The sequence below is a fragment of the Anolis carolinensis genome, chromosome 3 (genome assembly GCF_035594765.1).
Source record: "Anolis carolinensis isolate JA03-04 chromosome 3, rAnoCar3.1.pri, whole genome shotgun sequence".
NCBI lineage: Eukaryota > Metazoa > Chordata > Lepidosauria > Squamata > Dactyloidae > Anolis > Anolis carolinensis.
The window spans coordinates 112,644,081-112,765,976 of NC_085843.1; the positions used below are offsets into that span (position 1 = coordinate 112,644,081).

The window sequence follows — 121,896 nt, forward strand, 5'->3', positions numbered from 1 at the left end:
TTGGGTCAAAAGATCCAGGCCAAGGTGCAAAGCAATATCAAGTTATCAGGGAGGGATAATTATACAGCAGGTGTAATACTTAAAGTGCTGAATGAATCCTAAAAACAATCCAGAGGGTCTACTGCTTAATAGTTAAATAACATGATCCCACAAGGATCAGTCAATGAAGGCCTTCGGGAATAGCCAAGTTTTCAGGCTCTTCCTGAAGGAAAGTAGGGTAGGGGCCTGCCTAATCTCCCTGGGGAGCGAGTTCCACAGCCGGGGGGCCACGGCGGAGAAGGCCCTCTCCCTCGTCCCCACCAACCGCAACTGCGAAGTTGGTGGAAGCGAGAGGAGGGCTTCCCCCGACGAGCGAAGAGGTCGTGCGGGTTCATAGGGGGAAATGCGGTCTCGAAGGTAGGTGGGTCCCAAACCGTTAAGGGCTTTGTAGGTGATAACCTGCACCTTGAATTGGGCTCGGAAAATAAATGGCAGCCAGTGGAGCTCTTTAAACAGCGGCGTTGAGCGCGCCCTGTAATCTGCCCCAGTTAGAAACCTGGCTGCCGATCGCTGTACTAGTTGTAGTTTCCGAGCCGTCTTCAAAGGCAGCCCCACGTAGAGCGCATTGCAGTAATAGAATAATAGATTAATTCATAGAATAAAACTCTACTATAATACATTGAGCTAATTAAAAAGTTAATTTTAAAATAAGAAAATTAATCTGAGACTTACGTTGATGAATGTTCCATATCAGAAAGTATGCACTTCAAATCTGAAATGGTCTTTTCCTTGAACACAAATAAATTAAAAACAATCAATCAAACAAACATGCATCTCTTTCTGTGTTAGTAAAAAGAAATTAATAATTCTGAAAAATATAATTTTGTTCTTTTTATAAAATTTGTAAGATTAAACTAGCAATCCTATTAAACATTCTGAGTAAACATACAAAGTATTGTACTGTATAGTTTTTACCACTACCTCGATAGTACATTTCTATACAAATTTATATCAGGTAAATAAAGCAAGGTAAATAAAGATCAGTTCTTTTGTTTGGATTAGAACTGTGGTTACTCTAAAATGTGTGCATGTACAAGGGAAATATCATATTTTATTTTGGCTTTCAAACCTAGCAGAACACTTGGTCCTCCTACGTGGTCCCTGACAGGGACCAGAAACTCTGCTTGTGTGGGCGGGGACCTGGTGCAGAATTAAGGGAAAAAATTCCTGAGAAGTTATGATGATGATGATGATGATTATTATTATTATTATTATTAATCCGCAGGGAACCAAAGCGTCTCAACATAAAACATCAGCATACAATTTAAAATGTACAAATATACAAATATTAAAACTGCATTAAACATTAGTGTTAAAAACCATTCAGATTAAATCCATAAAAGCATATAAAGCCCCTGACATGATCTTAAAAATCTTCTTATTTAAAAGCCTGCCTGAATAAAAAGGTTTTAGCCTGCTGCTGGAAGGTCAACAGGGAGGGGGCTATTCTGGCTTTCCTGGGAAGAAGGGAGTTCCAGAGTTGAGGGGCAGCCACTGAGAAGGAAGGCCCTCTCTCTCATTCCCACCAACTAAGCTTGCTATGGAGGCGGGACCGAGATAAGGGCTCTCCTGAAGATCTCAGGCCCAGGCAGGTTCGTACAAGGGGATGCAGTCAGCCAAACAATCTGGACCTGAATCAACTAGCACCTTAAAGTTCATAGCCAGCACTTTGAATTGGGCCTGGTAACAGACCGGTAACCAGTGGAACTAATGCAACCGGGGGGGGGGGGGGGGGGGGAGGTTGTCCGCTCCCTGCAGCCAGCCCAAGTTAGCAACCTGGCTGCACCTCTTTGGACCTGCTGAAGTTTCCAAGCACTCTTCAGAGGCAGTCCCATGTAAAGTGCGTAACAGTAATCCACGATGCTTCCACATCCTGTTCTAAAATTACTGAGTTTAACTGACTGGTCCCGTGGAACAGTCTGGATCATGCTGTAGCAGAGAGCACACTAGTTTAGTAAACTACTATCCTCTTGTATGAATAAGCCTTTGGCTCCCTCCTTAACTTTCCACACCCTTCATGCAAAGAAAAGTCTTTATTTTGACTCAATAGGACACACTTTCTTATATCCTTTAATAGGGATGTAAAAATACTTGACAAAAGAGTAGTATGAACAAGTCAAGACGCCTAGCTGGAGTGCACAAGAACTTGATAAGTGAAGAGTTGTACCCTAAACCTGAGCATACCTTCAAATAATTAAAACACACATCCAAACATATACATTTCAAAGTAGGTTGTAAAGGTAACCAAAATTTTCCTTGCTTCCGAGCCAACATGCTAAGATTTATATTTTTATCCATATGTTGAGTATTTCAAAAACTAGATTGGTAAATTTCCCTTGAGATGGGGCTGTGTTTGTCTCAATCGACTTCACTGTAATCAGTTTCATCAATGAACCATCATAACCATTTTTGCTGCTGTCACAAATTCATCACATTTGTGATGGGAAACATGATGCTGGGAAATTTCTTGTTTCTTAGTGGAACAGCAACCCCCATGCTTATATTACCTAGTGAAAACACAGGGTTGCTTTCTGGTTTTGGCATGGCAGCATTCCAGTGAGGGTATGTACAAAAAGACTGTGAGTGCAGGTTGCCTACTGTGGTGTAGGTTGCCCAAATGCTATTGACATCAAATCCCAACACCCCTAGCCAGTGTGGTCAATCGTGAAGGATGCTGCGAGTTACCTTCCAACCAAAACTGTAGGTCTGCTTGTTTCCCACCCCTGTTGTAAAGCATAATCATATCTGATTGTGACGCATGAAAGGATATGAATCAATAACTTTAGAACTGTACTTTTCAGATAACATTTTGAAGTCTAAAATATCATCTAGACAAGCATTTCATTGGATCCCTAATTTTAGGGATGTCACTGATTTGCTTGTTTTCTTAAAAGATACAATGAAGTATATCTGTAAATCAAACAGAACTTGCACAGTAAGTCTGTAAAGACTTGGGAGACCAGAGTTTGAATAGCCATAGAAATGGAGTGATATTGGGCAATTCACACTTTCTAAGCCTCAGAGGGAGCCAAAAGGAAACCCATTCTGAACAAATCTTGCCAAAAAAAGCATGATCGCGTTGCTTAGGGTAGCCAATAAACAACCTGAAGGCACATAGCAACAACTTATTCAGCACAAGCAGCCTACTAAATGCATGGCATTTAAGCTAGTTAAAATAGTAGTTTTTATTTGAATGGATATATTGTTTCAGAAGCTAATATACTAAGGATTAAACTTACTTTTTGAGAAATTCACATAACAGCTCCTAAAATCTATTAATCTTAACTACATAAGTGTTTAGATCTAAAAACCTACTTTAACAGTCAAGCTTTCTTCAAGGGTGGCAATTTTCTCTGATTTTTCTTCCAGAAGGTCTTGTAAAGATTCTTTTTCTGATTCCAGTTCAGTTATTGTTTCATTGAGTGTACACATATCTTCATGTTGAGCAAGGTTTTCTTTCGAAAGTTTTTCTGGAAACAGCATTATAGTCTCATTTATTATTAATCCATTGCAAATTTTCTATTGTCATATATGTTGTCATCAAGTAAATCTGATATGTTATGCATATGCAACCAAGATTTCAATCTACTTTCTGATTTGGAATATAATCTTTGGTAAAGCTGCAGACTTCTGTTCAAAATTGTTGTAATGTGCACTGCATTCTACATTAAGCTGTATTTGAAAGATATTCTGAAACCACTACTGTGATCCAGTAAAGCTATTGATGACTCCATTGTTACTTAATTTTAACATGCAGAAGATTCCTTCTAGACATAGAAGGTAAATAATTATTCAATAATTATATATTGAATATTTGTTTTAGCCAATATTTGTTTTAGCGATTCCTGTACCCATGAGGGAGCAACAAGAGAGACAAATGGTTCAGGTTGTCATTTTAGCTTCTCTGTGAAATGTGCCCCAGCTTTCAAGGTGAATTATCTCAATAATAATAATGATAATAATGATAATAATAATGATGTTATTTCTTACCCGCCTCTCCTTGTGGCTCGAGGCGGGTTTCAGAATACAGTAGAGTCTCGCTTATCCAACATAAATGGGCTGGCAGAACATTGGAAAAGTGAAAATGTTGGATAATAAGGAGGGATTAAGGAAAAGCTTATTAAGCATCACATTACATTATGATTTTACAAATGAAGCACCAAAACATCATGTTTTACAACAGACTGACAAAAAAGCAGCTCAACACAAGGTAACATTATGCAATAATTACTGTATTTACGAATTTAGCACCAAAACATCACAATGTATTAAAAACATTGACTACAAAAACAGTGACTACTAAAAGGAAGACTGTGTTGGATAATCCAAAATGTTGGATAAGTGAAGGTTGGATAAGCGAGACTCTACTGTAATTAAAACACAAACATTGTTAAAATACCACTAATATACTTATTAAAATGTATTTCTATAAAAGATACATATTAAAATGTATTTATATAAAATATGTATTAAAATACACAAAATGAAGATTAAACAAAGGACACATGTTTAAAATTCATGTTTAAAACGATCTAGGTAGGCCTGTCAGAACAAATATGTCTTTAGATGTTTTTAAATTATCCTTTTATTGGCAAAATAAATCAATGAAAAGAAAAGTGAATATTGTGAATATCCTCAATTTAAAGCTAGGTTTTTTACTTTGCAAAATAAATCTGTCTAAATTGAACTAGAAGATTTATGAATAAGCTTTTTAGTTAAGTGATAAATTCTTCCGTTTTATTGGAAATCAGACTAGCCTTTATTCCTTGTACTAATTGGAGAAGATAGAACCACAAGCTTAAGAACTTTTGTTCATTATTGTACAACATTTTGTAAAACAATGCCAAAGCTAAGATAAATATGAAATTCTCAAGACTATAAAGACTATAATCACAACAAAATGAAGAAGTGGGAGAAACCAGTCCACATTCCAGTGCAAAAATAAGAACTAAGCCAATTTTGACAAGCAATTAATTTATGCTCTCTGTTAGTGGATAGCAAGATTGTGCATAACCCTTTATAATACTATCGTTTTTGAAAATATTATTGAAATTTAAGAAAGAACTTCTTCAAACTGAAATCAGAATTAAACAGGACCTTAAATATGTAGTTACAGAATCCTGACAAATCTTAAATATTGCTCCAAAAAAGGAATTTATACAAGTAGGACAATAGTTTGATCAAGAATTATAAATAAAGTGTATTATCATCATCATCATCATCATCATCAGCTCCAAACGAAGAAATGATAGTGAAGTGTGTTTTTTAGTGTTTGTATGTATTTATATATATTAAAGGGAGAGAATACAAAGATAGGTGATAGCTATGGGGAGGGAGAAGTAGTGAATTATTTTACTACTCTCTTGTTTGCTTTAATCTAGTGCCTGTGTTTTTGTTTGTTATTTTTAATCAGGAGGATTTAGGTTGCATTTACTGAAAATTTAATAAAACATTTTAAAAATTTAAAAGAGAAGATCCTCCTTGCAGAACAGATAAAACAGGGAAAGGTTTATAACTGCAAAATGCATATTTACTTTTTTATTAATTGACATTATCAATTTTGCAAAACAGTCAGGTTCTTTAAATCCCCACCCTAAGCAAGGTTTGGCAACCAAAATGACACACCCATTGCAGAATACATAAAACAGGGCAAGACATGTAATTGAAAATGCATCTTTATTTTTTTATTAATACGTTTAGTTGTTTAAAAGCTTGTCAATTTGGCAAAGTAATTAATTGTGAAGCCCTAGTCTCACAGATTTTGAACTCATAGACTGTAAAAATAAAAAGAGGAGGCATGGACAAAGAGAGGCAATGCATAGATTGGAAGAAGTTACAGCCTAGCAGCTATAACTTAAAAGTACTTGCAGGTTTCATCAAGCTCTTGAATAATGGATTAGTGTGATATTCTGTGGGCTGGCAACTTTACAAATTTAAGATCAGTTAAATACAGCTGCAGTTTCACTTACTTTTCTAGATGAAAGTGCCAATATTAAATTGCACACTGACTGCTAAGAACTTGAAGATACTACTCTGTTTCCCCTAAAATAAGACATCCCCAGAAAATAAGACCTAGTAGAAGTTTTGCTGAATTGCTAAATATAAGGCCTCTCCTGAAAGTAAGACCTAGCAAAGTTTTTGTTTGGAAGCATGCCCGCTGAACAGAACACCACAGCATGCAGGATCGGTAAAGATACATACCATAGAGTGTTGTACATGGAAATAATGGCAGTAACAAGAAATTATTGATAGGATTCAGTTTGTCTGGTTATGCTGGTTTGTGATGACAACTACTGAACAGTATATAATAAATGTTTATTTTTTTGTTCAACAATAAATGTGAATTCTTCTTCATGGAAAAATAAGCCATTCCCTGAAAATAAGACCTAGCGCATCTTTGGGAGCAAAAATTAATATAAGACACTGTCTTATTTTCAGGGAAACACGGTACCATAAACACTTCACATACTGCTCATATAATAAGTCTTTTGTAGACTTTAATTTTAGATTATTCGTGGTATGTGTGTGTTATTGGCTAAAATGAGGAAGAAATAAATTATGCATCTCATACTACTATCACATTTAGTATACAAGAAGTTCTAGCTCAATCATATCACGATTAGAAACCCAATAGTTTACTGTTTCTTGTATTTTTGATTAAGGAAATGAAGAACAAATGGGGAACTGTTATAAAAGGTTTATCAAAGTTTAAACAAAAACATGTTTTACTAAAATACCATATTAACTCACCAATTTTTTCATCTAGACACATAATTTTCTCTTGAATTAGTTGCAGTTCGTACTTTTTCTTCGAAAGGTGGCATTGAGCCTCTGAAAGGCTATGCTCTGTTTTTTCATTCAATTTGCTAAAATTAGCAAACAATAAAGGCAATTTAAATGCACACAAACTTTATAACAGTGCTAAAAAGGCCGTGGTGATGGATGCAAACCAGCTTATAATTGGTAATTCTATTCTTCTGAGCACATGATTTAACAGTTCAGGAAAAAATAAAGTACAAATTGCTTAAGAAGAGACATTAAAGTATAATTATTAAAGTACAACCAATACTTCTAATCTTACAGCTTGTTTGAGAAATGAGAACTCACAGTCAACTTGACTAAAGAGAACTAGTCAACAAAACATTAAACAAAATATAATTCACCACACTAGATAATCTTATTTTCTTGTCAATAAATACAATTGCATAGTGCAGTTGCCGATGTTCCGGGCATTTAAAATAGCAATCAAAAAGGATGATTATGAAGTTTGTATCTTGCTCTCACAACAGCTTTAGTCAATTGACACATTAATGCAAATGTTTGATTCAGCATATATTTTATTTACCTCAAGGAAACATTTGCTGCTTTTTGTCTGTTTAGCTCACTTTCAAAATCCATTGCTCTTCTTGCCAATATTTTCATCTCCATTTCCACAGACTCGATAGTCTCCTTCATCAAAGACATCTTTGATATCTGTTCTAATCGTTCTTGATCAAGCTGAGGTATTAAAGTGACAATAATTAAGAACTGTGGAAAGGCAATGTTATGTACTATCTACCTATTTCAGGGGCCACGGTGGCGCAGTGGGCTAAACTGCTAAGCTGCAGAACTTGCTGACTGGAAGGTCAGCAGTTCAAATCTGCAGGACGGGGTGGGCCTCCCATCTTCTGCCAACCTAGCAGTTTGAAAACTTGCAAATGTGAATAGATCAATAGGTACAGCTTTGGCGGGAAGGTAACGGTGTTCCATGCAATCATGCCAGCCACATGACCTAGGAGGCATCTACGGACAATACCAGTGCTTCAGCTTAGAAATGGAGAAGAGCACCAACCCCCAGAGTCAGACTTGACTAGACTTAATATCAAGGAGAAATCTTTACCTTTTACTACCCATTTCAAAATATTAATATTGCCTTTCAGTTTTGCTAAATGAATGTGCTATAAAACCTATTCAACTATCTTCACTTTCTTATGCCATTTGTACTCTAGACCTCATCTAGTTTCCTTGTCCACAATTTCCTGGTATACCAAACCACATGTGGAAATAGTCTGACCCCTGGGACTACATTATATGGTCAGTGGAGACTGCAATGAACTGCATTATATGGGTGTACACTTATCATATAATATAGATTTTGATTTAATCATGTAGCACTGTATATCCAGCCCATGACAGGTTGTTGCCTCTCTTCTCACTGCTCAGAGCACAGACCAAATTAAGGGGGGATGTCCAGTTTCAAATGTAGTCCCAATGACAAATTGAGATAATTCTATGTTTGATACCAAGGTTATGAGCTGGAATTCCAAAAGCAGTGGCAGCACAACTATTGAATTAACCCATCTATTGTCATGGACTCCTCCAGGATACAAAATGGATGGTATACCAGCACCAATCCCAGTCTATCTCAGTGGCCTAATGACAGGTATATACCCTCTAGGCTTGTCTCAAGGTGCATGAGACAAGCCTAGAGGGTAAAAAGATGGAAGACTACAATATATTTCTCATTCTCTCATGCAGATATTTTAACATAAACCAGCACTGTGTCATGTTGCCAGATAAAAATCTAGGAAAGGTCAAACTCAGTCAGAAAACACACTAAGATTTTGGTGGCATATGATGGCTTGGACTCTTTTAAATTGTGAATGACAGTGGTTAACTTAGGGTTTAATAAAAGAACAGAAGGCTCAGTGAATGAGCTAGCAGATTCCTGATTGCTAGAAACATCCGCAACCTTCTCTTCTCTGGTGAACTAACTCGCTTCTCTTGCTTTCTCTCTGTGGATGGAACAGCTATAAGTAAGGCATGACCGCTAAGGATCCCCAAATCAAAACCACCCAAGTACATTCTTACCACATTAGATTTTCAGGCATATTCAGATCACTAATACAAAACACCTGCCTAATCACAGATCACAAACATATACTGTTCTAAACTGTTTTGGTTTACAGTGTGAGGGTTTTACCCATGTGTAATGTGAATTTATTTATTTATTTATTTATTTACAGTATTTATATTCCGCCCTTCAAGCAATATATTTCAAGAGATAGTTTTCCTTACACTCTGCACATTTAACTGCAACTCCTCAATTCTCTGTTCTAGGTGAGCCTTCTCATTAAATGCTGTGTCCTGGGCAATCTATATTAAATAAAATAAAATGTTTTTTAAAAAAATATACTTTTCAGTAGTAATGATACTGAACAGATAAGATGCATTGTCTTCTGTTCCAGAATATCTTATACAAATGAGTTTGTATTAAAAAGTCAAACCTTTAACCTCTCTCTTAAGCTATCACGTTCTGTGGCCATCCTTCGGAAATCAGAAATAGCTGTATCCCTTTCTGTTTCCACTCGTCTTAAAATAGCCTGGGTAGTCATTGCAGTTTTAGAAGCTTTCGGGATTCTGATTGCTTCTCTTCGCAGTTGACTTATTTCTTCCTGTGCCTATTATTTAAAATGAATATTTGGAACATATATTTCTCTATTGTGAAACAAATAATTGTTGACTCTTGGTACTTGTTAACTATAAACCTTGAAGTCAGATCTTAAAATGCAATCTAAAAAAAGAAAAGTTCTTCTCGTATATTACACATAACTTTAAGAAAGTTTCATTACTGGTGTTATTTGTTGCAAACTATTAGAAAAATGACTTCTTTCTTTAATTGTTACCAACAAGTAGTTCCTGTCATTTCAATTTTTTTTAAAAAGCAGCTTAAATTACAAAAATAGCCTCCAATTCTCCCAAATTATGCACTCAAAATCATAATTTCAGAAATGATGAATGAACATTACTTCCTATGTCGAATAAATTACCAACGTAAACATTACAGTGGTTAAAAATTAAGAGTATTTTGACAATGTCATTATAAAAAAAACCAAAAACAAGTTGTGGACAAAACAACCATCTATCAAGATTATCAAACAGCTTCAAAGCAATAAAAGATATTTTATCAGATATCGTTTTTATAAAAATATTCCACACAAATAGAAATATTACCTCGCCATAAAGGTAGAGCACTTTGTCTCTTTCTGCTGTGAGAACCTTGATGTTACCCTGAATTTCTGCAACGTGGCGTTCATATTTTTCTAGCATAGCCTTATATTCTTCACAGTCTTTCAAGATGTGCTGAAATTCTGGATCAGAACGATTTCTCTAAATGTTTGATGAAGAGAAACTGACCTCATTTTCCAGTGTTTTAGATTAACAAAATATTTTATCACAATTCAGAACTGTAACAGTCTGATTTGATTTCAAATTCTCCATGAAGACCATATATTCCATTCATAGTACTCAAACATCAATCCATAGTGAAGTGTATTGTTAGATTATTTTATCACATGTTTTATTATATCAAAACAAGTCTAAACAATTGTTTAAATACAGTATCTTGAGGTAACAACTTGGGTATGTACAATCTTAGATTTGGAAGAAACCCCAAGGGCCATCCAGTCCAATTAGAGTGTCAATTCTCTTCTGCTATGCAGGAAGACACAATCAAAGCACTCCTGACAGATGACCATCCAGCCTCTACTTAAAAACCTCCAAGGAAGGAGACACCAGCACACTTGAAAGCAGCATATTCCACTGCCAAACTGCTCTAACCACCAGGTGTCCTAAAGATGTAAAAGACAAACTATCTTCTAGTTCAGATACTTTCAATTAACAGAACTATCTAACCATTAATTCAAAACCAAGTTTGCTAGTCAGAATGCTACAAGCAGATATCAGTTAATGGAAAAAGCTAACTGCATATTGGATGTACTAGGCCACAATTCTTTCCTCACACACTACATTATGTTACGTTATTTAAATTTATCTGGAGAATTTATTTCACAATTGCACTATATATAGATATATATTTTATTCTTGTCTTTTCTGTGTATATGTATATATACATAGATTTTAGATTGTGTGCCTTTATCAGAATTCATTGTTTTGCTTGTTTTACTTTTAGAGTGTCATTTACACTGATAGCATTATATAAATAAATGACAATGATATATGCATACATGATTACACATTAAGACTGCTTAAATCGTCTCTACTTCAGTTTAGCAATCTGCAGACATGATTTGATGGTTATATAATTAAAGTTGATAATGAGCTTCCATTTTCCCCTTTTTTGAAAAACTTATTATAGTTAGTATTCTCTCGTGCAGCAGTTCTGTCTTTTGATCCTGCCACTTTCTGAAACCTGCGTTTTTTACCCTAGTGACCACTATGAGGTGAGGTGAAAAACTATTGTTTTTCCAACTCCGACATCATCCTTCCTACAAAAATGAATCAAATCTGCTGTTTGTAAACAATGACACTGTCAAAAGACTGATTTCATTTCAGTTCTTCCACACACCTAATGGAGCCCCTGGTGGCGTAGTGGGTTAAAGCCTTGTGACTTGAAGGTTGGGTTGCTGACCTGAAGGCTGCCAGGTTCGAATCCTACGCGGGAGAGCGCGAATGAGCTCCCTCTATCAACTCCAGATCCATGTGGGGACATGAGAGAAGCCTCCCACAAGGATTGTAAAAACATCAAACACATCCGGGCGTCCCCTGGGCAACGTCCTTGCAGACGGCCAATTCTCTCACACCAGAAGCGACTCAGGTTGTTCCTGACACAGAAAAAAAAACACACCTAATGATGCGTTGCGCAGGGAGTAAAGTGGCTCGTGGGATTCTGCTGCAGTATAGGGTATGCTTGGGTAGAAGCAAAGGTATAGGAAGGTTCTATTAATGTGGTCAGGTTTTGAATTAACATGTGTATGGGGGGGGATATCTATGGTCTGAATTTTCTTGCTTTGGCTAGTACATCTTCAACTATAAGTTTTTGCTATAAACCTGTGATTCTCACCCTGAGGTCTTCTGGATGTTTTGGACTTCAACTTCCAGATGTTCCAGCCAGCATGCAAGTGGGGAAGTACACTGGGACCTGACATCCAAAACTTCTGGCAGGCCAAGAGTGATAAACACTGCTTGAAACTAAAGGTCCTTCCCCTCACTCTCCTCTTTTTTGGAGGCATACATATTTTGTGGGCACATCTACACTGACCCTTTATACTGTGGGGGAGGAATCAGCTCTGTGGCAGCTACATAGCACAGACAGATATTGTCCAAGATATCAGCTCAATCTATCTCCTCTAGTCTTATATAATATATATATATATATATATATATATATATATATATATATATATGAAACAAAAACAATAAGCAAACTAACTCCATATTTTATTCTTAATGTTTTTAATCAGAAAATTCATTTTTTTTGCATTAATAGCAACCTATACTGAAGCTTCCCTGGTTGGACATGATTTAGAATAAAGGCAGAAATGATATTTAGGAAAAGCATAAGGGATTTTAATAATATAAAAGGGGGCGGAGTCCATAAAAACTGATATTATCTGTTTGCTTCCAGGGAGATTTCTTTTTCATCAGCTCCACGTTTATTTCATGTTTAGTATCTGCTTGAAAGAGAAAGATCACCTTTTTTGCAAACCCCAAGGATCCTATGCTCTCCCTAATGCAGCCTTAAACCATGTTTTAAAAAGACACAGGTTGCTGACCACTGAACAAGCTGGCTAGGACTTCTGGAAGCTGGAGTCCCAAACAGCTGTAGGGATGCAGTTTGAGGATGCCCAGTGTAGAACCACCGGCTGAAGCAGTAAGTGATCAAAGAAACAGCTTTATGTAAGTGCATAAACAATATCTTTCAAGAATTTGGGGGAAAAAATACCTGAACGGGGGAGGAAATATTTGAAGCAGAACAAAAGGACTTGCGTTTAGGACTTAAAGATGTGCTCCGGAGCATTTTCTTCAAATGTTCAGCTTCAGTTTTATAATGATCTTGTTCTTCTTCTACTGTCTTAATACAATTTGTATGCTTTGAGGGAGAACTCTCTTGTGATTTTCCAGTGTTCAAGATAACCTTTCAAGAACCAACATGAAGAAGCACTATTACAACTTCTGAACAGATAAACATTTTCTTCAAAATAAAACACTCTATTTTAGATAACCTAAAACCAGAGTTTGGACTCTGCAAAAGTTGGATAGCATAGGAAAGGATTAACACCCCTGTGGTGTTTGTTTTGCTGTCTCTGTCCCTGTTTAGAAGATTTCCCCTCGGTTTCTGTCCCTGTGATAATTGGATTTTGAAAAAAATGGCTTGTTGTGGAAACAAGGATTGGTTAGAAAGCTCCAGTGGAGACACTTTCCCCCCATGATAACTCTTTCAGGAGTACATGTTTCTTCTGAGGGGTAGATTTCCTCTCACGTGCTGTTGTCTCACCCCGTTCTTAACTATGAGCCATTTGTAAGTCTAATGTTTGTAACTCGGGGACTGCCTGTATGCTATTCCCCCTACTCCCTCTCCTCATATGTTCCACTTAATGTGAGCCTTCTTGGTTTCTTAAAGCAGTGTTTCTTGTAATGTCTGATCTAGGAAATAATGGCACTCCACACAGACTTCAGTATTTCAAACAGTTATATTATTCTGGTTGGAAATTCTAGTTCACACTTTGCTTTCAATAAGGACATTAAACGTTAATTACACAAATCAAAATACCTTGTGTAAAGCTAGGAATACAAGACAGGAGGAATGTGTGGAGAGGAAGAGAAAGCAAGCAGACAAACATGACTTGTTGGACCAAGAATACTGTTATAGGCAATTGTATATAACTCTGGCCAGGATCTCAGATCTTCCCCTCTGCCTAATATCCACTGAAGGAAATTTGCCTCAAAGCAGCAAAGATTTCAAAACAAAATACTTCACATTTTATCAGGACAAATTATGTGAAGTTTTGACTTCCAAACAACTTTATAAGATACTCAAAGAAATTTGCATGCAGTGGCTTGACAGAACACATATAGGAACACTTCACAAAGCCTTTGAAAAAGAAGTTTTTTTATATACCCATCATCCCCACTTTATCTAGTCAGAGGGTTTTTAGCATCATCAGCATTAGAAGGAAGCAAAGGAGGACTGGAGGACTACAGCCTTTTGGTGTTTGCAGTATGTTTACAGTAAATAATACATAAGCTGGGAAAGAATGGGATAGCAGTCTAGCCAATCCTTCTGTAACTATGTGTGTCAGCTTAAAACAGCCAAGGTAAACAACAGCAGCTTCCAGAATCCCTTAGTGTACATTCATGAAAATGGAGAAATGAACAAAGAAGGTTATCCTATTTCATCACCTACTCCCAACATGTTTTAGAAAACATCTATAAGAAACATACATGAAAGAAAAATGAACATCAAATGAGTAAGGTCTCAATCACAAGTCCAAAAGACCACACAAAAACATAACATAAACAAAATAAATATGCAACAAATATCAACAATATGGTATTCATGGTCAATGTCAATACAGAGAAATGAAAATATATTTATATAAAATATGAATAGAAACTTGTAAATGTATAAAGAGTTAATTACAATATCATACTAAACATATAATATCAAAAATAACATACAACATAACAGGAAGTCACATATATGACAAGAGAATCCATAAAATATTTATGCAATGTTAACAAAATCCACTTTTCTGAACAATAGGAAATGAAATAAGATCCTCTTCCATTGTTATAGGCATTATACAGGAGGAAATCACATTAAAAACTCCGGAAATACTCATCAAAATATGTTCTGAACCCCACAACTTTGTTATTTAATCCCACAGGTAAAAGCATCAGTACTAATTTAAAAATTTATTTTGCAATTACAAATGACCTGTGTTTTTATCAGTGAAAAAAATGCAAATAACTTACAGTTCTAAGGAGGCTGATTGTATGTTCCAACTTCCGTATAGTATTTTGTTGACATTTAATCTGAGACTAAAATTAAAACAGAAATAAATATTTGCATGTAATAAAAAAAATTTGCAAACATTTTACATAGGATTTGTGTGTATCAATCAATATTAGCATGTCTTGTTATCACAAGCTTTGCCTTCAATTACAGCTTATTCAGCCACAAAACAAATTGGGGGGAAGGCGGAAGAGTATATGCAAAAAAACCGAAACAAAACATTTTGTCCACCGATTTACAAACCTTAGCTTCTGAAACTTCCTGGTCAGCACTTTCCAATGCAAATTCTTTCTCTTTTTCCAGCCGTTCTGCTACTTTGTCCACATGAGCAAGTTCTTTGTGCAGATATTCATTCTTAGAAGCCAAATCATCCACCTGAGTCGTTGCTTCCACGCTACTATCAAGCAGTTGCTTAACATGCTTTTCCAAGTCAAGATTTTTTGTTTTCAGATATTCAATCTGGAGGGTTCAAAAAGAAGAAAGTTATTTCACTTCTCCTACCTCTTGAAAGTCTACACAGAACAACAATAAAGATTCCGTAAAACATGGCTAGGGTCAAGTCTATTGCAAGAGAAATCAAACATGAGTAAATTAAGTGGATTAATCAGTGTTGAAAATATAAGTAACCCCTTGCAAGAACTGGGGGTTGATAAGAGCCATATACTATACACATCCTAATAGTATGCCAGTTTTTGTTCTTTAGATCACATTCGTCAAGGTGGTCCCTTGCAAATTCTGTAGTCTCCATGTGGCCAAAAATACCTCCCATTATTATGGGAGCCAAAAATCCATGTGGCCAAAAATCATGGGTTGTGACAACTAGGCTAATGAAAGTTATGGTCCAACGATTCTCCAGTCCAGCCCCAGTCAGAACACTCTGTGGGGATACTTGTGTAAATCAAGTTTAAATTGAGGTTTTATGAAAAAGAAGCCATACTGTATGTCAAGAGTATCACACTATGTTTATTATATAGTAAGGCCAAGATAACCAAAACAGCAAAAACATGACAGAACCTCTGATTGCAGTTTTTGGATGAGTTTGTCTTTCCTGATCGAGCTGTCTTCTGATTTTAAAGATCTCTCACTTTCAGAAAATGGCTCTCTTAACACAAGCTCTTCTCTTGTTGTCACTCTCTGGGGAAGCAAGCAAAAATTTCAGTCCTGTTTTATATTTATTCTTACATTTAAAGGAAAGATGCATCTTAACCGATTGCTTAATTGTGCCAGAACAGATTATCCTGAAAATAATAATAATAAACTTTATTTCTATACCGCCCTATCTCTACGAGGGGACTCAAGGCGGTTTACAATAGAAAATTGGCAAACATTCAATGTCAGCATAATAAAAAAGATCAAACATTTATCTGAAAATGTGTTTCAGATAAAAGTTTAGGCAAGTTTACTTAAATGCTAAATCCAACTCACAGAACAAAGATTAAATCAGGGTAAGGAATACTTAGCCCACTCTACCCCCTTTTTTGCAACTCTTGATGCCTCCCAAGGTTTGAAAAAAAAAGAATATTTTGGACCGATGAAAAACAGTCAAACTCACCACAAAAACAGTTTGAAAGTGAAATGTTAGTTCCAGTTTTAACCAAATAAAATTGTGTAGCCCACTGGGGATGCAAATTAGCCCCAACCCTATAATAGGTGCCCACCCCTGATTTAAATGAGCATTACAATTACATATATTCATAGCTGGTTAGAAGACAGACTCAAAGAGTGGCCATCAGTTGATCCTCATCAAAATGGGGAAAAGTTTAGAGCTATGTGCCACTGGGTTCTGTCAATATTTTTATAAATGTTGGGGGAAAGTGTGGAGAAAGCTACACATGTCTTTGAAAGAAATGTTTTTAGACACCCCTCTGCCTATTTTTAATTCTTGAAATTTGTTTCAGTGTCAACAGCTAAAAATGAAAGATCGTTTTCAACTCTGAAATGTTTGAAAACATACATAAGAAGCACAATGGGGCAAGCAAGACTAAGTGGACTTGCACTGTTGAGGGTCCTCTGAAGTTTATCAACGGAGCCCGATTTCTGTTGAAGTGTACCAACAGTTTTCAAGTGTTTCCAACAGACATTGTAATATTCTTTTGTAACTATAAATTACCAATTAAGTCATTTTCAGTTATTTTAAAACTTGAAACTTTGTACCTAAAATAGAATTTTGATTTAATTAAGTATATAAAAATATAGAATGAACCAACTAATTTAAATTATTTTGTGCTATGGAATTACTCTTCGTGATTCACTTAAAAGGTTTTAACCCCCACCCCCTGAATATATATTGTTTTGGCTACAGCCCTATTTCCCCCAGTACAGTAGAGCTACATGATAGAAGGGGCATTCTGAGTGAGGTGGATTGCTACTTCTGTACCATTTTCAAAATACAGGAAGTGAGTGCCACTTCAACTGTCATTAGTTAATCTGGAGGACTGTGTCCAGTTTTGTTCATTAGATTTTAAAATAGAATTTCAGTAGAGGAGATAACAAGTTTTACAAGGAAAGGTTGAATGAACTGTTTGTGTTTGGCTTGGGGGGGAGGTGAGATCAAAGAAGGAAATTATAACACCTTCAAATAATTGAAGAGATATCATACCAAAAAAGACAAAAATTTGCTTGTTCCTCCACAAGACAGAACTGGATCCAGTGGCCTTAAATTATAGACTATATGATTGTAGCTGAATATTAGGAAGAATATCTATATCAGTGGTTCTCAACCTGTGGGTCCCCAGATGTTTTGGCTTTCAACTCTCAGAAATCCTAAGAGTTGAAACTGGCTGGGATTTCTAAAAGTTGTAGACCAAAACACCTGGAGACCCACAAGTTGAGAACCACTTATCTATATGGTAAGAGCAGTTTGATAATCAGTCAAATACCTATGGGATAGAGGAGTCTCCCTCAATTGACATTTTCAAGCAGTGGATGGACATCGACGTATTAGGGATGTTTTAACTCTGAATTTCTGGGCATTTAAAATCAATATTCATGACTATGGTGAAAATGACTGCATGTTCTACAGTATTGTTATTTCCTCTCCCCCTCCTCTCCAAGTAAAAACATTATTTATAATAGGAAAACAATTCAATACATCAAAGCATTTAAATAATTATGGAAAAATAAACTGTATCAATCTGAAAAATTAGCTTTCCAAGTAAATGAATCTGGAAACTAACAGCAACCCAGTGCTTCCTCTTGTGTGTGTATGTGCATGTGAATAGACATAGATGCAGAAATAGCTACAGGTATAAAAATATTGCAATTGTGTACTTTCCAGCATCTTTTTGGTGGTACCTCCAATGGCTGTCCTTTAATTGGGATTCTAGCGTCAGTATGCCTACTTTGCTTCTATAACTCAAAGTAAGTTTCATTGTGTGCATTAAGGCCTTTTCTTTATACAGTAGAGTCTCACTTATCCAACATAAACGGGCTGGCAGAATGTTGGATAAGTGAATATGTTGGATAATGAGGGATTAAGGAAAAGCCTATTAAACATCAAATTAGGTTATGATTTTACAAATTAAGCACCAAAACATCATGTTATACAACAAATTTGACAGAAAAAGTAGTTCAATATGCAGTAATGCTATGTAGTAATTACTGTGTTTATGAATTTAACACCAAAATATCACAATGTATTGGAAACATTGACTACAAAAATGTGTTGGATAATCCAGAACGTTGGATAAGCGAGTGTTGGATAAGTGAGACTCTACTGTATATGTTTGGGATTACTCTGAACAGGATAAATAATATACAAATCTTACTGGAAAAAGTTACCAGGCACTAGCTTATCATTAATCTATGGTTTTTTAAAAGACAAAATAGAGGTGTGTTAAGATAGAACCTATACAGGCAGCCAAATCGTATGCAGGCTTATATGGAAGTAACTCAACCCTGAGATGGATCAACATAAACCCATGCTGGGTATTGGTTGAGTGAATATTGGGTTTTGGATGCAGCTGACATGTCAATGCAGCAGGGAAATACCCCCATTTCTGAGGCCCCCTCCCTGGTATGCTTACAGAAAGCTCCATGCATGGAAAATATTAATGTTTGCTGCCCTATCAACAGCAACAACCAAAAGATAGAGATGTGAGAGACAGCTTTGGATCTGCCAGGATCAAAACTACACTAATTCCTCTGACATGTCCACGGTTTGCACCTCTGAAGTTGGCATAGGGTGCATAGACATTCTAGAATGAATGCAGTTTGACCCCCTTTAATTGGGAGTTTTAGTTTAGTGAGACACTTGGGAAGAGAATGCTAAGGACACTGTTGTAAAACTACAACTCTCAGGATTCCATAGCATTCAATCATGGCAATTAAAGAGGAGTCAAACTACATTAATTCTACAGCGCATATGCACCTGTAGTTATTTTCCTCCTATTGATGGAAAATGCAACCACTGTTTGGGGCAAAAAGGAACCAAATCAGCACTTGACATCAATAGAAAGACTGGGTACCATGTTTCCCCGAAAATAAGACAGTGTCTTATATTAATTTTTGCTCCCAAAGATGCGCTAGGTCTTATTTTCAGGGGATGTCTTAGTTTTCCATGAAGAAGAATTCACATTTATTATTGAACAAAAAAAATGAACATTTATTATGTACCGTACAGTAGTTGTCATCACAAACCAGCATAACCAGACAAACTGTGAATCCTATTCAGAATTTCTTGTTACTACCAATATTTCCATGTACAACACTCTATGGTACGTACATTAATCGATCCTGCATGTTCTGGTGTTTTGTTTGGCGGGCATGCTTCCAAACAAAAACTTTGCTAGGTCTTACTTTCGGGGGAGGCCTTATATTTAGCAATTCAGCAAAACCTCTACTAGGTCTTATTTTCCGGGGGTTTTATTTTAGGGGAAACAGGGTAGGAATAGTTCTTCTGATGTGGATTTAAGCAGACATTGTTCTGCTACACATTTGAAGCAGTGGATAATAGTCCACAAAAGCTTAATTGGACATAGATGTAGTATCTTAATGGCACAACGAGGCATTTTCCCTCTTTTTATACTTAAACAGACTAACACAACTACCTCTTTGAAAACTCTGCTGTGGAAATTCATGATACTCCATCTCCAATTTAGAATTGCTCTGTAAGGGTATGTAAAGAATAAAATAGGGGACTATTTTTCACATTCACATTTAAAATAAAACAAGGAAATGGCATACTTTTCCATTAATGCATTTATACCTGGTTCTATTACAGATAACAAACTTTTTCTGTTTATCTATCTGCTCACCAAGAACTTCAAACATCAACCTTGTAAATAACTGGAAATATCTATATGAACATATAAATATCAATATGTAGAAATACAAGTACTCAGGATACAATGAAATCTTAAGCATTAAATTGCTCCCATCCTTTTCCATGGAAGAGTGTACAAATGGCTTTGATAAACCAAAGCTTTATCCTCTTAAGGGGATATTTAAGTACATAATGGAGTTGTTTTGTTTACATAGGCCCCTTACACCCTTATTTACTGGGTTCGTTTGATGACATTAGTTTAATAAATTAACTGTGCAAGTCTATTACTATCTCTTCAGAACTGATGTAGAAGGAGATTCAAAGGGAATTATTTCTAGGTAAAGATATTAGTTTTTAAAGGCATCTACTCATTTTATTGAATAAAACTGACTTTTTGGATCAAATTGTCTGCAAACATGAAAAGTATTTGTCAAGAGTGCTACGTGATCCATGTATAGTTTACTTTTTGTTGGGCAGAATATATGGTTGTCAATCACCATGGCAGTAGCGTTTGTTTTGACCGAGAATTCAACGGCTAAGCAATCACAGAATAATGTTATCAACCCAGTAAAATATTTACTCTTCTGTGTCAACAGATTCAGTATCCACGGATTCAACCATCCACAACTTTAAAATATCTCCCTTCCCTACCCACCCCTGCAACCTCAAATCCCAAAATTAAACTTTGATTTTGCCATTTTATATAAGCGATACTGTTCTACTACATCACTGTGTACAATGGGGCTTGAGTATCTATGGATACAGGCATCATGGAACAAAACCCCAACAGATACCAATGACTCACTATCTTCTCAAGAATATAGATCTTGAAAAAGAATCTGAAAGGAAAGGGAAGAAACATTTGCTAAGTTTCCTACACTATTATCCTTATTATCTTCTTCCCTCATCTCCGTTCACAGAAGGGGGGATTGCTGTTACTACTCACAATGTGATTTTAGGGATTGCAAATACATATCTCTTCAAATCAATTAAACAAGAATGACTGAGAGTTGCCAAAGACTTTCATGGCTGAAATCGCTGGATTGCTGTGAGTTTTCTGCTGTATGGCCATGTTTCAGAAGCATTATTTCCTGACGTTTCGCCTGCATCTACGGCAGGCATCCTCAGAGGTTGTGAGGCATGTTGAAAACTAGGCAAGTGTGAAATGTTCAGGGTGGGAAAAAGAATTCTTGTCAGTTTGAGGCAGGTGTGAATGTTGTAATTGGGCACGTTGATTAGCACTGAATAACCTTTCAGCTTCAAAGTCTGGCTGCTTACTTCTCTACAGGCCAATGGATACGCTACCACAAACATCAAAAGAGCTGCAAAACCAAGAACAAGCAACAGGAATAAAGATAAAGCTCCACCCAGAGGAAAAGTGTTCTTGCCATACATCAAGGGAATTACTGACTGCATAGGGAAGCTGATGATGAAACACAACCTACAAACTATCTACAGACCCACTAAGAAAATCCAACGAATGCTTCGTTCAGCAAAGGACAAGAAGGATCCTCTCACCTCTGCACGAGTCTACCCTGTACCATGGAGCTGTAGACAAGTCTACATAGGGACCAGCACTGCCCAAACACGAATCAAGGAACATGAAAGGCACTGCAGACTGATTTAACCAGATAAGTCAGCCATAGCAGAGCACTTGATGGACCAACCTGGACACCACTTAGTATTTGAGAACACAGAAACACTGGATCACTGTAACAACCACCATGTCAGGCTACACAGACAAGCCACTGAAATCAACAAGCATGTGGACAATTTCAACAGAAAGGAGGAAAACATGGAAATGAACAATCTGGCTAACAATATTAAAAAACTCTAAAATCATGACAGTAAATAAAGAACACAAATTCCAGACATAAACAATCAGGACCAGCTAACACCTCCCAACAAAGGATTCCCCCAGCAGGAAGCAGCCAAGCTTTGAAGCTGAAAGGCCAATCGATACTAATCAAGGTGGCCAATTGCAACATTCACACTTGCCTCAAGAAGACAAGAGTTCTTTCTCCCACCTTGGACATTCCACAGATATATAAACCTCACTGGCCTAGTTTCCAACAGACCTCACAACCTCTGAGGATGCCTGCCATTGATGTGGGAGAAACGTCAGGAGGGAATGCTTCTGGAAAACCCACAGCGACCCAACTCCGAGGTTCTTAATGTTCTTGGCCATATGGAGGTACCTTGGGCTGAAATTCTGTTTTTTTCCTCCTGCGCCCAGGGCATCTTCTGGAGGTCATGGCGGCTCCAGAAACACTGTCCTGCCAGCCTTCTTTCCTTTCTGCCACTCACTCTACCCTTCCTCCTCAGCCTGACCCGCTCCTTCTCTTTTCCCTCCCCCTTCCCTCCAAGCCAGATGGAAACTGTTTAAAGACGATAATCCTTCCTCTCTCATCTTCCTCAACCGCCGCGCCTGGGCGGGAAGCAGCAACCCTAAGAAGCGCACCTCGGAGCCACGTGACCGCCCCCACCCCCTGTGCGAAAAAGGGGCGGGGTTTGGGCTTCAATGAACGCCCCGCCCCCCGCTTTAATCACGCCCCCTTCTTGCTTCTCCGGACCCGCTTCCTCCGCGTCTCCTTAGCAACCGCGCAACGCCTCGCGCCCTCCTCCCCCTCCTCCGGCTCTGGTAATGAATTACCTGTGAGCCGAAAGAGGGCAAGTGGGGCTCCTCCTCTTTCGGCCCCGCCCCCCTGCTCCTCCTCCCCTTTACTGGCGGGAGGGCGCGCGCCCCCGCCCCCCGCTCGCTCGCCTCTCCAACCGTGGCTTCCGCTGGAACGTCCCTCGGAGAATGAGCGGAGGCACGCGCTCCTCGAGGCCGACGCGCGCGCTCTCTCTCCCCGCCCCACCGAAGTTCCATTGGAACCCTTGGAAGCCCAGAAGGATGATCATAGAGAGAGCCGGCCGGAGCCGTCTATTGCTCGCTTTTGAAGTTGGATAGAGTTTGTTGTCGAAGGTTTTCATGGCCGGAATCACTGGGTTGCTATGAGTTTTCCGGGCTGTACGGCCATGTTCCAGAAGCATTCTCTCCTGACGTTTCGCCTACATCTATGGCAAGCATCCTCAAAGGTTAAGAGGTCTGTTGGAAACTAGGCATGTGCTGTTTATATATCTGTGGAATCATGTCCAGGGTGGGAGAAAGAACTCTTGGCTGTTGGAAACTAGTGTGAATGTTGTAATTAATCACCTTGATTAGAATTAATGGCCTTGCAGCTTCAAAGCCTAGCTGATTCCTACGTGGGGGAATCCTTTGTTGGGAGGTGTTAGCTGGCCCTGATTGTTTCCTGTCTGGAATTCCCCTATTTTCTGAGTGTTGCTCTTTATTTACGGTTCTCATTTTAGAGCTCTTAAAAAATACTGGGAACCAGATTGTGCTCATTTTCATGGTTTCCTCCTTTCTGTTAAAATTGTCCATATGCTTGTGGATTTCAGTGGTGTCTCTGTGTAGTCAGACGTGGTGGTTGTTAGAGTGGTCCAGATTTCTGTGCTCTCAAATAATATGCAGTGCCCAGGTTGGTTCATCAAGTCCTCTGCTATGCCTGACTTCTCTGGTTGAGTGAGTCTGCAGTGCCTTTCATGTTCCTTGATTCATGTTTGGGCAATCCTGCGTTTGGTGGTCCCTATGTAGACTTTCGGAGCCCCTGGTGGCACAGCGCTGAGCTGCTGAACTTGCAGACCGAAAGGTTGCAGGTTCGAATCCAGGGAGCGGAGTGAACGCTTGCTGTTAGCTCCAGCTTCTGCCAACCTAGCAGTTCGAAAACATGCAAGTGTGAGTAGATCAATGGGTGCCGCTCTGGCGGGAAGGTAACGGCACACCATGCGGTCATGTCGGCCACATGACCTTGGAGGTGTCTGCGGACAACGCTGGCTCTTTGGCTTGGAAATGGAGATGAGCACCAACCCCCAGAATTGGACACGACTGGACTTAACATCAGGGGAAACCTTTACCTTATGTAAACTTCCAGGCAGAAAGCAGCCAGACATTGAAGCTGCAAGCAATTAAATGCTAATCAAGTTGGCCAATTGCACCTTTAACACTAGCCTCAAGCAGACAAGAGTTCTTTCTCCCACCCTGGACCTTCCACAGATATATAAACCTCCCTGGCTTCGTTTCTAATACAGCTTACAACCTCAGAGAATGCCTGCCATAGATGTGGGCCAGGTTGTCTTTTGATCTGCCCACTCCACTTCCGAGTCTGTTCAGGGACTTCCAAGTTGGTTTAGCTGCCCAGAGGGATACTCTTGATGTTGCTGGGGGAACGTTAAGAAGAGTGGTGGTTCTCATGAAGCTTTCCTTGATTTGAGTCTTCTGGGAGTAGGCTGATGGTCATGCAGTGGGTGGCTTTCACAGTGTTCAACCTTATTTCTCTCACAGTTGGCAGCAACTTCCCATCGCACATCGGGGGGGGGGGGGGGGGATGCCAGCTAGCTTATAAAGTCTATCAACAGGTGTAGGCTAAAGACATTCTGTGATTATTCTGCATGTTTAGTTCAGTGCTATATTCACCTGCTTCGTGTGGACAGACTTGTGCCAAACAGGGCAGGCATACTCAGCAGTTGAGTAAGACAAGGCCAGGGCTGATGCTCTTATCAATTGTGGGTCTGCACCCCATGCACCGCCAGTAAGTTTCCACAGGATGTTACTGTGTGCAGCTACTTTGTGCTTAGTGTTCATGCAGTGTTTCCTATATGTTAGTGTTCGATCTAAGATGATGCCGAGATCTTTAGGATGGAAACAGTGTTTAACCTCTTGGCCCTCCCAGGTAACTTTCAATTTCCTGTTGGCTTCATGATTACATAGGTGGAAAGCACATACTTGTGCCGCTGATTACGTAGGAAATCATGGAACCAGTTTGAGTCCCAGATGATGATTATAGCAATCATAGAGCAAAATGTCATGAAACTTGGCAGATTTACAGCTGTAAATGTGTTCTACAAGTGTGCCAAGTTTCACCCTGATAATCATAAAAATGACAGAGAAATGAGCCTCTAAAGTTTCTCAATTGGTGCTAATGGATTATCCAAATTATGAATCCGAACAGCCCCCTCCTAATATCCCAGAATTTTCCCAAAAACAGAACTGAGGGCACCCAAAATCGAAACAAGAAAAAGAACAGTTGTGGAGAAGAGGGAAACATCAACATACATGGTAAAACAGCTGTTTGCAGAAATATTACAATAATAATAATAATAATAATAATAATAATAATAATAATAATAATAGGAAAAACTCTGCCATTATCAGGACCTCAAAATCGAACTGCAAAGGCTCTGGCATAAACCAGTACAGGTGATCCCGGTGGTAATTGGCACACTGGGTGCCATGCCAAAAGATCTCAGCCAGCATTTGGAAACAATAAACATTAATAAAATTACGATCTGTCATCTGCAAAAGGCCACCTTACTGGGATCTGCACGCATCATCCGAAAATACATCACACAGTCCTAAACACTTGGGAAGTGTTCGACTTGTGATTTTGTGCTACGAAATCCAGCATATATATGTCATTTCCTGTGTCATACTATATCTTTGTGTCAATAATAGTAATAATTTTATTCTTATATCCCACCCCATCTCCTCAAAGGGACTTGGGGCTGCTTATATGGGGACCAAGCCCAGTAAAACAAAATTAAAATATAACACCATAAAATACATTGCATTATAAAAGGTCTGATGGGCAACCTAGAGTTCAAATAGTGTTTCTATTACCTTTAAAACAATAAAACCAACAAAACCATATCTCAAGCAGCCAGTGGACTAAGTATACTTCATAGGCATGAGATCCTAACTGGGAAGGGGAAAACAAAGTGGTAGAGGATTAAATAGAGTACACTGGTAGAAGGTGTGTTTGACTGATGTTCCAGTAAAAGCAGTAGAAACACTCTTTTAATTTTCTGTTGATATTTCCAAAACAACTGAATAAAGGGAGATGAGGAAATATGACCCAAGGTTTTCTGCATCCTGTACATATTAGCAGAGGGAATATGTATCTAGGAGACTTGCTTGGCAAACTGCTACTCATTAGAGGATTGAATGTCAGTAGCATCAACCCTTTTCAAAAGCAAGAGCAGCTATACTTTGAGCGTCACACCATGAAAAGCTTTGCATTCTGGATGGTTATCTCTGACAGGTTAGTAAAAGTAACTAGTACTGCATTATAATGGTATCATATAAAAGAAAAAGTGCTGTACAGTTTTTACATTAGGTGTGCTTGATGGTGTAATTAAAATTATTGTTGGACCACAGCATAATATCAATGGATATCATGCATCAATACTGTGACAATTTCATTTTTTGTTATAACACCATTACCAATATTTTTAAAATTAACTCAAAATTTAATGTAGTTTCTCACACAGAGTGGTGAGGTATGTGTTATTTTGAAATACTTTATAGCACTGGTTTTATACATAAATTATAAATATGTACATATTTTCAGGTCAATGTTCAAAATAGTATTCTGGAAGATTTAGAGAAATAAAAACTTGTGATTTACATAGATAAAAGCTTTATCACAACATATAAATAGGTGATAAAACCAATTATTCATTTCCTTCTAATTAGGACTTTATTTTTCTTTTCTTTTTGTTGTATCAACCTAGAGGCATGGATGATGGGTTGTGTTGTCAAATTTTGAGGTTGGGGGGCCTGTTGTTTTGTTGGTTGCCGTCATGCCATCACTCATTTATATATATAGCTATATAATACTAGCTATGTCCGGCCACGTGTTGCTGTGGCGAAGTATGGTGGTATGGGAAATAAAGTATTGAGGAATTTGTGGTAGTTAAGGTAAAGGGTAAAGGTTTTCCCCTGACATGAAGTCCAGTCGTGTCTGACTCTGGGGGTTGGTGCTCATCTTCATTTCTAAGCCGAAGAGTCGGCGTTGTCCATAGACTCCGCCAAGGTCATGTGGCATGACTGCATGGAGCGCCGTTACCTTCCCACCGGAGCAGTACCTATTCATCTACTCTCATTTGCATGTTTTTGAACTTTAGGGTTGGCAGAAGCTGAGGCTAACAGTGGGGGCTCTCTCCACTCCCCCAATTCAAACCTGCGACCTTTCGGTCCAGAAGTTAAGCAGCTTAGCACTTTAACACGCTGCGCCATCAGGTGATATTATTGTGAATATACAATATTTTTGATTGTTTTTGTCTGTGTTAGCTGGCCCTGATTGTTTCCTTTGTGGAATTTCCAATTTCCCTGCTTTCAGAGTGTTGGTCTTTATTTACTGTCCTGGTTTTAGAGATTATATTGTTCTGTATTACTCTATCACAGTAATTATTTCATATTAAAGTAGAATCTCACTTATCCAACATTTGCTTATCCAATGTTCTGGATTATCCAACGCAGTCTGCCTTTAGTAATCAATGTTTTTGTAGTCAGTGTTTTAAATTCATTGTGATATTTTGGTGGTAAATTTGTAAATACAGTAATTACTACATAGCATTACTGCACATGGAACTACTTTTTCTGTCAAATTTGTTGTATAACATGATGTTTTGGTGCTTAATTTGTAAAATCATAACCTAATTTGATGTTTAATCACCTTTTCCTGAATCCCTTCTTATTATCCAACATATTCACTTATCCAACGTTCTGCTGGCCTGTTTATGTTGGATAAGTGAGAATCTACTGTATATTGATAATCTTATATTATCTGTTTAGAACTGGATTATAAGAGGCCCCTTCTTCACAGCTGTATAAAATGCACACTGAAGTGGATTATATGGCAGTGTGGAGTCAAGATAAGGTAAAGGTTTCCCCTGACGTTAAGTCCAGTCATGTCTGACTCTGGGGGTTGGTGCTCATCTCCATTTCTAAGCCGAAGAGCCGGCATTGTCCATAGACACCTCCAAGGTCTTGTGGCCGGCATGACTGCATGGAGTGCCGTTACCTTGCCGCCGGAGCGGTACCTATTGATCTACTCACATTGGCATGTTTTCGAACTGCTAGGTTGGCAGGAGCTGAAGCTACCAGCGGCTGCTCACGCCGCTCCCGGGGTTTGAACCTGGGACCTTTCGGTCTCCAGCTCAGTGCTTTAACGCACTTCGCCACCGGGGCTCCGGAGTCAAGATAATCCAGTGCAAAGCAGATAATATAAGATTATAAATGGGTTATACAGCTGTGTGGAAGGGCCTCGAGTCTACACTGTCATATAATCTAGTGCAAATGAGATAATCTGTGGAAGAGGCCTAAGTGAGGCCTAACTCTGCCTGTCCCCTGGGCTGAGTGGGTTGCTAGGAGACCAAGTGGGCGGAGCTTAGCCTTCTAACTGGCAGCAATTGGATAAAGACAATTATTCCTCTCCCTCTACCCTGTTTCCCTGAAAATAAGACATCCCCGAAAAATAAGACCTAGTAGAAGTTTTGCTCAATTGCTAAATATAAGGCCTCCCCTGAAAGTAAGACCTAGCAAAGTTTTTGTTTGGAAGCATGTCCGTCAAACAGAACACCAGAGCATGCAGGGTTGGTAAATGTACATACCAGCTGTACATGAAATTCTTGATAGGATTCAGAGTTTGTCTGGTTAAGTTGGTTTGTGATGACAACTACTGTACAGTATATAATAAATGTTCATTTTTTTTGTTCAACAATTAATGTGAATTCTTCTTCATGGAAAAATAAGACATCCCCTGAAAATAAGACCTAGAGCATCTTTGGGAGCAAAAATTAATATAAGACACTGTCCTATTTTCGGGGAAACAGGGTAATTAAGACTTGATTTTTCTTTTCTTTTTGTTGTATCAACCTAGAGGCGTGGATGATGGGTTGTGTTGTCAAATTTCGAGGTTGGGGGGCCTGTAGTTTTGTTGTTTTGTCAGTCGCCGGGATTCCATCACACTTTTATATATATAGATAGAAGATATAAGCATTTCTAGGGGCTCCACAAGAAACTTCTGCTTCAAAAAGGGCTCCATGGTTGAAAAAGTTTGAGTACCCCTGACCTACAGAATCACCTTCTCCTGCACAATCCGCCCTTTAGGACATTGATGTCCTCTGGCAGACGCTTACTCCACCAGCCAGAACCTGACTGGTGACTGTCACCCAGAGGACGTTTTCACCATCCTCCCCAAGACTGTGGAATGACTAGCTGGAAGAACTCCAACAGCTAAATGAGCTGTCAGAATTTAAGACACAACTTAAGACTATCTTTCAGCAGGCCGACTCAGCTTTAACTATGATTTTTAAATCATATTCTATGTTATGGTGTAATTTTATAGATATCTTTGACTATGTTGTGTCCCACCTCGAGCTGAAGGGAGAGGCAGGTAATAAATAAATATTATTATATTATTTACCATAGTTTTACATATAGCTATTAAACACATGTCTCAATTAGTTTAAAAATGGGTAACAATGTATACTGTAATCATGTTCTGCTTTTTTAATCCAAATTATTTTACAATAGTCAGGTTTTATTTACTCCTGGCACAGTTTTTATTAGCCTGATTTACAACCAAGTGCTGTGAATATCTTGTCCTATATGGCTTTAAATAGTAGCGAGATGAATAAATATAACAATAGAACTAATTTCTACTGAAATATATTGGAATAATTATTCAATTGGGTTGTTGTGAGTTTTCCGGGTTGTCTGGCCATGTTCCAGAAGCATTCTCTCCTGACATTTCGCCCACATCTATGGCAGGCATCCTCAGAGGTTGTGAGGTCTACTGGAAACTAGACAAGTAGGGTTTATATATCTGTGGAATGTCCAGGGTGGGAGAAAGAACTCTTGTCTGTTTGAGGCAAGTGTGAATGCTTCAATTGGCCACCTTGATTAGCATTGAATAACCTTGCAACTTCAAAGCCTGGCTGCTTCATGCTGGGGGGAATCTTTTATGTGGTCATTCCACAGATATATAAATCCCACTTGCCTAATTTCCAACAGACCTCACAACCTATGAGGATGCATTACATAGGTGTGGGCGAAATGTCAGGAGAGGATGCGTTTGGAAACATGGTCATACAGCCCAGAAGACTCACAGCAACCCAGTAATTCCGGCCATGAAAACCTTTGACAACACAATTATTAATTTAAATGGAAGACAGTACTAAAGTCTCTTCTTTGAGAATTTGGTTGCTCTCTCTGGTGCAATCCTATGCATATGTGCTTACATGTAGGTACTGGGGCACTCTCTTTAGTAAGTACATTTAGTATTCCACCCTTACTATGATTAAGTAAGGAAAGTAAATGGGCATTCTTTGTGCTCAAATGTATTTAACAGTGGAAAAACTGCAATAGAGGTTAAACAAATTACTGCCATGAGGATATCCTGCCTTCCTCTTTATTTGGCATCATTAATCACTTAATACAAAATAAGGACAATAATATAATTCTGTGTATTTCTTACCATGTCTACTTTTGTTATATGTCATCAATTCTGTCCTAAAGCATTGGTAGCCTAATAAACACTTGTGAACACACTGTTTTACAATAAAACTGAGAAAAATCTATATATTCTATGTTTTACTGTTTATATATTCCCCTTTTCTAGTTCTGAATAGCTTTATCAGACTGCTCTCACTTGTTCTCATAAGGCAAAGGGCTCCTGCCTACAACCTGCAAACTTAAGAATATCAAAACACTGGGTTGCTGTGAGTTTTCCGGGCTGTATGGCTATGCACTGAATAGCCTTACAGCTTCAAATCCTGCCTGCTTCCTGCCTGGGGGAATCCTTTGTTGAGATTTTGCAGGAAGCAGCCAGGCTTTGAAGCTGCAAGGCCATTCAGTGCTAATCAAGGTGGCCAGTTGCAACAGTCACACCTGTCTCGAGCAGACGAGTTCTTTCTCCCACCATAGACATTCCACAGATATATAAACCTCACTTTTTTATTATTTATTTATTTAAATTTGAGCAGCCAATTGACAAGGGAGCAAAACAAATGATCAATAACTGTATCAATAATAATCTTTAGGGGTAGCCCAAAGCTAACAGCGAGGGAAGCAAAATCGATTTATACTATTACTACTATTAATACTAATAGTAATAGTAATAAGCCCAAGAAACAGTCCAAAGCCAACAGCTAGGAAAGCAGAATTGATTTATAATACTAATGCTAATAATAATAAGAAGCAGCCTAAGAATCAGCCCAAAGCCAACAGCTAGAGAAGCAGAATTGATTTATAATAGTACTAATAATACTAATAATAAGCTCAAGAAACAGTCCAAAGCCAACATCTAGAGAAGCAGAATTGATTTAGAATAGTAATACTATGCCTAAGAAACAGCTCAAAGCCAACAGCTAGGAAAGCAGACCAATATCAATAGCAATATTAATAATAATAATAAGCCTAAGGAGGAGGGCCAAAGCCAACAAATGTTATTATTATTGTTAATAATAAGGCTAAGGAGCAGTTGGGGACACAGAACCATTTGTGTTGTCAGCAATAATAATTTGCCTCAGGAAGAGCCCATGGCAATGAGGCAGAGTAATTAGTATGTTCAATCAGCCCAAAAGCCCCAAACAGGGGGGCAGACCAATTAAAAGATTAATATTAACAATCAGAATAGGACGAGGCTCAAAGGCCAAAGACTCCAAATAGGAAGGCAGGCCAATTTAAATATTAATATTAATACTAATAGGCCTGAGGCTCAAGGGCCTAGTCCTCAGTGAGGCAGGACTTAAGGGCCTAGTCCTCGAGGCAGACAAAAGAGAGAAGGCCCAAATAGTCCCTGAGAGGAAAGAAGGCTGAGGGGAAAGTCTAGAAGGCAAGGGCGAGTGGTTTTGATATCACAGAAAAGGAATGGAGGAGACAGACAAGCTGAGGAGAAAGAAGGAAGGCTGACAGACAAGCAGCGCGGAAGGACACACAAAGTAGTCCCCAAAGGGAGAAGGGACACAGGGGAGGCCAAAGGAACGCTGCTGGGGAGAGAGAGGCGGAAAAGACAGGCAAAGGCAGCCGAGCAGAGGAGCGCCAAACTCTGTCCCGCTCGCTCTCCACGTCCCTCTCTCTCAGGTCACTTCCGTTCGCTGGACTGCCAACCTCACTTTTCTAGCTGCCAACAGACCTCACAACCTCCGAAGATGCCTGCCATGGGTGTGGGCGAAACGTAAGGAGGAATTATTCTGGAACATGGCCATTCAGCCCGGAAAACTTACAGCAACCCAATAATGATTTCGGGAAGTTCCCGGTGTGCGTCTCTTTACTATTTCGTACCTCTATGTGCAAATGGATCAATCCGATTTCCTGCTGCGGCGGAAGCTCGGCTCTTTCCGGAAACCTTCGGTTGCGCGGCCGAAGAGCCGAGTCCCGGTTCGGAGAGCCACCGAGAGGAGGAGGAGGTGGATCGCTCCCTTCCCGAATTCAGCGCCCGCCCTTGAGAGGGGCCTTCGGGTCGCCTACCACTTTAAGGACTCGCCGCCCAGGTAGCAGTGCTTTCAGGACTGGGTCCGGGTTCTGCCTTGAGGCTGCAGCTCAGGCCACGCTTTTGTGTGGTGCGTCTGCGCTGAAGAATGAATGCAGCTTGACACCACTTTAACTGCCAAGGCACAAAGATATGGAATCCTCGGACATGTATTTCCCATATCAGGCCTGGGCAAACTTGAGCTCTCCAGGTGTTTTGGACTCCAACTCCCACCATTCCTAACAGCCTCAGGCCCTTTCCTTTCCCCCCTCAGCCGCTTAGCGGCTGAGGGGGGAAAGGAAGGGGCCTGAGGCTGGCTTGCTGTGAGTTTTCTTGCCTGTATGGCCATGTCCCAGAAGCATTCTCTCCTGACGTTTCGCCTGCATCTATGGCAGGCATCCTCAGAGGTTGTGAGGTTTGATCGAAACTAGTCAAGTGGAGTGGGAGAAAACTCTTGTTTGTTAGAGACAAATGTGAATGTTTCAGTTGGCCACCTTGATTAATACAGGTAGCCAGAAGTATTTAAAAAAACCCTAAAATCAGGACAGTAAATAAAAAACACCACTCGGAAAACAGGAATTCCGTACATGAATCAATCAGGGGCAGCCTCCCAACAAAGGATTTCCCCAGGCAGGAAGCAGCCAGGCTTTGAAGCTGCAAGGCTATTCAATGCTAATCAAGGTGGCCAATTGCAACATTCACACTTGCCTGAAGCAGACAAGAGTTCCTTCTCCCATCCTGGACCTTGCACAGATATATAAACCCCACTTGCCTATTTTCCTGTATACTTCACAACCTCTGAGGGTGCTTGCCACAGATGCAGGTGAAACGTCAGGAAAGAATGCTTCTAGAACATGGCCATACAACCCAGAAAACTCACAGCAACCTATGTTAAATTAAGATCTGTAAATTGGGAAACCTGGAAAGGAGAGGAGAGCAGAGGAGTAGAAGTGTCAGCCAAAGATGACCAGGCACATTTATTCTTTGTTTGATAGAATGTAGTAGTGACATCAAGGCCATATAATTGGCTATGTGCAAAATCAATTCAGCATATGTCCTGAGATTATCAGGTGGGGATATTTGTGTGTAGTATCCTCCACTATGGAATTGAATGATGATCTCAAGGGAAGAAGCGAAGATGTGGACCCAAAAAGATTTTCATCTTCTGATATCATGCAGCTACTGCTGCATTCTAGCAAAAATGGATGTTGGTGGTTCATATCCGGGGAGCGGGGGGAGCTCCCGTCTGTCAGCTCTTGCTTCCCACAGGATGGTAAAACATCAAACATCCGGGTGTCCCCTGGGCAATATCCTTGTAGACAGCCAATTCTCTCACACCAGAAGCGACTTGCAGTTTCTGAGATCACTCCTGACACGAAAAGTGTTGTAGGTAAAGCTCCTTAGGGAGGCAGTGATAGAGAAGTTAAGTCTATGAGAGGTAGAACTGATAAGGTAGTTTATGGAAATTTTCTATTGTTCGTTGAACTGAAAAAGTTGGTTGAGAAACAATACAATATCGCCCACTTATCCATGAACTTGATATCAATGGTTTCACTTATCCATGCTCCAAAAACGTTCATCTCTAACATGGAAGTGTTTGTGGGTCTCTCTAGGTCCTCCAGTGCTGGTCAAAACATGCCACATAGAATAGCATTGGCGAACCTAGATCAAATTGGATCTTTTGGACCATCCACATTGCAGAACTACAGTATAGCAATTTGACACCACTTTAACTGCCATCATTCCGAGGAGGGGCCCCTGCGGCCCGAGGTGGTGGAGGCCTTGGAGCGGGCCTGGCGCCTCTCGGCCCACGACTGCCCCAACTACTTCCGCTGACTGCGCCTCCCATCCGCCACACACCCATAGCCTCCCTCTTTGCCCCGAGAGATCCCGCACCACTTTGGCCTTAAACCCATGTCCGGCGGTCTGGACGTGCTGCATTTATCCCGTCCTGGGGATGATGGGACGGGGAGTCACTCACATGGAGACCCAGGCCGGGCCTTTCCTTTCGCCCTCCTTGATGAAATGCTCACTCGTTTATGTAGAAACTGAGATTGGCCTCCTAGAATAAAACCTCTCAAAAAAAAAAAGTTGAAAAAGCCATCATTGGATCCCACTCAATTCGGAAACTTTCGGCCTATTTCCAATCTCCCCTATTTGGGCAAGGTCTTGGAACATGTGGTTGCTTCGCAGCTCCAGGGTTTCTTGGTTGACACTGATTTTCTGGATCCGGCACAGTCTGGCTTTAGGCCGGGGCATGGTACTGAGACAGCCTTGGTCGCCTTAGTCGATGATCTACGCCGGGAACTGGACAGGGGGAGTGTGTCCCTGCTGGTTCTGCTGGACCTCTCAGCGGCCTTCGATACCGTCGATCACGGTATCCTTCTGGGACGCCTCGCAGGAATGGGACTTGGAGGTACTGTCCTGCAGTGGCTCCGGTCCTTCCTGGAGGGTCGGTCCCAGATGGTGTCATTGGGGGACGCCTGCTCGGCCCCACAACCGTTGACTTGTGGGGTCCCGCAGGGTTCTGTACTGTCTCCCATGTTGTTTAACATCTACATGAAGCCGCTGGGAGAGATCATCAGGAGTTTCGGGGTCCGGTGTCATCTGTACGCAGATGATGTCCAGCTCTGTCACTCCTTCCCACCTGTCACTAAGGAGGCTGTTCAGGTCCTGAACCGGTGCTTGGCCGCTGTGTCGGACTGGATGAGGGCCAACAAATTGAAATTGAATCCAGACAAGACAGAGGTCCTCCTGGTCAGTCGGAAGGCCGAACAGGGTATAGGGTTACAGCCTGTGCTGGATGGGGTCACACTCCCCCTGAAGGCGCAGGTGCGCAGTCTGGGGGTGATCCTGGACTCATCGTTGAGCCTGGAGCCCCAGGTCTCAGCGGTGGCTAGGGGAGCCTTCGCACAATTAAAACTTGTGCGCCAGCTGCGACCGTACCTTGGGAAGCCAGACTTGGCCACGGTGGTCCACGCCCTTGTTACATCCCGTTTAGACTACTGCAACGCACTCTACGTGGGGCTGCCTTTGAAGACTGTTCGGAAGCTTCAATTAGTCCAACGGGAAGCTGCCAGGTTAATAACTGGAGCGGCGTTCAGGGAGCGTACTACTCCTCTGTTACGTCAGCTCCACTGGCTGCCGATTAGCTACCGAGCACAATTCAAGGTGCTGGCTTTAGCCTATAAAGCTCTAAACGGTTCCGGCCCAGCTTATCTATCCAAACGTGTCTCCCGCTATGACCCACCTCGAAGCTTAAGATCGTCGGATGAGGCCCTGCTCGCGGTCCCGTCAGCCTCACAGGTGCGGCTGGCGGGGACGAGAGACAGGGCCTTTTCAGTAGTGGCTCCCCGCCTATGGAACGCCCTCCCCATTGAAGTCAGGCAGGCTCCCTCCCTCCTATCCTTCCGTAGGAAGGTAAAAACTTGGTTGTGGGGCCAGGCTTTCGAATAAGAATCAGCAGCATTAATTACTATTATGTATACTGGAACTCAATTGACAGACCCAGTCTTTTAAACTTGTACACGCCTATCTATATTTTATAAATGCATTTTATGAATGTTATATGTAAGTTAATTTTTTAACTAATTTATAGTGTATTGTACTGTTTTTATATGTCTGTTTTATTGTAAGCCGCCCTGAGTCCCCTGTTGGGTGAGAAGGGCGGGATATAAATATTGTAATAAATAAAATAAATAAATAAATAAATAAATTCCATCCTATGGAATACTAGGCTTTGTAGTTTCTTGGACTACAGAGAGCTCTGACAAGATGGGTAAACAGCCTGCAAGGCTAGAAATCTCAGAATTCTGTAGCATTGAGCCATGACAGTTAATATGGTGTCACATTGCTCTAATTCTGCAGTGTTGGTCTTCCAGTGCTATTTTTTGGCTCAACTACAAGTTTTAGTTGAGAAAGTGGAGCCCAGAAGGGAGGGAATGCCTATTAAATGAACTATTGAGAATTACTTACTTTTCATTGAAAAACTAAAATGTGCTGCAGGATGTCCTGCAAAACCAACGTTTTCGCAGTTTAATAAGCCTTTTCCATGTTTTTATGATAGAAACAATTAGGAAATGACATTTATAACCCAGGAACAAAAATCATATTACATAGTGCTATGATTGAGAAAGTTCCATGAACATCCCCATCTACTAAAGGTTGGGGAAACCATGGGAATGATTCCAAAATGTTTCCATTGCCTACAAAGCCATGAGCCCTAGGACTCAGAAACTCTGCTGTGCCTTTATCTAGCCCAAGCTTGAGGAAGCTCTGGTTTTCCATATATTTTCAAGCTTTTCAAAAGCCTAGCTAGTAGTAAAAGATTATAAAAATTGGTAATCCAAAACATTGGGCCAAAACGATCCATGTTTCTAAGGGATCCTAGAAAGGAAGCAGGCTTTAAGGAATTTAAATAATGTTTCCCTTCCCTTTTTAATGCTGGGATTATTTATTTATTTATTTATTTATTGCTGTTAGCCAACATACCGGTACAGCATCTGATAACCTGTGTCATAGAAACTATATGTGGCATTCCCTCTATAGTGTTTAGTGCCAGAAAAACAATCTGTCCCTCACAGCACAAAACTGAAGTGTCCTTCTGTGCTTTCCAGTTGCAGTCCCCTTGAACACAAAATAACACCAGGGTTGCAGTAGACTTACACAAAAGAATATAGTTTATTCTCTCCAGCAGAGTTCCAGCAGAGAAACTAAACAGCCTTCTGCAAATGTAGCAAAATACAGTCCTTCAGAAATGCAAAATAAAATACAGCTTAATTCAGCTTAGCGAACTTATACACAAAGCAAATGGGCTTTTCCAGAGTGCATAGTACCTACCATATGCAGGAAAATGCAGATTGCTCAGCACCTACAGCTAGGGTTTGTAAAAAGGTCAAAAAAAGGTATACTGTAACCTTTCCCTGTTATATCCCACTGATTGTATCAATAAAAACCATTTGCTTTTATTGACACACGCAATGCTCCTGCATATGGATTCTTTCTTTCTTCACACGCATACATCTGTGGTAACTTTAGTACTGATCCTCATGAAAACTTACCCAGTTTTCTATATACCTTAACACCCTTCACCCAAGTGTAATATTTGACATATATGAGTGAGCTGTAAAAGAAGCATTTACTTAAGTGAGACACAAAGGTACTACATAATTTTTGGCATGAGATATTGTATGCTAAAAATTAGTACGCTCTCCTTGCATATTCAAGGACTAAAATTATAATTATTAACATATTGAACTTATTACTGGCCTCCTTATATCATTCTGAATTAACTATTTAGGAATAAATAATAAATACTTTATGTTCTTCTCCTTAGGTTACCACTGATGCACACAAAAGAAATAAGTAATTTCCTGCATTACTCCAGGATTTAATATTCCATTGTCTTCTCATCAGAAAGGAGAGATATTGTACAAAATAATCCAATTTACAAATATTGTTTTCTGTGCTTTTTGAAAAGGATGACACTGGAACAATAGTTTGAAAAGATACATTTGTATCAAAGAAATCGATTATGCAAAAGTGCCAACTTTTGAAAACTGATCATTGGATTTCCATGAAACATGATCATTCAGTTATCTCTGAAGAAGTGCTTCCCATTATATCATGTTTTCAAAATCCCAAATGCTGGTTTCCAGCACGCGTCAAGGGGAGGGCTGGTCCTACAGTCTGTTTCCCAGGACGTTTATGAGAATTTGGCTTTAGAAGACTGGATCCATGATAATATGGATTTAGACAACAGACATATTCTTTTCCTGTGGAGAAATTCTTCTACAGTGGTGATCGGCAGACACCAGAATCCCTGGCAGGAATGTAATCTCAAATTAATGAGGCAGAAAGGCATAAAACTCGCTCGAAGGAGAAGTGGGGGAGGCACAGTTTACCATGATCCTGGCAATATCAACCTCACTTTCTTTACCAATCGGAAAAAATATGAAAGAATGGAAAATTTGAAATTGGTTGTTAAAGCTTTAAAAGCCCTGCGACCCCAATTAGATGTGAAGGCAACTGAAAGATACGATCTCTTATTAAATGGGATTTTTAAGATTTCAGGAACAGCTGCAAAATTAGGGAGGGCTGCTGCTTATCACCACTGCACTTTGCTATGTAGCACAGATAAATTTGTTTTATCAACCGTGCTAAAGAGTCCCTACAATGGGATCAAAAGCAATGCAACTCCAAGTGTGCCTGCCTTAGTGAAAAACCTCTTTGAAGAAGACCCGACATTAAACTGTGAGATGCTCATCGATGCCATTGCTGAAGAATATGCTTCATGCCATCAAATCAGTAACCATATAATCCTTATAAATCCAGCCGATGAAACAAAATTTCGTGGAATTATGGAGAAAACAAGAGAACTTCAAGCTTGGGATTGGTTGTATGGCAAAACACCGAAGTTCAGTATTAGTACATCTTTTAACATAGTACATGAACAATCTAGTGTTGAAATTAAGATAAATATGGAGATCAAAAATGGCAAAATTGAAACTTGCCATATTGATGTGCCTCAGTTTTGGCTACCACCAACCATGTGCAATGAACTCAATGATTATCTTATTGGCAGCAAATTCTGTCCTAGCGAAACCTCTGCAGTGGCAACGACTTTGCTGAGAACATGTACAGATTACAAGTTACACAACAAGTGGAATATGCTATGTGAGAAGTTAGTTGCTATAATGTAACAATATGTAACAAAATTTGATCCTTGATCATTATAGATCAAGCACAAGATTGTTCCAGCGCATGGTTTTCCTGAATTGGCTGAACATAAGAGATCTAATGAATTACATTGAAGTAATAAATTGTTTTTAAAATGTAAAATCAGAACACAAGGTCAACTCTTGTTAAAAGAAAGTGAACAATAGGAACTGTTGAAATGTCTTAGCTGTGTTGTTGTGTGCCTTCCAAGACATTTACAAATTATGGTGACCATAAAGTGAACTTATCAGAGTGTTTTCTTGTCAAGATTTGTTCAGGGGGTGCCTTTGCTTTCTTCTAAAGCTGAGAGAGTAGAACCTGTCTTAGTCACCCAGTGGGTTTCCACGGTTGAGCGGGGATTCAAACCCTCACCTCCAAAGCCATAGTCCATCACTTTAACCACTATATCAAGCTGGCTCTAAAGTAATTGCTGAGTTTAGTGGAACTTTTTCTAGAGTCCTATAATGTGATAGGCAGATATGTACATCAGGTAATAGAGCCATTCAGATATTCTCCTCCTCCCAAGTCCTTCAAATTTTCAAGGATAGTCAACAGTCAAAATTGCTTCACTCTCCTATATTAATATTGTCTCTATGTAGCAGATGCTTCCGAGAAGACCCAAAGGGTGGCAGGATCCTGGAACACACCGACTTAATATGAAAAGTCACCTGCCCTAATACCCTAAGAAGTGCTTAAATGTATTTTGCCTGCTGCAATAGGTGGAACCTGTTTTGATTGACAACAGAAAAGGATGGACAAATATTAATTTGAACAATAAATTGAAGTGTATATTGATAAAACTTACAATACAGGTCTGAATCTTGGCAAGAGTAGAAGTAGGCAACAGTAGGTTTCCAAACCATACTTATCAACTAATGTTAAACTCACAAATTAGTGTTGATAATTTGTTATTTTTCCACATGTTTCACCAACCTAATCTCTCGATCATGTCTTGAAGAAGAATATGATACATCCAGTTACACCAAAATCTTCCAAGGACTGTCGAATTCCAAGCTGTTTATTTGTTGACTCCTTCCGTTGCCCTATTAAAGTTTATATTTTTTTTTCAAATTAAATTAAAAAATAGTCAGAGAATGTTAAATTCAGGTTATGGACAGATTTCTTTTGATTAAAAGCCTGAATTGCTATTTTCACTTCGATTATTGAAAATCTGCTTTAAGGATAAGCATTTTTAGCCCAGATCCAGAAAGCATCTTATGAAGTACACTGAATATTATCTTCTGTTTCCTGCACTACATTGATTGATATATATATATATATATATATATATTTCCCCCGCCTTTCTTACCCGAGGGGACTCAAGGTGGCTTACAATAATAGGCAAAGATTCAATGCCTGACACAATACATTCACCAACAGTTCTGATACATTAATAACATAACATAGTAAAATACATAATAAAAAAGTTAAAAACATATCCAACTTAAAATCCATTCATCTAAAGTCCTCATATGTACATCTTAGTCCAGACCATGTGATGTACATGTTCTCATTCATTGAATGCTTGCATACACAACCATGACTTCAAGGCTTTCCTGAAGCCCAGGAGTGTTGGTATCTGCCAAATGTTACTGGGGAGGGTGTTCCATAGCCGAGGAGCCACCACCGAGAAGGCCCTGTCCCTCGTTCCCACCAGCCGTGCCTGCAAGGCTGGCAGGACCGAGAGCAGGGCCTCTCCAGACGATCTAAGGATTCTAACAGGCTCATAGGAGGAGATACGTTTGGACAGGTAAGATGGGCCAGAACCGTTTAGGGCTTGGTAGGTCAAAACCAGCATTTTGAATTGGGCTCGGTAGCATATCGGCAGCCAGTGGAGCTGGCTTAGCAGGGAGGTGGTACACTCCCTGTAAGTCGCCCCAGTTAATCTGGCTGTCGCCCGTTGTACTAATTTGAGCTTCCGGGCCATCTTCAAAGGCAGCCCCACGTAGAGCACGTTGCAGTAATCCAAATGGGATGTAACCAGAGCGTGGACCACCGTGGCCAAGTCGGACTTCCCAAGGTACGGGCGCAGCTGGCACACAAGTCTAAGTTGTGCAAATGCTCCCCTGGCCACCGCTGAGACCTGGGGTTAGAGGCTTAGCAATGAGTCCAGGAGAACACCCAGACTGCGAACCTGTGTCTTCAGGGGGAGTGCGACCCATCCAGCACAGGCTGTAACCCTATACCCTGTTCGGCTCTACGACTGACTAGGAGGACCTCTGTCTTGTCTGGATTCAATTTCAATTTGTTCGCCCTCATCCAGTCCGACGCAGTGGCCAGACACTGGTTCAGGACCTGGACAGCCTCCTTAGTGACAGGTGGAAAGGAGTGACAGAGCTGGACATCATCTGCGTACAGATGATACCTCCCCCTGAAACTCCGGATGATCTCTCCCAGCAGCTTCATGTATATGTCAAACAACATGGGGGACAGTACATTTTAATATAATTATAATGAATACATCTTATGGAATCTTTTCTTTGTAGATTGTTGAAATACCAAGAATTTAGTGCTATAGTTCAGGAAATAAATGCAATTTTAAAAAATAACAAAAAGTTGAATTTATTTACAAAAGTGCACAGTAGACAAAATAGCTTACAAAAAGAGTAAGAATTATTTTCTTCATAGGCTTAATATAAAAGATATCCGCAGTAGTTTCATGACACCGTCTCAAATCAAGGTCATAGTATCCAAGGCAAAAACGGTCCTGTGGGAGACAAAGGATTTTGCTAAACATATGATTCAGTAACACAGGTTTACTCAAAGACTAAATAAACAGCAATCCTCACCTGTGGTTTCTTAAAATAATCAAAGTCTGTTCCCGTTTTAATCATCCATTGTTGCATCTGTTGATTTCAAAAGATATTTTTAAAAGTTATTTACATCTCAACAATATTTGAAATGTACTAATTTCATAACTGTTTACTAATGTGAACAACTAATTTAACTAATATATGAGCCAATGCATCAGTAATCAGTGATAAAGTTGCTTGTTTCAATCTCTACAACTATACCTTTAATTTTATATATAGTGATTGCATTGATTGTTGTATTCTCATTAAAACATTTACTGGACATTCTGAATTTTCAAGGAAGGACAATAGTCCACATTGCTTCACTTTCCCATATTAGTATTTTACTGTATATGCAGCAGAAGTTTCAGAGAAGACCCAAAGTATGGAGTGCTCATGGGACACTCCCACTTGATATGAAAAGTCACTTGCCCTAATATCCTAATAAGTACCTAAAGGTGTTTTGCCTGCTGCAAGAGGTGGAACCTTTTTTGATTGATAACAGAAAAGAAGGAGAGGCAAATATTAATTTGAACAATAAATGGATGTAGATATTGATATATACAATACAGGTCTGAATCTTAACAAGAGCAGGAGTAGGCAGTAGTAAGTTTCCAACCACACTTATCAAATAATGTTAAACACACAAACTAGTGTTAAGAACTTGTCATTTTTCCACATGTTTCACCAACCTAATCTCTCGGTCATATATTGAAGAAGAATATGATACATGCAGAGTTACACCAAAATCCTCCAGGGACTGTCGAATATCTTCTAAGCTGTTTATCTGTTGAGTTCGTCCATTGACCTATTAAAGTTTATACATGTTTTTCAAATTAAATTGAAAATAGAACATTTTAAATTCAAGTTATGGATAGACTTCTTTTGATTAAAAGCCCAATTTGCTATTTTCACTTTGATGATTGCAAATTTGCTTTAAGAATAAGCATTTACAGCCCAGATCCACAAAGCATGTTATGAAGTACACTGTGTATTACCATTTCTTTGTAAATTTCGGAAATACCAGGAATTTATTGCTATAGTTCAGGAAGGAACAATAGGGTTCTCTGACAAAGAATTTTAATTCTGTCATCAAACTTGGACATCCCAAAAAAATCCACAGGGTGGTGTCAGTTCAAGAAGGATGAGATGGATCTTTAGCATAGCTATATTTCCCAACCAAGAGACAGGCTTCAATAAGAGGGACAAGGAAGACTAAAAATATAACATGGGGACAAAAACCTCTTCCCGTTATTAATTACTTATTTAAACATAGCCTTCTACACAGGTCCACCCACCATTCATATCCCACCAATGTGTACTATTGATCGGCCTGAAAAAAATACAAAACTAGAACTCAAAGGTATTCACATGTTTTTCATACAGAGGTTGCCAGGCTGAATCTTTGGCATTTCTGGCAAGAAAATGCAACAACCATGTTCTGAAATAGTACAGCTGCTGCTAATGATTGTAGAGCAGGAGTAGGACAAATGCTGCCTGTCTGCAGCTCTCAGGCTTTGCCATAGGCAAGTGCCGTGCCTCCAGTTTTTGGCCCAAAGTGCCAATTGTACCCAGGGCATGGGAATAGGGGACACAGAAGGTGTGTGCAGCCTTCAAGGGTTTGGAGAAGTGTAGACCTAGACTTCTAGGTGTGGATCATCCCAATATATATAGAACATTAAGCCTGGTCAAAGGTGGAATCTAGTAATGGTTGATTCCAAAGTCTTTCTCTTAATTCATATCTAACACATTACCTGGTCTAATTCATCACGGGACATTATGTACCCTTTTTGTGGTATCACATACCACAAAATCACATACATGGGTCTCATACGCAGAACTTTCAGAAACTTCTAGAATTCTTTCTGCTCGTATAAAGGGCCAACTGCCACCAAGCCGACCGTTTCTTTCGATTCAGGATTCGGTTAGGCCTTCTATCGTCTTTGATTTGAACTGGCTTGCTTTACGGTTTCTCTACTCTTTTCCTGTGCTCTTTGGCTTGCTGTTTGTTCTCAAAATGTCTTCAACATCATCCTTCAAGTGTTGTGTCAAGTGCGGAAGGAAGATACTGGAAAAAGATGGTCATAAGAAGTGCCTCATTTGTCTTGGTGAGGGGCATATCGTGCAGGCCTGTGCTCATTGCCGGGCGTTCTCCCCGAAGGAGAGACGGGATCGGAAGTACCTCCTCATATCCTATCTGTATGTAGACGCCTTGTTTCCTGTGACCTTGATGCCCACAAAATTGGTGTCAAAAGCATCAGGGCCATCCAAAGTGAAGTCTGATTCTGTATCAGCATTGAAGCCTTCCTTGAGCTCAGCCCATCTGACTACTGCCAAGCCTGCAACTTCCAAGCCTTCGCTGTTGGCGAAGAGCGTCTTGGCCTCAACAGCAGCCTCCAAGTTAGTTGCAATACCCCGGACTGAGTCTAAGTCATCCTTGAGAACGGCCTCACCAACTCCTTTGGCTTTGGCCTCAAGTCCGAAGCCTTCCTCAGCCCCAGCCTCGATGGCGTCAACTTCCACCTTGCAGGCACCATCCACTTCAACCATTCGGAAAGCCGTCAAACGCTCATTTCAGGAGCCCACTTCCATCCAGGCCAAGAAGGCCAAGACCCTCAAGGCTGACGTCATGGTGAAGGAACACACAACACCAGGCAGATTGGTGGAATTGGTGACTGCGGACCATTCTTGCAAATAGCACCGTGAAAAGAAGCACAGGGATTAGCTTCGCAAAACAGTGACTCCAGCCCTTTCCATGATGCCAACGGAGGGTGAAATCTTGGACACATCACCACTTCATGCCACTCAGGGGACTCCTACCGTCTCTGAGAGTGTGCCTGGCCTTTTAAGGTCATCGGAAGCACCACCAACTGCCACTTGCCTCCCTAGCTTAGTTGAGGCCCCCAAGGCAATGTTGGATTCAGCACAGATACTGTCACTCCTGGTCTTTGTCATTGGCTTTGTGGGATTCAAGGTGACCTACCTACAGAGAGTTGACTGTTCCTTATCACAGTTGGGGAGTGCTGCTCCCACAGTAGGTACTGCTGCCTATATTGTGATGCCTACGCTGGGCATGTGAGAGATGTGTGACAACAAAATCAACTGGTTTGCCTTTCCCACTCTTGCTCTTGAATCCTCACCAAGTTGTCTCAGAGGATGACCTTCTTCGTGTCAGTCCTGAAGCTGCCCAAGCCGGATGGTCCTTATGCTTTCCTTAACTCCCCTCCCCTTTTTTGTGATTCTTGGTTTTTGGAGTTTGGAATCTGAAGTTTGATGGAATACACTTATTAACATTTTTAATAGTATAATTCAGCATTTTATAGCTTTTTTACCTTATAACATTAGTATTAGAATTTTCAAAATCCTAAATTATTCATATTCAGTAATTAATTTTATAGTTGATATTATGCATCTTGTTACTGATCCAATGATTTTCTGGGCAGTGTTTTTTGGGAAAATTAAAGTTCTTTTTGTATTCAATGACTTTAGCATATTTTGATTTTCTGTATCTATTTCCATTATTATTGTGGTTATTATTGCTCTCTTCTTTAATTTTTCTTTATACTTTTTCTCACAACCTTTTTTTTTTATATTTGCCTATCTAAATATCTTTGCATTGTGCTTTTAATAAAATTTTCTCTTCAATTTTTTCTTTTTCTTTTCAATTTAATTTTATTGTACTACTTATTAGTATTGTTAGAGATTTCATTGGGTTATTTCCTCTTTTTGTATTTTTAAATAATTTTCAGTTTGTTAAGATCTATTGATGTTTCATATTAAAAGAAAATATTTATACTATTAGTTGCCTCCTTAATTATTTTCTTTTGCACATAAACGTATGCTCATGCACATGATGACCGAGGCCCCAGCTTTCAAATTGATTTGAACCCGCAGCGGAGAGTTCCGCAGATCCATCACCTAAGGAACGGAGCGGGACCGCAGCAGACTATTGTTAAAAGACCTTTTTTTTCTTCACTTTCCCCTTCCCTGAACTATGTAACAAATCCCCCAATAAAAGTAGCATTCATTTTTAACAGTAACACTCTCTACCTGGTTATTTTGTGTCTTTCCCTGACTCCTTCTTTTGCACGCAATCTCTCTCTCTATCTAACCCGTCCGTCCCTTTAACTCTGGCTGAGGCTCCTCCGCCATAGATTAATACGGCGGGCGATACAAATTGGCTCATATCTTTATCAAAACTACCCCTAGCACACTCCTCTTTTAGTACTAACCCTTCCTAAGGCTCCTGACTCAAGGACCACCAGCGGAACCAAAATCGGTCCAGTTCTCGGCACCTCATCAGCTGACTGTCAAACGGAACCGACTGCTCCTTTCAAGCCAGACTGCTCTCTTCCAGCCTTATCCCGGACTTTCCTCTCCCCGCGACCCGCGGGATGGTTTTAGGAGATCCCTGGTCCCTTTCTGTGAACTGGGGATGGGGGGATCGCTCTCCCGTTGGGGAGACATAGTTCTCCAAGGACCTTCACCCTCTCTACAGCTGCCAGGAGGGTGCCTGGACGGGCGCCCTCCACGTTTCATTCATACCTTCATAATTTTATGAAGGAGAAGAACACTCTTCCCCAGACCTATCCCTGAACTTATGAAATCTTATACTTCCAAAGACTGCAACCCACATGTGCCTCTTCCCCATGCCATCTCTATGAATTCCTTCCACCACAGATGAACTCTTTTCCTCATGTATCCGTGAATTTTCATATTCTATGTACCTGGACACCCTCATGAATCACTGTTGTATGAATTTCTAATCGTTGGGCTAACTTCATGAATTGTGAGATCATGCTGCTAGAACTCCACTTCTATGAATTTCCATATTGGGTTCCCCAGATGTTGTGAACTTCGTTCTTATCAAATGTTTTCAATTGTTTATATCATTCATGATTCCCCTTTATGCAATGTAACCCACCTCTATGGATTCTCCCTTATTTCCTTGAAATCCATCTATCTGCCTATATGTATTTGTACTCTTTGGGATCCCCGGAAAATATGTATTTTTCCCAGCTGGGTTTATATTCCAACTTTATTTTATTTTTCATTTTATTTCATATAATTGTCAAATCATGAAATCAAATAGGAAATATTTTGAACTCAACATGAACCCCAGATCCTATGACCCAGGCTTCCCTTCCCAAAAACAAAAGGATAATCTGCCACAGCTTAACCCAATCAAATTCAGATTGCATGGACAATATAGGGCTTGAGTCGCCAAATTCGGAGTATTGACCTAAAGGTGATTCGCCCTCAAGGCAAACATTGTCATATCTCCTCCAAAAGGAAATCCAGGACACCTCAGGAAGGCGCCCTGCTGAGCCCATCACCACCCATCCCTACTTCCACCTCTGACACCCCAAGGCATATCTGAAATCTGTATACGTGACAGGAACCCTTGATTGCTGTCATTAATCCCTTTAGAATTCGGCCGGGCAGGAATTAATCCGATCTTTCCTGCTCAGTCACTTCATTGTTTCAATAACTCCCGCCTTCTCCTCCCTGATTGGCTCGAGTGGGGACAAAAAGCAGCTCCCTATTGGGCCAGCAGAGCAAGGCGGGAAACGAAAGCCCGCCTCGTTCAACCCTCTAGCCTATCCGCGATCAGATGGGCGGGGGAGCGGGGCGGGAAATTCAAGGGGCTGTCAGACTGAAACACTGTATAAATATGGCTTTATTTTTGATATATGGTACCCTAGTAGACTGAATGATCACTACTAGAGTCCTTTTCAGCTGAATCGCTCAATAAAGACTCCTTGGCGGATTTTCCTTCAACTTTGGCGGACCTTCTTCATTTCGGCTTCAGGTTGTATTGCGGCTCATATTTTCCTATTGGCTCCGCCAAGGTCCGTTCTCTCAGGACCGGATCGGGACTCTCCTTAAGGGCCCGATCCCCAAAAGCGCGGTCGACAACATACACATATATCCTTACTCTTTTATTTTTACTATTTCCTATTTCTCTGAGAAACAATACCTATCTGCTCCTGGAAAGTGACACTTTTACTCTACTTTTACTATTATTAGTATCATTACTCTCTCTCTCTCTCTCTCTCTCTCTCTCTCTCTCTCTCTCTCTCTCTCTCTCCCTCCCTCCCTCCCTCCCTCCCTCCCTCCCTCCCTCCCTCTCTATATATATCTTTTTCAGCATTTTTAAATGTTCAATTATTAGACTTTTTTTAGAAGTTTGGGTCTTCTCTTTTCTCTCCACATTCAAAAAGAGAGGAAGAAGTAAAAAAAAAAGTGAAAAAGGTTGAAAGAGTGAAAATGAAGAAGTTGAAAGGAGTAGGAAGAAAGAAGGAAGAAAAGAAGGAGGAAGACTGAGAGGAAGGTGAAAGAAAGATGAAGGGGAAGAGGAAGAAGGCGAAAAGGAAGGAAGGAAGGAAGGAAGGAAGGAAGGAAGGAAGGAAGGAAGGAAGGGATAAGAAATTAAACTGACAAAGAGGTCAAAAGCAGGACAAGGAGAGAGGAGAGGAGCTGCAGGTGCACCTTTAAGAACAGGAGACATAAGACATAATATGAAAGATGACAATTCAAATAGCTAATATGGAGAGCAATCTCAAAAAAGAATTTAGATTAGAAAGCAACTAAGAGAACCACTGATAGAAACCAAACTAATTTTTATCACAGATGACACTTGAAATCAAGCATACACGTGTAAAAGCTGAGCACCTTAAAAGAAAGACAGGAGCTGGAAAAACTACACAGACTGAAACAAGAGCGTGAACAAGATTAAGCTATTCTGGCATTGATTAGGGCAAGAGACAGAGAGAATTGTGTTTACAAGTCAGAGGGGTCCGGGAACAGCTAAAGCAGTGGTTCTCAACCTGTGGGTCCCCAGGTGTTTTAGCCTACAACTCCCAGAAATCCCAGGCAGTTTACCAGCTGTTAGGATTTCTGGGAGTTGAAGGCCAAAACATCTGGGGACCCACAGGTTGAGAATCACTGAGCTAAAGGAACACACTTGAGATATGATAATGCAGTAGAGTTCCGGTTATCTGACTTAAATGGGCGGGCCGCGTGTCGGATAACTGGATCTGTTGGATAATAGGGAGGCCCGGCATAGGGAAACCCGGGGTGCGTTGCTGTTTGGCAATATTAATTATTATTAAGGGGGTGCTTTGCTAGTGCTTTTGGTGCACAAAGGCAGAAGGAGTTGAACTAAATGGCCCAAGGGGTCTCTTCCAACCGTCTTTGTATTATTATTATTATTATTATTATTATTATTATTATTATTATTATCAACAACATTGAGGCTGTTTTTGTTCCCATTTTGTTTTTTTTACTTCAAAATAAGATATGTACAGTGTGCATAGGGAATTGTTCAGTTTTTTTAAAACTATAGTCTGGCCCTCCAACGATCTGAGGGACCATGAACTGGCCCCCCCTGTTTAAAAAGTGTGGGGACCCCTGCTGTACACTATTATATTGGGTTTCCTAGGAGAGATTCCAGTGTTGGGGAATAACATCAGTAGATAATTGTGACAAAAGGGATTACTACATGACTGCCCTCACAGCTCCCTTGTAGTCTCGGTAGATGCCAAAGGTGGCTGCAAATCTGTATATCACATGCATGGGTCTCCTACACAGTACTTTCAGAACATTCTAGAACTCTTTCTGCTCGTATAAAGGACCAACTGCCACCAAGCTGACCGTTTATTTCTGTCCACTGCAGCAGCAGCACTGAAGGAAACTGCTCCCTGAGTATGTCTGATTTCGTTTTACTTTGTTTTTGAATCTGGACTGTTTCTCGGCTTCCCTTTCGATTCAGGATTCAGTTTGGTCTTCTATCATCTTTGGTTTGACCTGGCTTGATTTATGGCTTCTCTGCTGTTTTGTTGTCTTCTTTGACTTGTTTGTTCTCAAGATGCCTTCAACAGCCACCTTCAAGTGTTGCATCAAGTGCAGAAGAAAGATACTGGAAAAGGATGGTCATGAGAAGTGCCTCCTTTGTCTTGGTGAGGGGCATGTCATGCAGACCTGTGCTCATTGCCGGGTGTTCTCCCCGCAGGAGAGACGGGATCGGAAGTCACTCCTCAAAGCATATCTTTATGAAGAGGCCTTGTTTCCTGTGACCTCGACGTCCTCAAAATTGGCGTCAAAAGAATCAGGGCCATCAAAGGTGAAGTCTGATTCTGTATCAGCACTGAAGCCTTCCTTGAGCTCAGCCCATCTGACTACTGCCAAGCCTGCAACTTCCAAGCCTTCGCTGTTGGCGAAGAGCGTCTTGGCCTCAACAGCAGCCTCCAAGTTAGTTGCGATACCCCGGACTGAGTCTAAGTCATCCTTGAGAACGGCCTCACCAACTCCTTTGGCTTTGGCCTCAAGTCCGAAGCCTTCCTCAGCCCCAGCCTCGATGGCATCAACTTCCACTTTGCAGGCACCATCCACTTCAACCATTCGGAAAGCCGCCAAACGCTCATTTCAGGAGCCCACTTCCATCCAGGCCAAGAAGGCCAAGACCCTCAAGGCTGACGTCATGGTGAAGGAACACACAACACCAGGCAGATCGGTGGAATTGATGACTGTGGACCATTCTAGCAAAAAGCACCGCGAAAAGAAGCACAGGGATTAGCTTCGCAAAACAGTGACTCCAGCCCTTTCCATGATGCCAACGGAGGGTGAAATCTTGGACACATCACCACTTCATGCCACTCAGGGGGCTCCTACCGTCTCTGAGAGTGTGCCTGGCCTTTTAAGGTCATCGGAAGCACCACCAACTGCCACTTGCCTCCCTAGCTTAGTTGAGGCCCCCAAGGCAATGTTGGATTCAGCACAGATACTGTCACTCCTGGTCTTTGTCATTGGCTTTGTGGGATTCAAGGCGATCTGCTTCCAGGAGTGTTTACTGTTCTTTATCACTGTTATTCACTTTATGGGAGTACTGTTCCCACAGTAGGTACTGGAAGGATATCTACTGCTGCTTATATCATGATGCCTACGCTGGGCATGTGAGAGATGTGCGACAACAAAATCAACTACTTTGCCTTTCCCACTCTTGCTCTTGACTCTGCCATGTTGTCTCAGGGGATGACTTTCTCCGCGTCAGTCCTGAAGCTGACCAAGCCTGATGGTCCTTATGCTTTCCTTAACTCCCCTCTCCTTTTTTTTGTAATTCTTAGGTTTTTGGAATTTGGAATCTGAGTTTCGTGGAATACACTTATTATCATTTTAATAGTATCATTCAGTACTTTATAGCTTTTTTACCTTATAATATTAATATTAGATTTTTCAAAATCCTAAATTGTTCATATTCATTATTATTATAATTAATTTTATAGTTGATATTATACATCTTGTTATTGATCCAATGCTTTTTCTGGGCAGTCCTTTTTGGGAAAATTAAAGTTCTTTTTGTATTCAACTACTTTAGCATATTTTGTTTATCTGTATCCATTTCCATTATTGTTGTTATTGCTCTCTAATTTACTTTTTTTCAGAACCTTTTTTCTCTTATATTTGCCTTTCTAAATATCTTTGCATTTTGCTTTTTATAAAAAATTGTTTTCTCTTCAAAAAAATTCTTTTTAGTTTAATTTTATTATACTACTTATCAGTATTGTTATTATTTGCATTGGGTTATTTTCCTGTTTTTGTATTTGTAAATATTTTTTCAGTTTATTAACATCTTTTGATGATTCATATTAAACTAAAGTATTTATAATATTTGTGGTCTTCTTATTTTCTTTTGCGAATACACACACGCTCATGCATACATATATCCCTACTCTTTAATTTTTTACTTTTTGCAATTTCTCTGAGAAACATTCTCTACTGGAGGGTGACACTTTTATTTTTACTCTACTCTTATTATTATTATTAGTATCATTACTATATACAGCAGAGTCTCACTTATCCAACATTCACTTATCCAACGTTCTGGATTATCCAATGCATTTTGCCTCCAGTTTGCCACAGCTGTTTCTCTAGGCAGCAAGGATTGAATTTTTTATGGATTTAATTTCTGACAATCTTGCTACTGTAAGTTAATTTTTTCCAATTCTATCTTTATTTGTAGTCAATTTGTTAGTAGCCAATGTTTTTGTAGTCAATGTTTTCAATATAATGAGATGTTTTGATGCTAAATTCGAAAATACAGTAATTACTACATAACGTTACCATGTTTTGGACTGCTTTTCCTGTTGATTTGTTGTAAAACATAATGTTTTTGGTGCTTAATTTGTAAAATCATAATGTAATTTGCCGTTTAATAGGCTTTTTCCCTCCTTACTATCCAACATTTTTGCTTATCCAACGTTCTGCCAGCCCGTTTATGTTGGAAAAGTGTGACTCTACTGTATATATAATCCTTCTCAGCATTTTTAAATTTTCAATTGTTAGACTTTTTTTTGAGAAGTATGGGTCTTCTGTTTTCTCTCCACATTCAAGAAGAGGGGAAGAAGTAAAAAAGTGAACAAGGTTGAAAGAGTGAAAATGAAGTTGAAAGAAAGTAGGAAGAAGAAGACTGAGAGGAAGATGAAAGACAAAATGGAAGAAGGTGAAAAAGAAGGAAGGAAGACAAGGAAGAGCTAAATTAAATTGACAAATACCTCAAAAGCAGAACATGGAGAGGATCTGCAGCTGCACCTTTATAAACAGGAGACATAATCATAAATTGCTGGAGGAAATAGGAGAGATGACAATTCAATTGACAAATATGGAAAGCCATCTTTTAAAAGAATATGGATTAGAAGGTGACTAAGAGAAAAACTGATAGACGCCAAACTAATCGTATCACAGATGACACTTGAAATCAGGCAGCTAGTAAACTGGCTGGGATTTCTCGGCGTTGTAGGCAAAGAACATCTGGGGACCCCAGCGTGAGAACCACTGAGCTAAAGGAACACACAAGAGAGATGATAATATAGCCCAGCCAAAAAACAGATGTCTTGGTTTCTTGGATTTTAGGTCTGTACCTAAGGTTATTTGGGATACCCATTCAGAAGATTATAATAATAATAATAACAATAATAATAATAAAACTTTATTTATATCCCGCCACCATCTCCCCACGGGGACTCGGGGCGGCTTACATGGGGCAGTGGCCCAAACAACATAACAACAAAATATAAACAACACAATAAATCACAATATAAAAAGATAAAACAATAATACAATATATCAATATAAGCAACAATGCAAGATAAAAATTTCATTTAAAACACATAAATGGTAAGACCGTAATAAAAACAGGATAAATTATTAAAAACCCACTGGGGCTGATTAATTAATGACTATCTCCAAAGGCCTGCCGAAACATCCAAGTCTTTAGTTGCTTCCTGAAGGAAGGTAGAGAGGGAGCCAACCTAATCTTCCTGGGGAGGGAGTTCCAGAGTCGGGGAGCCACGGCCGAGAAGGCCCTCTCTCTCGTCCCTACCAAACGCAGTTGTGAGGAGGGTGGAAGTGAGAGGAGGGCCTCCCCGGAGGATCTCAGCGATCGGGTGGGTTCATAGGGGACGACGCGGTCACGAAGATAACAGGTCCCGAACCGTTTAGAGCTTGATAGGTAATAACCTGCACCTTGAATTGGGCCTGGAAAATTATCGGCAGCCAGTGGAGCTGCTTGAACAGGGGGGTTGACCGCTCCCTGTAAGCAGCTCCAGTTAGTAACCTAGCTGCCGACCGTTGTACCAACTGCAGTTTCCGGACCGTCTTCAAGGGCAGCCCCACAGAGTGCATTACAGTAATCCATCCTTGAGGTAACCAGAGCATGGACCACCATGGTCAAGTAAGACTTCTCGAGGTACGGTCGCAGTTGGCGCACTAGCTTTAGCTGTGCAAAGGCCCTCCCGGCCACCGCCGACACCTGAGCATCAAGTGACAGCGATGAGTCCAGGAGGACCCCCAAGCTGCGGACCTGTGCCTTCAGGGGGAGTGTGACCCCGTCAAGCACAGGTAGCCACCCTATACCCCGATCAGTCGCACGACTGACCTGGAGGACCTCTGTCTTGTCAGGATTAAGTTTCAGCTTGTTGGCCCTCATCCAACCCATTACAGCGGCCAGGCACTGGTCTAGGATCCGAGGGGCTTCCTTGGAGGTAGGTGGAAAAGAGTAGTAGAGTTGTGTGTCATCTGCGTAGAGATGGCACCGAACTCCAAAACCCCGGATGACCTCTCCCAGCGGTTTCATGTAGATATTAAAAAGCATGGGGGACAGAATGGAACCTTGCAGGACCCCACAGGTCAAAGGCCAGGGGTCCGAGCAGGTGTCCCCCAGCTTCACCATCTGGGTGCGACCCTCCAGGAAGGACTGGAGCCACTGGAGAGCAGTAACCCCAAGGCCCATCCCGGAGAGCCGTCCCAGAAGGATACCATGGTCGATGGTATTGAAAGCCGCTGAGATGTCTAAGAGAACCAACAGGGACACACTCCCCCTGTCCAGCTCTCTACGGAGCTGCATTGGATAGACTGCATCAGCTCTAGTTTCATAGGCTGGATCTACACTGCCATATCATCCGATTATCAAATCAGATAATCCACATTATCTGGTTTGAACTGGATTAGCTGAGTCTACACTGCCATAGAATCCAGTTTGAAGCAGATAATCTGGATTTTATATGGCAGTATATATTCAGCCATAGCTATGGTTACCATGATTTTCTATGGACAAGCAGATGGTGACTGGTAGATGACATATGTTCTCTGTCTCCAAAAAGAAAGCTGAGAGAGGAAAACTGAAACCGTTTTTTTGAATCTGCATGTGAAATATACTAAGAAACAGGACTAACTTTTGAGGCACCAAAATGTGTGTTCCCCAGTGTAATTGATATGTTGGTGAAACTCTTGGGAGAAACATCAGAGAGGATGCAAATGGATGTGGACAGTTCAAAATTCATTCAAAAGCAGAGTCAATAGAAATGCCTAAGTGATATCATACTTTACTTTCTTCAAAACATATCAAAGACCAAATACTACGGAAGCAATACATATCAAAAATGAACATTGGTGATCAAACAATTAACAAATGAAGGCCATCCCTATGAAAATCCTCCAGAAAAGAAAGGGCAGTTCTCTTTTCATGTGCAATCACCCCCTCAGGTTGGTAGCTTGCTCGTCACCCATGCCTGTGATTCTCAGTGACCACAAAGGAGGACAGGTTGCTTACCTGTCCTCCTTTCTGGTCATCTGTGAATGACCCATTCTTCCTGCCATGTATCCTGACACGCTGCTGCTTTGCTGGCCATGGAACTGCTGGCTTGGAAGCAGCCAGCCCTTTGTGCGAGTGGGGAGATTGGGGCTAGAGCTCTAGAAGGATCCCAAGGTGTGCTGCACAGGAGCAGGAGACCCATGTGTGGCCACTGTCCAGCTTAATGACGTTAATAAGTCAGTTTTTAACCCCATAGCAAACTATCACTAGTGACAGTAGGACAGAGTCTCCGGATCTTGCTTCTCTACTTCAGTTTTTTTTTTAAACGACACTGTTTCTTTAAACATAGCAAACAGGAAAAAGATAGAATTTATATATAAAATGCATATTTATTACTATATCTGCCATGAATTGTAAGAATCAATAAAATATCCTCAGATACACAAACACACACACATATATACTTTTGTCATGTGGGATTACTTTCACTTTAACCGATTCAGCATAATGCGAAGAAGAGATCTTTTCACGCAATCTCCTACATGTCTACTCACAAGGCCCTCAGAGTCTGGAGGAAAATATGCTCTAGCCAACGGATATGGGATTGCAGCTTCAGTGCACAGTACACATTGTTTATAGAATCATAAAATTGGAAGGGACCATATGGGCCATCTAGTCCAACTCCTTGCCATGCAGAAAAGGCACAATGAAAGTACACCTGACAGATGGCCATCCAGACTCTCTTTAAAAGCTTCTAAGAAAGGAACTTCCACCACACCCAAGGCATTTTAGTTGTCTTTCCCCAGACACCTTACAGCTTGCAAATATCTCTTTTGAACTGTGGTGCCCAGAATTGGACATCGTTTTCCAGGTGAGGACTAACCAAAGCAAAATAGAGAGGCACCATGACTTTCTTCGATCTAGATACTATACTCCTTTTGGACTGATGTCGAGCCAGGCATCATCCATTTTATATCTTTGAATTTTATTTTATCTGCCTAAATGTAGTATCTTACATTTGTCCTTTTTGAAATTCATTTTGTTAGTTTTGGCCCAGCTCTCTAATCTGTTGAGGGCATTTTGAATTCTGATCCTGTCCCCTGGAGTATTCGCTATCCCTCCTAATTTGGTGTCATCTGCAAACTTGATAAGCATGCCCACTCAACCTTCATCTAAGTCATTAATAAAGTTCCTTCAATACTCTTGGATGTAGTTCATTTCGCCCTGGAGACTTCAATTCATTTAGAGGAGCCTGGACTACTTCTTTGCCTGTGTTGGGTTGCATTTCCCCTATTACCTCTTCAACTTCATACTGGTCAGGTTGAACACAAATCTGCTTTTGGGAAAAGACTGACATAAAGAAAGTGTTGAGCAGCTCTAGCTCTGCCTTTTCCTTTTCCCGTTAGCATTTCATTACCTTCTCCATACAGAGGCTCTACATGTTTGGTCATCTGGTCAAGTAAGGCTTCATTCAGTTCTTCAGTCTGCCTGGAGGTCCATAGTCGACCCCCACAACTACATCTTTTTCAGCCCTTGTTCCTTAATTCTTATCCAGATGCTCTCAACCTGGTTATCTAGACTCAAGAATTTTATGTTGCATATACTGTACACCATTATATTGTGGTTCCTAGGAGAGATTCTGGTGTTGGAGAATGATATTGGTAGGTAATTGTGACAGAAGGGATTGCTGCCTGACTGCCCTCAGAGCTCCCTTGTAATTTCAGTAGTTGCCAACAGTGGCTGCAACCCTATACTTTGCCAAACGACAGGGGTATCTGGTGGATATCTATAAAATACAGTGGTTCTCAACCTGTGGGTCCCCAGGTGTTTTGGCCCAACAGTTTACCAGCTGTTAGGATTTCTGGGAGTTGAAGGACAAAACATCTGGGGACCCACAGGTTGAGAACCACTGATATAATACATGGCTATAGTTTCTTAATAGTTTTGTTCTGAAATATTCGTAAGACTATAGTTAAGTCTATGGTGAACCCTAAAGGATTGGATTTGGAATAATTTTTGTTTTGTTTAGCTTTTTAAAGCAATAGCCCTGGAGTCCTCAGACTTTGTGATATGTTTGTGGATGATTCTAGAGGTTTCTTTGAAGCTTTTCAGGAATGTGTGTGTGGCCCTTGATACTTTTTTTTTTTGAATTCAGCCATGTTTAGGAATGACTAACTGGTATTTTAAGAACATGGAATCCTCTGTAATTGTAAACACTGCTCCCCCCAAGTCTTAGAGATATTAGCTGGACTGAAAAACTGTAATTTTAAAAAAATAACAAAAGGTTTAATTTATTTACAAAAGTGCACAGTAGACAAAATAGCTCACAAAAGGAGTAAGAGTGGTTGGAATAGGAATCATGTTTTCTTCGTATGCTTAATATGAAAAATATCCACAGTAGTTTCATGACATGGCCTCAAATCAAAGTCACAGTATCCAAGGCAAAAACGGCCCTGTGGAAGACAAAGGATTTGGATAAACATACGATTCAGGAACACAGGTTTACTCAAAGATTAAATAAACAGCAATCCTCACCTGCGGTTTCTTAAAATAATCAAGGCCTCTTCCAATTTTAATCGTCCATCCATTGTTGAATCTGTTCATTTCAAAAGATATTTTTTAAATTTACAACTCATCAATATTTGAAATGTATTGATTTCATAACAGTTTACTAATGTGAATAATAAAGTTAACTAATATATGAGCCAATGCCATATATGCAAAATTCTAGATGTTTATTTGAGAAACCAAGCTTTCTATTACTAAGCAATAAAAGCAGGCACATTCAAGCACAATGCCCCATCTGTCAAATGAAGGCAGCAATTACCCACAGGATTGTTGTTAAGTATAAGAAGAGATTAAATATGTTACATAATGACAAGAAGAAATGTATTAATACATCAATAATCAATGATAAAGTTGCTAGTTTCAATCTCTACAATTATACCTTCAATTGTATGTATCATGATTGCATTAGTTGTATTCTCATTAATACATTTACTGGATCTTCTCTTTTTACAAGAAGGACAAGAGTCCAAATTGCTCCACTCTCCCATATTGATAATTTATATGTAGCAGATGTTTCAGAGAAGACCCAAAGGGTGAAGGGATCATGGGGCACACCCACTGGATATGAAAAGTCACTTGCCCTAATAGCCTAATAAGTGCATAAAGGTGTTTTGCCTGCTGCAAGAAGTGGAACCGGTTTTGATCGACAACAGAAAAGAAGGAGGGACAAATATTAATTTGAACAATAAATGGAAGTGGATATTGATATATACTGTACAGGTCTGAATCTTGGCAAGAGCAGAAGTAGGCAACAGTAGGTTTCCAAACCACACTTATCAAATAATGTTAAACACATAAACTAATGTTAAGAACTTGTCATTTTTCCGCATGTTTCACCAACCTAATCTCTCGATCATGTATAGAAGAAGAATATGATACATCCAGTGTTACACCAAAATCCTCCAGGGACTGTCGAATTTCTTCTAAGCTGTTTATCTGTTGAGTCCTTCCGTTGCCCTATTAAAGTTCATACATGTTTTTCAAATTAAACTGAAAATAGTCAGAGCATAGACAGAGTTATGGACAGACTTCTTTTGATTAAAAGCCCAATTTGCTATTTTCACATTGATGATTGCAAATTTACTGTAAGAATAAGCATTTATAGCCCAGATCCACAAAGCATGTTATAAAAGTACACTGTGTATTACCATCTCTTTGTAGATTTCTGAAATACCAAGAATTTACTGCTAAAGGTCAGGAAAGAACAATAGGGTTCTCTGGCAGAGAATTTTAATTCTGTCATTAAACTTGGACATCCCAAAAAAATCCACAGAGTGGTGTCAGTTCAAGAAGGATGAAATGGATCTTTAGCATAGCTATATTTCCCAAGCAAGAGACAGGCTTCAATAGGAGGGACGAGGAAGACTAAAAATATAACATGGGGACAAAAACCTCTGCCCGTTATTAATTACTTATTTAAACATAGCCTTCTACACAGGTCCACCCAACGTTCATATCCCACCAATGTGTGCTATTGATTGGCCTGAAAAAAAGATAAAACTAGAACTCAAAGGTATACACATGTTTTTCATACAGAGGTTGCCAGGCTGAATCTTTGGCATTTCTGGCAAGAAAATGCAACAACCATGTTCTGAAATGGTACAGCTGCTGCTAATGATTATAGAGCAGGAGTAGGACAAATGCTGCCTGTCTGCAGCTCTCAGGCTTTGCCGTAGGCAAGTGTCGTGCCTCCAGTTTTTGGCCCAAAGTGCCAATTGTACCCAGGGCATGGGAATAGGAGACACAGAAGGTGTGTGCAGCCTTCAAGGGTTTGGAGAAGAGTAGACATAGACTTCTAGGTGTGGATCATCCCAATATATATAGAACATTAAGCCTGGTCAAAGGTGGAATCTAGTAATGGTTGTTTACAAAGTCTTTCTCTTAATTCATATCTAACACATTACCTGGTCTAATTCATCACGGGACATTATGCACCCTTTTTGTGATATCACATACCACAAAATCACATACATGGGTCTCATACGCAGAACTTTCAGAAACTTCTAGAACTCTTTCTGCGCATATAAAGGGCCAACTGCCACCAAGCTGACCGTTTCTTTCTGTCCACTGCAACAGCAGCACTGAAGGAAACTGCTCCCTGAGTATGTCTGATTTCGTTTTACTTTGTGCTTGAATCTGGACTGTTTCTGCTAATAATATAATATTGTATGTAAATTTAATTTGTAAGTTGCTCTGAGTCCCCTTTGGGGTGAGAAGGGTGGCATATAAATGTAGCCAATGAATAAATAATAATCATTTTCCCTAATTGCAGCATTCATACTTGCCTCCAACAGACAAAAAAAAATCAGAAATATTGTATATTTACAACCTTGACGAAATAATATCCCCTGATGGCGCAGCGTGTTAAACCGCTGAGCTGCTGAACTTCCGGATCAAAAGGTCACAGGTTTGAATTGGGGGAACAGACAGAGCCCCCACTATTAGCCCCACCTTCTCCCAACCCTAAAGTTTAAAAACATGCAAATGAAAGTAGATGAATAGGTACTGCTCTGGCGGGAAGGTAACAGCGCTCCATGCAGTCATGCCACATGACCTTGGAGGAGTCTACGGACAACGCCAGCTCTTCGGCTTAGAAATGGAGATGAGCACCAACCCCCAGAGTCAGACATGACTGGACTTAATGACAGGGAAAAACCTTTACCCTTTACCTTAACTACCACCAATTCCTCAATACTTTATTTCCCATACCACCATACTTGGCCACAGCAATGCGTGGCCGGGCACAGCTAGTGTATTATATATACATATTTAATATATACAGTAGAGTCTTGCTTATCCAACCTCCACTTATTCAACGTTCTGTATTATCCAATGCAATCGGCCTTTCAGTAGTCAATGTTTTTGTAGTCAATGTTTTCAATACATTGCAATGTTTTGGTGCTAAATTTGTAAATACAGTAATTACTACATAACGTTACCATGTATTGAACTGCTTTTTCTGTTGATTTGTTGCAGGGCTGTAGCCAGAAAAAAAATTTGGGAGGGGTTTTGAAAATTTCAGGGGGGGGGGTTGAACCCCTGACCGACCCACCCGCCCCCCGGGTTCAGACCTGTCAATATCTGCTTGAGATAGTGCCTGGAGGGACTCTTAATTTTTTGCGTCTCATAGACTTAGCATGGGGATTTGGTTAACCAGTTAAAATTCATGAGTAAACCAGGTTTTTTTTTACCTGAAAATTTCGGGGGTGGGGGGGGAGGGGTTGAACCCCTAAAAAAAACCCTGGCTACAGACCTGATTTGTTGTAAAACATGATGTTTTGGTGCTTAATTTGTAAAATCATAATGTAATTTGATGTTTAATAGGCTTTTTCTTAGTTCTTACTTATTATCCAACATTTTCACTTATCCAGCATTCTGCTGGCCCATTTATGTTGGATAAATGAGACTTTGTATAATGTAATGTATATATATCAGGCATGGATGAATTTTTAGACCAACATAAACATAACAGTTTTTCAGTGGAAGACCTCAGGGGCCATCCAGTCCAACCTCCTTCTGCCATGCAGGAAAAACACAATCAAAGCACCCCCAATAGATGGCCATTCAGGCATTGTTGTAATAATAATAGTAATAGGAGAAACCCTAGGGGGCATCCAGTCCAACCCCCTTCTGCCATACAAGAAAAGCACAAAGCAACTCCAACAGAGGGCCACCTAGCCTTTTAAATAATGAGGATGATGTTGTTGTTGTTATTATTATTATTATTATTATTATTATTATTATTATTATTATTAGCAGAAACCCCATGGGCCATTTAGTTCAACTGCCTTCTGCTGTGGGAAAAGCATAATCAAAGCATCCCCTGAGTGATGAGAGGGGAAAAGGGTTTTGGAAGCAAGGAAGGCAAGAGGGAAAGGATCTGGGCAGTGAAGGAGGTGAGAAAAAAAGCTTGTGGGGGTAAGCTAGGCAAAGGAAAAATGGTTTTTGGGGCGAAGAAGGTGAGGAAAAAAGGCTTTTGGAGCAGGGGGAGGAGCAAGAAAGAGTAGGGAAAGCTTGGAGGGAGAGGGGGATGAGGAAGGAACTGCACAGTGTCTCAGTATGCTTTGCAGAGCCCACACACTTTGAGAACTGCTGTGCCTAGCAAATGGATACAGGATTGCATCTTCAGTGCACAGACTTACTTCATCGTGAGAGGTAAGAAGATGTATTCTTTTCACTTTGCATCGTCCCTTAACAAGCATTTCACAGAATCGCAAGAAGTTGTATAACTGTAAGCAATTGAAAATAGGGTAAGTTTTTGGTCAATAATGAGATGTCATAATTCACCAGAAAACATTATAAACATCAGTAAAGTGAAAGGCAGTAGGAAAATAACACATCCACACACAAATGGGTTAAGTCAATTAAGGAAGCCACAGCCTTGAGTTTGCAAGAGCTGAGAAAGGCTGCTGATCGGGACTCAGGTTTCTCATTTACAAAACTGACTTGACAGCAAATAAGAACACATTTCAGAGAGAGAAAACAACAAAGTCTTTTGACAATTTGACTCTACATTGCCTTACCTGGTGGACATGTCTAATGTATGGATCCTCAACCCAAACTTCTGTAACAGTTTCACTAAGATATTCTTGGAATAGCTTTTCGTAACTAAAACCTTTGGTATTTTCTTCTATTTTAATTTGTTTGTGGTATTTTCCATCTGAAATTTAAAAAAAAACTTTCAAAACCATGCATGGTACATTTAAAGTAAAAAAAAAAGAGTTTCCATGAAATAATCTATGACTGCAATAAAGGACACCTACATTATAGCTTCTTATTGGATTATTTGATTATGACCTGTTAGGATCATGACCTATTGAGAATTATGACCTGTTAGGATCATAACGTATTGGGTAACAGAGTTTCAGGAGTGTTCCTTTAGTTTATTGGGTAATGAAAGATCACTGGGCGTGTAAATGTCTTGTTCCTATTCCACGCACTCGGCTGACAGAAGATTCAAATAGACTTCTTTAAAATGACAAGTTTATTTTACTCACAACTTCATATATTTAAATATACAGGCACATTTCTTGTCAGTTTAAGCTTTAAAAACGTTTCGGTTTGTATCTTTAACTTATAGTCTTTAACAGTCTCTACAAAAACTATATTGCTCGGTACAGCTCTCTTTTATAACAGTCTACTTCCAAGGAACTCAACCGACTTCTAACACTGGCTTCTGTTCTCCAACTGACTTCTAACTTCTAACACTGGCTTCTGTACTCAAATATACTCAAGCCTCAACTGTCATCCTTTTAAACTGCATTCCAAACCATCAATGAACCAGTCACACGATCTGCAGCCCCTCCCATCGCTTCAAGTACAAAGAACTAAGAAAGCTACAAACCAAAAAAGACATACACTTAAGGAAATAACACATTATAAACAGACAACACATTAAATAGAAGAGCTTGAGAAGGTTGCCATATCCAACACTTCTTACCTTCTTTCTCTTTCTTAAGATATTCTTTGATGTCTTCAGCTCTGTTCATGTAATGTGTTATCTTGTCCCTATAATGAGCCTTTTTCCTCTCATCCTTTGTAACTGAAAAAGAATGTAAACCCCATGAAAAAGAACAAAATCCTTGTTTCTTTTCATCAGTCCCACTTCTCCTATTTCATTTGGACCAGTGTGTATGCAACAAAGGTACTGACTCTCATGTAGCAATGATAACAGTTCACAGAATAAATGGCAGGGCACAGCTAACTCCTAGGCTTTAACCAATCAAAATTTATAGTGTATTCAGATACAAACCCCGGTAACTTGCAACAATTCAGCACAACACTTGTGTCCTCTTGAATCCTTACAAAATAAAATTCCAAATGTAATATATTTTCTGTATTTCCTAAAACACAAGTAGCTCTTTTTTCTTCCAAGGTTAGCAAATTCTAGTGGAGGAAAGTGCTATCATCCATGGACCATATGCACTGGTATACCCTCCATTCACATCTGACCATTTCATCTCAAGAAACCCTTCATCATAATCACATATAGTTGTAGTGGCTTAAAGGTAACCTTTAAGAATCCTAAGGTTGGAAGAGACCACACGGACCATCCAGTCCAACCCCCTGCCATGTAGAAAAAGCACAAAGGACAGATGGCCACCCAGCCTGTTTAAAAGCCTCCAAGGAAGAAGCTTCTATCACACTCTGAGGCAGAGAGTTCCACTGCTGAACGGTCAGGAAGATCGTCTTAAAGGGTGGTAGTTCATGAGTGTGGGGTTCGGTGGAATGGCACATCTGTATTATGTGTATTTGACTTTTTTTGTTTTCTTTTATATTCTGTATGTCATTTATACACTTAAATAAAACAAATTTAAAAGTTCTTCCTAATGTTCAGGTGGAATCTCCTCTCCTGTAATTTGAATCCATTTGAACTCTGAGTCCTAGTTTCCAGGGCAGCAGAAAACAAGCCTGCTCCTTCCTCCTTATGACACCCTTTCACATATGTATACATAGCAATCATGTCTCCTGTCAACCTTCTCTTCTGCAGCCTAAACATAACCAGCTCTTTAAGACACTCCTCTTAGGGATTCATGGTCAGGGACTACAAGGAGTTGTCGTTTTGTGAGACACTTGTCCTCTTTGACAGGGAAGGCTAAAGATCTGGTAAAAATTCTAATCCCAGGATTCCATAGCATTGAACCAAGCAGCTAAAATGGTGCCAAACTCCATTAATTCTAGACACACCCTTCCCTTCGTTACTGACCCAGCAGCTGCAGAGGCATGGCTGGTGAATAGTAGAGGGGAGAGGGAGGGGGCTGCAAAAACCCGTGGCCTGGTCCATATTGGTGGCTGTGGGTCACAATTACTTCCTGGAAGGTCTCCCTGGAGGATTGGCAAGTGGTCCAGGGCCCAGAGTGCAGGGGCCACCAGCTCTTCAAATAGCGTTGTAAAAGGCTTCCATGAGTTGCTGCTGTGAGTTTTCTGGGCTGTATGGCCATGTTCCAGAAGCATTCTCTCCTGACGTTTTGTCTGCATCTGTGGCAGGCATCCCCAGAGGTTGTGAGGTAGGTTGGAAACTAGGCAATTGCAGTTTATATAGCTGTTCAGTGTGGTAGAAAGAACTGTCTGTTTGAGGCAGGTGTGAATGTTTCAATTGGCCACCTTGGTTAGCATTGAATAGCCTTGCAGCTTCAAGGTCTGGCTTCTTCCTGCCTGGGGGAATCCTTTGTTGGGAGGTGTTAGCTGGCCCTGATTGAGTCATGTCTGGAATTCCTCTTTTTTCTGAGTGTTGTTCAAGGTCTGGCTGCAGTGAGCAGCCAGACCTTGAAGCTGAAAGGCTATTCAATGCTAATCAAGGTGGCCAATTGCAGCATTCACACCTGCCTCAAAAAGACAAAAGTTCTTTCCCCCACTCTGTGGACATTCCACAGATTTATAAACCCACTTGACTAGTTTCCAACACATCTCATTACCTCTGAGGACGCCTGCCACAGATGCAGGCGAAACGTCAGGAAAGAATGCTTCTGGAAGATGGCCATTCAGCCCGAAAAACGCAAAGCAACCCTCTTCAAATAGCACTGCTTTGCCCAAAGAGGTTGGGACGCTGGGTGCATCTGCATTGTAGAATTAACACAGCTGGACCCCGCTTTAACTCTCAGGACCCCACAGCATTGAGTAATGGCAGTCCAAGAGGGGTCCAACTGCATTCCTCACGCAAAACAACCCTCTTCGAATAGCACTGCGGGTGTCATATCCGGAAACAAACGCCCGCGCCTACCTTTGAGCACTTGCAAGAGGAGCGCGATGCCTTCCTGGTAGCAAACCAGCGACTCCTGGAAGCGGGAGGCCTCATCCAGCTCCACCGCCCGCTTCAGCACCGACACCGCGGGATCCGCCATCGCCGGGCACAAGGACCCCTGTGAAGCCTCCCCAAGGCGGGCGGATCAGCCGGGAGGCGGATGCGTCAATCATCCCCGGAATCCCCGCCTTCCGCGGGCCACGTGACTTCTGGGAATTGGAAACTTCAAGGCAACTCACGGAGCCGGCGGGAGGCTTCCCCATAGACCTAAGACCTTATAGACTATGACTATTTTCAATGTATCTAACTTCCGAGTACTCTTTGACCCGTCTGTGATTGGATGGTCAGAGTGGAGCGTAGACGACCGTTGCGTAGACGACCGGGCGACGATCCTGACGTCACATTCGGTTCAAAATGGCGGCGTTGAGATCGCTGTGGGATCGGACTGTGTGGAGGAGTTCGTCTCTTAACTGGCAGGTGAGAAGCGGCCTCATGCAGCAAAAGATCTGGAGTTCAACGTGTATATAGTTTAACCCTGTAACTAGACGGTGTAAGAAAGGATAATGTGTTGTCGAAGGCTTTCATGGCTGGAATCACTGGGTTGCCATGTTCCAGAAGTATTCTTTCCTGGCATTGCTCCCGCATCAATGGCAGGCGTCCTCAGAGGTTGTGAGGTCTGTTGGAAACTAGGCAAGTGGGGTTCATATATCTGTGGAATGTCCAGGGTGGGAGAAAGAACTCTGTTTGAGGCAAGTGTGAATATTGCAATTGATTAGGCTTTAATGGCCTTGCAGGAGTCCTCTCACCTCTGCAGGAGTCTACTGTATACCATGCAGCTGTGGACAAGTCTACATAGGGACCACCAAACGCAGCATTGCCCAAACACGAATCAAGGAACGTGAAAGGCACGGCAGAGTAACTCAACCAGAGAAATCAGCCATAGCAGAGCACTTGATGAACCAACCTGGACACAGCATATTATTTGTGAACATAGAAATGCTTGACCACTCCAACAACCAACATGTCTGACTACACAGAGATGCCACTGAAATCCACAAGCATGTGGACAATTTCAACAGAAAGGAGGAAACCACGAAAATGAACAAAATCTGGCTACCAGTATTAAAAAAAAACTAAAATCAGGACTGTAAATAAAGAACAGCTCTCACAGAACAGGGGAATCCCAGACATGACTCAATTAGGGCCAGCTATGACCTCACAACAAAGGATTCCCACAGGCAGGAATCAGCCAGACCTTGGAGCTGCAAGGCTATTCAATGTTAATCAAGCTGGCCAGTTGAAACATTCACACCTTCCTCAAACAGACATGAGTTCTTTCTCCCAACTTGGATTTTCCACAGATATATAAACCTTACTTGCCTAGTTGCCAACAGACCTCACACCTCTGAGGATGCCTGCCATAGATGTGGGCGAAACTATGCTTCTGGAACATGACCATACAACCCTGAAAACTCACAGCAACCCCAAGAAAGGATAGTTTGGATAAATATAATGTTATCTTACATTTTGGTTTTCTCTTGCCTAGAGTCTTGCAGGAAGCAGAGTAGAGCTTGTCACTTGGCAGGTCTGGATTAGGCAGAAATTCACGAAGTCAAGAATTCCTGACTGGGTAAGCCTTGTGTTGACAAATATTGCATTCGTTCTATATCACTCTCCTTAAAGCTCACAAATGCCATGTATAAAGTTACATCTGCAGTTTCATGGTATATTTCTACACATTTACTCAGAATTAAATCTCAGACATATGTCAAAACAAATGTGACAGAGAGGGACTGCAGTTCTTTATGCAGATACCTGAATCTGTATTTGGAGTCCTAGCTCCATAATATGAATGTGCTGTCAAATAAGGGATTGAGATGCCTAGCAGAAGGCATTTGTGAAGTCATTCTTGTGTTTTCTTCCTTAATATGTTTTCAGTGTTAAGAACAAAGGTGGAAGAAGAAGTAGAAAGAAATCTAGGGAGATTAGGAAGTTGAGTACAGCAACATCTGGATTCCCTGTCTCCTTCTATGAATGATTCAAGACAACTATGCATTTCAGGCCTTGGCATCCAGTGCTTGTCTTGTCATTGTTGCTACTTAGGAGACTACTAATTTTAATCTATATATTGTATTAGCTGGTAGTAATGATGTAATTGATGTCTTCCTTTTGTTCAATGTAGGTATTTCAGCCACGACCTGGTGATCATGAAAAATACGGAGGCGATCCAGAGCAGCCTCATAAATTACACCTCGTAACCAGGATTAAAAGTGGTAGAAGGCGCCCCTATTGGGAAAAGGATATGATTAGAGTTCTTGGATTGGGAAGGGTATGTAATTTGCTGGCAATTTTGTTTGCCCTTCTGTTTCACTCCTGGAAAATCATTTAGGGGATTTTCTTCTGCCTTTGACATTTAACTCACAGTGCTCAGTTTCATGCATATGTATTCATTCATCAGCAACTTCCCCCATATTAGTTTTTAACTATATTTTAGTAAATATTCACTGGATTACAGTCTTACACTAGTTTATAATGTTGTATAGTTCAATTGACAGAGCAGCATTCCCATCTCAGGGGACAAGAGATTTGTTTGGATGGCTGTATGTACAAGGTTGGTGGGGGTGTGCATCCGTTCCACCTCTTAGTGACTATAATGATAGTTAATTTCAACACCAGTTGACCTTGCAATTCTTTTGATAGGCTAAAGTAGGGAAGGGCATATTCTTTGCCCTAAAGGGCTACATGAGGTGTGAGGTAAAATGCATCACCAGGGCTTAAATCTTTTACACCAACAGAAACTTTCTGTTTTATTCTTCTCTGTCATGATGTAAGCTTTCAGATAAATACAGAGGAGCATATATTTATTTTCTGTACAACCTCTGTATCCAGAAGAAATACATTCCAGGTTTTCCCACAGATAACAGCAAACACACTGAGACTGATAATAATGTGCATGCTGTTCCCCTTCCTGCCTCATGGAGGAGAGAGTAACTAAATTCCTCCTCTGTTTCTCTTGGGAAAGGAGCTTCCCCCAGAGCCTAAGGCTGCTGTGTGAACATAAGATTAGTGAAACTGCTGATACTCGATGTATTTCTGGACTTTCTAAGGATGAGCAAAACCAGAGATAATAGTGAACCTTATTAAAATGAAAGACTTCTGGCCCACGAATACCGCAGAGTCATGCTGAAGAACCTAGAAAATGGCTAGAGGGGATATTTTGTCAAATGTGGAAAAACGAAACTTTGGACATCAGTCCTATAGATACAGGGGTCCTACAGTGTTATTTTTATTAAATTTGTTAATTTTAATTGTCTATATGAGAGTTTCTTAAACTTTTTCCACTCGTGACCCCTTTCCGCCCAAGAAATGTTTACGTCACCCCAAGTATATAGGTATATAAAATAGATGTAAAGATCAAGCATTTACAAATAACAAATCAGGACTTGCAAGGCTCACTAAATAGGCTGATTTTCTTTTTTGTGGAGAACTGCTGAAGCATTTTCTGCAGAGTCCACTGTAATTACTACACAAATCTGTTGTTGCTGACATATTGGAGTAAATGGGTGGTGTTCAGAAACCTTTTCATAACCCCAACATTGAGCTGAGGCAATCCTGTTTGGGGTCAGGACCCACAGTTTCAGAAGCAGTGCTCTATACACCTTACTCATTTTACATTTATATATTAATCATACCTCTTTGTGTGTGGATCATATTTAAACTGAATTTTTAAAAATAACTTACGTTTATCTACAGAGATATGAACCCAGAGTGCACAAAAACATCCCTTCTGTGAATGACCAATTGAAAGTCATCAAGCACCTAATACGGTTTGTTAATTCTTCTAGACAGCATAATTCTGAAATATTTTTTGCAAAATGTAATTTTGAAGTATCTTCTTTTCCCTCCTGGTTGTAGCATACAGCCATTAAAGCTGCCCCATGGAATTCCAACCGAAGAGGAAATGGCTGATACATACTTTAACAGTAGCACAGGTGAACTAATCATTCGTCGTCGTCTCAAACCAGTGGAACAGAAAGCAATCGATTCTTCTTAATGTGTACTGACCTCTTATACAATAAATATAATGTTAAACCACAAGTTGATTAGTGTGATTATCTTTAAAATGATTCTCAGGATCTTAATCATTTGCTTTGCCAAATATAACAAGAAGTAATACGAGAAAATAATTGTTTTATCTCACATAACTCTGGATGTACAAATAGTCCTTGCTTTTCCAGTTTGATTACTATATACATTATAGTAGTGAAGTGGTACTACAGACTCTTATTTTTGCTGGGAACATTTCCTGTACTCTTACTGGGCTGAAGAACTTTGGCATTGTAACATTATGAGGACTTTTTACTGCATACATCTCTTTGCATGCTTTCCCCTGTGTTAAGAAAAAGTACCTTCGGTGCTGTGTGCTGCTTTTGTGGTATTCATAGAATCATAGAATAGTAGAGTTGGAAGAGACTACATGGGCCATCCAGTCCAACCCCCTGCTAAGAAGCAGGAAATCGCATTCAAAGCACCCCCGACAGATGGCCATCCAGCCTCTGCTTAAAAGCCTCCAAAGAAGGAGCCTCCACCACGGCCCCGGGGAGAGAGTTCCACTGTCGAACAGCTCTCACAGTGAGGAAGTTCTTCCTGATGTTCAGGTGGAATCTCCTTTCCTGTAGTTTGAAGCCATTGTTCCGTGTCCTAGTCTGCAGGGCAGCAGAAAACAAGCTTGCTCCCTCCTCCCTATGACTTCCCTTCACGTATTTGTACATGGCTATCATGTCTCCTCTCAGCCTTCTCTTCTGCAGGCTAAACATGCCCAGCTCTTTAAGCTGCTCCTCATAGAGCTTGTTCTCCAGACCCTTAATCATTTTAGTCGCCCTCCTCTGGACGCTTTCCAGCTTGTCAACATCTCCCTTCAACTGTGGTGCCCAAAATTGGACACAGTATTCCAGGTGTGGTCTGACCAGGGCAGAATAGAGGGGGAGCATAACTTCCCTGGATCTAGACGCTATTCCCCTATTGATGCAGGCCAGAATCCCGTTGGCTTTTTTAGCTGCTGCATCACATTGTTGGCTCATGTTTAACTTGTTGTCCACGAGGACTCCAAGGTCTTTTTCGCACACACTGCTGTCAAGCCAGGCGTCCCCCATTCTGTATCTTTGATTTCCATTTTTTCTTCCGAAGTGAAGTATCTTGCATTTGTCCCTGTTGAACTTCATTTTGTTAGTTTTGGCCCATCTCTCTAGTCTGTCAAGATCGTTTTGAATTCTGCTCCTGTCTTCTGGAGTGTTAGCTATCCCTCCCAGTTTTGTGTCGTCTGCAAATTTGATGATCGTGCCTTCTAACCCTTCGTCTAAGTTGTTAATAAAGATGTTGAACAGAACCGGGCCCAGGACAGAGCCCTGCGGCACTCCACTTGTCACTTCTTTCCATGATGAAGATGACGCATTGGTGAGCACCCTTTGGGTTCGTTCGCTTAGCCAATTACAGATCCACCTAACCGTAGTTTTGTCTAGCCCACATTTTACTAGTTTGTTTGCCAGAAGGTCGTGGGGGACTTTGTCGAAGGCCTTACTGAAATCCAGGTACGCTACATCCACAGCATTCCCTGTATCGACCCAACTCGTAACTCTATCGAAAAAAGAGATCAGATTAGTCTGGCATGACTTGTTTTTGGTAAATCCGTGTTGACTATTAGCAATGACCGCATTTGTTTCTAAGTGTTCGCAGACCGCTTCCTTAATGATCTTTTTCAGAATTTTGCCTGGTATTGATGTGAGGCTGACCGGACGGTAATTGTTTGGGTCGTTCTTTTTTCCCTTCTTGAAGATAGGGACCACATTCGCCCTCCAATCTGCTGGGACTTCTCCCGTTTTCCAAGAACTCTCGAAGATAATTGCTAGTGGTTCTGAAATAACTTCCGCTAATTCCTTCAATACTCTTGGATGTAGCTGATCTGGCCCTGGGGACTTGAATTCGTTTAGAGTGGCCAGGTGTTCCTGGACAACTTGTTTCCCTATTTGGGGTTGGATTTCCCCCAATCCTTCGTCCATTCCATGTTGCTGAGGTTGAAGATGGCTTTCTTTTTGTGAGAAGACCGAGGCAAAGAAGGCATTAAGTAGTTCTGCCTTTTCCCTGTCCCCTGTCGCCATCACCCCATCTTCTCCTTGCAATGGCCCTATCGCCTCCTTTTTCTTCCTTTTTCTACCAACGTAAGCAAAAAAGCCTTTTTTGTTGTTTTTTATGTCCCTGGCAAGCCTGAGCTCATTTTGCGCTTTAGCCTTGCGAACCTTTTCCCTACAGGTGTTGGCTATACGTTTGAATTCTTCTTTGGTGATTTCTCCCCTTTTCCACTTCTTGTGCTTTAGCTCAGTTAGAAGTTCTTTGGACATCCATTCTGGCTTCTTTGCACTTGTCTTATTTTTCTTCTTTGTTGGCACTGTTTGCATTTGTGCCTTGAGTATTTCACTTTTGAAAAACTCCCATCCATCCTTAACTCCCTTGTTTTTTAATATGGAATGCCGCTCAGTAATTCCTTCATTTTTTGGAAGTCAGCTCTCTTAAAGTCCAGAATGCGTGTTTGACTTGTCTTAGTTTCAGCATTCCTTTGTATTGCAAAATGCAGGAGCACATGGTCACTTGCCCCTAAGGATCCAACCATTTCAACTGTATTGATCAGGTCTTCCACATTTGTTAAGATTAGATCAAGAGTTGCTGATCCCCTTGTTGCCTCTTTTACCTTCTGGACCATAAAATTATCTGCAAGGCAAGTGAGGAATTTGTTGGACTTTGTACTCTTGGCTGAATTTGTTTTCCAGCAGATATCGGGATAATTGAAATCGCCCATGACTACTATATCTCTTCTTTGTGCCTGTTTGGTCAGCTGTTGACAGAAGGCTTCATCAAGTCCTTCATCCTGACTCGGAGGTCTGTAGTAGACACCCACGACAAGATCTTTTTGAGTCCCGGTTCCCTTGATTCTTATCCAGATGCTTTCAAGCTGGTTTCCCGGATTACAGTCTTGCATTTCTTCTGCAACGTAACTGTTTTTGACATATAAAGCTACTCCCACTCCTCTCCCCTTTGTTCTATTTCTGTGAAAGAGGTTATAGCCCTCAATGGTTAAATTCCAGTGATGGGAGTCATCCCACCAGGTTTCAGTGATGCCTATGACATCGTATGTGTGGTGCTGTGCTAGGAGTTGGAGTTCGTCTTGCTTATTTCCCATGCTCTGAGCATTAGTGTAAAGACATGTAAGCCCCTGTGACCTCCCCTTGAGCTGTTTATTTGGGATTATTGTGCTCTCCGTACTTGGTCCTTGCTGTGTTTGTGCAGCCCTCCGTTTAGCCTTTTGGCGGTTCACTATAGAGGAGAAGCTGTATGTGGAGGACCAAGCCACTTTTTAGAAAAACTGGTTTATACTGGTCTTTTCAGTAAAATAATTCTGTAAGCATCTTAAGACTCCTGGAACAGATTGCCCTGTACGAGAGGCTTCCATGTTTACAGTTATAGACAAAAACAGAAGATAAAATAGTTGAAGCAAAAGTATTTAGTAAGCTAACTTAATATGCGCTACACTAAAAAGCCAATGAGATTCTAGGCTGCATTAATAGGAATATAATGTCTAGATCAAGGAAAGTTATAGTTTCAATCTATTCTGTTTTGATCAGACCTCACTTGGCTACTTTGTCCAGTTCTGGGCATCACAAGTCAATAAGGATATTGACAAGCTCTGGAATAGGTCCAGAGGATGGTGACCAAAATGGTAAAAAGTTTGAAAACCAAGGCCTCTGAGGAACGGCTGAGGGAGCTGGGTGTGTTTAACTCAGGAAAAAAAAAAACTTCAAATGGGGACATCATAGCCATGTTTTTCTGCTGCTCTGGAGACTTGGATAGAGAACAATGGATTCAAATTGCAGAAGAAACAGTCCCTCTAAACATTACAGAGAACTTCCTTACAGCTGTTCGACAGTTATCTGGAGTTTTTTAAGCAGAGACTGAGTAGCCATCTGTTGGGGATGCCTTGATTCTATATTCCTGCATAGCAGAAGGGGATTGGACTCAAAAGCCTTGTGGTCTCTTCCAACTATTGTTCCATGACTTCTGAGATCCTCATTGGAGGCCTTATTTGAATACTATTTACTTCCAATCTCAGTTTATTCCAGGATCCCCTTGATGCAGTATGTAATTATATTGAAACTTATTTTATATTTATGTTGTAGCAAATGGGTGTCTCACAATATGTACTGTTCCTTCTTTATGACCAGAACATGCTTTTATACTGTGTCAGAAAAATAACTGAAATACTCTTACAACCTTTTTCCAGTATATGTTTTTCTCATCTCAAGATCACGTCTGTCATTTGGATTAGGAAGGCATTAATATGTTCAGGCAAGCTGGTTTACTTCTGGAATTGTCCAACCAAATCTCCAAAGAGGTCAACCCTTTCCCAGGGTTATTATATCTGAGGCAAATGAAACTATAATTCCTTTTGATTGTTGTATTGCAAAGTTTAGGTTCATTACACATCGGTGGAAGTAGTCAGCATTAATACAGTCTCTTGGCATATTCAAAGCTTATGTTATTAATGAGTTTGTAGGCAACTGCAGATAAGTAAATAAAATAAGAATACTGGCCAGGAGGAGGAGGACTAGGACACTTAAAAAAAAACCCATTGGAATGTTGACTAACTCATTTGTATTTTATGGCTGCTACGATACATCTTAAATGTAATTGTATCTTAATTGCTTTTAGGATATATGTTGTAATGTTTTACTTATGATTTAGTTTACTATGTCTTATCGGATTGTTTTTGATTTTTTTTTTTAATTTCAATGCTTAATTTTTTGTTGTAAGATTACTGTTGTTACTGTGCATTATTTTGTATTATTTTGATGTGTTTATACTCATTTGAGGCATTGAATGTTTGCCTTTTTGTTTTGTGTCTGTAAATTGCCCCGAGTCCCTTCAGAGAGAGGATGGTCTGGAAATAAAGTTTATTATCATTATTATTACCCAATTTATAGGTGGCACAGCGAGTTAAACCGCTGAGCTGTTGAACTTACTGACCAAAAGGTTGGCAGGTTCGAATTTGGGGATGGGTTGAGTTCCCACTGTTAACCCCAGCTTCTGCCAACCTAGCAGTTCGAAAGCATGAAAATGTGAGTAGATCAATAGGTACCGCTCTGGCGGGAAGTTAATGGCGCACCATACAGTCATGCCGGCCACGTGACCTTGGAAGTGTTTGCAGACAATGCCAGCTCTTCAGCTTAGAAATGGAGATGAGCACCAACCCCCAGAATCAGACACAACTAGCCTTAACATCAGGTGAAACCTTTACTTTTACCCAACTTAAGTTTATTTAGACAAGTAATTGCAATCTTAACCTAATTCTCAACTAGTACATCAAACTATGTCTTAATATTAGGGTAATGAGCATAGTAACTGTTAGTTTAAAGAAAGAAAAGTTAAATCTGCAAAACAAATCATAAGCAGTGGGCAGGAAAAAATCTGAAAATAAAATGTGTAATATGCATGCTTCTTCTTCTTCTTTACTCATTCAGTCATTTTCGACTCTTCATGACCTCATGGACCAGTCCACGCCAGAGCTCCCTGTCAGCCATCGCTGCCCCCAGCTCCTTCAAGGTCGAACTAGTCATTTCAAGGATACTGTCCATCCATCTTGCCCTTGGTCAGCCTCTCTTCCTTTTTCCTTCCATTTTTCCCCAGCATCATGATCTTCTCCAAGCCTTCCTGTCTTCTCGTGATGTGGCCAAAATACTTAACTTTGCCTCTAATATCCTTCCCTCCATTGAGCAGTTGGACATAATTTCCTGGAGGATGGACTGGTTGGATCTTCTTGCGGTCCAAGGCACTCTCAGTATTTTCCTCCAGCACCAAAGTTCAAGCTGATCCATGTAGTTTTCATGGCAGGAATACTGGGGTGGGTTGTCATTACCTTCCCCAGGGATCTTATTTAGTCTGACCTCTCTGCCATGACCTTCCCGTCTTGGGTGGCCCTGCATGGTATAGGTCATGGCATCATCGAGGTGCGCAAGCCCCAGCACTGTGTCAAAGTAACAATCCTTTGCATGGGGAATATGCATGCTAATTTACACAAAACAGTCATTTAGCACTTCCTTTACTTTGCAAACTTAAAACATGTAAACTGCCACCATGATTTCACATCAAAACTATTTAAAACAATCTGGGCCATGTGTTACATATAAAAGTCAAGAAATAAAATACAATGAACATGTATTTTATTAGGAATATACATGTTTTCATAAATTGGTTGATTATGTATTCATTTCAAGTAATTGTTGGAAAGCATTATTAGTATCCATTTCTTTTGTAAAACTTAGCTCTTGCAACAACATCATTGGCATAATCATTCTTTGTTGTGCCTATATCCATTCGGTCATAAGTTTTGACATTGTTAACACCTGCATTGTAGGCTGAAATTCCACCTATGGGAGAAATAATTTAAGACCGTATGACACAATCTGTTAAACAGTTGATTGAAATTAGCACTAAACAAAGACATAGGCCTTGCTGTTCCACACCTTGATACATTATGGATATACAGAAATAATTCATACTGAGGTCAAAAGGACTTCCTAAATATAGAGGCACACAGTTATAGCCTGACATCAGTTGCTAATAAAACAACTTTTCTATCTATCCTTATCAGTATATTAAAGAATACTATGTGATATGGTACCTGAGTGCATTTAACTGCACAGGCTATAGTACTCTATATACACTCATCCCTCCGCATTTGCTGGGTTTAGAGGTGCAGCAACCCTATGACAGTGGGAAAACTGCAAATGAAAAATCTGCTATTTTTATTAATTAGAGAGAACACCTTTATAGGAGTCTCTGGATTTTCAAGTGTGACTATGGTTAACATCTGGTGGATATCCTAGAATTCTTAAGTGGATATTGATCATAGGAGTGTACTGGACCTAGAGTTTCCAAGAGAGACTATGTTAATCACATTTGCAAATACTGAAATCTACAAATGTTAAATTGGTAAATGTGAAGGGCTGACTGTACACTACACATATGAATTGGATGATTTAGTGCCAGATTGTTTTTGTTATCACTAATCATTTTATAAATTACTAGCTTTGCCCGGCCATGCGTTGCTGTGGCTTATGGGAATCATTTGTTGGCCAGGTTGGTTCTCGCAGAAGCAGAGGCAGCAGGAGGACATTTTTGCTCCCTGGCTTCAGGTAGGATTTGGCTAAGATTTGGCTAAGATTTTAAACTGAGTGTGGGCTTGGCTCCTGTGGTCAAAGTCTAACTGTTGTGTGACTGTTGTGTTGAAAGAGAGCCAGGTACTTAAGTTGATTGACAGCAGGCATTGTCCCCTGTTAATTGAGTTTCTGGGAAAGCTTTATTTGCCAGTGTGAGTTTCTGCCAGAGCCTGATCCCAGAAGGGCAGTTGGTTCTCGCAGAAGCAGAGGCAGCAGGAGGACATTTTTGCTCCCTGGCTTCAGGTAGGATTTGGCTAAGATTTGGCTAAGATTTTAAACTGAGTGTGGGCTTGGCTCCTGTGGTCAAAGTCTAACTGTTGTGTGACTGTTGTGTTGAAAGAGAGCCAGGTACTTAAGTTGATTGACAGCAGGCATTGTCCCCTGTTAATTGAGTTTCTGGGAAAGCTTTATTTGCCAGTGTGAGTTTCTGCCAGAGCCTGATCCCAGAAGGGCAGTTGGTTCTCGCAGAAGCAGAGGCAGCAGGCACCTTTACTAACTATCCTTTGCAGTACATACAGGAAATAAAGCAACATAAACAAATACACAAAGAGGTGGTTTGTTGCAGTTTGCACATAAAGTGCGTGCATATTACTTAACTGTACAAAGATCTCACTTGGCCACCACGCTCACCAAGAGATGCAACAAAAGCAAAACATTCCCATCACATGCACCAGCTGTGGCATGTTCTGGTTTTTCACACAAAAACTAGACAACTACATCTGCTCCAAATGCAAACAGATGACTCTGATGGAGCAGAGGATCCAACAGCTCGAGCACCGTATTAAGACCCTTAAGGACATTCAGGCACTCGAGCTCTTCTTGGACACTGCACAACACGCTGCTGTAGATCAGCAGCCTGCATCACACCAACACCACCAAGACCATGATCAGGAACCTTATGGGGAGATCAACTCAAAGGTAGACAACCCTCAGGCTTGGAAGGAGGTCACCCATAGAAGGAGACGCAGGACCAGGCAGCCTCCGCAGAACTCCTCTGCTCAGCTGCATTTACACAACAGATTTGAAATTCTTACATCATTAACATACAATCAGGAAACACATCTTGTGGAGGACCACAGTTTCTTAGATACCACTCAGTGGACCACCCTGGATCAATGCGCAGGGGATAGCCCTGACGGGGACAGTGCATCACCACAGTCACACTTATGTAATCATGCAAATGCTCCATCCCCAATCATAGACCAGGAGCAACAGGAACATCCTTGGGAGAGTAATGGGCTCTCGGATGTATCTCAATGGATTGTCATTGATGAATGCACTGGGGATGTTGAGGAGGAGGACAACACTTTACACCTACATGATTCACTTCAACAGGAACACTCTTCAGGGGACATACACAGAAGAAATGCAAGACTGTAATCCGGGAAACCAGCTTGAAAGCATCTGGATAAGAATCAAGGGAACCGGGACTCAAAAAGATCTTGTCGTGGGTGTCTACTACAGACCTCCGAGTCAGGATGAAGGACTTGATGAAGCCTTCTGTCAACAGCTGACCAAACAGGCACAAAGAAGAGATATAGTAGTCATGGGCGATTTCAATTATCCCGATATCTGCTGGAAAACAAATTCAGCCAAGAGTACAAAGTCCAACAAATTCCTCACTTGCCTTGCAGATAATTTTATGGTCCAGAAGGTAAAAGAGGCAACAAGGGGATCAGCAACTCTTGATCTAATCTTAACAAATGTGGAAGACCTGATCAATACAGTTGAAGTGGTTGGATCCTTAGGGGCAAGTGACCATGTGCTCCTGCAGTTTGCAATACAAAGGAATGCTGAAACTAAGACAAGTCAAACACGCATTCTGGACTTTAAGAGAGCTGACTTCCAAAAAATGAAGGAATTACTGAGCGGCATTCCATGGACGCCGATATTAAAAAACAAGGGAGTTAAGGATGGATGGGAGTTTTTCAAAAGTGAAATACTCAAGGCGCAAATGCAAACAGTGCCAACAAAGAAGAAAAATAAGACAAGTGCAAAGAAGCCAGAATGGATGTCCAAAGAACTTCTAACTGAGCTAAAGCTCAAAAGTGACATGCACAAGAAGTGGAAAAGGGGAGAAACCACCAAAGAAGAATTCAAACGTATAGCCAACACCTGTAGGGAAAAGGTTCGCAAGGCTAAAGCGCAAAATGAGCTCAGGCTTTCCAGGGACATAAAAAACAACGAAAAAGCCTTTTTTGCTTACGTTGGTAGAAAAAGGAAGAAAAAGGAGGCGATAGGGCCATTGCAAGGAGGAGATGGGGTGATGGCGACAGGGGACAGGGAAAAGGCAGAACTACTTAATGCCTTCTTTGCCTTGGTCTTCTCACAAAAAGAAAGCCATCTTCAACCTCAGCAACATGGAATGGACGAAGGATTGGAGGAAATCCAACCCCAAATAGGGAAACAAGTTGTCCAGGAACACTTGGGCTCTCTAAACGAATTCAAGTCCCCAGGGCCAGATCAGCTACACCCAAGAGTACTGAAGGAACTAGCGGAAGTTATTTCAGAACCACTGGCAATTATCTTCGAGAGTTCTTGGAGAACGGGAGAAGTCCCAGCAGATTGGAGGAGGGCGAATGTGGTCCCTATCTTCAAGAAGGGAAAAAAGAACGACCCAAACAATTACCGTCCGGTCAGCCTCACATCAATACCAGGCAAAATTATGGAAAAGATCATTAAGGAAGTGGTCTGCGAACACTTAGAAACAAATGCGGTCATTGCTAATAGTCAACACGGATTTACCAAAAACAAGTCATGCCAGACTAATCTGATCTCTTTTTTCGATAGAGTTACGAGTTGGGTCGATACAGGGAATGCTGTGGATGTAGCGTACCTGGATTTCAGTAAGGCCTTCGACAAAGTTCTCCACGACCTTCTGGCAAACAAACTAGTAAAATGTGGGCTAGACAAAACTACGGTTAGGTGGATCTGTAATTGGCTAAGCGAACGAACCCAAAGGGTGCTCACCAATGCATCATCTTCATCATGGAAAGAAGTGACAAGTGGAGTGCCGCAGGGCTCCGTCCTGGGCCCGGTTCTGTTCAACATCTTTATTAACGACTTAGACGAAGGGTTAGAAGGCACGATCATCAAGTTTGCAGACGACACAAAACTGGGAGGGATAGCTAACACTCCAGAAGACAGGAGCAGAATTCAAAACGATCTTGACAGACTAGAGAGATGGGCCGAAACTAACAAAATGAAGTTCAACAGGGACAAATGCAAGATACTTCACTTCGGCAGAAAAAATGGAAATCAAAGATACAGAATGGGGGACGCCTGGCTTGACAGCAGTGTGTGCGAAAAAGACCTTGGAGTCCTCGTGGACAACAAGTTAAACATGAGCCAACAATGTGATGCGGCTGCTAAAAAAGCCAATGGGATTCTGGCCTGCATCAATAGGGGAATAGCGTCTAGATCCAGGGAAGTTATGCTCCCCCTCTATTCTGCCTTGGTCAGACCACACCTGGAATACTGTTTCCAATTTTGGGCACCACAGTTGAAGGGAGATGTTGACAAGCTGGAAAGCGTCCAGAGGAGGGCGACTAAAATGATTAAGGGTCTGGAGAACAAGCTCTATGAGGAGCAGCTTAAAGAGCTGGGCATGTTTAGCCTGCAGAAGAGAAGGCTGAGAGGAGACATGATAGCCATGTACAAATATGTGAGGGGAAGTCATAGGGATGAGGGAGCAAGCTTGTTTTCTGCTGCCCTGCAGACTAGGACACGGAACAATGGCTTCAAACTACAGGAAAGGAGATTCCACCTGAACATCAGGAAGAACTTCCTCACTGTGAGAGCTGTTCGACAGTGGAACTCTCTCCCTGGGGCCGTGGTGGAGGCTCCTTCCTTGGAGGCTTTTAAGCAGAGGCTGGATGGCCATCTGTCGGGGGTGCTTTGAATGCGATTTCCTGCTTCTTAGCAGGGGGTTGGACTAGATCGCCCATGTGGTCTCTTCCAACTCTACTATTCTATGATTCTATGATTCTAGGTGGAATAGCAGTGAATAGCCTTGCAGCCTCAAAGCCTGGCCGTTTTCTGGAGTAGTTGGAGTAGCACCCTTAATCAAAGAGCTGCTTTGAAGCTTGGCTATTTCCTTTGTAGGGGAATAATTGTTTGGCCAGATTGAATTGCACAAAATAGTCTTGCAGCTTAAAAGCCTGCTGCAATTAAGCACCTTGATTAGCATTTAATGGCCTTGCAGCTTCAAAGCCTGGCTGCTTCCTGCCTGGGGGAATCCTTTGTTGGGAAGTGTTAGCTGGCCCTGATTGTTTCCTTTCTGGAATTCCCAATTTCCCTGCTTTCAGAGTGTTGCTCTTTATTTACTGTCCTGATTTTAGAGATTATATTGTTCTGTATTATTATCCCACAGTAATTATTTCATATTATATTTATAATCTTATATTATCTGCTTAGAAGTGGATTAAATGAGGCCCCTTCTACACAGCTGTATAAAATCCACACTGAAGCGGATTGTACGGCAGTGTGGACTTGAGATAATCCAGTTCAAAGCAGATAATATAAGATTATAAATGGGTAATATAGCTGTGTAGAAGGATATTGAGTCTACACTGCCATATAATCCAGTTCAAATAAGATAATCTGTATTTTATAGGCAGTGCGGATCAGGCCTAAGTGCACTCTGCTTGAGCCCTGGGCGCCATTTTGACTGAGGGAATTGCTAGGATACGAAAGGGGTGGGGCCTAAAGGCAGCGGGGAGGGGGGGCTAAAGGCAGCAGAGCCTGTCTTTCTAACTGGCAGTTGCCCGGGGGGGGGGGGGGGGGAGGCTCTTCCTCATCCTCTGTAATTTGGACTATTTTTCTAGGTTTTTTTATTGAAAGACATATTTTGGATGACTATGTCTTTTGTGGCCAAATTTGGTATGATTTGGTTCAGTGGTTTTGTTGTTTACTCCATAGTAAAACGAACATTACATTTTTATACAGGTGAGTTTTGATAATCTAACTGCCATCAAATATTTTTCTTTCTTTCAATTCCCTCTGACCTCTTACCTCACTATCTAAAAGTTCCATCCAATGTATGCTGTGTGTATGTGTCTGAAATTCTAAATAACAGTCCATGCATTTAATGAATGGCTTGAAATTCATGAAAACGTATAATACTATATTATTATCAAACTTATAATAAATTTGTTAGTCTTTGATGTGCCACAGAATTATTTTTCAAATAAATATGAACAGAAATTCTTTAATACTATTGATCTATTTTTAAAGACAATATTAGCATTATATATGACTGTTTATAAAATCTGGCACTGTTTTTATTACATGAAGAATGGTCACAATGCAACTATCTCCTGGTTCTTTCAATGGCAGATGACAAGAAAGGCCATTGCATGTTAAAAAAAAAAGGAAGCTAACCCTTCATAATTATGATAAATGGATGTGGCTGTATGTAAAAGCACATGCCTCTAAAGGAAAAGTCCCAGCTTCAACCTCAGTTGCCTCTATGTAAAATGGGGGAAACCACCTCAAGCCTGAAACCATGAAGAGTTGCTGGGACTGCCAGTTGGTATGTAGATAAGATTGAACTAGGTGATGAACGGTCTGACTTGGTACAAGATAGCTTCCTATGTCCTAGTAAATTCAGTGAAATGGCTCTGTGAATCCAGTGGACAAGGAGGCTCCAAGATGGCCTGGGGCATATCTACACTGACCACTTAATATGAATTGAAGACCTCTCAAAAATATGAATCGAAGGCCTCTCAAAAATGATGCATGGCACAGATGCGTGGAAGGATGGCATTAGAGGCCTTAAAAATTGTGGGATACTCCAAAATACTCCCTTCCCCATGCACATCAGCACACATAGCTGTAAACCACATCACATAGTGAAACTGATTAAGGGATGCACACATGCTTATTGAGGTGGGAAGAGTTCAAGGAAAAACCCAAATTCTCCATGGTTGTGAAGTCGCAGATCCTGGAAATAGATCAAAGCTGAACTCTATGGTGCATATAAACACCACTCAGGCTTTGTTCTTGAGCTTGATATGTGGTCAGCTCCACTTTTGAATTGCTTCCTCCTCTACCACATTCATTCTACATTCCCTGGTCAGTGTAGATCTACCCCTGGTTTTGTTCAGGCATCTGACCTTCCCCTGTTTTCTTTGCCAAGTGAGAAACTTTAGGGTGGGAGGAAGATTGACATTTTAAAAAACCCTCTGCCTTTGTTTGTCTTCACATTTTTATAACAAAATATTTTAGAAAAAGGAGTTTCATACCTTTGAGCTGTTGTTCCTTAGTCCACTGCGGAAATTTTTTTTCAATGTCCTTTATCATGGAACACAGAATGCTGGTAGCCTGAGTCATATGTTCCTCACTATCCCATGTGCCTGTGGGTTTATGGAATCGTTTGTCAACCTAAAAAAAAATAAATTTCAATTACAGTTGTTTTACATAAGGGAGAGGCAAGAAAAAGGCCCCTGTCCTAAGGAGATTGCAATCAAAATATTGACAATAGGGAAGATAACCAAAGGAAGGGAAGAGGGGATTGTTCTTAGAGCTGTCGCAATTGTATGAGGCTTTGTTTGACTTGAGAGTAATTAGCCTTTGGACTTTGACTTGAAACCAGGGTTTGAATTCCTGTTCAGCCATAAAAATCCATTGGGTCACCCTGAGTAAGTCACACACTCTCAGCCCCAGAAAATGTTTATGATAGGGTCACTTATCATTTGAAGGCATACAACGACAATGGTCCTTTACAACTTCAAGAAAATGCATATTTTGAAGTTGCTTGGAAATGGGGCTTAGGTTTTTATATATCTCCATTAATCATACAAATGAAATCACATAAGATTGAAATGTGCTTTAAAGTAGTTGCACCGTATTGCTTACTCATACTCGTACTCAGTCTCTGATGCACATGGCCATCTATTTTTTTTTTCATGGCTACTGCCGGCAAATCATGTTATACTGCTGTCTTTGCATGTGTGTCTTAGGAGGAGGGTACCTAAATGCAAGAATTAATATTTATCTCTCATATGCAACTTAGTTTTAACTCAGTGTCCCAACATTCCTTTTAGAGCTTTCTCCTATCTTCTGCAGCACTGATGACCATCCCTCTTGGGCCCCTTCCACACAGCTGAATAAAATCCCAAATTTTCTGCTTTGAACTGGAACATATGGCAATATGGACTCAGATAATCCAGTTCATAGCAGATATTGTGGAATTTTCTGCCTTGATATTCTGGGTTATATGGCTGTGTGGAAGGGCCCTTAGCTTCATGTTATCTTCAACTCTAATAAGCAGCTTCTGCATGCCCGCCTCTAGGATGTTTATAAAAACATGGGTAAGCATAGGCAAGAGATCTATCACAATCCTCTTATCGCAACTCCCAAAAGATACTTGGGCCCCTTCCACACAGCTGAACTGGAATATATTTCAGTGTGGACTCAGATAACCCAGTTCAAAGCAGATATTGTGGGATTTTCTGCCTTGACTTTGTGGAAGAACCCTTAGTCATCAAATATCCAGTTATTAAATATAACATCTTTACCTGCATCAAACCAAATCCATTTCCATGGTCACCCCAGCCATTCTTCAGGAGAGTTCCAGCATGAGATTCTCGGGAGATTATAGCAGCAATTAGAGCTGGATCAATACCTGTTTTTCTACTGACATTCATAATCTTTGTCTTATATTTCTCCAGATTCTTTAGATCTCTCTCTGCATTTTTTTCTGAAGCTGGAACCCCTTATGGGAAAAAAGGATTAAAAATAATAATTTGCACTTGTTGGCAGGTAACATTTTAAGGTAAGATTATAGAAATACTAAAATCCGGTTTCAATCGGGTATAAAAGCTTATCTCCATCAAAAGAACACCATGTCCAAGGATAATTATTGTCATACATTAGTATTTGCACCAATTGTATATGTAAAGACATGTTTCTATACATAGGTCTCTCTCATTCTCTAAGACCAGCTGTGCCATTAGGCAACAATGACAGTCACACTGTAACAGACCGATCTTTCCACGTGTTTTAGGAAGTGTTTCAAGACACACAATCATTCACATGGTAATTTTTTAAAAAAACAATGCTCATATCCCTTAAAACAATGGTTTTCAACCTATGGTCCCCCAGATGTTTTAGCCTACAACTCCCAGAAATCCTAACCAGTTTGCCAGCTGTTAGGATTTCTGGGAGTTGAAGGTCAAAACATCTGGGGATCCACAGGTTGAGAACCAATGCCTTAAAGAATCCTCTTCACTATAAAGCTATTGAACACCAGTTGCTTTGTTAGAAAGTATCAAGGAGATAAAAGAACGCAGGCAGTAGTGCCACATAGAAACCTGCCTCTTTGTCACGCTCAAGGCAGCGGAGCACCAAGAACCATACACGGAGGCCAATAAACTATCTAATATCTTTATTAAGGAAATATATAAGAATGATAAAAACAAGTAGAAAATATAGTCCAGAAGCAGACCTTTCAAATGAGGTCAAATATAGTCCAGAAATAGTTTGTCCAATAAATGATATTAGAGTCCAAAGATAAAATCCAATAAACCAAAACACACACTATTGCCAAGCAATAGTGTGGGGAATTGTCCAGGGTCTTTCAAGGTCCGAGGTAAATCTGCAACAAGGCTGGAAACAAAACTTGATTCTAGGAACAAGGTCCGTGACTAGGAACGGGGCAAGGTGATTCTTGAATACTTGGATAGGCAAGGCAAGGAAACTGGATTTGCGGACTTTGCGAAGTCCTCACAAGGCTGGAAAAACGAAATCACTCCTGAAGCTGCTCTGTTGTCTCCGCACAGAATCAACCGTGCCAGGCACCTTTAACTGGGTCTCGTTTTCCCGCCAAACAGGTGTCCAGCGCTCTCTTTCCCTAGAGAACAGGAAACGAAACCCAACTTTCCAGATGTGAGACTCCCTGGATTTTCCCAGGGGAAACATGGCTAATCAGTGTCTTGTTTGGCTGCAATTCTCAAACTCCTGCGAACCCGCTCTTTCACTCCCCTGTCTGCAGCAAAGGACTGTCTCCTAGCGAAGGGAGGTGAGAGCTGCTCAAGGTCTGCTTTAATTGGTTCTTGGGCAAGAACATCAACATCAGGCATCTGGAAGGATTCCGGCTGTTGTTGATCTGGATAAAACCCCATGTTTTCATCCTCATCTGCCACAGGGACACTAGGAGCGGGACTACAAGGCCCATGAGTCATCACACTATCTCCTCTCCCAAGCCCCCCTCATTCAGGCCCGTCCCCCGAGATCCACGGGGCCGCGGCTTGGAAGGGTAAATCTGGTGAAAGCGCCGGACTAAGTCAGGGGCATGGACTGTGGAAGCGTCTTCCCATGAGCGTTCTTCCGGTCCATAACCCACCCAATCAATCAGATACTGGAGGCGGCGGCGATGAAGGCGAGAATCCAAAATGTCCTGGACCTCAAATTCCTCTTCCCCGTCCACCAATGTAGGGGCGGGGGGTGGCCGGTTCACATCTGGGCGCGCACCATCCGCCGGAAGGAGGAGGGAACGGTGGAACACCGGATGAATGCGCAGGGAACGCGGGAGTTTGAAAGTCACGGGGTTAAGTTGCACCACCACTGGGTAGGGACCAATGAAACGGGCATCTAACTTCCGGCAAGGGCGTTGGGAGGGCAAAAAGCAAGTGGACAACCAAACCCGGTCTCCTACCTTGATCTTGGGGCTGGGCTGGCGATGGCTATCAGCATGACGTTTGTAGTCCTCCTTGGCTTGATCAAGTTGCTGGTGCAAGAGTTCTTGTACTGCTGTGAGTTCTTGTAACCAATCCTCCGCTGCGGGGACTTCTGAGGGGATGGAAACCACGACGGGAGGAAAGAAACGGGGATGGAAACCGTAGTTTGCAAAGAACGGGGCTTCTTTGGTTGAATTCTGGACACCATTGTTGAATGCAAACTCAGAAAGCGGTGGCAGGGAGGCCCAATTGTCCTGTTGGTAGTTGACATAACAGCGGAGATATTGTTCCAAAGTGGCATTGGTGCGCTCAGTCTGCCCATCCATTTGAGGGTGGTGAGCTGAGGATAGACGTGAGTCAATGCCCAATAGTTTTTGAAGGGCCTTCCAAAAACGGGAGGTGAATTGAGATCCACGGTCTGTGACCAAACTCTTGGGTAGGCCATGTAGTCGGAACACATGCTGAAGGAATAGGTCTGCGGTCTCTTTGGCTGTAGGAAGTCCTTCGCAAGGGATGAAATGAGCCATCTTGGTGAAGAGGTCCACCACCACTAGGATCGTGGTGAATCCAAGGGATGGTGGTAGATCTGTGATAAAATCCGCTGAAATTATCTCCCACGGCCGAGAGGGTGTGGGGAGGGGATGTAAGAGTCCTATTGGCTTCTCCCTTCGTGTCCTGGAGTGCTGGCAAATAGGGCAAGAGTTGACATAGTTTTCTACATCTTTGCGAATCCTGGGCCACCAGAAATCCCGTAGAATTAAATGCATGGTTTTAAACAGTCCAAAGTGCCCGGCTGTGATGAACCATGGGCCTTGTAGTCCTGCTCAGGACATTGTAATTCCGGATGAAGATGAAAACTTGGGTTTTTTACCTTCCCAGTCTGAACTGGATTCCTCTCAGCCAGATCTTTCCCAGGCAGATCTGGAAACCTTGCACCTGCAAGAAAGTTGTGCCCCAGAAGTATGTCAAACAACCCCAGAGCCTACTTCTCCCGTGTTCTTGCGCCGGGAGTTTTGTAAACAACAGAGAAGTTTGGATTCAGCTTCGCGCAGGAGTGCGAGGATAGCAGCTAAGAATGTAGCCAATTAACATTGGTTCTCGTGAGAATCTTTAAGGAGTTTAACATCTGGTCTCAGAGTTTAGCTTTCGTTTCTGATTCCCAGAGAACCGCTTTGGTAAGAAAGTTGGACTCTATATAGGTGTTTTGCCCGCGTAGCAACTTCGCGGAGTCAATTCGTCAGCCTACGGAGCGAGTTGTGTCTGGACAGCGCGCTCCGATTCAAGCCTCGCTTCAGCTCAAGCCTTGCCTTGCTATCCAGCCTTCGCCTTGCTTCCCAGCCTTTGTTTACCTACGGACTTTGCCTTGTTTCCCAGGACTAATCCTTGCCTTGGTTCACGGATTTTACCAAGTTATTCCACGGACCTTGTTCTTGTTCTTAGTTACCTTGTTCCACGTTCAAGCCTTGTTTCAAGTATCAAGTTATTTCCTAGCCACGCTCAAGTTTTATGGACTAAGGACCTTGTCATCTCCCCTCACTTTGCTTGGCAAAGTGAGTGTTTCGGTTATTGGATTACAACTTTGGACCTTAATATTTCTTATTGGACATTGCTTTTTTGGACTAATTCTGACCTTTCCTGAAGGGTCTAATTCTGGACTATTTTCTATACTTGTTTTTATTAACTTTATATATTCCTTCAATAAAGATATTAGTTAGATTCTGGCCTCTGTGTATGGTTATTGGTGCCTCTGCCGCCTGGGTCGTGACAGTTTGACTCCGCCTCCCATAAGCACCAACTAACCGAGGCCAGGATGTCTACCGGAGCCGCGCCGGCTGGACAGCCGCTCAGCTACACCATCAGCAAGGACGAAGTGGACCGCATCCGTGACAGACTCAACGCGCAGGATGGAGAAATAAAAGGGTTGAGGGAGCGCGGAGTTCGCCTCCCGGCCATGGCGTTGCCCACCAAGTTTTCTGGAGAAGCTGCTAAGGTTCATGTTTTCCGCCGCCAATGTCAAGCTTATCTAGAGGCCCGTGATGCCGAGTTTCCCCAAGAAGACATCAAGGTGGCGTGGGTCTACAGTCTTCTGGACGGACCAGCGGCTAGCTGGGCGACGGCCCTGTTTGATCAAGCCTCCCCCCACCTAAGTTCAGCACAACGCTTCTTGGATCACCTTAAGGAGACCTGGGGAATCGAGGACAATTTGGAGGCAGCCGGTCACAAACTCCGGCGCCTCCTTCAAGGAGACAGACCCATGTCTCAGTACATAGCCGAGTTCCGCGTGCTGGCCCACAACACCGGCTGGAACGATGTAGCCCTCAGAGGACAATTTCGGGAGGGTCTCAACATTGAAATGCTGGAAGAAATCTCCAAGGTGGATCCTCCCCATTCCCTCGAGGCACTCATTGATCAATGTTTACGGGCTGAAGTCATGATTGCCAACAGGAAACAATGGGTTCGAGGCCAGGGCGGTAGAGCCGGGGCAAAACCCCCCGCTCCCGCCAGTGTTCAGCCACGTCCGGTGTGGAGACCCCCGCCGCCAACCCCATACCCCAGAGGAGGCGAGGAGGTGCCGATGCAGTTGGGCAATGTACGTCCCAGACTAGATGCCGCCGAGAAGGCCCGTCGTCAACGCTTGAACCTCTGCTGGTACTGCGGGAACGGGGGCCACTTCGCCAGAGAGTGCCCAGCCAAAGGGAAGCCTGCCGCCCGTCTTGCGGCGGCGTCTTCCACGGAGTCGAAGGCGTCTGAGCCGACTGGCACACAGCCGGCGGGGGAAGCCAACGACCGGGTGTAGAGAGGCTCGCCAACCCGGTCAAAAAATCCATCCAAGAGCCGCCAACCGGGGTCCTGTTCCTTCTCGTGGTCACATTATGGTCAGCAAAAAGGGGACCCGTCATGATCCACGCCATGATAGACTCTGGAGCTACCAACAATTTCATCGATAGAGAGTATGCCGACTCTCTGGGATTACAATATCATGATTTCAAGAATGCCCGTGTGGTGCAAGCCATAGACGGCCGTCCCCTCAAGACGGGCCCCGTAAGCCAGTGGTCGGAACCCACCAGGATGTGGATAAGGGAACATATGGAAGAGATTTCCTTCTTTGTTACCGAGGTTCCCCATTTCCCTGTGATTTTGGGAATTCCATGGCTGACACTCCACGACCCTAGCATCTCCTGGTCCAACAGAGAACTGCAGTTTGCTTCACCGTACTGCCAAAACCATTGCCTCGTAGCCAAGGTATGCCATGCCACAGACTCCGAGCCCATCATCACCTTGCCAAAGAAGTACTCCGAGTATTGGGATGTATTCAATGAGAAAGAAGCCGAAAAATTACCCCCACATAGACCTTATGACTGTGCCATTGACTTGGTGGAGGGGGCCCCGATCCCGCGAGGGCATCTCTACTCCCTGACTGAACCAGAGCAAGAAGCTCTCAGGGAATTCTTAGAGACAAACCTTCGCAAGGGGTTCATCAGACCCTCTCAATCCCCAGCCGCCTCCCCAGTGATGTTTGTGAAGAAGAAGTCAGGGGAATTACGCTTGGTGGTGGACTACAGAGCATTGAACAATATCACCAAGCGGAACAGCTATCCCCTGCCCTTAATCTCGGATCTACTGGACCGACTTCGAGGAGCCAAGGTCTACACCAAGCTGGATCTTCGGGGGGCTTATAATCTAGTTCGCATCAGAGAAGGGGACGAGTGGAAGACCGCCTTCCAGACTAAATTCGGATTATTCGAGTCCCGAGTTATGAATTTCGGTTTATGCGGAGCTCCCGCAACGTTCCAGCATTTTGTCAACGATATTTTTCAGGACTATCTAGACAGATTCTTGATAATCTACCTGGACGATTTTTTGGTGTTTTCCAGATCACAATCAGAACATGAGAACCACGTCAAAATGGTGTTGCAACGACTGCGGGATCATGGACTTTATGCCAAGCTAGAAAAATGCGCTTTTGATCTACAAGAGGTAGATTTCCTTGGCTACCGCATCTCGCCTCTAGGGCTTTCCATGGATCCAGCCAAAGTTTCAGCAGTATTGGAATGGCGGGCGCCAACTAACAAGAAAGAGGTGCAGCGTTTCTTGGGGTTCGCGAACTACTACCGCAAGTTCATTCCAGATTTTGCCCGCTGGTCCGACCCCATCACTAGCTGCATCCGTGGGAAGCAGCCTTTCCGCTGGACTGATCAAGCAGAGAAAGGGTTCCAGCAACTGAAGAAACTATTCACCTCCCAGCCAATTCTACAGCACCCAAATCCTGGAACCCCTTTTGTGGTGCAAGCGGACGCCTCTGATGTGGCTATTGGGGCTGTACTCTTACAACCGGTGGGAGATCACCTCCATCCCTGTGCCTTTTATTCTCGTCAACTAACCACACCAGAGAGGAATTACACCATTTGGGAAAAAGAACTACTGGCCATAAAGGCAGCCTTTGAAACTTGGAGACATTGGCTAGAAGGGGCCAAATTCCCCATTGAAGTCCACACTGATCATCGTAATCTAGAACATCTAAGAACTGCCCGCAAACTAAATCAGAGGCAGCAACGTTGGGCTTTATTCTTTGAACGTTTCAACTTCCAGATCCATTATGTGACCCCAGCTCAAACCAAGCAAGCAGACGCCCTGTCACGTAAACCGGAATACGCTGCAGGACGCAAGGAGACCTTTGAATCCCAACTGCTACAACCTGAGAACTTTGCCACGCTCACAGTGGGGAACACCAATTCCAGCCCCATTGGTTCGACTTCCCCTACTCCAGGACCCATCTGTGCTCAAGAAATCAGGGCTAGTCAGCAAGCAGATGCCTGGGCGCAGGACCAACTTCGTCAAGGTCTGCATTTTCCCTTTTCGCTTAAAGATGGGCTGCTCTGCTATAGAAATCATGTTTATATCCCACCCGGACCGGGCAGGGAAAAAGCGCTTCGTCTGTGTCATGACTGCAAGCCAGCAGGGCATTTCGGACTATTTAAAACCATGCATTTGATCCTAAGAGATTTTTGGTGGCCCAAGATCCGCAAGGATGTGGAAAAATATGTCAACACCTGCCCAGTATGCCAGCGCTCCAAGATACGAAGGGAGAAGCCCTCAGGGCTTTTACACCCCCTTCCTACCCCATCTCGCCCATGGGAAATCATTTCCGCGGATTTCATCACTGACCTACCACCTTCCTGTGGATTCACCACGATCTTAGTGGTGGTGGACCTATTCACCAAGTTAGCCCATTTCATTCCCTGCGAAGGCCTCCCCACGGCCAAAGAAACTGCGGATCTATTTCTTCAGCATGTTTTCAGACTACATGGATTGCCCAAGAGTTTAGTCACAGACCGTGGATCTCAATTCACCTCTCGTTTTTGGAAGGCACTACAAAAACTACTGGGCATAGACTCTCGCTTATCTTCAGCTCATCATCCCCAAACAGATGGGCAAACGGAGCGCACCAATGCCACTTTGGAGCAGTATCTTCGCTGTTATGTAAACTACCAACAGGACAATTGGGCTTCTCTGTTACCACTGTCTGAGTTTGCCTACAATAATGGAGTTCAAGCTTCTACAAAAGAAACGCCGTTCTTTGCAAACTACGGTTTCCATCCACGTTTCTTTCCCCCTGTCATTGAAACTTCAGAAGTTCCCGCAGCAGAGGATTGGCTGCAGGAACTCACAGCAGTGCAACAACTTTTGCTCCAGCAACTGGACCAAGCCAAGGAGGACTATAAACGCCACGCTGACAAACACCGCCAGCCGGGCCCCGAAATCAAGGTAGGAGATCGGGTTTTTCTGTCCACTCGCTTTCTGCCCTCCCACCGCCCATGCCGGAAGTTAGATGCCCGCTTCATTGGCCCCTATCCAGTGGTGGCGCAATTAAACCCCGTGACTTTCAAACTCCAACTTCCGCGTTCAATGCGCATTCACCCAGTGTTTCACCGTTCCCTGCTCCTTCCGGCGGATGGTGTGCGTCCTGATACAGACCAACCGGCCCCCCCTCCTGTTTTGATGAATGGGGAGGAGGAGTTCGAGGTTGAGGACATTTTGGATTCTCGCTTTCATCGCCGCCGCCTACAATATCTCATTGACTGGGTGGGTTTTGGCCCTGAGGAACGCTCTTGGGAAGACGCCTCCACAGTCCATGCTCCTGATCTAACCCGTCGCTTCCATCTGACCTATCCCACCAAACCGCGACCTCGCGCCTCGGGGAGAGGACCCCAGTTTGGGAGGGGCCCTGAGGAGGGGGATAGTGTGATGAACCATGGGCCTTGTAGTCCTGCTCAGGACATTGTAATTCCGGATGAAGATGAAAACTTGGGTTTTTTACCTTCCCAGTCTGAACTGGATTCCTCTCAGCCAGATCTTTCCCAGGCAGATCTGGAAACCTTGCACCTGCAAGAAAGTTGTGCCCCAGAAGTATGTCAAACAACCCCAGAGCCTACTTCTCCCGTGTTCTTGCGCCGGGAGTTTTGTAAACAACAGAGAAGTTTGGATTCAGCTTCGCGCAGGAGTGCGAGGATAGCAGCTAAGAATGTAGCCAATTAACATTGGTTCTCGTGAGAATCTTTAAGGAGTTTAACATCTGGTCTCAGAGTTTAGCTTTCGTTTCTGATTCCCAGAGAACCGCTTTGGTAAGAAAGTTGGACTCTATATAGGTGTTTTGCCCGCGTAGCAACTTCGCGGAGTCAATTCGTCAGCCTACGGAGCGAGTTGTGTCTGGACAGCGCGCTCCGATTCAAGCCTCGCTTCAGCTCAAGCCTTGCCTTGCTATCCAGCCTTCGCCTTGCTTCCCAGCCTTTGTTTACCTACGGACTTTGCCTTGTTTCCCAGGACTAATCCTTGCCTTGGTTCACGGATTTTACCAAGTTATTCCACGGACCTTGTTCTTGTTCTTAGTTACCTTGTTCCACGTTCAAGCCTTGTTTCAAGTATCAAGTTATTTCCTAGCCACGCTCAAGTTTTATGGACTAAGGACCTTGTCATCTCCCCTCACTTTGCTTGGCAAAGTGAGTGTTTCGGTTATTGGATTACAACTTTGGACCTTAATATTTCTTATTGGACATTGCTTTTTTGGACTAATTCTGACCTTTCCTGAAGGGTCTAATTCTGGACTATTTTCTATACTTGTTTTTATTAACTTTATATATTCCTTCAATAAAGATATTAGTTAGATTCTGGCCTCTGTGTATGGTTATTGGTGCCTCTGCCGCCTGGGTCGTGACACCGGCAGGTTTGCTGTCGTGACACAAGTTGAGAGCCTTTTCTCTTCCAGTCCCTGGAGGAATATAAATATGGTTTCTATAGCATAATAAACCATTCTTAAGTGAAAATGGGAACCGTAGTCCTTGTCGAATCTGTTCTTGGGCCCAGGCGTCTGTCTGTTGACTGGTCCTGATTTCCTGGGTGAAAAGAGAGTCCGTGGATGAGGGTTTTGGGTTAGGAGAAGCTGGCTCAACTGAAGTGGATTTGGTATTTCCCACCGTGAGCGTGGCAAAGTTCTCGGGTTGCAACAATTGGGTTTCTGGGATATCTTTACGCCCTGCTGCGTATTCTGGCTTCCATGATAGGGCATCAGCTTGCTTGGTCTGGGCAGGAGTCACATAATGCATCCGGAAGTCAAAACGTTCAAAGAACAAAGCCCAGCGTTGCTGTCTTTGGTTCAGCTTCCGCGCAGTCCTTAAGTGCTCCAAATTTCGATGATCGGTGTGAACTTCGATAGGGAATTTGGCCCCTTCTAGCCAATGTCTCCAATTCTCGAAAGCTGCCTTGATGGCTAGGAGTTCCTTTTCCCAGATGGTGTAGTTTCTCTCCGGAGCTGTTAGCTGACGTGAGTAGTAAGCACAAGGGTGGAGATGTTCTCCCACTGGTTGCATCAGTACGGCCCCCACTGCCACATCAGAGGCATCGACCTGGACAACAAGTGGGGTGTTTGGATCAGGGTGCTGGAGAATTGGCTGGGTCGTGAATAGCCGCTTTAATTGCTGGAACCCTTTCTCAGCTTGTTCTGTCCAGCGGAACGGTTGTTTTCCTTGGATGCAGCTGGTAATTGGGTCAGCCCAGCAGGCGAAATCTGGAATGAACTTGCGGTAGTAGTTTGCGAATCCTAAGAAGCGCTGTACTTCCTTTTTGTTAGTTGGCGCCCGCCATTCCAATATGGCTGAAACCTTTGCCGGGTCCATGGATAGCCCCAATGGCAAGACGCGGTACCCCAGGAAGTCTACTTCTTTCAAATCGAAGGCACATTTTTCTAACTTGGCATATAGTCCATGGTCCCGTAAACGTTGTAGCACCATTCTGACGTGCTGGTCATGCTCTGTTTGTGACTTCGAGTACACCAAAAAATTGTCTAAATATATAACCAAAAAGCGGTCCAGATAGTCTTGGAAGATATCCTTGACAAAATGCTGGAATGTTGCGGGTGCATTGGATAAACCAAAATTCATAACTAAGGTTTCGTATAATCCGAATTTGGTCTGGAAAGCGGTTTTCCATTCATCTCCTTCTCTCACGCGAATCAGATTATAAGCCCCACGAAGATCCAGTTTGGTGTAAATTTTGGCTCCCCGAAGTTGGTCCAATAAGTCCGAGATTAGTGGCAATGGGTAACGGTTTCGCTTCGTGATATTATTCAGAGCCCGATAGTCCACACAAAGGCGTAGGTCCCCCGACTTCTTTTTCACAAACAGCACCGGGGAAGCGGCTGGGGATTGAGAGGGTCTGATGAACCCCTTGCGAAGGTTTGTCTCTAAAAATTCCCTGAGAGCTTCTTGCTCTGGTTCGGTCAGGGAGTAAAGGTGCCCTCGCGGAATTGGGGCCCCCTCAATCAAATCAATGGTGCAGTCATAAGGTCTATGCGGGGGTAGTTTCTCGGCTTCCTTCTCATTGAAAACATCCCAGAAGTCTGAATATTTCTTAGGCAGGGTAATGATGGGCTCTGTGTCCATGGCATGGCAGACCTTGGCTACAAGGCAGTGGTTCTGGCAGTATTTTGAAGCAAACTGGAGTTCTCTACTGGACCAAGAGATGTTTGGGTCATGGAGTGTCAGCCAAGGGATTCCCAAAATCACGGGGAAATGGGGAACCTCAGTAACGAAAAAAGAGATTTCCTCCATATGCTCTCTTATCCACATCCGAGTGGGCTCGGTCCATTGGCTCACTGGTCCTGTCTTTAAGGGTCGGCCATCGATGGCTTGCACCACCCGGGCATTTTTAAAGTCATGGTATTGTAACCCCAATGAGTTAGCATAGTCTCTATCGATGAAGTTGTTAGTTGCCCCGGAATCTATCATGGCATGGATCATGACGGGTCCCTTTTTAGCTGACCACAGCGTGACCACCAAAAGAAATAGGACCCCCATTTGCGGCTCTTGAGTGGAACTTTTGACTGGGTTGGCGAGCCCTTCTACACCCGGTTGCTGTCTTCCCCCGCCGGCTTTATCTCAGTCACCTCAGTATTCTCCGTGTTCGCGGAGGACGCCGCCGCCAAACGGGTGGGGGGCTTCTTCTTCGCTGGGCACTCTCTGGCGAAATGGCCCCCGTTTCCACAGTACCAACACAGGTTCAAACGCTGTCGGTGGGCCTTCTCTGCAACATCCAGTCTGGGGCGCACGTTGCCCAGCTGCATCGGCTTGTCCTCACTTCCCAGGGGAGTAGAGGCTGGCTGTGGTGGTCTCCAGACTGGGCGAGGCTGGGTATTAGCTGCGGAAGGGGGTTTTACCCCGGTTCTTCCCCCCTGACCCCGAAGCCACTGTCTCTTGTTGGAGAGTAGAACTTCTGCCCGTAAACAATGGGCGATGAGTCTCTCAAGAGAATCCGGGGGTTCCACCTTGGAGATTTCTTCCTGCATCTCATGGTTAAGACCCTCACGAAACTGTCCTCTGAGGGCTATGTCATTCTAGCCGGTGTTTTGAGCCAACACCCGGAACTCGGCTATGTACCGTGATAGTGGTCTGTCCCCTTGGAAAAGGTGCCGGAGTTTGTGGCCAGCTGCCTCTTGGTCATCCTCAATTCCCCAGGTATTCCGAAGGTGGGCCAGGAATTGTTGTGCAGTATTTAGGTATGGGGAGCCCGCATCGTACAGCGCCGTTGCCCATGTGGCCGCAGGTCCATCTAAGAGACTGTAAATCCACGCCACCTTGACATCTTCTTGAGGAAACTCCGTGTGGCGGGCTTCTAGATACGCCATGCATTGACGGCGGAATACGTGAACCTTGGAGGCTTCTCCGGAGAACTTGGTTGGCAGAGCCAAAGCAGGGAGACGGGCTCCTCGATCCTTCAAGCCCCGAATCTCCCCCTCTTGTTCTCGGAGCTTATCCCGGATCCGGTTAAATTCGTCCTGGGAGATGGTGTAACTGGCCGGTGGTGCCCCGGCTGGTGTGCCCGCTCCGGCTCCTGGTGTAACAGACATATTGGCCTAGGTTGCTTGGTGCTTTGGGTGGCGGAGACAAACTGTCACGCTCAAGGCAGCGGAGCACCAAGAACCATACACGGAGGCCAATAAACTATCTAATATCTTTATTAAGGAAATATATAAGAATGATAAAAACAAGTAGAAAATATAGTCCAGAAGCAGACCTTTCAAATGAGGTCAAATATAGTCCAGAAATAGTTTGTCCAATAAATGATATTAGAGTCCAAAGATAAAATCCAATAAACCAAAACACACACTATTGCCAAGCAATAGTGTGGGGAATTGTCCAGGGTCTTTCAAGGTCTGAGGTAAATCTGCAACAAGGCTGGAAACAAAACTTGATTCTAGGAACAAGGTCCGTGACTAGGAACGGGGCAAGGCGATTCTTGAATACTTGGATAGGCAAGGCAAGGAAACTGGATTTGCGGACTTTGCGAAGTCCTCACAAGGCTGGAAACACGAAATCACTCCTGAAGCTGCTCTGTTGTCTCCGCACAGAATCAACCGTGCCAGGCACCTTTAACTGGGTCTCGTTTTCCCGCCAAACAGGTGTCCAGCGCTCTCTTTCCCTAGAGAACAGGAAACGAAACCCAACTTTCCAGATGTGAGACTCCCTGGATTTTCCCAGGGGAAACATGGCTAATCAGTGTCTTGTTTGGCTGCAATTCTCAAACTCCTGCGAACCCGCTCTTTCACTCCCCTGTCTGCAGCAAAGGACTGTCTCCTAGCGAAGGGAGGTGAGAGCTGCTCAAGGTCTGCTTTAATTGGTTCTTGGGCAAGAACATCAACATCAGGCATCTGGAAGGATTCCGGCTGTTGTTGATCTGGATAAAACCCCATGTTTTCATCCTCATCTGCCACAGGGACACTAGGAGCGGGACTACAAGGCCCATGAGTCATCACACTCTTTCCCAGTTGTACTGTCTTCTCCCTGTGTGTCTGAATACACATGATAAAATATTGTAATGTAATTGTTGTATGATAGAGAGAGAGAATAACAAGTGAGTCAATGTACAGTCTTAGGGTTGGTTCCATCCTGCTGGGAGCAAACTGAATAATTTAAATTATTTAAAAGACAAAAGAAACAGTGTGGTGTAGTGGTTTGAGTGTTGAACTACAACTCTGGAGATCAGGGTTTGAATCCTCACTTGGTCATGAAACTCACTGGGTGACCTTTGGCAAGTCACACTCTCTCAGCCTCAGGTGAAGGCAAAGGCTAATCTCTTCTGAAGAAATCTTGCCAAGAAAACCCCTGTGATAGGGTCGCTTCATGGCGGGCATGTCCAAAGTCCAGCCGGGGTCCAATTGTGGTCTCTGTTCAAATTTCCGCTGGCCCTCTCTCTCCAGATTTATTTTATTTATTTATTTTATTTACAGTATTTATATTCCACCCTTCTCACCCCGAAGGGGACTCAGGGCGGATCACATTATATACATATAGGGCAAACATTCAATGCCCATATACACATAGAACCGAGACAGAGACAGACGCAGAGGCAATTTAACCTTCTCCTGAGGGGATGTTCAATTCTAGCCACAGTGGGGAGCAGCTGCTTCATCATCCACTCTGATGGCACTTCCTCATTCCAACGTCGTAAATTAGTTAAATGTGCCTCCCCACTTCATAAGTGGTACCTTATTTCCTATTTGATGCAGTCTTGTTACTGTCAGAGAGGTGATAAAAATTTGAGGCTTTAGGCCCTTCTACACTGCCATATAAAATCCAGATGATCTGCTTTGAACTGGATTATATGGCAGTGTAGACTCATATAATCCAGTTCAAAGCAGATAATGTGGATTTGATCTCTCGATTTGATTTGATATCTGCTTTGATAATCTGGATTATATGGCAATGTAGAAGGGGCCTTAGTAATTCTGGTTGAGTCAACTATGTCTTCAAAGCTTTCAATGTCTGATCACATTATAAATGTTGCTATTCTTCCCATGTATCATACTTTGAAGCATATAATTTCTTGGCTACTTTTGTCCTAAAACTTTCCCTAAATGTAGCACTTTGTTCTCTTTTATAAATTTTATAAATTTTGTTTTTAGAATATTCCTAAGTACAGTAGAGTCTCGCTTATCCAACATAAACGGATAAGCGAAAATGTTGGATAATAAGGAAGGATTAAGGAAAAGCCTATTGAATGTCAAATTATGTGATGATTTTACAAATTAAGTACCAAAACATCATGTTTTATAACAAATCAACAGAAAAGCAGTTCAATACATGGCAAAGTTATGTAGTAATTACTGTATTTACAAATTTAGCACCAAAACATTGCTATGTATTGAAAACATTGACTACAAAAACATTGACTAAAAAGCAGACTGCGTTGGATAACCCATTATGTTGGATGAGTGAACGTTGGATAAGGGAGACTCTACTGTAATGATATACATGAGGTAGCATCAGCCCATTAACAAAATTACCACAGCATCTAATCCCAAAAGTAATAATCTTACCACCATAACTCAGGCCTTCTTGTTTTCCAGTTTCAGCGGACGCTCCAGTAGTATCAACATGTATAATATTGCCATAAGCGCAAGCTAACAAAAATAAAGACAATTGTGAATCAATGAAGTCAGATAAAAATAGATTACATACTTGACTATAACATAACTGTATTTTGTATTTTACCTATGTTTTCCATCTCTTGTGAGAGGAAGTGCTAAATGTGCTAACCTAAAAAACTGGTATGCTTGTTCATTCAACTGTACTTCTAAGGCAGTATATTGATCCATTACTAATTCTGTCACTGGGCGCTGTGGCGACGTATGTTGATCCATACCATCTATATAATTATTTTTGCTTTCTTAGAAGGAATAAAGTAACATACCCAAATTCTAGCCATTTTTCCAATAGGAAGATTTGAGCCTAAAGCTAATTTCTGCTTCCATCAAGAACAGATATATTTAATTAGCTTCTAAATGACATCAGTCCTTAGATAAATCATATTACTTCAGTGGAGATCCTCTAGTTTGGACTAGCAGTTGGATTAATTCCTTAGCACTGTATTTCTTCAGTTCATAGATGCACTTCCCCCCATATAAACATCTCTAAAATTGGCGTGTGTCTTAGAATTGCAGGTGTATCTTATGTAGTGTTGTTGTTGGTACTCAAATTAGAGTGTGTCTTACAATCAATGGCATATTACAATTGAAGATATACAGTACTTTTAGAATTTTCTTGTAAGGTGCTGCTGTCCGGATCTGAGACCTAGATCTCAAATTTGATGATAACACAATAGCACAGGTTTGGGAAAGCTGCAGGCAGGAAAACTACTAATATAGGAGCGTGAAATATGGAAAAGGAGCTTTTACCCCCTTTTGTTTCTTTGCTTCCTTTATTTGGTTTGCTTCTCATTTTCACGCTTTATAGTTTTTCTGCCATTTTGTGGGGGTGTTAGGGGAAGAAGATATTTTAATATTTTCAGAAATTGTATTTCTGAGTCCCTCCAGGGAGATAGGGCAGGGTACAAATAAAGTCTATTATTATTATTATTATTATTATTATTATTATTATTATTATTATTTCTTCTCACGAATTTCAAAGATGGTGCTGGGAGAACCAAAAAACTACAAGATGAATTTTGGAAAAAGTACTAGATTTCCGTGCATAGAACCTTAGAGTTGGAAGCGATCCCAAGGGGCATCCAGTCCAGCTCATTGAAATGTTATAAAACACAATAAAGGTATTCTCAATAAATGGCCACTCAGCCTCTGCTTAAAAACCTTTCAAATACCTTTCCACTGCCTCAGTTTAGGAGAAAACGTTCCAATTAATGATCTGCATACCTTTCCAATTAATTCTAAAATATCCTATGTCTCTGTGAAGAAAGTTGTCAGAAAAATTTCCAAAGTGAAGGCTGTGTCCCACTTTTTATCTCTGAAATGTCAGAGGGTATGGATTTCTCATAAATTAGACATCACAGTCATATATGAACATAGTTTGTAACATGAATTTTTACTTCTTAAAATAATGCACAGATAGTTCCAGTGACTAAAATTTGATAATAACATCTTTGTTGGAGGGAGCCCCCGGTGATACAGTGGGTTAAACCGTTGAGTTACTGAACTTGCTGACTGAAAGGTCAGTTCAAATCCAGGGAGCGGAGTGAGCTCCCACTGTCAGCTCCAGCTTCTGCCAACCTAGCAGTTCAAAAACATGTAAATGTGAGTAGATCAATAGGTACCGCTCCAACGGGAAGGTACCAGCGCTCCATGCAGTCATGCCAGCCACGTGACCTTGGACGTGTCTATGGACAATGCCGGCTCTTCGGCTTAGAAATTGAGATGAGCACCAACCCCAGAGTCAGACACGACTAGACTTAATGTCAAGGGGAGACCTTTACCTTTACTATCTTTGTTGGGGAATTTGATGGGAAATTTCCCATCTCCAAAACATACAAAAATCTTTTAGAGAGGGAAAGTAAGAATGCAAAGGACACTGAATTCAAGAAGACTTCCTGGTCTATTGGAAAGAATAACAACTGGGCAATAGAAACAAATATCAATTATTACCAAACCACAATACTTTGTGACTGATTTATCAGGTGTTTTACTACATGCTTCCTCCTAACTGGAGTAAACAATTGCCTTATAGTTTTGTTTGGAAACCAGATGTACATTGTTACAGATCAAATCATTAAAAGCACTCTTGAGCATTAAAATACAATAAATTATTGTAAAATAAATACCTGCCATGATTCCTTGACGTTTCTAGTCTCTCTTAGAACTGTAACTGGGAAAAGAAAAGAAACAGTCCAGCTTCACTTTCAGTATCAGTTTCCTTCCTGTCTCTCTGGCGGCTTATTTATGGGCCTGGCAGTTGAGCAATCTGGGAAAGATGCATCAAAAGGGGAGTAGCTGACATTCTTTGATGGGTGGGATCACCACAGAAATAATAAAGCTAGTTGATTCCTTATAATATCTTGGCATAATCATTTAGTGTAGATTGTGTCATGTTAATCCTCAGTCAGAGCTATATTTTGGTTCTCAGATTTGTTGTTTGACTTTAAAAATGCCCAATTGTCTATTCTCTTCAGTGGAAAATTACAGCTATGTAATTCATACCATTTAAAAGTACATTACCATTAGAGGTCTCTAGTTATTTTATCAAAAATGAGATCCTAAAATTATGAATTGTGGTCTGGAGACATTCAGCAAGCCCACATTGACTTTTCCTTTTGCCCTATAGTAACATTTTTTAAGGAATCCCTAATGGATTAAACCACTGAGCTGCTGAACTTGCTGATTGAAAGGTTGCTGGTTCGAATTTGGGGAGTGGAGTGAGCTCCCGCTATTAGCCCCAGCTTCTGCCAACCTAACAGTTTGAAAACATGCAAATGTGAGTAGATCAATAGATACCACTTCTGCGGGAAGGTAACAGCGCTCCATGCAGTCATGCTGGCCACATGACCTTGGAGGTGTCTATGGACAACGCCGGCTCTTCGGCTTAAAAATGGAGATGAGCACCAACCCCCAGAGTCGGACATGACTGGACTCAAAGTCAGGGGAAAACCTTTACCTTAACATTTGTACGCATTTCCCCTGGAATGTTGCCTTACTGCAGCCCAGATCTCAGGAAGCATTTCATGGTTATCATAATCCTCTCACAATATCCGGGGAAGACACAACAGGCTCACACAAGAGTGTCTGGTACCTCGGTATTCAAAAAGTCTTGATAGTTTAGGAGAAATTAAAATATTAAATTTTAAAGCAAACACAAATTATCATATTTATTATATACCTGGAAACATTGTGGAATTGTATTTAAACTTAAGTTTTTCTTATAGAGTTTAACCCAGGGAGTCTAATTGTGATGTCAGTTTTGGTGGATTACGTCGCCTTCACATTGAAAATGTTGATCAAACATCAGCGATGTCAAAACTTGACTGCTTCCTCTATGTTGGCTATTGTAACTATTGCAATGTAAATTGGCAGAAAAATAGGTAATGATAGTTTGAATAAATTATCAACATTTGGTTGAGATAGTGCTTGCAGTTCTGGAGGAACTCTATTTTTTTCTTCTCATGGGGATTTGGTTAACCAGTTAATATTCATTAGTAAAACAAGCTTTTTTAACCTGAAAAATCAGTTAGGGAGGGAGAATTGAACCTGTAAACAGCCCCTTTGACAATGGGATTGGTGGTAAGGGTAGCCACCCAGGGCCGCTGAACCAGTTTTAGTGGTGCTGGATGGTCGGGATTCCCTCATTACTCCGCAATGGCCAGAGGGTAGCTGTGAAAACCATCCTGGGGAAAATCTGGCATATGTCACACCAGTGTGCCCCCAGAATAACAAGTCAGTGTAGATCCACCCTTTTTTAAGCTAGGGTTTGACATTAGAAAAGTGGCAAATACTCTACGGTGGAGTTAAAAGTGTCTACAAAAAACATATGAATCATTTTCTGAGAAGCAATCTGAATTTTCATAATCTTGGAAATTTTAAACATATACATAAAGTACACGGAAATCGTTTTCCTCATAATCCTATTCATGCCATTCTGCCTGGTAAAAATTTTCATACTTTTTTGTAAAAGAAAGAATTAAATATCTGGGGAAAGCTGCACAATGCATTCTGTCTTATGACCATGTCCAAACATCTAAGTGTATTTTACAATATGTACATTGTTCCTATTAGAAACATTTGACCCTATTAAGTGAAAACAATATATTCTAGTGATACGTAGTAATAAATAGCATCAGGAGAGGGCTTAGTGTTAGCAGTGAGCCAGAAAAACCACTCCCTCCAATATTTGAATGGCAGGCTACATTTGACTCATTCTCGAATGAAACAGCACCAATGATACTACAGATGGTAGGGTCACTGATAGTACACGGGGTTGACCTAGAGTCACGATCAATTAAAGCTGAAGTACCTGATCACTGTCAGACCAGGAACTGAATGTTTAAGGACAGTCTCCACGAGACAGCATGGTGGGAAGGATGTCAGACCTAGTAATGATGTGTTGAAGCCACAGCCTGCTAGGGCAAAGGGGTCTAACGCATCGTGAGGGAAGAGTACTCTGTTATCTGTCCGCTAATAGCAGTGTTTGAACTGACCATCTTGATTTGGACCTTGAATGACTGGCTTTATGACTGCCTTCCCTATGACCAGCCGATGTTCAGAATCACCTATACTCCTCTTTACCCAGGTCATTCTCTTGTTTCCTTATTACTATTAGCAGCAAGGAAAGTAAAGGGAGTCTCCAAGTTATGAACAAGATAGGTTCTATAGGTTTGTTCTTAAGTTGAATTTGTATGTAAATTGGAGCAGGTACATTTTAAAAGTGTAACTCCAGACAAATACTTGTGTGTGTGTGTGTGTGTGTGTGTGTGTAAGTTTTTGATGGTATAGAGGAGGGTTAACATTCCTGTGGTGTTTATTTTGCTGACTGTGCCCCTGTTCAGAATATTTTACCCCACTTTCTGTCCTTGTGATAATTAGATTTTGAAAGGTGTGGCTTGTTGTGGAAACAAGGATTGGTGATAAAGCTTCAGTGGAGACACCTTTTCCCCATAATAACTCTTTCAGGAGTTAGTTTCCCTTCTGAGGGGTAGGTTTCTCTCACTTCCTGTTGTCTCACTTCTGTTCTTAACTGGGAGTCATTTGTAAGTCAGATGGTTGCAACTTGGGGACTGCCTGTACTACAGTATGTGGCTAAAGCAGGATCGGAAAGGGGAGGATAAATTAAAACCAAGTCACCTCCCAGCAAACATGATGATGTTTTCCCCACTTCTCTGATAAGTAGAAGAGACAAGCTCAGACTATTAGTGCAGTGATACCATTTTGTAAATCTGCGGAGATATGTACCTATTTAAGCAGACAATTATCACCCTTTTACATTTATAATTTTTCTGAGATTCTATTAGTAACAATTTAAATATTATTAAATAAATTTTGATGCTTGCAGATAGCCCTAAAACATAATGCATTGTAAAGCTTTCCACGGGTTATTTCACTTTGAAAAAATACAGTAAGCTTTGCCAGATAGAATGGCGTAAAAAGGATTATGAGTTTATGTAGAATAATACTTCCGTGTGCTTCATGTACAGGTTTAAAATTTCTAAGATTATGAAAATTCAGGCTGTTTCTCAGAAAATTAATCATTTGTTTTGTCAGCCACTTTCAATGCTACCCTAGACCATTTGCCACTTTCTAACATTAAACCCTAACTAAACAAAGGGTGTATCTACACTGACCAGACCTGACTAGGATATTTTTCATAGTAATCCCTCTAACTACTGCAAAGGAGGAAAGGAGTCTTTACCACCCAGTGACAACAAATCTGGTTCAATAACACTGGATAGCCACCCTTACCATCCTCCTCCCATTGACGACAAGAGATCTGGGTGTATCATTGACTTTCACTTTCCTGGGGTTGTCCTTTGTTGGTCCACAGGCAGGGTGGATGGGTTCATGGAGACCTCCCCTTCCAAAGTCAGTGTGGATTGACTATAGATCTTGGTGGTTTGTGTTTGCCCTGCCTGTGCACATCTTTATTTCCTAACAAAAGCTGATCACAGTAACAGGCACAATGTATTTACAACTATTGCATTTCATCTACTGTACTCGTGCAAAGTGGACCTTGGAAAGGGAAAACCCCCTTCTCCACTGTATTCCCTGTCTACCCCCCAAATCTGCTTAAGTGGTTTGGGAAATTCCCTACAGACAGTTTTTAGGAAGCAGTGAAGGCTGAGGTGGGAATAAAGAGTTCTATTGCATTCACACTGGCAATTAGATGCCAGTGTGATGTTGGATATAGCAATTATGAACCAAGTGGTCGACTTATTAGAAGTCACCAGCATAGATAGTATATGTCTCTTATTATAGAAAATGACCCCACTAAACACAGGAAGGAAACAAGGCATCCTCCTCCAATAATGGCCCTTGCACATAACTCTGAATGCGTGTATCTACACTGTACTACTTTGTTACCATTTTAACTGTCATGGCAATCTCCTATTGAATTCTAGTATTTGTAGTATGAAAATTATCTGCAAATATTGCTCCAATGTTGTAGTTCAGAGTTCTTTGTATTACTTCAAACTGTAAACTCTAGGAAGACACCATGACAATTAAAGTAGTATCAAACTGCTGTCGTTGTACACTGTGACTATTCCTAATGACACATTGTTTTTTATAGGGCCATACTTTGGATGGCTGGTCCATTCAAATCTGTGGAGGCTGATGACCTCAAAGGGCTGGGAAACTGGAAGCTAGGTTTTAGTCCAAACACTAAGGCACTGAAACTATTTTAGGGATAGCTTGTATAGCAATTTTGAAGTTCAGATTAAAATCCAACACAAGGTCACCACTCCCTCTGACATTCAGAGCTACCACCCTCCACTGATTCAAATTAAGCACACTGAGAAAATGGTCCCAATTCAGCATGTGGTGACGGAAACGTCTCCAAATCAATACTTCACCTGTTGTAATGCTATAGTAGATATGATCTCAGTGCTTTACTTCCATGTCTTCCTTTTTGCCCTTAACTAATTCTGTGCCTTGGGCAGTGAAACACCTTGGTGATTCACCCTTGTGCTTTATTGTTTAGCTTCAGCAGTTCACCTGAGCCATGCAGTAGGTACTAGATACCCAAAATGTTAGGACAATGCTGTATATGTAGATAGGTCCATGCACATACTTTGCCATACCAGAGAGAGTGACCTCAATTCTCAATTCTCCCACTGGGCAGATATTTTAAGGTTTGCAGAAGTAAGTAGAAAACCAAATCTATGAATTACTTTCCCCCATGCGCACATGCCCAGCTGACAACATAAAATGGTATCAGGGTAGCATCACTTTTATTTCACACAGCCCCAAAATTATTGGATAGAGAACCAGAAACAACATCTGTTCAGTCTATTTGAATTGTATTGAAATGCTTTTTATGTAAGCCTGAGTCTCCTTATGGAGAAAAAAGGGAGGTATAAATAAACATATTTCCACATAAAAGCAGAAAAACAGTTTTAACTGTGGCTCACAAACCAGTTCATACCACCAGGTGACCCGAATAACTTGTGGACTATAGCTCAGTATCTAACTCCATATGGTGTTACAAGAATAGCATAGTCACAAGACCAAGTCTAACCTGTAAGGTTGTTGATTTGAGCAATTATAGGGTCAACAAAGCTCCCATTACAAATTGAAATAAGTAATCATGGTGTGCATGTGCTAATTGATTCTGAATATACAAAGTTACCCCCTTAGGTCTTAGTGTGAAATGTGAACTGGTTGTTTAAAGAAAAATGTTCCCTATTATAAAAACATATCAGAATCAAAATAGATTGATCTCCTAGAGTGCTATTTGTGTAACAGAGGGATGACTGATCTCTGCCTGCATCACAATATTATTCAGAGTGTATATGTCATATTTTGATTGTAATTAAGGTAGGTATTTTATCTCTGCAGGGCAATTTACACTCTGTTTCTGAATGAACAGAGTCATCAAGTAGCAGAATTCTGGACTGCATCACTTTGAACTAGAGATGGTCAATTAAGACTCTGTACAGATGGGGTATATTACACCAATGGCATCCTTCTTCCTCAGTACACAAAGTCACGAAATCATGGATTTTCCTTCCAGGTTTTCCAATCAGGCTACAAGGCTGGAATATGCTTCACACACCCATCAGCCGTACAATGTATAGCTGACAACATAAAATGGTATCAGTATAGCATCACTTTTATTTCACACAGCCCCAAAATCCTTGCATCAGGAAAGTATAACAAGTCCTTATTTCCTTCCTTAAACAAATGTTTCTGACCAAAGCTAGCTCATGTTGAGAGCCTTCCTTCTCAATCTGAGATGCATCTATGACAAAAGCTTAGTATTAATATTTCAAATAGACACAGACACTTGATTATTAGAATTCAATTTTATTTCAATTTACACAAACACTAAAAAAATGTAGTTAAGAGAATTGTATTGCTACTGTGCTAGAGAGCCAGGTGAGCTTTGCACCTCCTCTGGTAGCCAGTATCCAGAATCTGATGGTATGCCAAGACTCTCCCTACCAACATCTACTCCTTGAGCCTAGGAAAGGGAGTGACTTTAACTTGTAACAATTTTTTTTCTATGCTGTTCTCAGCCATACTCTCAGATAGGAACGTTCTCCTCCTAAAAAGAAAAGCGGAGAAGGAAGTTCAATTTCACTCATTTCCTCTTACAGAGAAAAAGAAAAATAGCCGATCAGAAAAAGCCTATGTTCATATGGCATGATTGGACTTTAGTTTTTATTTCTAGTAAGGGAGTGCTAGACACTTCAAAGATTCAGGGCCTAGGCTCAAAGGACACAAATTTGCACAGATCTAGCATATATTAAATTAGCAGGAGATTTGGCTTTTATTGGGTTTTCCCCCAATTTTTTTTAAAAAAAGGTAAATTGATCTAATTAGCTTCTCACCCAAATCCCTTAGACTAAAACACATTTTAAATTGTTCTGTACCTCACCTCAATCATCCTAAAATTGCTCCTTTCGTGGTATTTAGACTGAGAAAAGAAGCTTCCACGAGCATCTGGGACTCTGGACCATAAATTCAGGGACAAGTGGCCATGGGTTCATGCCTAGCAATGCCCCTTGAGTGTTAGTTACATGTTTTCTTCAAAGATCCACTATGATGCCCCAAGATCAATGAGGCTTATTTATTAACAATAATGGACATCATGAGCACAGAGAAGAGGTTCATTCATCTACCACCAAGTCCATTTTTAAGGGACTCATAATTTTCCAATTATGGTGGAGTCTTCTACAAAATATGCCTATTATTCAAGAACATTGCAAGGAATTGTATTAAACTGTGTCCACAGAATCATCAAGAGAATAAGTCACAACAATACTTGCCATTATATTGTTTGCATCCAGCCTGTTTTCCAAAACACAGAATTATATGAAATAATCCTGTAAGCAAGGAATGCTTCGGTATCATTTTGCCATACACTACTTACTGCTGATTCAGCTTTAACATGCAGGTAGTAAAAGTAGTTTGTTTTATTTTTTGTTTTAAAAGAGAGGCTTAGATGGCTTCATAATGTGCAGTATGATGTACTTGGGCCAAGCAATGCCAAACTCATGGCCGTACCAGATAAACAATGATGTTATTAAAATGCACTACTTCAAGAACAATTTTATAACAATTCCTGACAGAAGTCCTTCGTTAATATATCAAAATAATATGGCAAAATGGAACACAGCACTAACATGTAGATTAAAAAAGCTACCCTTAAAATAATAAAACTTGGAACATGACAGAGTTCAAAAAGAGCTCAGGCTTCTTGGCCTAGAAATGACCTCTTGGGAGGAAAAAATATCTCAGTTTTTCTTTCATGAGTTATACAAAATTGTTTAAAAAATGAGTATTGTGTGCAAAGATTCAGAAAACAAACAGTGTTATAAAAAACATTCTTATAAATGTACTAGGCTGAAAAGAAAATATGATTTTGAAATATTTGTATTGTGATGTCTAGTCATCATCAGAATCCGAATCATATTTTTTCCCTCTGATCGATTTCTTATCAAGCTTTGTGAAGGTGGCTCCAAACTTCTTTTGGCTCTGGAAAGGAGGATCCATTAGGTTGCCACTGAAAAAAGAAAAGAAAGATGTCAATGGAAGAACCTCCTTGAGGTGACAAATACCAGAAGTAGTAGTTAAGCATGTTGTAGGGATCAGTGTGTTGGACAAAGTCTCAGGAGTATGGGCTTAAAACCCCTATCTAAACACAAAGCTGATAGGGTGATCTTGTCACCCACCTCTTAGTTTTGCTTATCTCCCAGAACAGTTGTTAAGATAAACATGCAGAGGACTACCATCTACATTGTCTTGGGCTTCTTGCAGGAAAGAAAGAATAAAAATGTATCAAATGGATTAAATCCAGCAAAATACAGTAGACTCTCAGTTAACTGGAACTCACACACAAAAGTCAAAGAAATAATACTTTAAATAAAAACACTATTTTTATAAAACAGTAAAACTATTTCTTCGTTTGTCTTCATTTGCTTTCAATTACTGTATTTCTATTTTAACATCAAGTCAATATAGAGTTCATTGTATGATATAGTATGAGGGGTAGTATTACTTAGATCTACAGTAGAGGCTCACTTATCCAACATGCTTATCCAATGTTCTGGATTATCCTACGTCGTCTGCCTTTTAGTAGTCAATATTTTTCTAGTCAATGTTTTCAATACATTGCGATGTTTTGGTGCTAAATTCGTAAATACAGTAATTACTCCATAGCGTTACCACGTATTGAACTGGTTTTTCTGTCAATTTTGCTGTAAAACATGATGTTTTGGTGTTTAATTTGTAAAATCATAATGTAATTTGATGTTTAATAGGCTTTTCCTTAATCCCTCTTTATTATCCAACATATTCGCTTATCCAACGTTCTGCCAGCCTGTTTATGTTGGATAAGTGAGACTCTATTGTATTTTGATAATAACTCTCATACAACCAGAAACTACATTCATCCAGTATCTACCAATCCCCATGGTGCCTGTTAACAGACAGTCTACTGTAACATAATAAATAATTTTATCTTGGAGCAAGCAAGAGGTAGCACACCCATTTTTACTGCAGAAAGTAAAATCCCTCCCTCCTGAAACCTCCATTACTATACTAGAAGCTGTGGGAAAGTTCAACTTCAAGTAAGTATCATCTATGAACTCTCAAAATTGTAGTTAATACATCAATTAAACAAAACTGAAGCTAGACCACATCTTTCTATTCCTTCTGTAGATGGCACGAGATCTGTCCAGTGTCCACTTACAATGCAGTACCCTTTCAGGAAGATACTATTACCCAAAAAACTCTCATATCGGACAAAATCAAACTGGATTCAAACCACCGGTAGATATAAAACACTGTTTTTCAATATAGCTATCAGGGAGAGAAGATGGATAAACTTCTACTGCAGATTTACCACACCTGTTAACCAGTTAAAACAAGCTCATAATGAATCCTGTAAGATCACTTATTACAATGTTTTGAACAGTACTTCCTATTAATGCATAGAAAAATAACTTGATAATAAAGTTGTTGAATGTGAGTAAAAAAGTTACCTGTAGTTAATGACACCTGCACAACCTAGTCGCCACTCTAAGGTCTCTGTGGTGAAGTCATCTGTGTTGCCAAGATCAGTGAATCCAACCACGTAATCCTGTGTTTTCCCATCTTTTAAAAGTGCAAGTGTGGGAATGACTTTGATGCGAAGTCTCTCACACAGGAATGGAGATTTTTCAGCATTTAACTTGATAAACTTAGTTTCGATGTGCTTTTTTGCAAGCACTGTTAAATGTTTGTCAAATATTAGGCATCTGAGGAAAACAAAGCAAGACAGTCAAATGTTATAGTATAATAATAAAACTAGAAGCTAAAGCCCATTTTATTTTTTGAAAAACAATCCAGCACTTGAGAAAACTTATATTTAACTTGTTAAATTTGTTTTAGTAATGGTAACATACAAACATTAAAGTCAAATATACATAAATTATATTTAATTAAAATGTAGATTTACTATCTCCCATTTTCTTTTTCCTTGATGCAGTGGAGTGCAGACATTAAATATATATCCAATCCAATCCGCCTTTATTGGCATATATGGATATCCAAACAGTGTAAAATGCAAAGTGTATCATACAATAAAAAAAATAAATAGAAAAACTTCACGTTTGACGAACATTCAATTAGCAGACTTCGTTTAGAAACCTTGCCACTGTGAGGCAGCAGTTAATATCTTGGGAATTTAAAAGCATGATTACTATGTCTGGCTCTGATTGGTGTTTCATATCTATAGCTTGCAGTAGCAAGTTTGATCTGATAGAGTGGGCAATGGAAAAAGATATGTGGGATGGACTCCAGCTGTCCTGAGCTGCAGAGACAGAGCCTCTTGTCGCTCGGTAATCCGTTGAGCCTTCCTCTATGAAGCGGGGATGGCATAATGTTGAATCTGGCCAGCATATAGGCTCTCCTGTATATGGGGTTACTGAGCACTGTAATATAATAGGGTGGATTACCCTGAATGAATGGAATTGCCATGTTCATTGGTGAACAAGATTTATTGGCCAAGCTCTGCAGTTGTTGGTGGTCCATTGCTAGCAGCCTCTTTTTAATGAGGGTAAATGTCTCAGTGAAAGTTAGCATATTTAAGTAGTTGCTATCCCAGCCCAGCTTCTCAATCTTTGCTCTTGTGCACCATTTTGAGTGGTGGAGTTCACTCAAGGTGAGTTGGGTCAGTAAGTTACTGGCTCTATGGAAGTGAATATGTAACCAAAATTTTATGATGGTTAGCCAAATGGTGGCCTCTATAGAGCATTGGCCAGATTCTAAACATAAAGCTGCGTAGGGAATGCAGTTTGGAATGCCAAATATTTTGTGCAGAAATTTTGAATGAAATGATCTAATGGCATTGTTATTTGGGGTTAGCCAAATAGGGAGTGCATAGAGTATTTGTGCTCTCACCTTTGCTTGGAAGACTTGCAGGGCTGGGGAAATATATTGGTTGCCCCTGGAGTAGTAGAACCTCCTGATGGCATTGGTACTTGATTGGGCCCGAGCCAGTGTGTATTTTAAATGAGTGGACCATGACAAGTTGTTGCTAAACCAGAGCCCTAGGTATTTGAAATTTTTTACTTGCTCAATGTAGTGGCCCTTTATTAAATATATATAAAACATTAATTTATTCAATCATTGTCTATGAAAAAACAACAAACCACTGTTATAATGTTTCACTTGGTTTTCTTCACATAACGAAGGAATTACTTTTAATCGAAGAGATCAAAATGTTCCCATTTTGTGAAGAAAATATTAACCAGCAAAGACAGTTATCATACATCATCATAATGATCATTTTATTTGTTACCTGCCTCTTCTAATGGCTCGAGGCAGTGTACAAGAAAGTCAAAACATATGAATATAAAATACATACATTAAAATACATAGATAAAACATACCATTATAAAAACAAAACACAGGGTACAAAATCAATATATAGCAGAAAAAGAATGCAAATTTAAAACTCGTGATTGAAAGTTGACTGGATAGGCCTGCCAGAAGAAAAATGTTTTCAGTTGAGTCTGGTATTGGTAGCCAGTGGAGTGACTTTAGGATAGGCGTTTGATGCTCACTCCTAGATGTTCCTATAACCAATCTGGCTATAGTATTTTGAACCAGCTGGAATTTCCAAACTTGGTACAAAGGTAGTCCAAGGTGCATTACAAAAGTCTAATCTTGAGGTTACCAATGCATGTACTACCATCTTACAGTCCTCCAAATCTAGGAAGGGGCGCAGCTGGTGTTATCAACCAAAGCTGATACCCTGTTTCCCCGAAAATAAGACATCCCCGAAAAATAAGACCTAGTAGAAGTTTTGCTGAATTGCTACATATAAGACCTCCCCTGAAAGTAAGACCTAGCAAAGTTTTTGTATGGAAGCAGGCCAAGCACCTGTCAAACAGAACACCAGAGCATGCAGGATTGGTACATGTACATACCATAGAGTGTTGTACATGGAAATAATGGTAGTAAGAAGAAATTCTTGATAGGATTCACAGTTTGTCTGGTTATGCTGGTTTGTGATGACAACTATTGTACATTATATAATAAATGTTCATTTTTTGTTCAACAATAAATGTGAATTCTTCTTCATGGAAAAATAAGACATCCCCTGAAAATAAGACCTAGCATATCTTTAGGAGCAAAAAATAATATAAGACACTGTCTTATTTTCGGGGAAACATGGTAGTAAGCACTCCTGACCGTCGCATCTACCTGGGCTGACATTTTGAGAAATGGATCTAGGAGCACTCCCAAACTGTGAACACAGTCTTTCAGGGGGAGTGTAACCCCACCCAGAACTGGTTGGCACACCTCCATTTCCAGGTTAGGAGCCTTGATGGCAAGCACCTCTGTTTTATCTGAATTCAGTTTCAATTTGTTTTTCCTCACTCAGCTCATTACCTCCTCCAGGCATTCATTCAGACCAGATATGCTATACTTAGCTAAAGCTGTTTTTGAAGGCAGGGAGAAATATATTTGGGTGTCATCAGCATACTGAACACCTTGTCCCATGCCTACAGATGATCTCACCCAGCAGCTTCATGTAAATATTAAAAAACATTGGGGATAGAATGGCACCCTGTGGAATGACACATAACTGTTCCTTTTCTGAGGGGCAGCTATCCCCAAGCACCACCATCTGGAACCTGCCTGAGAGGTACGATTAGAACCACTCAGCACAGTCTTTTGATTCCCAACCCTTCCAGGCGTTCCAGATGGATACCATGGTCGATGGTATCGGAAGCTGCTGAGAAATTTAGAAGAACTAACAGGGGCACACTCCCTCTGTCGGTGTTGAGATGGAGATAATCCACTAAGGAGACCTTAGCAGTCTGAAGTCTGTATCCTACTCTGAAGCCTCTTTGAAATGGGTCAAGGACATTCAAGACTACCAGGAACTGGAGAACAACTGCCTTCTGAATTACTTTGCCCAAAAAAAGAAGAATAGATACTGGTCTGTAATTATTAAGATCCAGGGGATCCAGAGAGGGCTTTTTCAGTAGCGGTCTAACTACTGCTTCTTTTAAACAAAATGGCAAATTCCCTTCCCTGAGAGATGCATTGATAATTTGTTATATCTGAAATCTAATTTCATTGCCTCCCTAGACAACCAGGAGGGATCAAGAACTTAAAGGGATCAAGAAAGCAAGATCATGACGTATCTTACAAATGCACATAAATTCAAATTGCGATTTGATTACTAGCAAAAAAGGCACCAGACTAGGTAATTAGACCTAAGAAAATGGAATTTCCACACACCTATTTGCAATATCCTCAGTGAATAATATATTTTAATAAGCATTTTTTATTATAAAATGCCACAAGGCACAAACTATACCTGTAAGTCGTGTCTCTGTAAAAGTGACAAACCACATTTTTGCTTCCTTTCACTTCCTGAAAAAAGTCTCTCTCACTGGGGACTTCCCGGTATTCTCCGTGTCCTTTTGAAAGCCAGTCCTATTTAATACAACAAATTAGAATAACATTTCTAAGCATTATTTATGGAATAAGTCAAAGAGCATCCCCTGAATTTAAAAAGTAAGTGTACTAGTCATAGGAAGCCGAATTCTGTAAATCATGTAGAGGACTGCATGCCTCCTACTCTCAATTTATATCCAAGACTCATAAGGCATCAATTCTGAAAGGACAAATAAAATTTAAGAGTTAGTATCGACTTCTAAGAAGTAGGCTCCTAATGCCAACTTCTGCATGTGTTTGTGGGTTTTTTGGCAGTTCAATCCTATGAATTTTACCCAATGAGCTCTATTCTAAAGAAAAAGTACAAAAGTTGTTTAACCCTTACATATTGTTTACATCAGATATATATACACACACACACACACAGAGACACACTAGCTGTGGCCCGCCATGCGTTGCTGTGGCCAATTGGAATTGTAGTGAATAGCCTCACTGTTTCAAAGGCTGGCTGTTTTCTACATAGGGCATGGTTGCTAGGCCAGGTTGAATGGGATGGATTAGCTTCATGGCTTCAAAGGCTGGGGGTTTTCTATCTAGGGGAATTGTTGATTGGGCTGGTTGAACAAGAGTGAACAGCCTTGCTGCTTGCAAGCCTGGCTGCTTTCTATCTTGTTGGTTGGCCAGGTTGAATAGGAATTAATAGTGTCGGTGCAGGAAGTATGAATGGTGCAATTAGCTTCCTTGATTAACATTTGTAGGCCTTGTTGCTTCAAAGCTTGGCTGCTTCCTGCCTGGGGGAATCCTTTGTTGGGAGGTGTTAGCTGGTGTGGAATCTCCCTGTTTTCAGTGTGTTGCTCTTTATTTAGTGTCCTGATTTTAGAGATGATTTTATTCTTTATTATTTTCCCACAGGAATTATTATATATTATATGTATAATGCTATTTTTGGGATAATAATGTGGCCACCTTGATTAGCATGTAATGGCCTTGCAGGTTTAAATCTTGGCTGCTTCCTCCTTGGGGGAATTTGTTTGTTGGGAGGTGTTAGCCCTGATGGTTTTCTGTCTGGAAATCGCTTGTTTTCAGAGTGTTTTTCTTTTCGATATTTTATGTACTTTTAGTGTTTGTGTAGATGAGGAAGTACCCATATGTATTGTTTGAACAGAGACACTTCCAAAAAAAAAAAAAAAGATTGTTGCCCTGAGAAAACAGAGTTGTTTTTTTTTTTTTTTTAGAGGTCTGACTGTTTGCGGTCTGGAATTGCCATTTTCAGAGTGTTTTTCTTTATTTAGTGTTCTGATTGAAGCCGGTTGAAGGAAGCGCCCCGTGCGTGTTGCTAGGTAGCTTGCTATCTATCTAGTAACACGTACGGGCGCTTTTCTAAGCCAAATGGGTGCCCCTTGGGAGGCGGGCATGCGTGTTGCTAGGTAGGTTGGTATCTACCTAGCAATACGCATGGGCGGTTTTCTAAGCCTACCTGGGGTAATCCTTTGGTGGGAGGTGTTTTGTGGGACTGATTGTTTTGTGTTGGTGGTAGACCTGTTTTGATATATTCTGTTTTTAGTGGGATGTTTTTGGTGGGCTGGTTTTTTTTTCCGTTTCTTGAATGTCCTATATCCCTGTGTTGAGTGTGTTGGTCTTTATTTAGTGTCCTGGTTTTAGTGATTATATTGTTCTGTATTATTATTGCACAGTAATTATGTCACATTAGCATGTAATCGAAGCGCGGGGAGGGCACGTCTAGGTGGCTGGGGGTCAGGGAGCATTTCCAGGAGTGGCGGGAGCTGCGAGGGCCATGCCTGTTCTCCACCTTCTCCTCCATGTCTGCGTCTTCCCAGCCTCCGGGAAGGAGTGAAGGAAGGCCGTTGGGGATCATGGTTTGTTTACCCCGACGGGGTTGGTTTGGAGGGGTTTTCAGGTCGACAGCTGAGGTGGTGGTTTGAGGATGGTGTGCGTGGTGAGCGTGCACGGCTGTCGAGGATGATGGTGGCGGCAGGAATAGAAATTTTGACCGTTATGGGTGGGGGTGGTGTGTGTAGCGCATGCGTGCCATTTTTTGTCCTGTGCATGAGGTGTTTGTTTTGCGTCGTGTTTGTGGCTGTTTGGGGACGGCTTTTGTTTAAGATTGCGGTGGTTTGAGGATGGTGTGTGGGTTGAGCGCGCGCGACTGTTGAAGGCGATGACGGTGGCAGGAATCGATGTTTTGTGTGTCTGTTGTGCGCATGCGCCATTTAGTGTCCGGCGCATGTGCTGTTTGATTTGTGTGGTTTTTGGGCTGTTTTGGGGCCGGATTGTGTCAAAGATGTTTGGTTTGTCGTTAGGGGCCTAGCGGCAAGGCCACTGGGTTCCGTTGTCAAATTTGGTGTTTCTGGGATGTGTGATTTCGTTGCTACCTTCACGGTGGCCAGTTTTTTACTCCTTTATATATACAGATATATATATATCCTGACTACATCTGTTGGGAATTAAAGAGGAGCACCACAGGATTCCCACCAGCCAGTTTTGATTTTCCCAGCAAGATAGCCTTGAATGAGTTTCAGATTTTTGACTAAAACTTTCACATGCAGGTTGAATATCCTTTATCCAAAATGCTTTGGGACCAGAAGTGCTTTTAATTTTCTTTTGAGCATTTTCATATATGTACATAATGAGATACCTTGAAGACGGTATATATATTCTGTATTTGGACATTTTTCAAGTAATGTCTGTAACATACCAAAGTCTGGCATTCTCTGTCATACAAAAGTCCCTACTAATATTGGTACTACTTTCAACTATTTTCCTAAATTCCTAGTTTGGTATGTGATCCTATTTCTCAAATCATTATTTTGAAGATACTACAAATGCAGCTTTAGTTTTAGCACCTTAAATGGCTGTTCAAAACTCCCAGTGCCCGGTTACGTGACAGAATATTTCAATTATCTCTGCGCAATAGTGGCTAATAGGGGCTTCCTAATAAATAATTATTGAATTAAAATGTAAGGCAAATCCTACTGATTCAACAGAACAGTGTTAAAATGCTTCAGATTAAATAATCATATTTTCACTCTTGAATACACCTATATGGGAGTAAGTACATTGAGCTCAGTAGAACTCACTTCTTAGTAAGCATAAATAGGATCAAGAACCATGAGAGCAAAATCACTTAAAATATCTTTTCATAAGCTTGCTTTTTAAAGATGAAATAAGTTATTATTTGTCAGTTTGCTTCCCATTTGTGTTGTCAAATAACGGCAGGTTATCATGCAATGACCATGAACAGTGATGGCCCTCTTGACAATTTTGAAAGAAATGTCCTCATCCTTCACCATTGGTGCTGTGTGGGGATGGTGGTGGAAGCTGATAGGACCTTAATGCTATGGCACGTGATTCCCAAACTCTGACTTTAAATATAGCACTATGCTTTTACTAAATAATGCTTACTTGTTTCTGTTGCTGTGCTTTTTTCAGTGCTTCAAGCCTTCTTTGTTTTAGGATTTCCAGCTCATCTTCATCCACTTCATCGAGTTTTTGAATTTCAGCATCCAGTTGCTCTTCTACAATCTCAGCGGTCTGAAGAATCTGAGCCTCCAGAGCTTTTGAAAACATGTCAGCAGCCATTTCTTCTCTATATGGATTACAGAAACATTAAATCTGGAAAAAGAACAGGTTTTTAAGAGCTAGACACCATAAAATGATATTAGACCTCCATTCACATTCACTGATGAGCTAGAGACAGAATTAATTCAGGCTTTTTTTGTTATCTTTTGGAAATTGATTCTACCAGTTTATTCTGCTACCATGTTAAAGAATGGTAACTTGTCAGGAAGAATTAAAAGCTCAAATTTTTCACAACAGTACTATATCTTGTTCAATTGGCTAAGGTGACAAATGTGTCCAGTGCTTTTTGTATTACTTAACAGAAGTGCATATCATTTCTTATAGAAATGTTAGTAACCAGCAATGATGTATATAGTGGGCAGTGTGGTATAATGATAGGCTGTTACAGTGGGACTTAAGTGATTCATATTATTGTCGAGTCATGAAACACCACTTTCACTCAGCTTCCTCCTTTTTACAGCTCTTTTGTCACAAAACAAAATGAAATAGAATTTGAGACCATCTCACAGATTTCCCTTAACCATCATGGAGGAAAGGCAATATGTATAAAGGCAGTCCCCAAGTTACTTATTATTTATTTATTTACTATATTTTATCCCACTATCTCAATTTGAAGGGGACTCAGAGAGGCTTCCAAATTGGCAATAATTCAACGCCACATTAACATAAGAAAACAAAATATAATATACATTGTACATTAAATCATGAACATCAGAAAAAACTAACATATAAATACATAAATAAGCTGTTAACAGATTACACATAGACTAAAAATCATAATCCAGAAGTCGTTCCAATCACATTGCCATTTACTTCGTAGCTGTATATAGCCCTGTGCTACTCTCAAAACACTTGGTTCCATTGCCAGGTTTTAACTTGTTTTCTAAAGGATAGGAGGGGGCCAATCTAATTTCACTGGGAAGGGAGTTCCACAGCTGAGGGGTCACCACTGAGAAGGCCCTGTCCCTCGTCCCATCAGCCACACCTATGAAGAAAGTGGGACCGAGAGCAGTCCACCACAGAAGATCTTAGTGCCCGGGATAGTTCATAGGGGGAGATGTGTTCGGACAGGTAAACTGGGTCAGAACCATTTAGAGCTTTATAAAGTTACAAACATCTGACTAACAAATGATTAATAGTTGGGGGGGGGGAGGAGGCTGGATCTAGACTGCTCTATATCTGCTAATCCCAGATTATCTGGCAGTGTAGACTCACATAATTCAGTTAAAAGCAGATAATCTGGGATCAGATCCTGGGATATGGGGCAGTACAGATTTAGCCTGAGAAAAAAGGAAGTGAGAAATCTACTCCTCTGAAGGGAAATTCATTCCCGAAAGAGTTGTAATGGGGAAAAGGTGTCTCCACTGAAGCTTTTATCACCAATCCACAAAAAGCCAATTTTTCAAAATTCAATGATCACAGGGACAAAAAGTGAGCTGAAATCTTTTGAACAGGAACATAGACATCAAAAGGTGTTTACCCTTCCCTGTGCTATCCGAAGCTTTTTTTCGTGTCAGGAGCCACTTGAGAAACTGCAAGTCACTTCTGGTGTGAGAGAATTGGCCATCTGCAAGGATGTTGCCCAGGAGATGCCAGGATGTTTTGATGTTTTTATCATCCTTGTTGGAGGCTTCTCTCATGTCCCTGCATGGAGCTGAAGCTGATAGAGGGAGCATATCAGCACTCTCCCCGGCAACCTTAGGGTCAGCAACCCATCCTTCAAGTCATCGGTCCTGACAGCACAAGGGTTTAACCCACTGCACCACTGTGGGCTCTTTATTTTTTAGCTTACCTGGTGCTAAAAAATACATATATTTGGCTGGAGCTACACTTAAAAACGTACCAGTTCCGACTTATATACAAATTCAGCTTAAGAACAAACTTAAGCGGATGAGGGGGAAAAGGAAGGGGCCTGAGGCTGTTAGGAATGGTGGGAGTTAGAAGTCCAAAACACCTGCAGGGCCCATGTTTGCCCATGTCTAGTATAGATTCATCTAATGTAGTTTAATGGCACTAAATGGCAGGGGTCCCCAAACTAAAGCCCGGGGGCCACAGGCGGTCCATCAAAGCCTTTCCCACCTCCTCCCTCGGCTGGAGCGTGCCTTCCAAAGCTTTACTTGTTTAGAATGGTATTTTAATTATTTTATTAATGATTAATTATTAAGGGGTGCTTTGCTAGTGGTTTTGGTGCACAAAGGCAGAAGGGGGTTGGACTAAATGGCCCATGGGTCTCTTCCAACCCACTTTATTATTATTATTATTATTATTATTATTATTATTGACAGAAGCACACAGTATAACACAGTAAGCGAGATATATATGCTGGATTTTGTATCACAAAATCCCATGTCGAACACTTCCCAAGCATTTTGGACTGTGTGATATATTATCCTCACCATCATCATTATTAACAACATTGAGGCTGGGTGGCCATCTGTCAGGGGTGCTTTGCTTGTGCTTTTGGTACACAAAGGTAGAAGGGGGTAGGGCTAAATGGCCCATTATTTTCATTATGATTCTGATTATTATAAACATTGAGGCTGTATTTGTTCCCGTTTGTTTTTTTTTTTTTTTTACTTCAAAATAAGGTATGTGCAGTGTGCATGGGAATTTGTTCATAGTTTTTTAAAAACTATATTCCGGTCCTCCAATGGTCTGCAAGACCATGCAAGTTTGGGGACCCCTGCTAAACGGCATTATATGAGCCTGGACTGACCATATAATGCAGTTTCAAATTGCGTTATATAGAAGTGTAGATATAAGGCGGTTTCTGCGGCCCCGATTTCTACCTCCTTCCCAAAGATCGAGCCTAAAGCGCCCATCCAGGCTAACCCCTTGGAAGCCATGACCTGATACTCACTGCAGAAAAGACCAAGCACCCGAAGCAGTGTGGACGCGGCTTGAATCGGCTTCGTCCCGCGAAGGCCTCTCTCTTTCTCTCTCCAGCCGGGGCTTCCAAACCGGCGAAACGCCTCCCAGCCGATGCCTGACGCGCCCCAAAGACGTTTGGTGACTGACGCACGAATTGGTCGTCAGGCACCTTGGCCTTTATTGCGCATGCGTGAGCCAGGATCTTGTTCTGCACCTTCTTCCAAGCTTCCAGGACTTCCGCGTCACTACAAAGTACAAGGACCATAATGCCCTGCGCCTCACAAGGCGTTGGAGAGGCGTGTCTTCAGACAGAACCACAGGGTTCCTTTCTAGGAAAGAAAAAACTATTGAATATACGTGGCGCATGTGAAAACTTCGTGATAACACTATTAGCGTTTTTACTGGCATTGAAAGCTTTGCTAAACCTTTGGCAAACCTTCAGACTCTTGGCCCTTTCACACAGCCCTATATCTCAGAATATCAAGGCAGAAAATCCCACAGTATCTGAGTATGGACTCGGATAACCTAGTTCAAAGCAGATATTGTGGGATTTTCTGCCTTGATATTCTGGGATAGAGGGCTGTGTGGAAGGGCCCTCTCGAGAGTGCATCAATACTGCAGATTAGAAGGAATGCAGTTTGACACTTTCAGCTGGCATGGCATAGTGGGACTGTAGTTTGACAAGGACTTTAGCCTTCTCCATCACTCAGTAATGGTGCTTCGTCAAACTA

The 121,896-nt window shown here is 41.3% G+C and overlaps 6 protein-coding genes and 1 long non-coding RNA gene across 13 annotated transcripts in view; 2 read left to right on the forward strand and 5 right to left on the reverse strand.

Moving 5' to 3' along the window:
• Positions 1-22,986, reverse strand: part of tsga10 (testis specific 10) — a 136,277-nt gene extending 113,291 nt beyond the window's left edge. For 3 of the 5 annotated variants that reach the window (XM_062977262.1, XM_062977261.1, XM_062977260.1), the window contains exons 1-12: positions 22,753-22,986; positions 15,851-15,970; positions 15,080-15,295; positions 14,797-14,862; positions 12,764-12,955; positions 10,033-10,188; positions 9,306-9,479; positions 9,097-9,174; positions 7,385-7,536; positions 6,790-6,905; positions 3,355-3,509; positions 712-767 (exon numbers count right to left, since the gene is read on the reverse strand). In XM_062977262.1, coding sequence (XP_062833332.1) covers positions 712-767; positions 3,355-3,509; positions 6,790-6,905; positions 7,385-7,536; positions 9,097-9,174; positions 9,306-9,479; positions 10,033-10,188; positions 12,764-12,955; positions 14,797-14,862; positions 15,080-15,295; positions 15,851-15,970; positions 22,753-22,971 — 1,700 coding nt within the window. In that variant the 5' untranslated portion in view covers positions 22,972-22,986. Of the gene's footprint in view, positions 1-711; positions 768-3,354; positions 3,510-6,789; positions 6,906-7,384; positions 7,537-9,096; positions 9,175-9,305; positions 9,480-10,032; positions 10,189-12,763; positions 12,956-14,796; positions 14,863-15,079; positions 15,296-15,850; positions 15,971-19,884; positions 19,943-22,297; positions 22,604-22,752 lie in introns of those variants that run through there. The other 2 variants (XM_062977264.1, XM_062977263.1) reach the window with 2 other exon arrangements.
• Positions 22,987-32,050: 9,064 nt separating this feature from the next.
• Positions 32,051-39,430, forward strand: lipt1 (lipoyltransferase 1). The gene is made up of 2 exons (XM_003229457.4): positions 32,051-32,480; positions 37,794-39,430. The coding sequence occupies exon 2, from the start codon at positions 38,041-38,043 to the stop codon at positions 39,157-39,159; it is 1,119 nt and encodes a 372-aa protein (XP_003229505.2). The 5' UTR covers positions 32,051-32,480; positions 37,794-38,040; the 3' UTR covers positions 39,160-39,430.
• A 2,281-nt stretch (positions 39,431-41,711) lies between these two features.
• Positions 41,712-47,996, reverse strand: LOC134298013 (uncharacterized). Of its 2 annotated transcripts, XR_010004983.1 has the most exons (4): positions 43,722-47,996; positions 42,660-42,775; positions 41,965-42,021; positions 41,712-41,882 (listed from the first exon to the last, which is right to left on the reverse strand). It is a non-coding gene; the product is annotated as an uncharacterized LOC134298013 (long non-coding RNA). The 2 variants fall into 2 exon arrangements; XR_010004982.1 differs by having other exon boundaries at positions 42,660-47,996.
• Positions 47,997-52,938: 4,942 nt separating this feature from the next.
• On the reverse strand, positions 52,939-65,479 carry mitd1 (microtubule interacting and trafficking domain containing 1). Its single transcript, XM_003229459.4, has 7 exons — positions 65,346-65,479; positions 63,066-63,167; positions 62,149-62,285; positions 61,768-61,854; positions 58,467-58,582; positions 57,593-57,653; positions 52,939-57,510 (listed from the first exon to the last, which is right to left on the reverse strand). The coding sequence occupies exons 1-7, from the start codon at positions 65,464-65,466 to the stop codon at positions 57,415-57,417; spliced, it is 720 nt and encodes a 239-aa protein (XP_003229507.1). The 5' UTR covers positions 65,467-65,479; the 3' UTR covers positions 52,939-57,414.
• Positions 65,480-65,697: 218 nt separating this feature from the next.
• Positions 65,698-69,464, forward strand: mrpl30 (mitochondrial ribosomal protein L30). The gene is made up of 5 exons (XM_008123547.3): positions 65,698-65,843; positions 66,913-66,996; positions 67,549-67,695; positions 69,120-69,193; positions 69,282-69,464. Exons 1-5 carry the CDS (start codon positions 65,781-65,783, stop codon positions 69,418-69,420), a joined length of 507 nt encoding a protein of 168 aa, XP_008121754.3. The 5' UTR covers positions 65,698-65,780; the 3' UTR covers positions 69,421-69,464.
• Positions 69,465-75,614: 6,150 nt separating this feature from the next.
• Positions 75,615-101,562, reverse strand: LOC100553995 (lysozyme g). The gene is made up of 5 exons (XM_062977278.1): positions 101,413-101,562; positions 99,179-99,262; positions 84,151-84,347; positions 82,876-83,014; positions 75,615-75,838 (listed from the first exon to the last, which is right to left on the reverse strand). Exons 1-5 carry the CDS (start codon positions 101,417-101,419, stop codon positions 75,705-75,707), a joined length of 561 nt encoding a protein of 186 aa, XP_062833348.1. The 5' UTR covers positions 101,420-101,562; the 3' UTR covers positions 75,615-75,704.
• Positions 101,563-107,583: 6,021 nt separating this feature from the next.
• txndc9 (thioredoxin domain containing 9) lies at positions 107,584-121,372 on the reverse strand. Of its 2 annotated transcripts, none has more exons than XM_008120266.3 (5): positions 121,155-121,372; positions 118,118-118,301; positions 114,615-114,733; positions 110,782-111,036; positions 107,584-109,301 (listed from the first exon to the last, which is right to left on the reverse strand). In XM_008120266.3, exons 2-5 carry the CDS (start codon positions 118,292-118,294, stop codon positions 109,184-109,186), a joined length of 669 nt encoding a protein of 222 aa, XP_008118473.1. In that variant the 5' UTR covers positions 118,295-118,301; positions 121,155-121,372; the 3' UTR covers positions 107,584-109,183. The 2 variants fall into 2 exon arrangements, with proteins under 2 accessions (XP_008118473.1, XP_062833347.1); XM_062977277.1 differs by having other exon boundaries at positions 118,118-118,327; positions 121,155-121,369.
• Positions 121,373-121,896: the final 524 nt, after the last annotated feature.

Excerpts from the sequence above, each read along its gene's own strand:
- lipt1 (XM_003229457.4), top strand. The coding sequence starts at position 38,041 with ATGATCATTCAGTTATCTCTGAAGAAGTGCTTCCCATTATATCATGTT.
- LOC100553995 (XM_062977278.1), bottom strand. Across the intron at positions 84,348-99,178 it reads AGAAGGCCTGAGTTATGGTG|GGGTTCCAGCTTCAGAAAAA; the intron begins GTAAGATTATTA and ends TTTTCCCATAAG. Across the intron at positions 83,015-84,150 it reads ATGGATTTGGTTTGATGCAG|GTTGACAAACGATTCCATAA; the intron begins GTAAAGATGTTA and ends ATTTTTTTTTAG.
- mrpl30 (XM_008123547.3), top strand. The coding sequence starts at position 65,781 with ATGGCGGCGTTGAGATCGCTGTGGGATCGGACTGTGTGGAGGAGTTCG. Across the intron at positions 66,997-67,548 it reads AGTCAAGAATTCCTGACTGG|GTATTTCAGCCACGACCTGG; the intron begins GTAAGCCTTGTG and ends TGTTCAATGTAG. Across the intron at positions 67,696-69,119 it reads GAGTTCTTGGATTGGGAAGG|AGATATGAACCCAGAGTGCA; the intron begins GTATGTAATTTG and ends GTTTATCTACAG.
- txndc9 (XM_008120266.3), bottom strand. The coding sequence starts at position 118,294 with ATGGCTGCTGACATGTTTTCAAAAGCTCTGGAGGCTCAGATTCTTCAG. Across the intron at positions 114,734-118,117 it reads AAGCACAGCAACAGAAACAA|GACTGGCTTTCAAAAGGACA; the intron begins GTAAGCATTATT and ends TGTATTAAATAG. Across the intron at positions 111,037-114,614 it reads TACAGAGACACGACTTACAG|ATGCCTAATATTTGACAAAC; the intron begins GTATAGTTTGTG and ends TGTTTTCCTCAG.
- mitd1 (XM_003229459.4), bottom strand. The coding sequence starts at position 65,466 with ATGGCGGATCCCGCGGTGTCGGTGCTGAAGCGGGCGGTGGAGCTGGAT. Across the intron at positions 62,286-63,065 it reads TCTTAAGAAAGAGAAAGAAG|ATGGAAAATACCACAAACAA; the intron begins GTAAGAAGTGTT and ends TTTAAATTTCAG. Across the intron at positions 57,654-58,466 it reads ATACATGATCGAGAGATTAG|ATTCAACAATGGATGGACGA; the intron begins GTTGGTGAAACA and ends TGAAATGAACAG.